Source organism: Anoplopoma fimbria, chromosome 17 (genome assembly GCF_027596085.1).
Source record: "Anoplopoma fimbria isolate UVic2021 breed Golden Eagle Sablefish chromosome 17, Afim_UVic_2022, whole genome shotgun sequence".
NCBI lineage: Eukaryota > Metazoa > Chordata > Actinopteri > Perciformes > Anoplopomatidae > Anoplopoma > Anoplopoma fimbria.
In genome coordinates, this window is record NC_072465.1 from 2118069 (window position 1) to 2262247 (window position 144179).

The following is a 144179-nucleotide window of genomic DNA, read 5'->3' on the forward strand; positions in this document are numbered from 1 at the left end:
GTCTGCTCTATGGTGGGGGTTTTTTCCGTCAAGTTTGTTGGGCAGAGCTGCATCAGAGGGTTTGACCAAAAAAACAACCCTGCCTATGATATTATGGTAACACCTACTTTTATTGCAGCTAAATTGTGATTGCAGATGACGTCAATCTTTCAAGCAAGTTTCCTCTCAGATATCAGTCCAGCTTTTACTTATTTCCAAAAACCTGTACACCACCCAAATCCTGGCTCTGTGCACATTGTCCTCATGTATTGTTCCTGTCTGAAAAAGGTTAGGAGTTGAAATTTAACAGATGGGACTCTCAGGACAGAGTCATGGAAATGGACAGACAGACAAAAAGACAGGGACCACTTTAACATTATCTCTCTTCCTCTCTGTTTTCCAAGGAAAGTGAAGAGAGCTGAAGGAGGGAGGAGGAAGGGGGGAGGAGGTAGGGAGGCATGCAGGCAGATCGGAAGAGGGTGGGAGAGCGGCACGAGAGGGAGATGAGGAGATAAGAGAGATGGAGAGCCAGGAGAGAAGGAGGAAAAGAGAGGGATAAACAAAAGTGAGAGTAGAGGAAGAGAGAGGAAGAGAGACAGAGGCTCAATATGATGAAATTAATGCCAGGGAGAAACAGTTCAGACCCACCAGATGGTTACTATAGCAACCACATCCCCAGTCTCTCCCTCTCTCTCTCTCTCTCTCCCTCTCTCTCTCTCTCTCTCTCTCTGCCTAGTTGCTTTGTTGCTGCTATAAGTCTGTGTGGGGAAACCAACGGCTGAGAGAGACAGCTTTTTACATTTTGGTGCAGTGGCATCGTAAAGCCTCATTACCAACTTTACATACTTGTGTGCGCACTTGTGTTGACTCGGTATGATGGTTATTTTTTTCCTCCTTGTTGTTGCGTTCTGTCTCAAACACCACCTAAAGCAGTGGTTTTAACTCAGGAAACAATTCCCTGCAAAAGCTTGTATGTAAGCTTGCATGTATGTTTAAGGATAAGAAATGATCAGCCATGCTTTACAGCGCAGGGCACCAGTGCGGGGTCATGAACAGTTCAAGGAAAATGCACAAGCAGGAGTCTCTTGTGACCATAACAAATGCCATGTTTTACCCATGACCCTGCCTCACTCACAGACACACAGGCATCTACTGTACGTAAAGATGCGTAGGGTTTGCATTACGAAGTGTGCATCGCTGTAACCACCACAGACAGATTGAGATGCTGCTGCTGAGCGTTCTTTTCAAGCTCAGCAGCAGCATTGGACGTCTCCATCGAGATCATTTGCCTCTGCAACATGCAAAAAGAAAAAACATTAAATACACAAACACGAGCATATGCACGCTCATAAATGCAAGCCTGGCACCATGCATGCATGCATGCATGCACGCCCTGCACACACGTTCACACACCAGCCGAGAAATATCCGAACTGGGATCCAGAACAAAGGGAAGAGCTTGTGGGCCCCCCAGCTAATCTCATGCATGGAGATCATTTTCAAAACAGAACAAAATGGTGGGCCATCTCTCGGTGGCTGAGTGGGTCTCCGCAGGGGCCCCGGGGCGGGATGGCATGTAACTGTGTACGCGTGCCTCCTGAATAAAAGATGCTGACCTAGATGGAAATCTGCCATTGGTCACTTAATTTGTCCTACATGCGTGATTGGCCCGTGCCCATCCACACAATATAGCTGACCAATTGACCGAGAGGGCAGGTGGATGTGTGGGTCAAAGTCGCAAACTTCTCAGAGTTTTCTCAGAATATTGCCTTTAAGATAAAAACGCAATAATATGGCAGGTAGATTTAAGAATGTATGGTTTATTTTGTTAATCACACTTAATCAATTTACTAGTCTAACTATTTGTCCTTGCTCCGAGTCTTTGTAGTGTATATGTTTTTCTCTCCCAGCCTAACCTATAAGAAGCTACATTTTTCACCTCTGGGGGGCTTTACTCTGCACACATTTTCAAAAGAAATAATCACTAAAGGAGACATGACATGCATTTATAGTTGCTCCATCATCAACTAACATTACACAGCTCACTGATGCAGATCGGATTCATGCAATGTGCCAGCGCCGGACCACGTGGGACTAAACTTAGTACATATGTCTGCAGGTCTGTGAGCATGAATGAGCCCAACTGAAAGGGTGTTTTGTATCAACATTGTACTGAGCCCTTCTACATAATTGATATGCAATTTGACTGCTCGCCATCAATAACTTATTAAGGAATTGAAAATTGTTGAGACGGGGCTTGATAGCCTTGAAGCTCTTTGGCCCGAGTGGATGAATGAACACGGCCATGGGATCGTCAATAACTGCTGAACTCTAAACTGCATGAGCTAATAAAAAGTCTGCTTAATCTTTTTTTCAGGTATTTCAAAGGATTCAGGCGATTTAGCCCCACCTGGTGTTATGTAATAATCCAGCTGTTTATTGAGTGACTTGTTTGGGTTGTGAGAGCTTGGTCTCCCCCGGAGAAAAGAGGGAGGCTGGTACCAGATGCTCATGGTTGTCTGGCGGACCTTGGGACTGAAACCGTGTTCAATCCTGGAGACTCAGCCTGTGTGAGTCTCAACACACATCTTAGATAATAAAACATTTCTCACATATTTGTTATAAATAATCAAAAAAACTAATGTTACAAATTGTCCTTCGAAATAACCTAAATACACTGCTTTATCTTCCTCAAAGCTCCACATGAGGCAGGTTACTGGTGAATTATTCAAAAGGACCACTGACAAATATCTTTTGTGGAAATATTTATTACATGACCTACTGTAACCACTACGATTGACAGTCACTCAAAGACCAACAGTGAGCCCAAACCTGCAGCAGTTATAAACCCTCAGGGAACTGGAGACCAAAATGTATAATAAACAATATTTAACAAACAAACTAGAATAGTTTAACATAATTAGTGTTGCCCTTTAGAAGGACATTGTGAAGGTACAGAATTGTAACAAGGATGCATGGTATAAGCAGCTGTTGGTCTCACCCCCTACTTAGCAGTACTGGCATAGTTAAATCAGAACCAGGAAATATTTTTCCACATCTTACTTTGTACATTTTTGTATTTTTAAGGTACTGGGCAGATTTGCAGAATACAGTTTAGTGCAGCGTTAACTCCTAACATCCAGTTACTTTGTTTTACTTACTCTTAGGTAGCTTTACAGGGACAGTGTGTGGGATTGTCACAGGCTCTCTCTAGAGCCAGTGTTTGGTTTGTGCCAGACATATTCTGTATTTTTGGAAATGTTTTGTTCTTGACTATAATTTTAAAAAGACCACTGCTTGTGAAAGGGTTAAAACTGGATTCTGAACATTAAGAACAAAAAAGTCATTGTTGGCCAAAACAAATGCTTTAACGTGTCCAATTGTCTTATACAAGAAACAAATAGGAAAACACTTTTTATGAATAGAATAATTAGATAAAACTAATGTCGGTGATAATCAAAAAGAGGCATCTCAAACAACATTTTCTGTTAAAGCAGGTTATTGTTTAAATCTGAACCTATGCATGAACAGATTTTGCTTTACTAAACACATGGTTGTTAGTAAAGCAGTCAGGTGTGTTATATAAAGGCTGGAGCTCTGACTCCGACGAGAGCAAACCGCTCCATCCACATTGAAATTCCTTGGTGATGTCCACTCTGCACCATCAGCCTCTCTGGCTAAGCCTCAGGAATACCAACCAGCTGTCAGCGCCTTACTCTCTCTCACTTCCTCTCCTTCTTACCATCTCTCACGCTATCTCATTTTCTCTCTTTGTCTCTGTATGCTCTCTCTTGTTGACAGAAGACAAGTGCTGCATCACCATTTTAATTCTGGCGTGGGCGTGCAGGTTTTGTTTTATTTTTTTAATTCTTGCCAAATATGCACGGAGCAAGCATTTAGGAGCCAGCACAGAGTGAAGGATCAGGGGTATGAATCTGAATTACTTCTACCAGAAGAAAGTGGGGAGAGTATGTCAGGGGAGAATCTGCCCTTAATCTCCCCCGCTGGTTGTCTCTGTGTCTCACCTACCAGTGTATGCAGCTCATCTGTGTTTACAGGATTTGTCTCCCTTTGATTCAGTTTAATTAGCTGACGATGGACGACCAAGGAGCTGAATGCTGCCGTGTTAAAGACAGAGAGAACAAGACAGAGGAGAAGGACTCCTACTGCTGCATAGTTGAACACGCTGTGTTGCCGTCACTCCAAAATAGCATGAACAGAAACAGTCTGGTATGCATTGTTGAATAGGATGCATATAATAATTAAAGTTGGAAACATTTATATGACTATTAGACTCTTTAGTTTTATTTAAACAGTCAAGTGCTATGATGAACAGACCTATGAGAAGTGAGGGGCTCCACCCTGGGTAGAATTCATTAACACTAAATAACCGTGTCCACATACTTCCGTTTGCTTTTGGTTTGGGCGACCGGAACGGTTAATCCATCACCAGAATTGTAACAGAGGAATTTTATGTCAATCTTAACTAATTGTTTTACTGGTGTTAAATAACAAATATTATGGTTGTGATGTTTATGTGTCCATTCACTGTAACCATGTAGTGTATTGTTGATCGCACCGCAGTAATGGCAGGTTTACCTATGACTACAAAAAATCAGTGCCATAAGTTATGCATCACACAATATCTAAAGCACCATATTTCTAATGTCATGGCAACTACTCCCTGATCCCGCTGTTAATTTGATTAATACCCGCACCATACATATTAAAGCTGCACTACCAATATGTCTACATGAACAATGGTTAAATGACTATAGGTAATTTCAAAAATCTCTCTCATTGCAACCAACTCAAACTTTGTAGTTCCCCTCAGCTCCATAGAGCGTTTAAGCGTCCCACAGGTCATTGTTTTGGTTTAATGGCCAATAACTTTATTGTTTGGTTAGCTCTCAGTGCTCTCTTTGACCTCCGCAGGTGCTTGCGTGGAATGGCTCCAATGTATGCGAACATTTAGCTACTGATGAACCAGATATCTCTTTCAGGGGTTTTGTGGAAACAGAGCTACAAGGAGAGTAAATAAAGGACTTGCAACAAATCACATTCAGACATGAACCAACGTTTGTCTCTACATAAATGCTCATTTTGCAAAAGTCTGCTGTTTAAGTATTGATACATAAATAGGCAATTGTTTGATAACACATTAGCCATAACAACTTTATAAAACGGGCTGCATGCCGATGTGGTGCCTAGCACTGTTGCCTTACAGCAAGAGGGGCCAGGGTTCAATTCCCGGGCTAGACGGCCTTCTGTGTGGAGTTTGCATGTTCTCCCCGTGTCAGCGTGGGTTCTCTCCGGGTTCTCCGGCTTCCTCCCACAGTCCAAAGACATGCAGCTTAGGTTGATTGAAGACTCTAAATTGCCCGTAGGTGTGAGTGTGAGCGTGAATGGTTGTCTGTCTCTATATGTCAGCCCTGCGACAGACTGGCGACCTGTCCAGGGTGAACCCTGCCTTCGCCCAATGACAGTTGAGATCGGCTCTTTTTCTAGACTTGCCATTCTGCACCTGCCCACCAGTCGTCACTATAGAGCTCCACCTCATCTGTGTCAGTCACCTGTCTGCGCAGCTGCTGCTGGGACCCAGTATGTACTGAGGACAGCTAGCGCTCGCTTTCGCCCTGATAGTCTGCTGCTGCTACCTTTTACTCAGTTCTGCCTGTCTGGTCTTGTTATGCCTTCATGCCAGCCTGTTCAACCCTTATTGAAAAGACTGTCCTCTTTTTACTGACTGTAAGTGTGCCATGTGACCAAGAAAAGCTGTTTTTTACCTCACCTTTCCTGCCTTCTCATTCTGCATATGGGTTCATGTCATGAACTAGACTGTTACATTTAGCCTGTAAATAATCTGAAACATCTGGTGTGGTTTGCCATCACATAATGTAAGAATGGTCCATAACTACATTCATTTATTTACAAATTGTCTGTTACTATTCATTTGTATTCTGTATTATATTTTGGGGGGCTTTCAGAATAAATGTTGATAATCATAACACATTCTAACACACATTTGCCTTCAAATTAAAGGCACAACTGGACACTGGTGAACTGCTCGTTCACCCATTCACTGGTCAAAACCGCCTTGAGGCAACGTATGAATGATTGAGTGAAGGACTGAATTCATTTTTTATTTTCGTGTCATTCAACTGAAATCGACCATCCAACATGGGATTACATGACACCGTTTATACCACATAGAAACAAAGACTCATTGCTGCATACCCCATAATGTGTGTTACAAATTAAACAAAAAAAAACTACAAGAAGGAAGTTCACGTTTTACACAAACAACAGAACAAAGGATACCTACTAAACACATTTTTTCAATAGTGCCCATGCATTGTCAAGATAATCTGCTAATTTGAGAGTCTTTTCATTGATTAAGAGTCTCCCAACAAAACAGTGGAGCAATCATTAAAACCAAAATGATATTGAGAGTCAAGAAAATTGGGAACAACTGACTATCTAACTAATTTCACTACTGAACAATTCTGAATACTAAGAAAATATGTTTAGCTCCTCTACTTTGTAGTCTGTTAACATTACCCTTATAACATTTTTTTTTTTAACACTGCTGAAGTGTTACTGTATACATTTATGGAGAGCATAAGAGAGTGTATATACTGCCAACATAAACTGTGACATTCTGCATACTTATGAGGATGGAGTAGTGTTTGAAGCGATCTTACATGATGTATTTTTGGGCTGAGTGCTTACCTAACCTGAGATTATTCACACAGAAAACCATTTTCTACTGCGACCACTTTACTTTGATATCCTTTCTGTCATATTCAGCACATGAAATGAGTCCTTATGTGGCAATACAAAGTTCTTCTCTCTGTCTCTTCCAAATTCTCTGGAGACCTCAAGCCTTACTTTTACTCTTTCAGTTGCCATGGATACCTACGGCAAGGCAGCTGATTGGGGCAACAATAAACTCCCGCTCTTCCAAGCCTTTGGCAAATTTGTCTCCAAACTGACAATCTAAGAGACTCCCTGTATCCTCTCGCACATGCTGACACACACCAACTAACGTATCGTCACACATTCATGACGATAAACTTGGACTGACGCACACGCAGAGCGCACTTGACCGTTGGATGACAGCGGAACAGTGATCAATGTAATCTCCTTCAGCACAATCCAAAGCCTCTGTCATCATCTATCTGTGTATCCCAGTGGAACGGGGGGAATGTGTGAAATCAATTCTGCATTCATTTAAGGAGCAGCCATCCACATCAGTATGACTCCAGAGGTGACCCCGAGTGCTCCTGCACGGTCCTTAGTGAAGACAAGCTCTGGTTAATAGTAAAAAACGAACTAAGTAAAGTGCAAGAGAAGGGCTCTCAGATCTGTATGTATCTAAAGAGATAGTTTGATATTTTGGGAAATACACTACTGGGACTTCCCCATGTGGGGGAAACAAATAGAGAGGCCTACATGTAAAAAGAAAAGCCTAAGATGGTATAAACTGCACCAAGCACCCATCAGGTGTTTAAATCTCTTAAAGTGAGAGGTTTGGTTTAAACCACAACACTGGTGCCTCATTGGACGAGCCCCACGGGAACCCCAGGGAGTGCCTGTGACAAGAGTACGGTACAGTAACAGTACGTTTAACTGTACTGTTACTGTGTATTGTGTATGTTACGGACCGTAGAGTCCCATTCAGTGCAGCGAAACAAATTGTTGTATTGCTGCTGTTTTCCACACTGCTGAGCTTTGTTATGTTTAAATCCGCTACCATGAGTATTGTCAGTAGACTGTATGTTATAAGTAAATGACCAGAGTCTGTGTGATAAAGTTATAGTTACTGTACTTTACTGCTGCGGTTAGGAATTACTTTGAAATGAGTGTGTTCCTTTCTTTTACAACTAACCCACACACACACACATACGCTGTTACGCTTCTTTATATGCGGCCTCTATTGTGTGTACCACGCCACCATTGTAAAGTCTTGTGTGACGTAATCACTACGACTGAAATCTTGCTCTTTTTCTTTTTTCTTTGCCTTGCTCCTGCCAGATCCCAACACCTGTTTTCTGGTTTCATCAGAGGAGTAAAGTCATGTGTCTAAGTTTCTTAATGTGCTGGTCCTCATATTTTTTTTTTCCTCTTCATTATTTCAATAAGGCTGTCAATTTATGCAATCACATTACATGTATCTCAGAAAAATAGAGGAATAACTAAAGCAGCAATGCAATGGACATTCACTTTTAACAGCACAATGTTCCAAATAGCGACAAACTGAAAACATGTGCAAATCCAACATGAACAGGGCTCCACTCAATTAATTTCAGAACATCTGACTGCTGAGGCTGTTTCCCAGTGCTCCACTACTTGTGGGACGATGTCCCATCCTCAGGGTTGGATTAACCACTAGGGGGCCCCGCTGCAAAAATGAGTTGTGTGGTTCAGTAGGATTTTGTGATCATTGCATTCCATTCAACTTTATTTAGGAAAATACAGGGTTTAAACATGATATCAACAGAAACAGTACAGGTATTTTACATGTTGACACAGCCAGGGCCTATCTGCAATACAGGGCCAAAGGTAAAAATTGCAGGAGCCAGTTTAAAGGTATAGTGCGTAGGATGTGGGGGCATCAAGCGTTGGGGTTGAAGATTCTCCGAGTAGGAGAACCGCGGTGGCCGACCCAAAAATACAAAAAAGTGAATGGCCTTATCTAGACCCAGACCCACCACAGAGCTGGTGAGGAAAGCCAGCTCTGTGGTGGTCTGGAGCTGGACAGTCTGGAGTCAGTGGGTGAGAGGAGGATGAAGGCCAAACTCGGAGCCATCCTGGACAATCCCTCTCACCCTCTCCATGAGGAACTGTGGCAGCTGGGCAGCTCTTTCAGCCATCGGCTGATTCTACCAAAGAGCAGGACGGAGCGCTTCAGACGCTCATTTGTGCCCACTGCCATCAGACTGTACAACAACAGCGGAGACCACAGTCTGTCATCATGCTGACCAGGCGCCCCTGTGGATATACTGTACATTTTTATTCCTGTTCTATCTTTATTTTGTTGTATAGTATGTGTATTTATTGTCTGTGTCTGTGTAGTTGTATAGTATGTGTATTTATTGTCTGTGTATTGTAGTATGTGTATTTATTGTCTGTGTAGTTGTATAGTATGTGTATTTATTGTCTGTGTAGTTGTATAGTAGTTATTTATAGTATGTGTATTTATTGTGTAGTTGTATAGTATGTATTGTATAGTATGTGTATTTATTGTCTGTGTAGTTGTATAGTATGTGTATTTATTGTCTGTGTAGTTGTATAGTATGTGTATTTATTGTCTGTGTAGTTGTATAGTATGTGTATTTATTGTCTGTGTAGTTGTATAGTATGTGTATTTATTGTCTGTGTAGTTGAGCTGCTGCAACACTTGAATTTCCCCCATGGGGATCAATAAAGGAATATAATAATAATAATAATAATAATAATAATAATAAAGCAGCGCTTGGTTTGTCCGTTCCGGGCTACCGTAGAAATGTGGCAGCCAGCTCCGTGAAGAGCACACGCCCCAAATGTTGATATAAAAAGGTAACAATACACTACAATTCTTTTTTTCAGGTGATTATACACTGATCAAAACATAAGTGAAAATATAATTGTATTATATTGATCCCCCTAAATGCTACACAGTGTACCTTTCAGGCCCTTATAGCTTATATTGTGTGTTAGTGGTGCATACTACCAAACTAATTTACAATAAATCAACTTTCTACAAACGAATTGCCAAAAACTGAATCTACGTTTCTTGCTCAGTTGCTCCTGGTTGGTAATCCAGCTTTACCTGTCTTCTTTGTCAAACAGGCCCTTTGTTTTGATTATAAATAAAAATAAAAAAGACCTGCATCATCTTTGTAGTCAGTTTATGTGTGTGTGTGTTCACATTTTGCTATTCTCAGGCAGGCATATACAGTATTTTTGGAGGGTGAGTCTATGCAGACGGCTTTAATAATAATAATAATAATAATAATAATAATAATAATAATAATATTTTATTTATATAGCACACTTTAAAATACAAAGAAATCTCAAGGTGCTGCACAGGGTAGAACAAGACAAGCTTTGGCGCCACCTACAGGCTATTCAGGGGTATTTTTCCTTAACTCACCCTCCAATCCACCGAATCCTATAAAAACTTTAAAATAAAATTATTTTTCAATTTAGTTAATTCAATTCTTTTTTTTAAAGTTTTGAATTGAAGTGTTAGTCAGCCTGCTGCTTTTCGTTTGTCGGGTAGGAACCTTTAATAAACTGTCGTGTGCACTTCCGCTCTACCCGGACATGTGAGCAGCTGCACAGAATCGGTTTCGGCACGCCATTTGTGGGAAATAGTTACTTTCACATTACTGACTCCTCGCTGAGAGCTTGTTGAGTTGAAGTTGAGTCCGCCCGGGTCAAATAACTACATAAACTGTTCCACAATGGCTACGGACTCCTGGGCCCAAGCTGTGGACGAGCAAGAGGCCGCGGCGGAATCGGTAAACCTTAACTTACGCTACGCAACGCAAGCTAACATGTTGTTAGCATTGTTTAGAGGATGCTTTGGCCTGTTCTGGCTTCAGTGTAAACGAAACTTAACTGCCCCACCGTATTTCCTAAATTAGAAACTGTGCAACGACGGAGCTGCCAGTGAATACATTGGCTTGACTGTGTGTTTCAGTAACGTGTTAACTAAAATAATAAGTTCATACGAAACTACCCTGTTTCTCGTGGAAGCTACATGAACTAGCTCAATGCTGCTGCGTGCTCAGTGAGTTACTAGCTTTAGCAGTTAGCTAAAGCTAGCCAACAATGCAAGATAAGATAAGATAAATTTGCAGACTTACAACAGCATAGAGTTAAAGTGCACACAAGAGACATAGTAGAAGAAGACAAGATAAAAATAAAAAATGAAAAATAAAATAAAACAAGTATTATAAATAAGCAATTAAAAAAACAGTAGAAAAAAACAACAATAACTGAAATATTATATTTACAGACAGAGAAAAAAACAACTATTTTAACTACTTTAAACTTTTTTAACTATTATTGCACAGTGTAATGTGTAATGTATTGCACTGGTTTTTATTGTCATGTTATTATTTATTATTGTCATGTTATTATTGTCATGTGGTCATGTGGTCTGCTGGGAGCAGAGCTGGTTGTGCAGCCTGACAGCAGCAGGAAGGAAGGACCTGCGGTACCTCTCCTTCACACACCGGGGGTGAAGCAGCCGGTGGCTGAAGGAGCTGCACAGAGCTGCCAGGGTGTCCTGCATGGGGTGGGAGGTGTTGTTCATCAGGGATGACAGCTTGGCCATCACCCTCCTGTCTCCCACCACCTCCACCGTATCCAGTGGACACCCCAGCACACTGCTGGCCTTCCTGACAAGCTTGTTGAGTCTCTTCTTGTCTGCTGCTGAGATGCTGCTGCTCCTGCAGACCACTGCATAAAAAATGGCTGATGCCACCACGGAGTTGAAAAAGGTCCTCAGGAGTGCTCCCTGCACTCCAAAAGACCTCAGTCTCCTCAGCAGATACAGTCTGCTCTGACCCTTTTTATACAGTGCTCTGAAATAGGTCTAACGTTACTATTAAAGACGTAACGTTAGTCCTAACTCAACGTTAGCACCAGTTAGTGCCTCTCATGTATTGCCATGTCCGGACTCATCTAATGGCAAGAGTTATTTGATCAGACAAACAACTCTTTAAACCTTTTTCTGTTCCCCCTCACAGATCGGTGGCCTCCAAATAAAGGACAAACCAGAGGAAAATGGTAAGTGCGTGTGCAACATTCAGGTGTGAGATGCAATAGTAAGAAAAAACATTTTCCAATAAATAGTTTGAGTTGTAAATATAAGTATAATATTTACTATTATAGGCACGGCTGCAATTGCAACAGACTCCAGCAGTGCAGCTGCAAAGTCAGAAGTTGGGGCAGAAAACAAGGGAACAGATGAAGATGAAACTGACAAAGGTGAGCAGTTAATTATTTAGATGCTCCACATTTTTCATGCTTTATCGCTTTCATTAAGTTACTTGAATGTCTCTTTATAATGTAATACTCATTCCACCATAACTTGTTTTTTTCAGACGACAAAGCGGCACAGTCATTATTGAACAAGCTGATACGGAATAATCTTGTTAATAACACGAATCAAGTGGAAGTTCTTCAGAAGGATCCCAACTCTCCGCTCTACTCTGTCAAGTCCTTTGAGGAGTTGCGACTGTAAGTTAATCTTCTGTTTGTCCATTCATCTCTCTTGTTGTTTTGGAGATTCCGATATTAACTATGAATCGGTTGTCAATCATGCTTACCGATATTTACGACACATATATGTAGCCAGACAGGAGGTTTTGGAACTAAAATGTAACAACCAAGAACTCAAACATAAACCATACCTGCTCCAGGAGTGTTTCTTCCGTTTGTCCTTTTAGTGGTAGATCTTTTAAGAGGTGTGCACATCCACACTGACATTTGTATAAGCAATCAAAGCTGCTGAATAAAATATGCTTTCAAAAAGATCTCTCCTCAAACTTTGCTGAAGAAGTAATTATTTTCTCCTGTGTGCAGCAAACCACAGCTGCTTCAGGGCGTGTACGGCATGGGTTTCAACAGACCATCCAAAATCCAAGAGACTGCCTTACCTATGATGCTGGCCGAACCGTGAGTATACTGTGCACTGTACATAAATGTTGTGGAGTCCTCTAGCAAGGCATTATATCTATTAAGTCTCACTGTAATTGCTCAGCCTAGTTTCTAAATAACTCATTCAATTAATCACACTTCTTTTAATTAACTTTAAAATGTAAAATTAAATGAATAGCCCTGTGCCCAAGGTACCAATAAATAGAGCCAATAAGTATTTTACTGCTTTTGCTTGGGGGCTAATTCTTTTTTTTTCTTCTTTAAGTCCACAGAATCTGATTGCTCAGTCGCAGTCGGGAACAGGGAAAACAGCTGCCTTTGTCCTGGCCATGCTCAGTCATGTAGATCCCAACAAAAGATATCCCCAGGTTAGTTCCCCCCCTCCCGTTCTAGAAGCTCTCTAACTGAAATCTTGTGTTTTTTAAAAGGCTGTTGGGAGTACCTGACAGCCTCATCTTACCTGTCTCTCACAATAAGTATTAACCTTGATAAATTGAACTGAATTTATTTCTCTCCATCAGTGCCTGTGTGTGTCACCCACCTATGAACTGGCACTTCAGACTGGCAAGGTAATCGAGCAGATGGGCAAACACTATCCTGAGGTCAGACTAGTCTACGCCATCAGAGGAAATAAATGTAAGGCTTCTCTGCTCTTTACAGGGCTACATCTACACTATTATAGATAATTAAAATATTTTTAAATAACATTTTGTCAAGTGTTTCAATTGTTTCCAATGATGTAAACATTAATGCGGCTGAGAGATGGCTCTCTGTGTTGATGAGTTCTTGTTTCTTGTGGTTGTTATAGTGCAGCGGGGCATTAAGCTGGAGGAACAGATAGTTATCGGGACACCTGGCACCATGCTTGACTGGTGCGGCAAATTCAAGTTCATAGACCCCAAGAAGATCATGGTATTTGTGCTTGATGAGGCCGACGTCATGATCGCAACACAGGGTCACCAAGACCAGAGCATCCGCATCCAGAGGTCAGAATAAACACCAACTTTGCGCACACACACAAAATCTTGATAAGTAATGAGACCATGTTCTTAATTAGAATAATTTATGTTTTCTTTTATCTTGTAAATTGGATTTTCTCAAGCTGTTTTTGCAAATTTCATCCCGGAATTGTGACCACTTTGCCTTTTTTTCTTTTTTAATCCACAACTACCGACCTTTCACTCCTATCTTCTCTGCTACACAGGATGCTGCCTAAAAACTGCCAGATGTTACTGTTCTCAGCCACGTTTGAGGAGACAGTGTGGAGCTTCGCCCAGCGCATTGTGCCTGACCCCAACATCATCAAATTAAAGAGAGAAGAGGAGACGCTGGACACCATCAAACAGTACTACGTGTTGTGCAACAGCAGGGAGGAGAAGTTCCAAGCCCTCTGTAACCTCTACGGAGCTATCACCATCGCCCAGGCCATGATCTTCTGCCACGTAAGTTAACTTATTTCATATTCACTCAATTCACATTTAACTACATGATCTGTAATTTAAAAAAAATAAAAAATCTCACTTGGACTCCCAATTTTATTGGAATAAAGAAATACAAATTCCATTAAGTTTCTCTTCTGTGAACCAATGAGGATGTCCAGCAAAGCTTTTTTTATGTGTTGCCCGTATATAAGAAAATAACTATTAGTTACCTTTTTTTAACCAATACATTTAAACCGGCCTTCATCTCTTCCTGTAAATCAGCTAATGTTACCAAGTCTTGTTCTCTAATAAGATCTTGTGTTACATGGGTACTTGGATTGCTGGTGTAGTAGTGTGAGCACTTTCTTCTCTGTGATCCAGACAAGGAAGACAGCAGGCTGGCTTGCAGGGGAGCTGTCCAGAGAAGGCCACCAGGTGGCACTGCTCAGTGGAGAGATGCAGGTGGAGCAGAGAGCTGCTGTCATCGACCGCTTCAGAGAAGGCAAGGAGAAGGTCCTGGTCACCACAAACGTTTGTGCCAGAGGTAAGGACAAAGTGCAATCAGAACAATTGAAAAGATTGTTTATTCATATTAAATAGCATATTTGCCCATTGGACAGATCTCTAAAGTAGGGTGTGAAGCACAATGTTTCATGCCACCTGGTGCAGATAAACATTCATGACTCTAGCTCTGCCTGTGCAAGTGACCAGAGTGATGGTTGGTGAAACTGCTTGTATGGTGAAAGAATGGTCCACTGCAATTAGATGCATGACACTTTGGCCAATGATTTGAATAAAATAAATACATCGCTACAAATTCCACCTGCTTCATCAGTTATGGATGTAAACACTCTAAATATAATCTTTTAATTTCGAATTTAATCTGGTGGAGTGCATCGCTTAAACATAATGGTTTAAAGACGTTTTACTTGTGGTAGATTTTGATGGGAGCAAGAATTCATTGAATTACAAAAGTTAGAAAAAAGAATGATATCATCATGTGTACAAACCAAGATAATCGGCTAAACAGTGAAAGTTTAAATACAATCCCCAGATAAAAAATATTCTATCGATTTAATTAATTTGATAGCAGGATTTAATATGCATACATATCTGTCTTTTATTGCTTAATATGCATAAACAGTCAAATACAAATATTACAGTGGTGCCAATGTACAAGGTTTCTTTTGTAATATATCTTTCTCTCCACTTTTCTTGCATTCAGGCATCGATGTGGAGCAGGTTTCTGTCGTGATCAACTTTGACTTGCCAGTAGACAAGGATGGTAACCCAGACAACGAGACGTACCTGCACAGGATCGGTCGCACAGGTCGATTTGGCAAAAGGGGACTGGCCATCAACATGGTGGACAGCAAGATGAGCATGAACATCCTCAACAGGATCCAGGAGCATTTCAGTGAGTCAGCACCTGCTACACACACACACACACACACACACACACACACACACACACACACACACACACACACACACACAACACACAAACACACAAACGGGGAGATCAAGTTGATGAGGGACATTCATACTTTATTTTTTGGTAGAGTGTACAGCTCAAATAATGACTCAATTTAGGAAGAATGTGGTTCATTGATCAGCAATATGTCAACCTGATCCCCGTTTTCTGTGGTTTCTCCCTCTGCAGGTAAGAGAATTGAAAAACTAGACACAGATGATCTGGATGAAATTGAGAAAATCGCCAGCTAAAGAGAACGCCGTTTACTGATGGATGACCACCCAACTTCCCTTCCCCTCTTGGCTCTCCAAGGACTGTACGCTCCTACAGTGTTTTATGCTTTTATTTTTTTAGCCGTCGGAGAGAAGAGCAAAACCACAAACACAGCATATGTTTCCGCGTGGATATGTCTCCTCTCAGACGAGTGTTTTGTAAGTCTCTGGAACATACCCCATTTCACTCTTTGTACTTCTTTGAATAAAGTCTATGAGTTTATCGCTGTGTATCTTGATGCTGCAAAAGCAGCCACATTTGAATCTGTTTTACTGAACACAGGTGGAGTTAAAAAACACTTTTTGGTGTTGGCTGTAGTGGTGGCATGATACAAGCTATTCTGTAAAGAGATTCCCAAAAACCCTAATTCGGGGGTAAAAAAAACCATTTTATGTGCCACAAAGTTTTTAATTTTAAAAGGAGCAAAGTATAATTGAATGTAACTGTATCACATAGACTATGACTAGCAAACCTCAGTACAAAGGGTGAAGTTGGGTATGCTGCTCCGAGCAGTAGTTTAGTCATTAAGATTGTAATTGAGATGGTGATGGTTGGGTTTCAAGGGTCTATGCAAAACTTATCAACCTGTGATAGCATTCTCAAATACTATCAACCTGTATTTACATGTCAGAAATTAATCCTGAATTAACCTCAGCTTTTGCATCAGGGTGTGTAGCCAACTGCCAAAAATTGGCTGCCTAGATTGATATTACACTAATAACTCCCAAATCATTTACACTTAAATAATTGTTTTTAACCAGTTCTCAATCATCATACATCCACACATCACGCATTTCATTTATATCATTTTAAAACCGATTATGGCTTTTATCAGGACAGGCTTGGCACCACTGCTGAGCTTTAATCATTAGTCTTCTTTTTCCTTCATCCGTCTCATAAAACCTAATTTTAATTCAAAATGTGGCCGTTAAGGTCTGATGTGATCAGTTTCTCTTTGTGTCTCACTGTCCCACGCAATCCATTCAATCAGGTCTCCAGTTTGACTCGAGTTCAGCTACATTCTTCACCCAGACTGTGCTGTTTATAAAGGATTGTGAGTTCAAAAAATAACACAATGCCTTCCTCAAGTGCATTATCTATACATATGATTTAGTTTTTAAGACATTGGGCTTGATATTCTGACTAACACTTGAAATTTTGATTATATATTGAATTATGAGTGTTTCAGGATGTGTGAATTATCTTGAAACCAAATGCTGAATTGACTTGAGGACCTATGCCAATCAGATTCACTGTGTTGCTCCAACATGGTCACATGGATAGAAAACATGTACTTGTGTACATATTTACAAAAAAAAGAGAAAAATTTAGGTGAAAGAAATAGTGTGAGTGAAATATTAAGTTTGTCACTTCTAAGAAGTGCAAAAAACATTCCTCATGAGGTTCAATTTTGACAGACGCAGCACTTTGAATGCAAGCCTAAAATCGGTTAACCTTGCATCAGTGGATGTACAACATTCTGGAAAAGTTGGGATGTCTGTTTTGGATCAATGTGCTGGAACATTAAGGGCAGCGATTGGTCAGTCTGAACCTTGTACAAACCTCATCCGGCTCCCACCAGCACGGAGAAGACTGCTGGTGGTAGTCCGGTTTTAATGGACTGTTTACGAACAACTTAGCCAAACTAGAAGCAAGTGAGAGAGTGCTGAAGAATGCTCTGTGAAGACTTCCGGGTAAAGAACCAATGTATGCAGTTTTATTTGGACATTTGGATGTATACATTACCAGTGAGTGTGTGCACTGTGTTGATCCATAATGTAATACCACTGTACGAGAGCCATGGACACACAAAGCAGTTTTAGCTATAGAGCTTCACACTGTTCTCCACATGTTGTATACCTTGTTTGATAATTGTCAGAACCAACCAAAACCCAGTTCATACATGTATACATAGGAGTAATACTGCCTAACTAGGCTGAAAGCAAGTTTATCTGTTGTAACCTGAAGGTCATGTATAGACAATGATAGGTTCAAGGTGTGTGGTATTCTGTAGCTGAGCTGCGTTCATGGACACAGTTATGTATTCTTAATATGTTGAATTAAAAGAATATGTAGATGTTCACCTGTATGTAGTCAAATGCTTATTTGTATAAGGAGGGGAAAAGACACAATTTGGGGTAACTGATTCAAAGTGAAGATGCAAGGTTGTGTTAGTGAAGAAAAAAAAATATACACATAAATATAAAACTTTATTACAACTGTTGTATTATGGAAATACAGTGTATCAACATGACTGAATGACACAGAATTAATCCTCTGAGATTCCACTGGAGATAATTTGCTCCTCTGACGTCTGTTGTGAAAGCTGGAGGTCTGAGGAGGCAAAGAAGAGGTTATACATCTAAAATTGTCCTGATACAGAAAAAATGATAAATACATAAAGTACTAAATACTGCAATAAACAGACATAATAAATCATGTCTAAATTCAATCAACAGATTACAAACTTTGTAAACAAAAGCTACACTACACTGTGTGCTTCGCAGGTAGAGATAAGTCAATTGAAAGAAAATTGGCAAGTGTTTTGTTAAATTAAATTGTCTTTTAAACGTTTTTCAAGCAAACTTACCAAACATTAACTGTCACTCGGCGCATATCAAGCCCCATGATCAAATACGTCTTTTTTATAGTGGATAGATTAATAATATACAGTACGTTGATTGGACATTGAATATGGAATCAAATTCTGCCTTCCTCACCAGTCTCTCTGTAGTCCACCCTGGTGAGGAATAGGCCTTGGGCAGGAGCAGCCAGGCCTTGTGGGTAGGCAAGAGAGTCCCGAGCCTCCAATATCTCCTGCAGCTGAGGCACTGAGATCTGCCCCCGGCCTACAGCCACCAGAGCCCCCGTCATCCTCCGAACCTGGAGCACAGGGCCAAAGCAACCTTTTTTAAACAATAATATTACTGAAAGTATCACAAAATAACGGTTTGCCCTTATCTCAGACATGTTATGACCCCATGCTAGAGGAACATTAATTATGAGCCATAGTCAGTCATCACCAGCAGATGGCGTTACTTACTAACAATGAACTGCCACATTTATAGATTTTAAATAATTGAGCACATAAGAGGAACAAACCTGCTTATAGAGAAAGGATCTGCTTGTAAAAGTCAGCTCCCAGAATGGTATCTCTCTGGGAAAACAAACAAAAGACACATTATGTGCAGTATAAACACACACATACAATTGTTAAACAACACAGCTTTTTATTTATTCGAGAAGTCTGCATATTGGGCAAAAGGAGCACTGGCTTTAGGGCATATTCCCCACACTTCTCATGAAACATGACAATGATAGTATTGAGTCCTGAAGGCATGGCACTCTACTTGGCGTCACTGACTGAATGTGCTGTTACAAAGAAAGGTTAAATATTACCACAAGGGTTCATGAAGCAAAACTATTTCTTGAATGGTTGCCAGATGTAATATAGCATTACTTGATCACATAAGCAAAACTATATAGGAGGAGCATGGATCTGAAGGACAAAAAACGAATCCAAACATTTCTTAACAAATGTATTTCACCCGTCCTAAGACATTCATTTCAAATGAAAAGGGCTCCTGTCTTATGTCTATTATATGTTGAGACGTGTCTCTCCTTTATCTCTCTTTTGTTGGATATTTCTATTCTTTCCCCCACTGTGTGGACAGAGTTGGATGCTGATGTGACATTCATGCACACGCCAGACATCGGTTAGATCAGAGACTCTTCTCGTGCACAGATTTGTTTAAATGTCACATGGTGAATACTGCAGCTTAGGCCCAGCAGGATTATATGTAATGCCATAAAAAATATGAATCTGCCTCTTTTGAAATTTGACATTGATTTTTTCTTGGTGTTTTTTATTTCAATATTTAAGTCACAGCACTCCCCCCCCCACCACAACTGACAGACTTTATGTTTTGGTGAGGAAGGAGTGAACTGAGCAAACAGGCACATGGGAAGAATTGGGTCAAATGCAAATTTGACTCAGCGCTTGCTGTTTGATTACATTTAAAATGTAAGGAGTGCAGAGACAGATTTATATAGCATGGACTCTGGTGAGGGACGGTATGTTCATTTTGCACAATCACACGTGCATCTGTGTATGTGTGTGTGTTCATGAGATGGTAATGACAAAAGTCATGATGAAAGCAAGGCCTCCAGTTTAGAACAAACAAACAACTATTTTGATTTGACTAACTAATGATATTTGATGAATGATGGTTTAAGAAAAGGTTCATCAAGTAACAAGACTGCTAGTCATGCTAGCAGGGCTGTGAGGCGGTAATTATGCACAGTGGTGCTTTTAAGCTAAATGCTAACATGCTCATAATGGCAATTCTAACAGATAAATAGAAAGAAGAAGCAGAAGAAAAAACATGAAATAACGGTCAGTTATATTTATAAAGCAAAGCAAAAGACGGACACTAGTGACTTGATGAAGCTCTACTACAGTGATGCTTTGTTCAGTTTGTTTTCCAGTTAGCAGCAGATTAAATTTACAATAAATCCCATCAAGAAGTGAACACAGTCAGCTATACTACAACTGATGTACGAGAGCCTCCAGCCAACAACACCAAGTTCTGAAATGTCGCACTGTTCACTTATTAATGACAATGAGATGAAAAATACAAAAGAATGTCCAAGTCGAGCAGAGACCAACAGATATCAGCCTCAATATACCACAGCTCCTCATTTTAGGATCAAATATTAAGTTCAACATTTCCTTTTAAACAATTCAAGAATCGGTTTTTTTCTCATCTTATCACTGTTACTGAAAATAAAAACCCTCATCAAAAAAAATAAAAAATACTCGGCTCAACTGGAGGCTTTCATTCATGGCAATTTTGTAGAGAATTAAATGAAGAAGATACTAGTTTGGTGAAAATGCATTGAAACCATGGATACACCCTGTTACAGATATATAACTGGGATGCTCACAGCTTGTTAATTCACCACATGCGTTGAGGTTAAGGGACTATGTGACATTTACTCTGAGAGCTGCTAACTGGGTGCCAGTGGCCATATTGTGCGCCATATTTCCAGGGCAAATAATTAATACCCATGAAAGTGGCATTTGGCATGCAGAGTGACCCCCATGGATGTGTAATCTCCCAAAGCCCACATGGTCCTCTCTCTATTTCGCGCTCTCTGTCCCCCAACCCCCCCACCTCCATCTCTGCATGGATTATGTTGAATCCTCATTGCCTAAAGTACCTGAATGACATACAATCACACACACATACAGCACTTTAATTAACACAAACAAAAACACCTCTACCTGTTGGATCTAACATGTGTCACATCAGTTGTCCTATTATAGGAATCAGTAATTTGTGTGATGCACCTCTTGTTGCACTAAAGTAAACACGATTTTTTTCAACTTGCCATTTTCAAAAGATTAGTTTTGTTTCCAGATTACTGCCTTCTTGACCTTTTATTACATCAAACACGCCACTGAGTCTGGCCGAAGCTTGAAAGGGAAATCATTTCAAAGCTGTACACGCAGTGGAGTGACTGTAAATGATTCAAAACTTTGGCCAACTTCTAAAGCATCAGTTGATGCAAGATTGAGAAACACAAGATTGATCTTTAGGGCGATGGAAAAGCACATGCATCATTTCGTCATCTTCTTGGCTTTTTTCCCTCCAATTTTGGATTATCAGTTCTTCTGTGTTACTGCAGATGTCAGCAGTGTATATACGACTTATATGCATCAGGCTAATTTTGCTACATTTGTAAACATGTTTACAAGAACATCTTTATTAGGCAAACATATGTCAATGATCTGTTTACCGATTTTTATTCTGCACCCAAGTGGCCCCTAAAAAAATGAATGCAACATCAATGTGACACCTTACATCAATGCATTTTTTCTAACTAAGCCTATGTTCTGACTGCCATTAGCCAATGTGATCAGTCTACCTGAATATAAACAGCCTACCTGTGGAAGTGTGCCTGTACGAAGGAGCTTCCTGGCTGTACGCTGGCCACATCCAGCGTCTTCACAGGGCTTTTAAAATGCATGTCGGAGCTGACTGCCCGGAAGCTGCTGAAGTCCTGAGTCCCGACCAGCAGTGCGGCAGCCTCACGCATGGCTCCCACATCCAACTCCCTGATGAGAGACAGAAACGGGAGACATTTCTCTATAATGGGTGATCACAAAAAATGCTAGATTTTCTATGGGTGTTAAGAACAGGCATCTAATTATAAACATACTTTTTTTTTTATTGTGTTATTGAAACTAGGATGTGATGTACTCATTAAGAACAGGTGCAGCAACGATGCAGAAACAATTTTCCTTCACACCTGTATTTTTACCATGGTCAGCACTTTTCACAGGTCAGCGTTCCTCCTCTCTCTCAGCTTAAAAGTACACATCAAGTACGACCATGTTCCTGCTTCTTAAAATTGGTATGCTTATATAATATTAACTTCTTTGACGCACAATCCCACGTGAGAGAGCAGAGCATGTTGACGACCAGCTCATTTGAGGGAGAGAGTGACAGTATGCTCAGACTCTTTACAGTCTCATGTTTCTGTCTAATACAGTGGGTACGGAAAGTATTCAGACCCCTTTAAATTTTTCACTCTTTGTTTCATTGCAGCCATTTGCTAAAATCGAAAAAGTTCATTTTTTTTCGCATTAATGTACACTCAGCAACCCATCTTGACAGAAAAAAACAGAAATGTAGAAATTTTTGCAAATTTATTAAAAAAGAAAAACTGAAATATCACATGGTCATAAGTATTCAGCATGCATTAGCATTGTTAGTATTACTCAAAACACCATTACAGCCACAGAGCTGCTCGTGTGGTTCTGCTTATACTTAATTATCTTTATTTTATCTATCTATCTATCTATCTATCTATCTATCTATCTATCTATCTATCTATCTATCTATCTATCTATCTATCTATCTATCTATCTATCTATCTATTTTATTTTTTCTAATACTTTTTGTTTATTGATTTGTGGAGATCAGAGATGAATCGATCGATTAGTTGATCAGTAGTCAAAGAGAAATATAATCTGCAACATTTATGATATGCGATTAAAAGTTTAGGAAAAGAAGTACTTATATATACACTTTATAAAAATATATAAAGATTGGTTACATTCCATTCAATTCCATTAATCTTGCAATCATTAAAAACGTTATGCTGCAATATGATCACTGTATTTCAAAACACGTAGAGATTATTTTCCTTGTTCTAAGAAATGCAAGGTTTCAAGTCTATATTCAACATTAAAATGAACCGTGGAGAATAATATTTTTTGCAGTGGGAAAGATGGGGGTGTGTGATGACGAAGGAGACGCAGATCAAAGAGAGAACGGAGAGAGGCTGCTAAGGCAGATAGACACTTTGGGGGGATGGACGAAATGGATGCTGAAAATGAGAGACGGGATAAAAAAAATAAAAAAACAGAGACGCCAGAGAGATAGAAACAAGGGAGGAAAGGAGAAATGGAAAGAGGTAGAGAGAAATAAGTGTAGTGGAGAGAAGGAGAAGGGTCGCAGAAGGAAAGAGAGAGTAGAAAATACCCACAGTCAGGGTAATGTGCGTGGGTGTTGTTCTGCATGCGTATAAGCCTGCAGCTTATCTTGCCCTAGTTTTCCCCCAAAAAAGTGGAGAGAGAAGAGTAGACACATGTTTATATGTACGCTCTCTGAAATGTGCTTCTTCACGCTCTCTCCCATCTAAACGAACACTGTCTAAGCTATGAAGCACCAGATATTTCATGTGTTTCTTTCTCTCTTTATGAACTCTGTCCATCCTGATCCCCCGTCTCCTTTCTCTCCCTCCTTTTCCTTTGTTTGTTTGTGTGATGTCAGCTCAGATAAAACACTTTGTTTGACTGGCCCTAATTTGCAGTTCCGGCATGGCAAGTGTGGATTATTCATGTGTTTAACGTGCCTTTGTTTCTGCAAGGCTTGCTTATGGGAAATCATCAAACACATGGATGAGGGATGAAAAGACAGATGAGTGAATGAAGGGAGGGGGCAGCGTATGAAGTGGGGTAACTCACTTGTTGCGGAGGTTCCAGCAGAGATCTCGCTCTGTGAGGGGAAGCAGAGAGTGGTGGGAGACTCCCAGGGCTATCCGGTAGACGTAGGTCCGAGACTGGGCACGGAAACGGGCGTGAAAATCATCAGGCACGCGGTGGGCACGCGTGATCCTGGCAGAGTGACAAAAGAACAGGCGGACTGAAAGATGACTTTCATTAAGGCCAGAAAAGCTGGAAATTTGAGCTCTACTGTATGTCTGACTTATATATGCAGTAATTTCTTCTAAAAACCACAGAAAATAACATTAAACATTTCAATTCTGATGGATGTTCAGACTATTATTAAACAACCAGACATCCCTTTTCCATTCCTCCCTCAGACTGAAACAGCCCACAGACAAAGATGGTGTCAATACTCTCATTTTGTACTGCCAGAGAGAAAAACTGCGCACAAGTCAGTGTCCAAAATGCCAGCGTTGCAGCTTTTTACACATAAGCACACCCTTTGTCAGAGTCCTCAAAAGGCTGCCAAGAAACTTCAAGAGCCAAGCGCTTATGCTCACACAGTTAGCATCACAACAGACTCAGAGGCTGGAGCTCTTTGATGTGGCTACAGCAGGGGCACGGCTAACACAGGACACTGAGTGTCTGTGCACGGAGAAGCACACGGGCGGGGTTCGATCATAACGCTAATGCAGTCAGACATGTGGATCAATTTATGGGTATGTGCAACATCAACAAGGTGACCAAAAAAGTGTAGTGTGCACATGTAATTGAATCCACTTGCTGAAACAATTAACCACATTATATTCTATAACAAAAATGTACAAAGAATTTGTAATTTGAATTTATTTGTCTGTGTTGTTAACTTTACAAACTGTTGGACTCTTGTGATAACTGAGTGCAAGTGATTGAGTTGTCTTCCTGGCTGTTGCTACAGCAATCAACTTACTGGCAGCTTTGATGGAAATCTTATATTTCTAATCAGTTAAATTTCATATGGAAAATCTTCCCTTTTACTGCACAACAATTCACTGTTTTCTAACAAATTAAACAACAAACTACAGCATATTCAGATTCACCAACCAAAGTGAATCTAACGATAAATAAAACATGCCCCAGTGATTGTAAATATAGTATGCCCAAATTTAGAGCTTCAATCTAAAAAAATATATATTTTACAGGCTGGTTTCATTATCATTCTTCATATGGTCATGGCTGATAAAGTAACTCTCCACACTATCTCCCTTCAATGAGGCAGATATGTTTGTACAGTAATAAGACAGTGACGAGTGGGGAATCTTTAATACTTCCATCTGTAGACTGAAAGAACAAAGCTGCAGCCAGCCGTGCCAGTGTGATTGTGACCGCACGAACCACACTTGTGTTTATTCGTACACTAGTATGCACTCATGCATGCGTGTGTGTGTTGGAGAAAGTGGGAGTTGACTAGGGGTTGAGGGGTTTTAGCATGGTAAATGGAACAATAAGAACAATGTTCCAATATACACATCCCATGTATGTGCACAGACATCTCTTTTAAGTACACACCAGTGCATGTACAGTCTGTATACGTGTGTGTGTGTGTGTGTGTGTGTGTGTGTGTGTGTGTGTGTGTGTGTGTGTGTGTGTGTGTGTGCGTGTGTGCACAGTCAGAAAACTAGGTTACGTTTCCAGGGGAGGGGATTGTGTGTGACACGTGGCAGAGGAAACCCTTGCGTCTGCCTTCAGTGCCTGCTCCAATGTGAAGTGACAGCCTTTTTGCCCGGCCCCCAAACCACACACACACACACACATCAAATTTTCATAAGCAGAACACAAAGCATGGCCTTAAACAATTGGGATCTGGTGCATTGTTTGGCACGGCACCATTTTGCTACTCAGCAGTTTCCCCCTTATGGGAAAAGAGACAATCATTTAATTTAGGTTAATTGAGCCCCTTTTTTCACGGCAGCACAGCAGACAAGTAAACCCCCCACTGAAGAGGTATTTTTTTTTTTACAGTGTGCTAGTCCATGTTTAAATCTTGTTCTGGCACTCTATCTCAGGAGGCAGCAGACCAAAGCTAGGAGCCGGGAGCCATATTCTGATTGTGACAAAAACTCTTTTTGAGAACCTCGTCTATCCAAGTAAGATGTGAAAAAAACATTTGTGTTGCCAGATCTGACAATGTGTTTTTAAGTTAGACCCCAGAACGAAAAATTCAATGCAATCTGAACATAAGGGAATGTGTATGACCATTACTGGTGGTTAAATATTTTGGCCATGTGTACATAAGGTAGTTCAGAGGCCATCAATAATTCTGCTTAATAAAGCTACTGAGAACAAAATGTGTGTTTATACTGTATATTTCTCAGCAGGTTTCACATTCTAATCAAACGGTAATTTCCATTTAGCTAGATGAGAGTATCCTTGTGTGTGTGTGTATGTGTGTTTGTTAGTGGATGCTATGGACCAAAAAGCAGAGCAGGGATAATCCTTTCTAACCTTCTCTCTGCAGGTTTAGGGATTAGCGGGATGCTGGGAGCTTCCCTTTCCTCTCTCCTCTCTCCTCTGTCTCTCTCCCAGATGGCTCATTCTGTTTCAAACTCTCACTGCTCCGTCTTAGTGCAGTCTGTGTCAATATCTGTTTGGTGCTCTTACTTTGTCTGTGCGCAACCCTTTATCTCTCACTATCTGTCCCTCTAACTGTTTATTTATTTTGTCATTCCCTGTTTGTGTCTCTTTGCTTATTTTCTCTTCTTCTCTCTGCTACACAAAGTATCACAGCGGTCTAAACCACAGTAGTCATAATAAATGGACTATGGCTTTGAATAATGCAATTATATTTAATAAAGGGATTGAAAGGAGGAGGTGAAGAAAATAACAGTGAGGAAAGAAAAGGAGAAGACGGGACACCACCAACCAGGATTTGAAATACCTCTATACAATTCATATTGCTCTTTTCCTTTACAAGCTCAACAGGTTAACTTGTGGAATTTCATCAAAGTTAAATTCTAAATGCTTACTGCTAAAGTAGATATTAACCATACTTTTGTATTTTGGGAATGGCAATGCTAACATTGTTGATTGAATACGAGAAGAAATGGAAGAATGTTATTTATGATTTAAGGTTTTAAAAACGATGCCCAAAAGTTTCTATTCACTACAATTATCTAATTTTGGTGGCTTGCATTGTAATTTTATAGCTGAAATAGTATATATTGTTCTTCTCAAACCTCTGCGCCTCTTTTCATGTCTCGTTGTTTGAATAAAATGTTCAAATAGTCCTCTGATGGCGGTTTATTGAGGAATGTTTTGTTCAGTATGAGTGGCTTAATTCTACTTTCATGCGTTCACTTAAATGAAAAGTTCTTGGAATCAATCTGAAAACGTCACAACTAAACTACAGATTTTCAGGTGAATGTGGCCGGGTAATGTGGAAATGTGTCCAGATTTGTAATTTGCATGAACCTGGGTTACATTGAAACCCTGTGAGAGAAGATCACCTCTACTGTTGAACTTTTGAGATGTGACACTTCTGACTCACCTGATCTGCTCTTCAATGAGGTGGAAATTAAGAGCTTCAACAAGAATGTCTTCAGTAAACGGCGGTTTATCGTTCTTGCGTTGGAGGTCGAAATGGGCAGAGTTAGAGAGAGCATTGACACCTGTGTCTGTCCTGCTGGAGACTGACAGAGACACTGGGTTGAGCGGCTTCAGCCTCCTTATTGCTTCCTGAACACAGACAGAGAGAACATCCCAGAGTCAAAAAGCTTTTTAAATCACTCTCGGCTTACCACAAATAGCAGGACAGATAAGTGACATCAAAACAGAGAACAAAGTAATATCAACTAGAGCTGTAAACAGCAGCTTGACGCAAATAGAAAGTGTGTACACTTTTTTCTAACATATTTTTGTTCCTCTTCATGCCTCTATTTATACAGTAGAGGGCTGATGGGAATTAAGGGGAGAGAGTGATGGTGAATGACGTGCAACAGGAGCTGAATAATCAGCTGTATGAAACACCTGCCACATGTAAGACAATACAATTAGCTTACATCTGGAGGAAGTTCTTGGTATTAGTAGACAGGCTGAAAAACATCTGAGGCACTTAAAAAGTCTTCATCAGGGTATATCAAGTCGATATTATCAGGGTTAAGTCGAAATGTGTTGTACATCTTTGACATATTAAGGATTTTTAACTTCACAATCAAAGTGCCTCAGATTTTTTACTAATACCAAGTACTTCCTTAAACGTAAGCTCAATATTTTTTATTTGTTCTTTAACGCTTACCCTTTCCTTGAAGAGCACCAGATTTTACTTCAACATTAAAAAGACAAGTTTCTTGACCCAGTACAGCACTCCTTACTTTTTCTTCACTTCTCTAAAACTATTTGAACAAAAACTAAACATTAAAACATTCATGATGGGAGGATTCATTGCAGGAATGTTTTGTTATATTGCATTAGTTTCAGTTAGGAAATAAACTGGCAACTGAGTTTAATTCACAAAGCATTTGAAATTATAGCAAGCCTTCCTCGTAGCACTTATTGCACTCGTATTAGTTGTTGCACTTACTGAATTTGTATTTGTTTACTGCACTTATCCTATTCGTAGTAGTTTGTAGCACTTATTATATTCGTATTAGTCTGTTGCAATTATTGTTTTCGTAGTAATCTGCCTCTGCACTATACTTTTGCTCTGGTTTATGCTTTAAGATGCTTGTTTAAGAAAGGAGATGCACTTATGACTTCTGGTGACTAGTAGTTCTCTTGAATACCTATGTTGAATACACTTCCTGTAAGTCGCTTTGGATAAAAGCGTCTGCTAAATGACTGTAATGTAATAATGTAATGTAATGTACTGCACACTCTACCTGTATGTTATGTGTTGTTATCTATGTGATAAATGCTGTTCAGATCATTTCACAACAAAACCACATAGTAGCCCACCAGTAGCTTGTTTTCTGTTTTGTAGGACTAGAACTGATGTTGGGATGAAGAAAAGAAAGAGGACACAACATTTTAATATCAGTAAAACTTACCTCCAAGTGGTCCTGGACCCCTTTCCTCCTCAGCTGATGGGGAGGCACTTTCACTGCACCACTGCAGAAATAATGTTAATCAAATAACAGATACATATTAACACACCTCAGAGTGTAAACAGTTACCTTGTAGTATAACCTTACCTGTACTTTTTTCCAATGTATTGAAAAAATATAAGATAACGTGCCCAGTTGTGCATTGTCTATTCAAATGACTTTGACAATTGATCATACTGTTTGCGTTTGCAAGAGTAAGACGAAGGACGACTTCTACAAACACCATGTGAAGGACTCATGTGTTTAGGGACAGACACAAAGCGACGGACTACAACACAGGCGGCGGAACTTCCGGGTAGTTGTATTTGTAGTCCGGAAGAACATTAGAGACCCCAGTTGCGTCTCAGTTGAAACAAAGCGAAAGAAAAAAGAAAAAGAAAGTATATCAGACCTATTAGTCGTATTCAGTATGCCAATCCCTACAGATAATTGCTTTTGTTACTTCTTTATTGTGCAAATTACAGGCAGAAATCTGAGACTGATTTCCTCGATTAAAGCAAATTCCGTTCTTCATCTTAGAAATTAATATTTTCCCCAAAAAGAAGGCTTATACACTTTAGAATATAACAATGTGTAATTGCAAACCTTTGTTGAAACTGCCAATCATTTTTTTTTTTAGATATTTAGATTTATTTGGCCTAATGTTAATGTAGGTTAATTATGTAGGAGGTAGCCCAACATATGGAGGTGACAGTATAAGCTTTTATTATGTTTTGGCAGAATAATTGGGTTAAGTAGTAGCCTAGTAACCCAATTGTTCTAACTACATTTTAAAATACAAGGCCTGCTCACATTTCCTCTTTTCTTGATGTTATATGTTTTTTTGAGTGAAATGGATATTAACATCATCATTGTTGTATTATTAGGAGGGGATGGTAGGATGTAGTCTAAACCAGCCTGTTTTATGTCCATAGTGTCTGTCATACCGAGCATTTACTTGTACTTTTACTTTCAATACTTAAGTACATTTAATATCAGAAAATTACTTTTGATACTTAAGTACAGCAAATATCAGATACTTTAATACTTTTACTCAAGTAGTATTCTAACAGGTGACTTTTACTTTTACTGGAGTCATTTTCCAGGAAGGTATCTTTACTTTTACTCAAGTACGGCTTTTGGGTACTTTATACACCACTGCACATGACACATGACAATAATAACATGACAATAAAAACCTGTGCAATACATTACACATTACACATTACACTGTGCAATAATAGTTAAAAAAGTTAAAATAGTTGTTGTTTTTTTCTCTGTCTGTAAATATAATATTTCAGTTATTGTTGTTTTTTCTATTTATAATGCTTATTTATGATACTTGTTTTATTTTATTTTTATTTTTCATTTTTTATCTTGTCTTCTTCTACTATGTCTCTTGTGTGCACTTTAACTCTATGCTGTTGTAAGTCTGCAAAATGTCCTAAATGACTAATAAAGGATTATCTTATCTTATCTTATCTTATCTTATCTTATCTTATCTTATTTAAAAAAAGACATTAGATGAAAGCAGGTATTAAGAAGAGATTTAAAGGAATATATATGAAGTTTGCCTTCCTGAGATCCACATGCATTTGGTACTTGTGCTGTTTACAGTATCGTTTTGACAAATAAATTATAACATGTAAAGTAAGCACAGAGAGATATTTGAAGCCAGGGATTGCCATCAACTGAAGGTATGTTTGGATTAATCCCATTTTATTTTTAGCTTGTCTTCTTCTACTATCTTATCTTATCTTATCTTATCTTATCTTATCTTATCTTATCTTATCTTATCTTATCTTATCTTATCTTATCTATTCAAGTCTCAGCTCCTCTTCCTGTTGGCCAGAGTTGTTGCTCTCCTCCTCCAGGCTCCACGGTGCAGCTCCGCCTCTCGCCTCTCGGCAGCAGTGGAGCAGTGGAGCAGTGTAGTGGTGTAGTGGTGTAGTGGTGTAGTGTATTCTGTGGTGTTCTGTGGTGTTCTCGCATTTTGTGTCACCGAGCCACCGGGAGAGGGACACCAGTCACCATCCGCACGGTTCAATGACATTGGCATCCTGAAGTGGGAATAAACCAGAAAACGCAAAAATGACGGTGGACTTTGAAGAATGTATAAAAGATTCCCCCCGATTCAGGTAAGGCTGTTCCTCACAGACACATCAAAGCGGTGCGCAGAAATGGCACACCTTCTTTTATGCATGATTATTATTTTATTTAAATAAGCATTCCTCTCATATATCATTTGTGTTGGCATCAACAGTAATACAAGATGATTCGCTCATGTGTTCAACAGCATGTTGTGTTCCTTTCAATTAGATTTTATTTGTTGCATTTTTCAATATTCAGATTTTTTTTGAATGACACATTCAGCCGGTTGTTAACACATTTATGTGCATTGTGATACATTTCTGGAAGACAGGCTTGTGTCAGTGGTTCCAACGTGATTTTTGAATGTGGGCTCAGTACATATGAGAGGAGGGACACACATTGATACGCACAGTGAGGATCCATTTTGCTTTAGTGTAAAACTGATTTCCAGCTTGCTTTAATCAACCACCTGATATGCACTGAATAAGAAATGGGCACTTCTGTAATATGGCCTTGTAACAAGTGAGAGTGCATAATGGTAGGCACCTGTGTGTGGATGAGTGTTGCAGCATGGCATACAGGTTGAGTGAATTCTTTTCATTTGCTCATGGAGGAGGCCCCATCACCCAGTGGCTGTAGGAGACTGGAGAGGAGATGCCCTTGCAGCAGCAGTCTGTGCCTGGCTGGCAAAGAGGCATCAGGGAGAGGAGTTTCTCTCTGCAGGAGATGGAGATAGTATCCTGGGCACAGATCCAGCTGTTCGGCCCAATTGCCTGCCCGCTGGAGGGTTGTAGCCACACTCGGTCCACGTGCCAGTCTGGCACTCCCGAGCAGGCCGCAGAGAAACTAGCAGAGGAGATTCTAACAGCATGTAGGCCAGGGTACTCGTGTTAATTATGCTAGGGAAATTTGCTGGTATTGTCATTTATTCAGTGTTTCACTAAGAAGGAGCAGGATGTGGGGTTTTTTCTGTTTATTGTCAAATATTTAGTTCTGGTTTTTCTGTGTCTCTGTGTTCTGTTTAGTTTCTGCACGTCAGCGTCTGTTGCCTGTTTGCTCTCTGTTCTCTGTGTTTGTCATTTTGTTGCTTCCCTCTCCCTCTCCCTCTTCCTCTCTCTTAGACACAACTTATCCGGCTTGTTGAAAGTTGTGCGACTCGCAGATAGTGTGTGATTTGAGTTCTAAGCAGACATTTGAATGAAAGAAAAGGAGCTGAGAGAGTGAGAGAGAGACATTGCATCTGCTGCTTAAATCCCACCTCAGTGATTGATGGTTGAGCCGGAAGGTCACAGGAAGAGACATTTTCTGCCTGGTTGACTTTCCCATGGTCTTATGAAGACTGTTATTTGGAAAATTCTAACACTGACAGAGGAAGCTGATGTTTCCTTGCAGGAGGGGAAATGTAATGTTGAGTAACCCTGCGATCATGATGATGGTAGTTAAATCCTTATCCTGGTTTGGAACACATTTGTATTATAATGTAACATGGAGCATTAGATACCTTGTTTTTCATTCCCCTGTTGGTGTGATATTGTCCAGATTTCTCTGATCATCTGTCAGTGCAGCTTTGTCTGGGGTTTGGTTTCTGGCTGTCTGGACACTCTGCTGAACAGTGCCCAGGATACTTGTGTTCATGTAAACACACAGATTGTTTCCTGCTAAAAAAAAAGACAGTAATAGTTGAAACCAGTGCACAGTTCTACCTCACAATATAAATGAAAAAAATATCCAGAAGCTATTCTAAATGCCTAAACAACTACTAATAAATGAAGAAGGCATTTTCCAAAGAGCAAACACAACCCTTGCTATAAACTGCCATTTAATTATAGACAGTCAATGTAGAATTTTGTTTTCCATTATGTTGTCGTGACTAGTGGTCCAGGTTCCTTTCTCCTCTTTGTTGTGAAATAGGAAGATTAGAGTCCTGTCTGTCTTCCCACACATGGCGCTAAAAGAATGCTCACACACACCCTCTCACTGCGGGTCTTAACTTGTGCCTGTCCTGTAGGTGCGTATGCTTGATTAGGTGAGGGTGAAGGAATTTTTAAGATAGGATTTGTGAAGCTATTACGCATCTTTTTTGTTCACTCTTCCTCTCACTTGTAATGTACTCTAATCTTTTTTTCTTTTCTGCCCCGCCTTTAATTCAGCTGTCACCTGCTGCATTCATTCATTCTGTAACAAAACCTGAGATGAAGCCCTGTGCACATGCCTATAGTTGTTGTTAGAACTACATTGTTGTAATCTGATGCCCTGTAGGCAATTTGGGTCAGTTTTTGGCTCGTATACACTGAGAGTTATGATACATTATTATACTTGAGGTTTTATTCTGATGCAAGAACAGAACTGTGGTTGGGCAAGTTTTCAACCATGTCATATGAACTAAAGACGAAAATTGACTTGAACATGATGTGTTGATAAGCAGTGCTAGGCGTTTAGCGTGTTACTGTGATAATCTCTCTCATCCGCTAACAAACAAGTGTAGCAAGTTTTACCAAAATGAAATAAAGGCAAGTATTATATGATCCTTTGAGAACTTATATTTAGTCCTTTCATTGACGACATTGTTATGATATAAGTATTAATATGCATATGTGGGTGTGAGCTGTTGCCTAGCAACAGCTGCTGTAGGTGACAAATGGGAGCTCTGAGAAAATAGGACAGAGAATTTAAGAATGGAAGAGGAGAGTGGGTGCTTTGAAAAGACACCTCCTTTACTTTGAATATTACATAATGAGAACAGTTTCATTGTGGCAAGTAGGTCCATCTACTTTCTATCTTTCTACATTTCATAGTGAGATATATTAGAGTTATAAGTGTAGTTATTGTAAGTAACTATGGTTCTTGGTGTAGTTGGCGAGGCACCAGAGTCCAGTATTGAAACCCTTGCTTAGCAATGCTTTCAAGCTTTACTGCACCCATGTCTCAATCTCCAATCCATTATGACATCAGTGTCATATTATTTAGACTAAAAACAAAATGACTGGTGAATGGTTATGAACAAAGCAAATGTCGCCTCTAGCGATGGGTATCTCGGGTCTGTGAGTTTACAGCTGAGGGTTTACGGATCTGGAGAACCAGCCGCACCTGTCGGCCTGGCCTCTTCCTGTCATTTTTTTCAATCTTTTTCCACATAGAGAACACTACTGCATCAGTCTGTCTCGACAGGTTGAGTGAGTGAGTCAACAAGGATTGCAGAAAGCGACAGGTGGAGATAGATTGGCAGAGTGGACACATAGGATGTTAAGTTGCAAAATGTGATACACGACCTAAAACAGCGGGATGTCCTTATCAGCGGGTTGTTCTTCAATCAGAGGATTGCTGGCTCGATCCCCGGCTCAGCTAGTTCATGTCGATGTGCACTTGGGCTGTGCCTGTGGTGTATGAATGGATGTCAATGGTTAGTTAGTGCTGTTAGGCAGTTGGCACCTTGCATCGTAGCCCCTGCCATCAGTTGTGTGAATGGGTGAATGACATGTAGTGTAAACGTGCTTTGAGTGGTCGTAGGACTAGAAAAGTGCTATACAAGTACATTTACTATCTACATTTTTATCTTTTATACAAACCAAAATTTATTAGGTTTAAATTAATTTGACAAATTCAAGACATTAGTAACATACATCAAACATTACAGACATGTAAATATAGTCATAGAAAGTATTACCATAGAATATCGTTGAAGCTGTGTCACAGTAGTCAATTGCAAAATCACACAGCATTTACAAGGAATTACTTACAAAAAAAAATTCAGCATAGTAATATTGAGTAATAAATCATCAACAGGGAATTATTTCCCATACAGGACTGGATGGTGTTGTGAAAGTTGCCAAACCTGCTTGCCAGTTGACATCATATTCCGATAATACCTCCAGGTCGCAGCATGTCAGAGCATGCAACCAGGAAGAAGTAACAACCGCTAAATACATTTGAAAACCACACATATGAAGATGTTGAAATGTGTTATTTATCTGATCATATCTGAGCACCATCGCCTATTCAAAAGTACATTTTGATAATGATTTATCAAGTTCCTGCACTCTGATATCTGCAGCCCCTATTAAGCACCTGCCAGGTGTGTACTTCCTCTCTGGTTGCCATGGTTACTTGCAGGAATACCAAATATGAGGTCAAAACCAGGTCGGTTCTGTCAGTGAGCTTTTTGATAGATGAAGCTCTTAAACCCTGTAAAAGGTAAACAAAGTAGGTGTTTTTTATTACATTTGCTGATCCAAAGTGATTATTTTTTCAATCCCTTCCTTGGTACCTTCTCTTACTTATAAATAAAATATGTTATTGCTTGTGCTGCTCCTACAGACCCAGTTCGTTAAGTTCCACAATCAGAAAGTTAAATCTGTAGCCTTGAAGAGTTCTCATTAATAAATTATATTGAAGAGACCGTCTACATCATGATATATTCTTACATAAAATAAGTTCAAGAACACTTTAGGTTTATTGAATCACTGATCTGGATTTGGTAATAGATTTGAAAGCACTATGTAAAAAGGGGCTTTTGGCCCTTCTTATTTGTGATTTCCGACATTATTTTAAAAGCATGTCTCCATTTATTGGCAGATTAAAGTGCTCCTTAATGCTCTAGATATTCGTCTGGTGCCCTGGTTTCTCTTAACTGTCTGTAGTTTTATTCCCCAGCCTGCATCACCATCACCTATAATAATCCCCCTTTTACACACATCATCATATTGCTTATCTGAGAGTCCTGAAAGTCCTATTGGCCAGCAGCCTTTGAAATATGTAAATAGGGACCACGCTGCCTTCTCTTGTTGGAGTAGGGAAAGCAGCGCTGTTGTTGCCAAGGGTGACCAGCCGCTTTGAAGGGCATGGCAACTACCTCTCCCCTCTGCCTCGGTCAAGGATGTAGAGAGAGGCTCATATCTGGGCACTTCAACACAGAAACTCACACCAGCGGAGAGAGCACAGGTGTGTTATTTGCAGAGTAAATGGAACTGTACATGGCGACCTTGAAACGGTGCAGAGGATTTTATAGCACAAAAACATATGCATGTAAGTGCTGAATAAGATTACCTGTTGCCAAAGTAGGCTGACATTGATGAACTGCATGTTTGCTAATGCAATGATGCCTGGAAAGTGTCCCAGACTGAAGCCGTGGAAGTATGAGGTACCAGCTGTCACCCAATGTCCTTGTCTGTTCGTCTTTAACTTATTTTGGAGAAAACCTCTTTGAGAGCCACCGTGACCCTCTGAACTTCACCAGAAATAGATCCTCTCTGCAACATCAAGTCCTTGGCAAAACGTTTAGAAAGATCCCAGACCACTCACATTAAGTTGCTAATGTCAAGACGCTCGTTCCCAACCACTCTCCCTAATGCATCCACGTACGCAGGAGATGTGTGCTGACAGAAAGAAGACGACCATGCCTTGAATCCCTATCTTCTTACCCTCCATATATGGAGCTTCTCCATCCATGTCAGAGCTTTTATCATTCCTGTTATTTGTTATGCGAAAGACGACTTTAACAAAATTGCTCTGCTTGAGAATTCTGTCTCTTCCAGAACTTCCAATAGTGTTAACTGGCAAACACCAGAAAAGGCCAATCAAATCTCTTGCATTTAACACTTATCTTGAGGGATTTGGCCTTCGATCAATAGGCTTTTCTTTGAAGGTATAGAATGGTCAAACAATTTATTTATGCTGAGCTTGGTCCCATACGTGTGGAGGATGTATTTATGTAGGTTTAATACCACTATGGTGGGTCTTACGCTACAGCAGAAGTTTATGATCAAAGTATTTTTTAATCTGCACAATGCAGCCATCCGCAAATAATGTATGGAATCGCTAAATTCCCTTCCAGTTACATCATTTTTGCTGTTGTGAGATGCATATACTTTGCAGTGTACATGCATATCGTATATACCTGGACATATCTAACATTATGGTCTAGACTATTAAATTTTAGCAATTTGAATAGATTTTGAATATTGGGTACTTTTTTTATATCTGAATTTGAACCCTAAAAATATATACACACTAACATTTTTTGGGGGATTTCCAAAGAGGGGAATTTATTCCACATAAATTCAGGCAGATGGTTTCTAAAGTGAAGTATTTTGTGCTATACATTTCAACATTAGGTATTCAGTCAGTAATTGACATAGCACACTGTGCTCGAATGATAAAACCAGATGAGTAAAGATACTCATGATGCAGTATGTCTAAATGACGTCAAGCCTCGCTACTAACACACTCTTTAATTATGGGATAAAAGCTCTGACAGGCTGGGCTGAAGTAGATAGAGGATCAGGGAGACAGTGATAGCTTTCAGTAAACTCCTAATGATGTTGGTGGTGAGATCAGTAACTGTTCTCCTCTTCCCCAGGGAAGCAACCATTTAACCACCATTTGACCTTTTTAACTCTCGTAACCTAGTAGTGTCACAAAAAGACAATGCAGAGCATCGGGGCTCCTTAAAAACATCTGACATCGCTCATCAGTTCACATAAATATTTTAGTTCCCAGTCTGTGTGTGTAAAGGTAGAGGCCTTGGTGGAACGCTCCGACTGTGAACTGCAGGAAACCTGTCTTTCATGTCAGAAGCATGAAAAATTGTGGTTACTTCAAAGGAGTTGTGTCAATGGAGATGTGGTGTTAGTGGGATGGCGGGTAGGGGTTACTAGGTTTGGTCCTATTAGCAATCCAGCATCTATGTTTTGTCCAACCCTCTCCTATATAGACATTTGTGGTGCTCTTTCTCTCCTCATCTCCTCCATCATCAGACCAGTTGAACAAAGAGGGCAGCCCCACCCTTGTTGATTTGAAAGCATGTGTGCATCAAACTGATGCCTCTGGATGATGTCAGATATCATAAGCGATGAATGAGACTCATGTGGCATCTTGTGTGACCTAAAGGGGTTCAAATAGGAAAAGGCAGAACACAGTAGCTCTCTGCAGATGTTTGTCAAATCCAAAATTCTTAGAGCCTGTAATATTTTTTCAGGAAGTGATTGGGAGCTCCGGAGTTTGTAAGCTGCACATAGCACAGAGATGCTCACAGAGCATCTTGTGTGTCTACTGACCTGTTTGTTTGAAACATTGTGTGCACTGCACGGACTGTGATGCTTTTGTGCTTACAAATCTGAAATTCCTCTCACATGAGATGAAGTATTTACCAAAACAGGATCTGATGGCTTAATCCAGAGTGGTCATTCATTCAGAAGCCCAGTTCAGATGTCAAAAGAATAATAATAACCCACATGCAGACTGAGGAGGAAATCTTCAAGTTCTGCCTGAATCTAAAGCATCACATACAAGAGCAGGTGTGTCACTGCGGCACTCCTGTCACTGTTGGTTGATTGAATTAGATCTACAACACATTGGGAAGGTTTAACAGGGGATTTCTGCCTCTTCAGAACCCCTTTACCTTCTACAAATTTTAAACAACTCAGATTTTATAAAAAATCAAGGCTATTTTTATTACCAGTGCTGGTACTGATCTGATGCTGTGTCACACGTGCTTGCAGGCTTATCATATTATCATATTCCTGTCTCTGCCTGCTTGTCAGGCAAACCGTAGTTTGACGTGTTCATGGGAGAGCATCAGTTCAGCACGTGGACACTTCCACTGAATCCACGATGCAGCAGATTTTCTGCCGCTCTGCTGCACGTGCTGACGACGGACTTAGTGCAGGACCCATATATGAAATAGGATTATCAGTAACCACCACAGTCTCTGATTAAATCAAGTGGATAGCCTACACACCCTATTAAAGCTCACACACTATCACCCTCTTACCCTGAAAACCTTAATACAATTTCCGTTCCCATTCAGAAGCGGTGTGCGGTATAGTGTAGAGTTGCGGAAATTGGTTCTACGTAGTTTATGTCTGATTTTCAGTTCAAAGGACTTTTGAGCCTTCGATCTGTTGCACAGAGGATTTCTTTGCTTATTGGGAATATTAATATAAGATAGTTCATTCGCCATGGCTTCTTGGGTTTATCCATAATATTAATCTGACCTTTAATCTAATCTAGCCAGGGTTATTTCAAGACCTGTCTTCATGGTACATGTCATGCTTCACACAGGAGGACGCTTGAACTGCAGTGCAATTTAGAATGTATCTGATTTTTCAAGATTAAGGGCAGAGTTACCAATCATATTGAGGAGTCATTCAGGAGTCTCCAATTTTCCACGGAAGTAAATAAAAACAGGTTTTTCATTTCAAGCCGATGACTAAGGATTTTGTTGGCTAAAGTGAACTGCTTGCTACAGCTGATGAAACTAACTCAGTAAGATGGTTAAAAAACACTGTCTCCAGCTGAACCATGAAAAAGGCTCTTAGATATGGACATGATGGCTATACACATTAAGGCTGAAGCTGCAGTTGCCAGGAAAAATAGTCAGCATCATGACCAGTTGATAATTTATGTACAAAACATGGAAATAAAGAAGCAGCAACCACCCTATATTGTGGAGCAAAGCTGGTTAGCCACTATATTATAGACAATATTTTCATTATGTAAACTTCCCCAAACCAAATAAAGAGCAGGTGCTTAGCTACAGTTGCTTAGCTATGACTGAAAAGCCGGTTTTATGGGAGAAGTTTAGCAAGCAGTCACAACTGTAATGCCTCTGCCTCACTCAGTTTTCCAATTACAGCGCAAGGATTGATGTTTAGGTAGACTAAAAGGTAATACGCAATTAATTAAAGTCATGGCTTCCTCAATAACGACATAAACATCGGCAGGAGCATGCACTCTGAAAAGAAAGCTTCACTATTTATGCCTTACATTGCTAACCAGTCAATCTATTTTGAAATTACCTTTCTTTTAATTTAACTACAAGGTCAGTTAGGTTTCTGTGGGGCTTCACGATTATGGCCAAAATGATAACCAGGATTATTTTGATCAATATTGAGCTCACAATTATTTATCACTATTATCCATTGATTTTAAAGGGCAACATATTCTAATTTCACTTTCACATTTAAATCAAGAGCGCACTGCTTTCACTCTGACTATCAAAAGTGAAGACAAAAAAAACGAGATCGCTCCCTGTTGGCTGGCTGTTAGTTTAGGGAGCGCTTGATTTTATATGCAGAAGAGTTTCCTATTAGCGAAACGCGCATTTTAATCGCCAATATCGCAGTTGAGGATGGTCATTTTATTGTAAGAAGGCAAAATAGGGATCCTGATTGATATTTGACTAATTGTGCAGCCTTAGGTTTGTGGTAGATGTAAAGGTCCTATCCCAGAACAAATCTGAAACAAGAGTGAAAAATGTGGCACAAACTGAACTCACAGCTCTCACTGCAATCATTCATCTCCACTGAGTTCAGGATTTGGTGGGGAGTTTGTCAAAATCCTGCCAAGGCCTGTTGAAACTCGAATCAGAACTATTAAGTAAATTGCCTGCATTTTGTTCCTGGGCTGCTTTCTTCATTTTGGCATTACATAGTATTTTCTCAGTGGGAAACGTTTGTGTCTCCTTGGGTGTCCAGTCCGGTTTAACAATTATTTTCTTTTGTCTTCCCTTACCTGCATATTTCAAGGCTTTTTGTGGTCTCAAACCCTATTTGCTGGTTAAGCGTGTTAGCCTGTATCCTTTGTCATAATGACTGACAGAAAAACAAGCACACTGAACCGCTCACAATGTAAACAATGTCAAAACTGTGAACCCAAAGACTTCCCAGGAAGTCGTTAAATCACACTGGAGGAACAAGCAGGACCAGCCGCCGTGTACCATGAAGAATGTATCTGCTGTGAGCCAGACTTCTGTGCCGGCTGCCACACTTTTAGGCATGCATGGATACACCCTCTCAAGACATTAGTATATGTATGCACACATGCATAAAGTTGTTAAACATGTTCAGTAACAGCATGCATGTATGCGCATTAAAGACTGTTGGTATATGCGACATATGGTGCAAAACTGTCACAAAACTATTTTTACGCTCTTATTCTGCAGGGTGGAGGGGTTAATCCGCCAGTGGGTTTTTACACTGAATCACGAGGTCCTAGATGAGAACATGGTGTCTTTAAACTGCATGACGCATTAAAAAAGGTCTCAAAACAGTGAGGTTTGTGTCCTCAGAAAGAGAACTTTCAACTTCATGGTGGCTTTCTGTTTGTTTGGGATTTTTCATACACAGTTTTGCCCTTCTTTATACAGTAGAGTTGAAGGATCAGTAAGTTTCTCATCCGGAAGCATTTCTTGCTCAGGGTAAACCCTTTAAAAACTAAACTTTACCATGAACTAGCAGTCGTTGTTGACATCCTGTTCAAGTGGCTCACGTCAAAAGAAATGTATCATGACAAGCCAGTTCCACAAGATTGTCTATCCAACACACACACACACACACACACACACACACACACACACACACACACACACACACACACACACACACACACACACACACACACACACACACACACACACACACACACACACACACACACACATGTTTGTCTTCCTCTTGACATCTATCCTGCAGGTATAATGTCATGCTCTCACCCTTTTACCTTTTTTTCTCCCCTCCTCCTCCTCCTCCTCCTCCATTTCTCCATGATTATGAATCAATGTCAGGGATGCAGTAGCAAGGCGGATTGGGTTTCAGTAGATTACTTGAGTCTGTCTTCTAACTATATGCAGCTAGAAGGATGCAGGCAGAGAAGGCTGTTTGGCTGTAGGGATGATAGATGGCTGACAGGAAAGGGGAGATAATTGATGGAGAGAAGGAGCATATAGACAGAAAGGGATTGATTGGGTAGATGGACTCAGAGGAGGTGTAGATTAAGCACAGAGGATGGAATACAGGAAGTGAAGAGGGGTTAATGGTCTCCATCGTTACCGTAGTCCTGGTAACCTGCCTGATATTTCATACATTAACCCACTGAATGCGTCATGAGTTACATTGCGTGGCTGGACACACATCCTGGCAGCAAAGCATGATTGAAAACATTAGCATGGAGGACAGCCAGGACAAGACGTGGACAGCTGTCCTGTCGAATGGTGGGTGCTGCTCGGACACAGCTCCCCCGAGGTGACAAATGAAATAGTCATGCAGTTCACTCTGGCTCATAGCCGTCTCATGCAAACTAGGAGGAGAGATGGTGTGTGTTGACTCTCTCTCTCTCTCACATCTGGGATCCAGTTAAGCAGCTGGTTCAGATTTGGCCCAACTTTTTCTGACTTTGTTTTTAGTTATGCTCTCTTATAGTAGTTTATTAGTTTGGTGCGCTGTCGTTTTCCTTTACATCCTATTATTGTTTTCAGCTTGTTGTTTCTTCTTCCTGTTTACTCATCTTCAACCCTTTCAGTCATCTCTCTCTCTATTCCTCCACCCACGTTCCTGTCGCCCTGGGTGGTGTGTGACGCGGTGTGGAGAAAGCTTAACAGGATTGTGTCAGAATTTTGGACCACCAACTTTAACTTCCGCTTTCTTTCTCACCTTTTATGGAAATGTATCTTTTTTTTAGGCTTTTTAAAATGAGTTTGATCATCTCAGTTGCTCCTTTGTGATCTCAGCTACAGTGTTTTTTAGACATTTGTCGTTGATCGTTCCCTCGCAGCTTGTTGACACAGGCTCACTGTGTGTTTGGCAGCCCACCAGCGCTGATCCTCACTGAATCCAAACACCCCTGCAGTGCTGAAACCACAAGTGTGATTGACAGGCCATTCTCCTATAGAGACACGAGGAGAGACAGGAACACTGATCGCTCTCTTAAAAAACTGATGGATTCCCTTCACATACCGCGTTGTTACATTATTCAGACTGCATCCTCGTCTCAGATCTCTGAGGGATTCTTTGTAACCAAATGAAAACATTCCCATCTGCCGTGTCAGCAGTCCCGCACTTTCTTGGATCCATCATTCCCACCCCCACAAAGTCACACACACATGCACTCTTTCGCATGGAGAGTGGCTCCTTCCATTTGTTGGATGGATTGCCCCTCACATACAAGTGGAAAAAATCAGAACAGCTGAAGCAAAGCCACCGTTCTATAATGGACAATATGTCTTGGAGCAGGAAGGAAGGATGACCATGCTCCATACACCCAAGCTTTATAGAATCATGGTGTGTGTGTGTGTGTGCGTGCGTGCGTGCATATGTCACTGTAGAGTAGACAGATGTAGCAAGCTGAACAGGGAGGTTCTGTAAGAGAGATTTTGGCTGCAGGGAAGGGAGATTAAGGCTCAACTGTATGGGAAGCAAGCATAACTAAAAGTTTCATGGTGACTGCAACTTGCGGATTACTTTTGACAGGAGAGCAATAAAGCATTTCAGAGCATGGGCAGTTAAGGCTTCCCACATTTTTTCCACAGTTGTAAAACAATAGGCATCAAATAGTAAAGGTACTGTAAGAATTGTCCTTATGCACTGTAGTAAAGTTGTGGTGAAGAAAAACTTGAGTCAGTCAAATGCAGGTTAAATGTATTTTAAAATGTCAAGGACAACAAATATGTCTCCGTTGGAACTCTAGTTTACTAACAACTTCCTGGAACAGATCTTACATGTAACTTTAAATAAAAAGAGAGGTTTGAAAGGAAAGGTAATCCGGTACTGATTATAGGGAAGTAGAGTTTTCAATACACATCCTTAATTCCAATTAATTTGTAATGTTACCCCAGTGTTTAGCGCAGTAGATCTACTGAACATTACAACATTTAAAATTTGTTGATCTAATAGTTTTCCAGTCATTATGAACATAGCTGTTCTATTAAGGAAATGCCCCTAAAGACTAACAATTGCTTATAAACTCAATGCAACTAAATTAACTCAATTAAATAAGCTCATCAACTGATTTAGAATAGTGTCTCTATTTACTCCACCAAGGTATTCTTATCCTAGAAAATTATTAGGAAACTATTGGAAATCTGAAATAAAATGTTACCTTTTACATTAACCTCATGTAAAATAACCTGAGAACAATCACAGTCGAGGTAGAGATTAAAAACACAACCATTTGTCTCCTGCTTTTGTTCATATGCACTATTTTATGAAATCCTTCCAAGCTAAACCATGAAACTCTGTACGTTGTGCACTTTGAGTGTAACTGCGTACATGTTCCAGACGCCAGCTCTGTGTCCTTCATGCTTTGTTTCTCTAGCTGTCTCAGTGTGCGGGGGTCTTGTGTAAGACCACCCCATGTGTTAATGTAAACCTGTCTCTTCATTCTTTCTCAACCCATGAACCTTCTCTCCACTTTCCATCCAGCCCCCTTCATGCTCCCATCACACCAATACCACATGTGTATTTAATGATTATTTAATAAATACACAATCATATCACACATGAAGGCCTGATCATTGGAATCTGACTGAGAAAGAGCTTGAAGTTCAACGTTAAAAATATAATCTGCTAGGTGTCCTCCACGGTAAAATAAACCCTGGTGTCACTGCATCCCATTTGCAACATTTGGTGATACCAGCGGCATTTAGGGAGTGAATGAATCACCAGATCAGGCCAACAGAAACTGCACATTCACAATTACAAGAGGCAAAATAACTATCTGTATGGTCCTAGTGTTCACTCGAAGTATAAATGTTATCCCAAACTAAATTTGTCTACTCTGTGAGCTCTGTGTCCCAGATTGTCTACTTGGCCTCTTCAGCAGATTCCATTTCCTTTCTTACATCACGCACACACTCAAAGATAAGGGACCATATGTGTGTCTGAGAGAGTGAGTGAGTGAGCCTTATTGAAGAGACATTCATTGAAAACATTGGGGGCTGTGTGACTTTTAAAAATGCGCTGATCGGTCGTTTAGGATTTTGAGATTGCGGCCACTGTTTTCACTGACAAAATTGATCCCTTTGTGTGTGTTGACAGTAATTCATTAAATAGTATATATATATATATATATAACATTGTGTGGTATCCCTAATGTATTGACGTTTGGATGTGTCAGCTGTGATAAAACTATGATATCCTGAATGTACATTTACATGCACGGTGTAGCTACAACTGGTAAAATTTCAGTTGCAGTACAATTTAGCTCATTAAATTAACCTTTAATTTTAGCTCACCTTTTTAATCAGTAAAATAAGCATCAATTGTTTAAAAAAAATAAAGAAAATCTCATAATAGTTACAATATCGGAGCTGGCACCCATTCCATGCATTGGGTGAAAAATTGTCTGTTAAGAGTGACAACACGCATAGAGACAACACATTCACACCTTTGAGCTGTGAGAAAAAGCTGCTAACTGCTGAGCCGCTGCTGTGCAATGATTGGGTATTACTAAACCTGTTGACATCTTTGGTCTCACGCACATAAAAACTGAAAATGTGTGGCCCCCAGTGACTTCCTCCAATTTAAGTGACTTTTAAAGAATAAAGTAAAAAATATATGCAGGAGTAAGAAATGCTTTCCTCAATGTGTTGTATAATGCTGTGTAGAGATGGTCAGGTGGTAACAACCCAAAGTTAAAAGAGTAACACTTTTACATGCAGCAGTATAGAAATAATAATCAAAAAAACATTACAGAACTACAAACAGTTTTTTCTAATTAAGTTACTCTATGACACTCACATGCATAAACCTTAAAATTGCACTGGGCACCCAGGTTCCCCTGAGATAATTAATATTAGAAATAAGCCTTTATGTGCAAGTGAAGTGCATCAGTGAACCAAAACCAGACCTCAGGTTACTTTTTGGCCAAGACTTGATCACATTGCGTGAGTGAAGTGCACATGATCTGATAATTGTCTAATGCCAACCAGACAGCCAGAATGTGCCTCTTCCTGAGTTTCTGGCACCGACTGACCATTCTTAGATGGATAAAAGTGTAAATCGGGGGTTGTTTCCTCTTTGGCAGATCTGAATGTGGTGTCAGCAGGATGCTTATTCCGCCGATGTTCTGTCAGTGCTGCCAAAGATAACAGGAGGGAAGCTGGCTGTTGTGCAAAGCTCACGTCTTTCTTCTGGTACACGGCTGGTTCAAAGCAGCGTCTCTTCTCTTTCACATCACACAGAGCCATAAATAGACGGCTTAACTTAGAACATATATCTTTAGCTCTGCTACTGTAGGTGAGCGTGGGAAGAGAGATGTGATCAAATATTAACACATACTGTTTCCATACTGAGCCATGACCTATTCAGTGTGACAGATATAAACCTCTTGCTTTGAGGACTTCCTGCATGATATTTGTGCCCTAAAAGAGAAAAACGGCAATTTACAGTCCCGTTGATCCAAACATTGGGCATTTTAGTAAAACAATCAAGCAAAATCATAAAATCAATTCACAGTAATCTTCTCATCCATATCAGACACAATGCACTAATAACAATAAATGTACTGTACTCACGAGTTTCACTTCCAAACACCATCAGGACAATAATGGTAATCAAAGGAGATTTAAATAATATTGTCATTGTTGCATTGCATTATCTAGACATCAAGCACTTAAAATCCCTGAGTGGAAGTTTAACTGATTTTCATCGAATTGAATCCGTTACAGTTTAGTGTTTCACTCTTCTGCCTCTGTCTACACATAAATAAAGTAAAAATGGCATACAATCATATATAAAAGAAATTACTTATCTTTCAATTAGAGGTAAGGAATATGAAAGACAATATTCAATACTACTACTATTTTGACAATTATATAGAGAGATAATTAATATTATTATTACATTTAATGCCCAGCCCTAAAAGACAACATTTTGTAAACATCTTCCAAACAACATTGAAATTAAAAAAACTTCTGTCTGAACACATCAGATGTTCTGCAAGTCACCACATGGGATCAGGTTTATGACCGGCAATGTGTGTGCATGTGCTTGAGTCTAACCTTTCTTAAAACAGTGTATGCGCATTATTTATGTATGTCTGCATTGACTTATATATATGTTGTGTGTGCCTGTGTGTATGCATGTGCGTGTGTGTGTTTCAGGGCTGAAACAAAGTGCAGGCCATATCTGTAGCAGACATTCTTTAAGAAAGAGGTCATGCACTGTGCTGAGTTAATAGGAACAGTGTCTCCTTGTGCTCTGCTAATCCTGTGGACTGCAGATTTACTTTATCTGTTACATGACCACATGACAATAATGACAATAATAACCTGTGCAATACACTACACCGTGCAATAATAGTTAAGAAAGTTAAAAATAGTTAAAATAGTTGTTGTTTTTTCTGTCTGTAAATATAATATTTCAGTTATTGTTGTTTTTTGTTTTTTTCTACTGTTTTTTTATTGCTTATTTATAATACTTGTTTTATTTTATTTTATTTCTTTATTTTTTATTCTTAGCTTGTCTTCTGCTATGTCTCTTGTGTGCACTTTACTCTACGCTGTTGTAAGTCTGCAAATTTCCCCGTGCGGGACTAATAAAGGATTATCTTATCTTATCTTATCTTATCTAACCTGTCTGTATCATTTAATCAATATCTGTATTATGTTCTTTTCAGTCATGTATCAACATTTTCCAAACCAGCAGTGATGGCCACTTTCATTTTCCTGTAGAGGGGTGTATGAAGTAGAGTTTGTACTTCCTGTACACTTGTTGACACAAGTTTTAACAGGTGGTTTGCAGAGGTGGCATTATCCAAATTCTTGCTTGTTTTTATCATCGCTAGTCATGTTTGCCGCGGACTACTGTTGTTCCCAGTGAGTAATACCTCACGCTGCCATCTTAATGCGCTACTATGTCCTCAAAAGCCTGTTTTGATGGAAGGAAAGGGCTGAAATATCCTAAAGGATAACATGCACTTTCATTCTGATTTTAGTTTCTGTTCATGGCTGCAGGCATGTGGGTGTTATGATACATAGCTGGGTTAGTCACTGGCACCACAGCATCATAATATCTCTTGAGTTCTGGCAATGTAGAGTCATCCGTGTGTGGTGAGAACATCAAGCGTGTTTAACACTATAAAACTGCTTTTAGAAAATATTACTGCAGAGAGGTAATAACAGCCTTGAACATTGTTCTTTTTTCTGTTTGTGCGTGTTCCTCTTTACAATAACTCTCATGAATGGGAGAATTTGTTCCTTCGATGTGAAGAGGCAGCTGGATACAAATTCAAAAGACACTGAATTCAATTGATGGATAAACAACAATCTAAAGACATACTGTCGTCTGTACACTGATACTGATCCTTTGTGGATCAGCACAGCTGTACTGTTCTTATTTCTGTGTGTACAATAGCCAATGAGGAGCTCCTGTATCCACTACATATAGTCTTTTGTGTCTGTCTGAGGCACTGTGAGACATACATTCATTCCCTCCCAGACTAATACACAGATGTGATGTAAATATTTAGCTGTGGTCTTAACATAAGACCCAAGATACTAGGCATGTCATTGCTGTCTGTCCAACACTTTGTCTTCTGGACTGTAGAGAGGATAATCTCCCAGTGCGACCCCATCCCTGCACTCCGCCAGTCCTCTGTCATCCCCCACAATCAGCTGGCTGTTGGCTGGATGGATGCAAAAGAGGCCTGGGAACAAAGTGCTTATAGACCACAGGAGGTCTTCTTCCTCCCCTGTGTTTCTCATGCAAGCTGCGTCCGTGTGCGTGTCATCTGCTGGATACACCCCGCTGGGAGGACAGCGAAGGTTAAAGAGGTTGGAGTATGGGATGAGCTTGCAGACCCTTTTTCATGCTGTCCCTTCTGGCTTCCTGCTGCATTCAGTTAGGTCTGCTGTGCCATTACAGTTTCTCAAATCACATAAAAAACATGCGCAGGGAGTAGTGCTGCCATGTGGCATTAAGTGATCTTGACATTCCTGTTCTTGATCAGATTCGTCCATCCATTCATCTTCCAACTATTTCTTTAACCCCCTAATTTGAGAAGATGAGGCCCGTCATTTAAATGATGTGTGGAGTGAGTCTGTGAGTGCACATTCCTCAGAGTGTGAGTGGAGCATGATCAAACGTGCCCTCAAGCCCTAAATGGTTCAACACCAAAACTCCTAACTCCACCCAGGCCAAAGCTCTCCTCCCCCTGGACGGAGGGCACAAGGCGTTGTGGGCCAAACTTGTGCTGCCTTTTGTCAAATTTAAAACCCTTTTAGGATACAAGTGCAGTTTGCAAAGTGTGTTTCTGTATGTCAGGTAGCTTATCTGAACGACATGTCGGAAGGCTTGACGTAACTTGTGGTTTCATCTTTTCTTCTATTCCTTCTTTAGCAATATTTTGAAATTATCTGCCTACATTTAGGGTGTGAATACGACCAAAATTGAGATCGCTATATACTGGCCAACAAACAGAGCCACAAAATTGGAGATCAGTGCCGTTACCTGCTGCTGTGAGGGTGCAGTGGAAATGAACCCAAAACGCTCCATCAGGAATGACATTAAGAGGGGATTTTTTTTATGATAATCAGAATTATTTAAACGAAAAATGTGCTGAAATTTAGTGCCACTTTAACGCACAGATGAGCATTGGATCAGCAGGAGGAAGGGACACAGTGTGTGTGTTTGTGTTACTATAGGAAACCTTGATGTTTGGTAGAGTAGATTGTAGATTAATAATGTTATAACCCTCTGTTTCTTTCACTCACACGGGTTCAAGACTTTCTGGCAACAGAGCAATTATGGTCACTTGATGATGACGTAACTCAAGTTGCATTTCTCAAGTCAGCATAGAAGCTTCCTGTGGAAAAGAGTCGCTGAGTTTGCCCTGTTTTACTCTCAGCCCTTCTCTCTTGGCAAGAAGGGAGAGAAATATGTTATTTTTTCCAAGAAAAAGCAGTTCCACCTGGCTTGAGTTGCGGTTACAATACATTAGAGAGAAATCATTTCTGTCCACTTCGCACTCTTAAGCTTTCAACACACTTCCTGTTGGCCTGTTGATGGAATGTACTCTGGAATGATATAATGATGTTCCCACAACCCAGACTGCTCGACCAGACATATTTATAAATGCATTGTGTTTATAGAGAGTGGCGTACAAAAATTCTACTTATGAGTAATGATAACACAGACGCATCATGTTTGGGGTAATGGTCTACTTTAGTGAGGCGAGCAGGCAGGTGGTCTGACAGCTGCTGGGAAGCAGAGAAACTGTATCTACTGACTTATATTGTGTTTGTGGTAATGCCTTGTTGAATTATATAGATACTGCACAGACCGCTGTTATCCAATATCCTCTGCTGCTCATACGATTTTGTGTACTGTAAGACTATAACTCAATCAAATATGCCTGACAAAAGTTTGAAGCAATAATCCATCAGCATTGACAGCAATGTACTCTTTAAAAGTAAAAGGCACCTTTCTTATTGAACTAACTTGCATTAAAGCACAGAGCAGGAAAACTTTAAGATCGTAACATTAGATGTAAACAGCTGAACCTCTTTGTTGAGAGTGCTGAAACAGTCTATCGGAAAAAAACTTAATCAACAACAATTTTAGCAATAGATTTATTATTTAAAGAATGTATCTCTTAAATGTGAAGACCCTTTTTTTTAAACATTATTTTAAATGAAAAAAACTGGTTGGACAATACCAGAAGTATAAAAAAATCACCTTGGGTTCTAGGAAATTTCTTTTTACATGTTATAGACATAACTGTTGTTATCTTGTTTAAATGTTAACATAACTGACAGATTAGTCGCTTGTAATCGTTAGTTAAATCCCCTGTGCAGAAAATTATGTTTAATATTCGGCATTTTCTTTCCAAAGAAATTGTTTTGTATGTGGCTTAGTATAAAGACTGGAAACAAGAGTAAATGTCCAAAAGTAACACCTACAGTATATGTAAAGCTCAGTATTTAATACATTATATCTTGCTAAAAACTACTTTGTGGTAATAGTTTAATTAGGTCTCATGGATAATTAGTAGCTTTAAAGGGGTTGGTGGGTGGATTTTGTTACCTTTGGTCAGAGCCAGGCTAGCTGTTTCCCTTTCTTTCAAGTCTTTATGCTAAGCTATGCTAACTGACTGATGGCTATAGACTTATATTAACCATACAAATATAGAGTGGTATAAATCATTTCTTCTAATTCTTGGCAAGAAAGCTAATTAATGTATTTTCCCAAAATGTGTAACTATTACTTCAAGTGTAATTTATTTTGAAAGAATAATTCAACAAAATTCCACTGGAATGCACTGGATCCGCAGATGACTTTGTCTCAGTTGGCCCAGTTTTCTTTGATACCAGTAAACTGAGTCTCGAGGATACGAGCAATGGTCTCTTCTGTAAGCATCATGTTTGGTCTCTTTGTCTCATCAGCCATTGGGGCAGTCAAATGTTTTTTCAGGGAATGAGTGTGATGTTTGTTGTGTGTTGGGCGGGGGGTTTAAAGGGAAGCAATGAAGGCGTCTTTGTTAGACACACATAAGATACTAGTGTTTGGCTTGGCTTGTGTTTGTGTCAAAAGGCATACTGTTTAGGCAAGCGTGTATTTTTTGTGAGAGGATCATTTACTGGAGGCTCTTTTGAGAGAGTCTGTATGCACGTGTATGTGCTAAAGGTGCTATTGAGACTTCAATCAAGTTGCATTTTTGTTAAATGAATGAGCTTGAACAGCTTCAAATACATTCTGCCATGACAATTGGAGCTTTTTGGATTAATATATGTCCACATATGCATTTGTGATTCTCTTTGTTTGTCCTTTTGTATACTTGTACACAGCCCTTCTCAAACGCACAGTCCTCAGCTTCATGCCAGCAGCTAATGAAGGAGGGATACAGACAGACAGCAGGCAGACAGAGATAGAGAGACTGTCAGATGGACAGATGGAGGCGTGCACAAATGGAACAAAGAAGGAACGGGGAATAGATGATTTCTGGGGGGAGAAGGGACAAAAATAGGAGCAAAGCATTTAGACAATTTGACAACATGAGGACTAGGAATCCTATCCCGTTATTTAGAAACCTTTCAAAATGCAGTAGATTGATTTAAAAGCTGCAAATGTTTGTTTGAGGGTCCCAAAATTGGTTGTTAATATAGTGGCTGGGTGAGTGTGGTTTAGGATGTAAGAACAAAGAGAAGAAGGATGGGCTACAGTTACTGTCCTGCGTCTGCTCACTTATAGACAAAGACAGCAATACATTGTGATAAGACGATTTTATTTTTAAATCTGCAATTCTTCAATCGGCATACAGTGAGCTGATTTTATGTTGACAATATAGTTTCACCTTTTTTCTTGCAACAAGTGATGGTGTGTAGAAACATGGGACAATAATGCAGATCACATTGAGTCAAATAAATGTATTTTTATTCAAGAAACATTATTTGTAGTAGTAAAAAGATCTAAACCCACTGACTTTTGTCACTTAGAGAAAATGTTGAGACTTGAATGAGAGGAAGACTGACATGTTGTGATTATTTTGCAGTGAACAGGACTGAGCACAGAGCCTTTGTAGCTTTTGGGCATCAGTATGCTACTCAAGGGCACTTTGCCTGTGGCACCGGGCATTGCAGATGCAACACAAGCCACATTACTGCCACTAACTCAACACAGAAACACACTGGCCTGTCCGTGATTAAGATTGTATCAGCAGGTTGTTGTGTTTTGGCAGATTTTGTTATGACAATGTTATGATGCTTGAAAATGAGCGTTTTTGTAAAAGATGTAGCTGGTAAGACTGAAAGGCAGATGTACAGGGACAGACACCTCACACAGACAAAGAGGAAATTGGTCAGTAAAAAAGCGTGAGTAATGCTGATGCCTGTTGCCATGGTGATTGCGGTCAATGAATGGTTGCCATGGAGCTCGCTACTTGGAATTCTGGGAAGGCAATATTTTGATGTGTGTGTATGTCTGAACTTGTGGCTAGAGGATGATGAAAGTGTGTATACATTATAAATGAGAAGCTCTCTGTGTGTACTTACAGTAATAACACGCTCCCCCTCCTGTTTATACTGTTTTTTGAAAATAAAGAAATACACAATAAATGTTACAATGTCCAACTTTTAAATTATTCATTTAAATATGAAGATAATATTGAGATAGCTTGGTGAAAAAAACATCTGTCTTTATTTCCTTTAAAGTAGACCTTTCTCCAAAAACAGACTGACCAGGAACGGATCCTTTGTTTTTATGAGGTGTGATGGAGACAGTTACACCTTTCAGCCACTATTGGATTTAAATTTTGGATCCTGAATTAATTACTTATGGTTAGGTTTTTATGTTTTATGGTGCTATATGCTACTGGCTGAGTGAGTGATATGGAGTCGGACATGAAAACAGGAACAATCTAATGGATTTGAAAGTGAAAACCCTTTTTGTTCTTTTTGGTGGCAGGCGATATGGATAAAATTGTCTATCATGGTAAATATAATTTTATTGTGATATATCATAATCTGGCAAATCCGAAATGTCTGTTTTTGGTCAAATAGTTAAATATCTGACCAAATTAAGATATTTTACATTGATGCTAAAATCATGTGAACATCCTGCTTATTGCTTACTGGTGCAACATTCCCATCAATACTATGTGCCCTGTCTGTCATGTCTGTTCTCAGTGATGTCAAGGATAACAGTAGTTATAAGCCCATGAGGGCGGGACACCATTTGGCATGCATGCCTGTGTGTAAGATAACAATTACTAAAGTCAAACATGCATGAAAATGCTTTAAAGTAACTTTATTTATGGTTGGCTGCTCACTGCTGGACATCGTCTTTGGGGCATGAAAATGTTGTTTTATATACATTTTCCAGCTGTTAGCAAACAGTTGTTCACACAGCAGCAATTGTGCCATGACTTATTCATGCTCTTTGTTCAGCAGTTAAGGTACCTGTTTGTGTGAATGGAACATTACATTATTTTTTGGCTCAATGTCCTAGCAGAGTCTTCTTATGAAAAACATGTATTGTATTGGGTTTCTGGGTCAGTGTGTGTGTCACCTGTCATAGTCTGCTTCTGATTCTATTCTGTCTGTGTGTGTACGCAGTCTGTCATATCATATTTGTTTATTCACAATATTTGTGCGTGTGTGTCAACTACACACAGACAGTGGATTTGCTTTCCATCCACCTGATGTCAGTAGAAAAGTAGGTAATTGCCCATTACAGTGTGATTTGCTTAGTCAGCTCGCAAATAATGTAAAAAAAAAAAGATTCAATTAATACATGAGAAACTTTTGATGATACAATAAACTGTCTTTGCGATATATAAAGTAAAGTATGCTTGTATTTAATTTAAAAAAAAGCACTGCGACGCTGCGTTTTTACTTTCAGTTCTAAAGTAGATGTTTTACATCTGATGTCACAGATTCATCACTGTTGCTCCTGTTGCTTTGTTGAACAGGTTTCATCTTGCATCTTACTCTACATTGTCAAGTTTGTTTTACTCAAAGCGCATAATGTCTTAAAGACATGTATCATGTCACTTCCAGTGAATAGCTTTGTTAATGGCATGTGAATATTTTAGGCATCGGGGTTTGGGCTTGTCTGGTATCAGAGGACTTGTTGTTCCCTCTGCCGATCTCCCTCTGGTCCTCGAAGTGATGCTGATGTGGATGTGATGCAATGTGACTGATCGAGTCTGGAAGACATGGGGGCTCAGATATGTCTCTGGGCTGAAGCCCGTGCAGTGTGTGTCCACTAGGCTCTCGTGTGAAGAGATGCGAGAGGATAGCCACGCAAGCTTCATGCTAGAGTACACACACGGCATGAGGGACAAGAATAGACTCTGAATGTAGTGTGGATGGTTGTTGGGGCTGATGGGAGTGCACGTGGAGCTTGTGCACGTGAGGTTCCCCTCCCCCGCCCTCACTATGATGTCAGACGGTGTACTGTATGCTACCAGTGGCAGCGAGTATGAGCCCATCCCCCCCTCCTGACTGGGCAGCATCATCCTCAGTGGAGCAGCTTTGGGGTGTTCCTCCAGCATTTAAACACACACACACACACACACACACACACACACACACACACACACACACACACACACACACACACACACACACACACACACACACACACACACACACACACACACACACACTGTATGTCATTGAGACCAGATTTAAAAACACACACATACATCTTCTTCCTCACTGCCTTTGCGTCTCTTTATTCAGCCATCGTTACTTGCAGCATGACCCATAATCCTCCTTGGGAGTCAGTCATTCTCCATTTCACTTTAATCACATAAATCTCTGGTGCACTGAGTTATGGAAACACATTCATAGCTGAGATACTGATCAATGTAACAGGCTTTAAAAGGGATAAATAAGGACATGCATACATTGAAAAGCTTACACACACACTCAAACACATACATCCGCCTCTGTAGTGCGGTTTCTTTGGTATTTAACCTTGCCAGAGCTGACAACCTTCTTAGTATATTGAATTTCAAAGCTTATAATACCCAATGCACATACATGCATGATGAAAACAGGCTGGAAAAAAATGCATCAAACTGCAACTTCAAGTACCAGTAATCCTTATTTCTGAAGACTGTACTGAACTTGAAAACTTGGATCAATAGGTCATCGGCTGCTTCTGTATTAAATGTCGTCTGTGCATCCTTGTCATCAAATGTCAGTCACTCTTTATTGGCAGTGTGTGCTGCTCGAGACATGACACGCTTGTAATGAGCTTATCCTCTAGATTGAACAGCTGTTTGACATTGAAAGTGTTTGGTTCACAGTGACTTAATTGAGAACATGATGCTGTTGGGAGATGAACTTGGATGTAGAGTGTTGTATTTCTAATTGACATGCAGCTAAGACCAGAACTATAAGCCAGTTTGAAGGATTACACTGCATGAACAACAGTATTTGAGTGTAAGAAATGAGTTAGACGGCTGATTTCCAGCTCTGTCTTTATCTTTGAAACATTATAAATCAGCTTTCTGTGCAGACCACACACATGCCTGCCTGCTGTGTTAGTGTCATGTTGTGGTGAAGAAAAGCGCAGTCTGTGTAAACAGTGTGCGTTCTGGATGAGAGAAGAAGGAGTGAAGGACAGACACAAGTCAAGAATAGGCTGAACATTTCCAAGCATTGTAAAAAAAAAAAAAAGGTCAGGAGCAGAAAGGAATTCTGGGAATGTTGTTCTTTGGAGCAGGTGCTAAAGCGGCAGATTGACATCTCAGCTACCCCCTCAGCTGTGGACATCCTCTCTAAAGCAGATACAGATCGAGGCACAACATTTATAAAATAAACTAGCAGAGCAGGTTGCTTAATTGTTTCCATGTTCTTCCTCGTTTTCTGCTATCATGTATACGATCAGCTTTCAGGGTGTTTTCAGAGTGTTTTCAGAGTTGGAGTCGAGGGTGGGGTTGAGATCGTGCGATGAGATCATCCTCTAACACAGTTTTTCGGGTTACTTTCGACGTGTTCCAGCACATGCAGGGTGTGACGCTGATCCTTGGCTCGACCGTCTCCAATAAGCTCCAGCTGATGCTGAGGACTGGAGACAAATAGAAAATTGGTTCATACTTATTTATTTGAGGAGATGTCATGTGTATTTTTTTTTTTGTACAAATTAGATTTTAGCCTAATGTGCTTTTTTTGCATAAAGTTTGAAATAGTAAGAGCCCAAATACTGCCTCTGTGGCTCATATATAAGGAGTTGCCATAACAACTGACCCTGTAAATGTTCCTTCTTGTGTGTGTGTCTGCCGAGCAGGTTCATCTATACTGTATCAGCATACTCTGTTTGTGTCATCATCCACGCCTATCCGTGCTGAAATGTTTAAATAGCCCTCCTGTGTGTGTGTGTGTGTGTGTGTGTGTATGTGTGTGTGTGTGTGTGTGTGTGTCTGTGTGTATATGTGTGTGTGTGTGTGCTTGCACGCTAATGGAAGAAGACCCCAGGGGAAGGATGCTGGTAAAGGCTTCTTGCCCACCCAAACCACCTGACACACACACACACACACACACACACACACACACACACACACACACACACACACACACACACACACACACACACACACACACACACACACACACATACACCCTGCTGATTATCTTCATATTAAGTGTAGATTCAACATGTAAAATAACACTTAAACCTGGAGTACTTTAATACATTATTGTTATTGTTGTTTATTTAATTTGAAGTTGCCGGTACCCAACATAAAACCTTCTGTGTTGCTGCGGCCTCTTTTAACATCTATACTTAAGTACTACACTATATGCCTCTGCATGATGTCATTCATTGATTTTGCAGCTCGGCCGTGGCCACTAATCTTTCAGAGTGATGCCTTTGTCGATCCAGTCATTAATGTTTGAGTTTGTGAGGCTGTGATGTGTGGTGACTGATTGCAGCTTGATTTCTACTTAAGGTAAAATACAGATACTCTTAACGCTTAGATGGGTTTGCTCATGTCTGAATGGACAGAAGTACATTATAATAAAATGATCTTACTTTCTTCTTTCAATCATGCTTCCACATCTCACTCCCTTTCGTCAGCTTTGCATCATTTGTCTGTTTTTAAAGATGCCAAAAACATGGTTATTGGTTACTGGTCACTGTGACATTGTGGTGTACCACTAATCCAAAAATCTCTCCCAAACTAGAGTTTGAACCTTGTTCTGACTGTGATGGTTTTCAGCTTAACGTGATGTGGTTTCTCTTCTCTGTCTGGTTTGTACAGAGTCTGGCTTAACTAAAAGAGCAGATCTGATTAACTGTGTGGCTTTGTGTTCTCTCTGCAGGGCTGGCATTGATGATGTGGAGACAGACGTGGTGGAGATTGAGGCGAAGCTCGACAAGGTATGAACCATGCAAACATGTTATTTCTTTAGACTGTGCTGCTCATTAAAATGTCAAATTTGACCGATATACCGAGTGTGTAAAATGTTTTTTTTCATCATTGTTGTTAAATTATGTTTTTTCCACCATGTTTCTAGTGAAAATTACAAGCATGACATTATTTTGCACAATGTTAGAACACTTAAAGAGGGACAAATGGGATTTGATTCCCATTATTTGAATTTAAAAGCCCACTAGATATCAGTTGACTTTGTCTATTAACAGTATTTTCTTTAGCTACTGTGAAACTGTGAATATAGAGTAAATTGTCTGCCTGCCTGTCTGTGTGTATCTCTGTCTCTCTGCTGCTCTCTCTGTAATTGTGTTTCTCTTTTCATTTTTTATATCTGTCTGTCTTTCTCTCGCTCTCTGTTATCTAAATGTCAATGCTATTAAAACCAGGAAACACTGCCGACTTGAATTATTATATTTAATAGGTTCATGCATTGCTAGATAGCACACACACACAAACACGCGTTGGTGCTTGTGCACGGTACACACTGGAAAAACACTGATTAATGTCACAGAGGCAGGTTTATATTCTGCTGTACGAGAGCTGCTCTGTGTTATCTGAGCATGTGATGTCTTTGTTTGTCCTGCTTATACAATAGCAATACACCAACAGCTTATCATTAAGTCTTTGTATTTGTAAGATATGAAATAGAGCTAGCTCATTTAAGACCCACCAATGCGGAGACACCTTATTTTTAAGGTTTCAGTTACTGTGGAGTGCATTGTACCTGGATTATTTTCAAAAAAAATTGTTATACATAGTTCTAACATGTTCTACACTAGCAGTCTGTCACAGTTCCACTAGCAGAACATGATATGGATTAGCTGCATATCTGGCAATGATCATTGCCAGATAGTTTTACTTCAATGGCTTCAAGTATGTAAGGCCAGCAAGAACTGCCTCCAGGGAAACAGATAAACTGTCTTTAGATAAACTAATAGACGTGTTACTCAGAGAGCATTTAGAGGACGAGATAGTGTTAATGTAGTTATATGTCGACCGTACCTTCTTTCCTCTTCTATTTCCCTTTTGATTCAGTTTTTTTCTACTCTTGCACACTCTAATCGTGTCCAAAACAATCTGCGTCTTTGCATCAATAATATGTTTAAATCAAGGTCACTTACAAGCATACAGTTCATCTTCATCTTCAGCCGCTGGATAGTAAATACAGATTCATGTCCTTTGTAAAGTGATAAAGTGGTTATTTAGATTTAGATTTTCTTGTCATTGCAGTCCATCTAAAGGTTTATGAATAGGTCCACATTGTTGCAGCCCCATCTCTTGAATTAGTGAACCAACAGGCAACACTTTGACATTTCAAACAAATGTCCATTCCCCCACCCAGTCACACATAAAATACACACACACACACACAAACGCACACAGATTATTCTTCCCAAAACAGGTCAGGAGCCTCAATTGAACTTTGATCTCCATTTGAACACCATTGAAAGATGACCAAGGTGGGAGGGGGGTTTCCATAGGTTCTGTTCAGCAGGGGTCCTCATACTGCTCTGTTAGGATGCTGTGAAGCTGCCCGAGGATGTTCAGGCAGCAATGACAGCTCTTAGAGGAGGACATTTATGAGATTGATGACAGCTGAACCTGCCTGCGGTGATGTTGAAACATTCAATGCTGATCATTGTAATGCTTTCACTTCCTGCTCGCTAGATTTTGCAATTTACTAGTGTACTGGATTGAGGTATTTACCACAAACCATTATTAACAAAAAAACATCACCGCCATAGACAATCTATAATTTGCCCCAAAATGTAAAATGCCACACCTCATTGACCCGCGGGACCTCTGCATTACACAGTAACTGTATCAGTCAATTAATTAACAGGGCAAGGTCTGTCATGTGGTACCAGATGTGGCATTTTGACTCCAAGTGGACCCCTGTGGTTCTTCCAACACATTTATCAACAAAACCTGACACATATACTGTGCCTTAAATGGCCGAGCCTAGACCCTTGGGGCTCTGCATAGCACACGAAGAGATCAGATTCCCCCATATTGGCAAATCTGTTGACAGATATGTTGTCAGACCAGCCTGGGAGCAGCAGCAGCAGCAGGAAAGGAATCATGCTGCCTTGTCCTTTAGATTCATCATAGCTTCAGTCATGTACACATGAATGTAAACATGTATACTGTGTGATGCACATCACATAACTACATCTATACAGTTTACACATTTTGCAAATCACACATGCACACATTTGAAGCAAGCTGCTCGTTTCAGCAATGCTCACATATGTATTACAACTGTTATTTTTTAGTCATGTTGTCGTTGATCGTGCAGTTATCGGTCCTCCCTCTCTGGTTTCTCATCTCTGGCCTCTCAGCTACCCAGAAAACCGCACTCACATAGCGACAACCTTGGGAACTCCTGCACCAAATTAGATAATTAAAGGTTTACTGCTCTCTCTCTTCTGCGTAACAACTTACCAACACACACGCGTCCTCATCCTGTAGTACACATCAGCTGCATCAGTGCGGTGGTAATGACAGTGTACCACTCTGTAGCTTATCATATAACCCGTAAAATAGGAAAGTTCAGCGGTTGCCAGTTCATGTGGTGTTTAAAAGAGGACATACCATTGCTGTGACCTGTCTGCACCTGGTAATATAATTATTACATATGAATATGTTAACAATTACATTTCTGCTCTCATATTGCTGGGCCAGAATTCACAGTATGTGCACTGTATTACTTTATGCCATTTTATTTTACGGCCTAAGTTTTAGTCATGTTAGCAACATGGTTCTAGGGATGTCAGGGTGTTCTTTCCTCCACCAAAATCTGTACAGACACACATGGTCCTCAGAGGATGCAACAAATGCTGATCCCTTCATTTTAACTATAGCGCCAGAATGAGGGTGACATTTTTGGTTTTATATGACATTTCTAAACAATTATTTTATGGATTATTATGCAATGTGGTATATATATTCATGGTGACCAGTGGATGAATCCTAATTACTTTGTTGATCCTCTGACTTTTCTTTTTGTGCCATCAAAAGTCAAAGTTTATTCTTATCCTGTGAATTCTCTAATTACCTCATGGATCGGAATAAATCTTGTACAGACATTCATGGCTTCCACATGACAAATCCTACAGATTTTGGTGATCTCCTGACTTTTCCTCTAGCGCCACCAGGAGGCTGAAATGTCTCAACAACTATTGGATTGTGTTTATGTTTGCCTCAGGGTGATTTGTAATAACTTTGAAGATCCCTTTATTTTACATGTAGCGCTACCATCATGTTATGTGCAGTCAAGGTGCAGATTTACAGATGATATTGATGATATTTTAAATTGGCACTTCTATCAGAATGTTTAATAAATACTAAATTTTAATTTGGTAAGCAGACACACTAGCTTCAATAATGTCTGCACTGGCCTTGATTCAAACATGAGAATTATTCTCAATTTGAGCATCCTCCTGGATTCTGCATGTGACCAAAAATTATTTTGATAATCGCTATCACTGTAACTATTAATATCCCAGCATTGCACTGTGTAACACATGTGACTCTTTTGGTGTTTACTTTAATTGATTACTTTTGTGTTTATCTGTCCCTACTAGCTGGTGAAGCTGTGCAGCGGGATGATCGAGGCCGGTAGGGCCTACGTCAGTGCCAACAAGCTCTTTGTTAACGGCATCAAGGATCTGTCCCAGCAGTGCAAGAAAGAGGAGATGATATCGGTGAGCGGAGGGTTGCACCTTCTTTAAAACTGAATTCAAATCTGTACACTCACTGAGGAGTATTTTCAGGTCAGCGTCTCAGCAAATGATTGCTGGGACATTCCTGTGATTCGCAACATGTACAGTAGGGCAGCAGTAACAGTAACATGACAGTATTGTCCAGACACAGAGTCATCCAACTGTTTCAAACACGACAGATGTGACCACATGCAGACAGGAGATGTTTATGCTGATAGTTTACATTGCTGGAAGCAGAGATATCTGAAACCTGCTTTATGGTTTTCTTCTAGGAAAACATTTGGACTAGATTTCCTGTCAGTATGGGTGTCGCCTTGGTAACTTTGGGTGAAGCAGAAGAGACACAATTGTTTAACAGTCAATAACCATTTTGCTGCTTAGCTTATGTCGAGATCACATCATGTAGACAGTTTAGAAGTATTTTTTATGTTTTTTATATTATTTATTATTTGAAAAATAAGTTAATGTTCATATAGAAAGCTGTGTGCTTACATTTTATGTGTGTGTGTGTGTGTGTGTGTGTGTCGTCAACATTGCAGGAATGTCTTGAAAAGTGTGGAGAAAGCCTCCAGGAGATCGTCAACTACCACATGGTAAGACACACACACACACACACACACACACACACACACACACACACACACACACACACACACACACACACACACACACACACACACACACACACACACATCCAGTCCCCCTTGGGTCCAGTGTTGCAACCCACACACACCTACACACAATTTAACTGTGACCTCACTCTGTGACGGTGAATCTGTCCACACAGGCCAGTCCATTTGCGTGTGTCTGATTCAAACCACATGCGCCGACAGATGTGTACGGCAGCTGGAATGTACAAACATTCACTCACATACAAAGCACACACACATACAGTTTTTTTTTCATATGACTCTCTCCTCGTGACTAAGTGTGATTAATAAATCTGCTACAGGTTTGGGAAGCCTAAAGGCAGTTTGACAATTGAGGAAATATTAATATTATTAGGTATTTGCCTCTCCAGTCATGTTCATGATTGCATGTGTGTGAACAAATTCAGCAGAAAGAAAGGTCAAAGTAGAACAGGAACAGTGAAACAGGGAACATGATGGAGAGAAGCAGGGCTGTGGGAGGAATGAAGAGAAAAAGATTAGAAAAGGCACTTGCAACAATCACGAGTCGCTACAAATCCAAGTTTTCCCTGTTGGACACATTTTTCATGACATAAACAATTTTTAGCGGCAGGGCATCCTTTTGGTTTCATAACAAAATGCAATTGTTCTGCTGAAGTTTTGAATTAAAAACGTTTTAGCTATATATATAAATATATGACTTCAATATTAATAAACAAGTGTTTTCTAAAATAGACCCTCTAATAATTAAGACGACACCAAAAATTGCTGGTTGGTATCCTTTTCTTTGGTTTGTTTATTATCTTATAACTATTTTTTATTTGAATGGCTGTGTCCCATCTTTCTGCCGGACTGTGACTTGTACTGGCTGTTATGCTCTATTATTATATTATATTCCATAGGTGTAGAGGAGATGCTTATCCCCTGTTCCCCTCTATAGTTTGTTTGACAGTCAGTTGTCAGTTGGTAAGAGCAGTGCATCCCAAGTATTATACACAATTATAAATGTTGATCCTCCCATATTCCTCTCTAAACTGACTTGTTCTTTTCCCCATATTACATTCATGCTCCCACTACACTAACTCAGTGTTTCACTCTACCAAGATCAAGCCTGTTTAACACCCACCATCATTAAAAAATCCACAAAATGCATCATTCAGCCATACTTAAAGAGCTACTGGCTGTGTTGTTGCTTTTTGTCACAACCTGTTTCTCTTCCACTGCCCCTCCATCACCCCTCAATCCATCCTCCTTGTATCATCATCTCTGCCCAACAGTCACTTACCCTTCACTATAGGCCTCCCACTCCTCCTCTCTAACACCCAGGAATTACACTAATAGCTTGTCTGGCAGACAGCATGAATGAGGTGATGGAGGAAGGGAAGAGAGAGAAATAGTGAAAGGGAATCTGTCTTTGTTCGACCACCCACTGATGCTTATTTCTGCACTTTCTCTGCTCTCGTCGGACACAAAAGAAGCCATTCAAAAAGGAAAATGAATCTCCCTGTAAAGCACAAGATAGGCACATGTGTTTACTTTCAAACATACTTAATTTCTACCCTAATCTTAACAGATTGAGAACAATATCACAGTGTTTTGGACAGATTTACACGAGCTTGTAGTTTACTCAATTAACTTTGCGGAAACTTTCTCTGCTGTATCGGCATTTTCAAATCAACATGCTGGTTTGCATCGCTCCAGTTCTTCAGAATAGCTATAAGAGAGTTGATGAGACTGATGGGACTTTTACAGTAGCAGTACTGCCGTGGAATTGACATGCTGTTGGTTGAGTCATACCCAGGGCACCAGAATGAAAAGCAGGTTTTGGGTGGAAGATTTCGGTTAGTTTACATGTGGGTCCAAAGTCAATCTGATGGAACTGATTTTGATTTTTATCTGGGATTTAATTATTTCACTGGAACTGACAAATAGGTTGTACCAACCTGGAAAGTACAAAACCTTTATTTTGCACAGCACACCCGGAAAGTGTTACCAATAAAAATAGATATTTTTGTCAGAAGTTTATTTGAATAGTGAAAGATAGAAAAGGCAGATCTTTGCTGATATAACCACAAGGTTGCATGAGCTGTGAACTGGGTAAATTTGAACTATATTACAACTTTTGCCTCCTTGCATTGATATATTGCACAGCAATGAATTGATAGGACTTTGCAAAGACACGTGTCAGGAGCTGATGGCTGAAGGACGAGTTGTAACTCCACCACACTTTGGCAGCCATTTAAAAATAGGTAGAGCAGGTCATTTAGATCCCCACAATGAGTGCAGTGTACATTTGTGAAAATGCGTGTACTGCCATCTATAGCATGAAATCAGAGTACCAGCATGTGAAGTCATCAGGCTCTGCAGGCAAGTCATTAGATCGAGACATACACACACACAAACACACACACACAAACACACACTAAGCCTATAATCCTCAATGTGTAGGTTTATTAACTGGGGATTGCTATATAAAGTTTAATCCACAGGCTACCAGCAGTAATTGTTGTGGACATTGTTTCTGTATGTGGCTATGAAACAATCACAATCTAGTGCGAACACTGAGGCATTCTGTGAGGTATTCTCGCTGTCCATGCACATGGACACAAATTGGCGAGACATAGGCTACATATTATTACAAAGGTGGATGGTCTAATCATACAGCAGCCATTCTGTGTTTATTATATTGGTAGTGTGGTTAAAATGTAGAAATGGAAGAGAAATGATTGCTCACCATGCAAAAGAAATGGCGGGGGAAAAAATGTTGAGAAGGAAGAGGAAGAGAGGTTAAGAACAGGAAGTGAAAGGTAAAATGGGATCCTTTAGGGCTAAAAATCTGTTGAGGCAGCAGCTGAGTGAGTGCACATATGTGTCTGTCCCATGTCTCTGTCCCTTCCCCTCCTCTGCCTGAGGCACAAGCTGCTACAGCGATAACCTGGACGGATTCATATTGCCATCTTGTGGCGTGATGTATTAACTACAGGTTTTCAGACGTTACTCTTACAGCCTGTGCTATAGCTGCTGCCAAGCATTGTAGATCATGTTGTAATATTATTTGCTGATGTTTCACACCTCTGTCATCTTCTCTATGCACAGATACTGTTTGACCAGGCTCAGAGGTCGATCAAGCAGCAGCTTCACACCTTCATTAAAGAGTGAGTATCTCATGAAAGTTGATTAAGTAGCTTCCCCCTGCTGTTCTAAAGAAAGATGTAACGGATGCTCAAGTTTATACATAATGAGACTGAGAGTGTTGTGATGAAAACGGATATCTTAGGCCAGAAAGTGACTGTTTTGATTCCCCCCTTAAATGCCATTGTAATAACACAAATCTTGCAATTCAAACCACTTCTAAAGACCTATAAACTCTTATGTTTTGGCATGGGGCGGCTGTGGCACATGAGGTAGAGCGCTTGTCCCGTAACCACAAGGTTGGTGGTTCAAACCCCTCTACAGGCAACATGCCGAGGTGTCCTTGAGCGAGACACCTAACCCCAAGTTGCTCCCCGGGCGCTTCATTGCAGCCCACTGCTCCTCCGGGATGGGTTAAATGCAGAGAAATAATTTCCCCATTGTGGGACTAATAAAGGATTGATTAATTAGACATGCCCATAAATTGAACTCTTTGCCTCTACTTCTGCGCCTCCGTCAGGGATGTGCGTAAATTCAAGGACACCAAGAAGCAGTTTGACCGGGTGCGCGAGGACATGGAGCTGGCCCAGGTGAAGAACGCCCAGGCACCCAGGAACAAAGTGCACGAGGCTGAAGAGGCCACACAGGCCCTCATCCTCAGCCGCAAAGCCTTCAGGCACCTGGCACTAGACTACGTACTGCAGGTAGTAACATACACACACATAAACACACTACAGATTGTATTATAAGTGCTGTCCAGTAGGTGGCGCTGACACTTTATGCTGTTGAGTCTCGATAGACACAAACTTTCAATATTCCTGAATGCAGAAAAGGAAGCACTTGTTGTTTTAAAAAGGGACAAAATCACATATTATCTCAGACAGGCCACCCTAAAATCTACATTTTTGTTTTTGTTTCAGATAAATGTGCTTCAGGCCAAGAAGAAGTTTGAAATCCTGGATGCAGTGAGTAGCCCAGATATTTATCCTCTAATTTCTGATTGCCATGTCAACATTATTGCATATGTTTTGTTTATGTGCGTCTATCAAACATTTACATTGTGGAGTCTTTGTGGTGTCAGAAGGATAAGTTACACAGTTGTCAAGCACCAATCACCAAGCCAAATTCCTTTTATGTGTAACATACTTAGCAAAAAGAGGTTTCTGATTCTGATTCTGATTTTATGAAAACCATCACTGTCTCGATGTGTCTCCTCCAGATGCTGTCCTTCATGCGTGCCCAGTGCACACTGTTCCAACAAGGCTTTAACATCTTAGACGAGATTGACCCCTATATGAAAAAACTGGCTGCACAGGTAAGACAAAAACTAAGTAACTGAAACCACACACACAGTGGAAATACAAATACATTGGCAGTGTACCAATACTTTTGTGACTGCATTTGCTCAGCGATCCCTTATGAGCAACACCTCCTTTGGGTAATAATACACACACTTGAAAAATAGTTGAACTCTGGTTCTCAGTGACATTTTCACTGCCCTTAGGTGTATGAGTCGCGTCTGTGGTTGTAGAGTAGTAGATGTGTTTTCTTTCATTAAATGCATCATTTTTCACAGCACAAACTGTGACTTTATCTTTCTTTCTTTATCGTTTTTTTTTTTCTAGATTTATAGTGGTTTCTTTAGTGATAGGAAATTATACTTTCAAACCAAACAACATATACAACCAATACAACATATTTACCAATATGTGTAATATAAAGAAGTGACTTCCTTAAGGTTAAGTTGAGTTTAATGTTAACATAAGCTTAAGTGTTGGTGTTACCCCTAACATCACCTCTGAAGTGTGAGAAAATGTCTTAATCTTTCAGACTCTATCTATCTATCTGGTAATTCTGAGACATTTGAACCCTGTGCGTACAGAAATAAAATAGATATAAAATATGAGTTATTTGTTGACTACAATAAAAGTTATATAATGACTCTAAATAAATGTCCCAGTTTTCTGTCTATATTTTTGCTTCTTTTATTCCGCTCGCAGTTTATTTTGCCTGTCACATTGACTCTGCTGTCATTTTCTCTGTGCAGCTGGACCAGTTGGTTATCGACTCTGCTATGGAGAAGAGGGAGTTGGAGCACAAACACGCCGTCATCCAGCAGAGAGTGAGACAACAACACAACTCCATTATTTGCATATAAAGTATTTTTATTATACCATGTTGGATTCAGAAAAAAGGGAGTGTCACAGTGGTTTGTTGTGTTCTTCTAGGAGGGAATTAGATACGTTTCCCTGTTGGTTGCTGAACTACATCTTTCTCGAGAAACAAACGTCACATCAACATTTTCCACTCTCACTTAGGGTGACGAATTCCTCAGAATTCAGTGGAAGAAGCTCTATGAAATTTTCATTCAAAACATCTCTGTTTTGAATCTAAAATGGCTCTTTTCAAAACAAAAATCTTATCTTATGTAAGCATCAAATACCTTGAAAGTAAAGCAAAAAAAAAGCTTTCCATGGAAGCGTTGGGTTATTTTTATATTGTCTGTTCCGTGACTTGAGCTGATATATTTTCCTTTTCTATTTTTTATACACAGAGGTTTCCAAAAAAATATTACAACAACTTTATGAGTGTTGAATGTTCATTTTTCTTTGGGCTAAAATGAAGCCATAAAGCAGTTTTTACAGAGCCAACTTTGATTTATTTATTTTATGGGTCCCTCAGCTTAATAAAAACAATTTGCTCAGAAACCTCACCCTGCTCAACAGTCAAACACAGTCGGTCATGCACAGATGCACAAAATTCCACCATCTGTTACCTGAAGAGATGCCAAAAACATGGTCGTTTTCTGCCCGACTTGGCCCTTCCTGCTGATCGATTTTGTTGCCAAGCGGAGGCATTCAGCCGGACATAACACACAGCTCTGTGCCCGACATAATGGCCTTTCAGCAACACTTCCTCTTTAATCTGAAAACCTAGCTCAGAGTGATGCTACTTGACTTTATTTTTTATTTTGCTCTACTTATACATCAAGGTAAACATGCTTCATGTTTAAGATGATTTAGCTAAAGAGTCATGGATTTTCTAATGAAATAAAGAGGAACTATTTCTTGGAGGCCTTGTGTGTTCCAGGAGGACTCTGAATTAGCAAGCTTGTTACTACTTATGTGAAAAGACCTTCTAGATACTGATTTGGACCTGATGTCTTAATAATAACATATTTTGCTTTGTGTGGTGTAATTGAGTTAGTTGTGGTCTTGTATTAACACTTGTATCTCTCTTTCTCTCTTCTCACCTGGATCTCTCCTGACCTTGTTCTACCTCCAGACTCTGATGCAGGTGAGTTTATATATTTCACCTCTATCTGAACCCTTGAATTCCACAACCTGCACATTACATGCCCTGTGCTGCAGTGCAAAACACCCAAATAGGACAGTCTTGTCAAGAATCAGAGGTTTGAAAAGTCAGTGTTGCATTGTGTGATGTTCCTGGAGAACCACAGCAGTGTTTAGGACCTGTGTTGTTTATCAGTAATGCTGGATTTTTTGGAGAGGATTATATTTTCAGAGGTTGTCCATGAAATAGTTGCTCTTGTCAACAGAGAGCAGAATATCTACAAAGAAATACCCTATTTTTAACCACACAGACAGTAGAAAGAGGCACAAAGTCTTGAAGTTGAAACCTTTTTGAAAAGTTTTCTTACTTCCTGTTTGGTACATGTTTGTGGCTGCTTTTAATTATCGATAACTTATTGTGATTGTTAGAGGTGTGTATGTCAGTTTGCCTTGAAGCGTTGCAGACAAAACTATTTTAATGCTGCTCAGTGACTTTTGTCTACATGCTGCCACTGAGCTTCTATGTTTAATTTTTTGTTTCAATTTTTTTTTCACTTGCACTGACTTTGTTTCCATAAAGTCTCGCCGCTTCACAAAGATCCTCGCTCCCCCTGACAAATGATTTTTTTCTCCAACCTGCCTGTAATACTCATCTAAGTTTTTTTATACCCTGCGTGTTTATTTCTGTCTCTCATTTGATGTTGTCTTTGTTTTCTTATTCTAGATCTCTCAGGTTCTCCTTCATTTTTCTGTTTATCTGCATTTCTCACATGCAAACACACACGGAGCTTCAAACCCTCACTCTCTCCTGCCTGTGCCTCTCTTTGAAGCATACAGCTCTCCCAAATGTCCTCCTGCTAATTTGTGCTGGTCCAATTTGTTTCATCTAAAAATCTAACCCTGAGGATTTGTCAACTTATCAGCAAGCCAGTTAAGAAGATATCATTTTCAGAGTAAAAGCTTAGAAATAATTTCTTAGCTATGAAGTTGTTCGAGCAGTAGATAATTCTATAATTATCTTGTTTTGTTCATTTGGAATTTGAATACATTTCTTAGATTGTATCACTCAGTAGTAGTTCTTGTGAGTGATAACATTTTCCTTTCATCTTCTTTATGTCAAGAGCTGGCTCTGTTCTCTGTTGTTTTGCATCATGCCAGCATCAACCCACATTCTCCTCCGTCCACTGCCTGCCAAAGTCAACAGATGGCATTTAGACGCACAGTAGTTGGTTTAATGAAGGAAAAAGAGGACAGATATAGAGAGAAGACAGATAAAAAGGAGGAGATCAGTCTAAGATCCAGACACAGATTAAGTAACTGCAGTAGTCATACTCCAGAGAATAGGAGAGCTTCACTATGAATGTAGTTTAGGCTTAACTGGATGTCACCTTGTTAATGTTATTTTTCAGTGGAAGGATATGTAAACACTTTCATTACAGTTAAGTGGAAATTCACTGTGACATCCGTGTACTCATGAAAATTAAACCAAAACTTGGCAGTGAGAATTGACCTCATTCATTCCATCTCTTTTACAATCTTTCACTTCTATTCCTCTTCTTTTTGTGTTGCCCTTTACCTCACTTTTACTTCCACTGTCTCGACTACCCCCTCCCATTTATATTTCACATACTCACTCTTTCTCCTCTCTCTGTTCTTTCACAGCAGGCTTTTATGTGTGTGCAGGACTTCATTGTGGCTCCCAGGGGGGTTGTCGCCTCAGCTCCCTCCTCCTCCATTGTTATAGCATTTGGCTGTACATCTTTTTAAGTCAGAGAGAGGTAGACAGAGAGAGACAAACAGAAAACTATGCAAGTGAAAGAAAACGGAGGGGATTGGGAGAGTCAACAATTTATAAACCAAATGTGTTTTTACATTACAATGCAGACTACACTTCATCACTTAGTTCAAATCATTGAACTAAACAACCTTAATTTGTTTATTCACAGTAACCGGGTTATGGTGTGCTTGCATACATGCATATAAATACTTGATATGTGTTTGTAGCCTATATAGAATTGAATCAGGGCTTTGAATACTTTTGTGTTAAAACATGATAGGGGCATCTTCAATTTGATTTGAACTGGGGATCCGTTGCATGCCGTCACCACATTTATCTGTCGGTCTCCACTTTCAAATTAAAATTCTACTAAAGTTGAAAATGTTAAATAATAAAGTAAAAGCAGGGCAACTGGGTCCAGACTGTATCCCAGACAGAGGCTGTGATTTAATGTTTTCTTCATATCTCGTAGTCTACACAGGCTGTGTTGTGTCAGTTGTGGTGTGTTGGATTGCATTGTTGAACAGGCGTGTATTGTATGTTGTTTTTGATGATGACAGCCTACAACCTAAAAAATACCATATAATCGAATTGACATCTCTGACACAGTCTCACATAGTTAAACAAATCTAAGATAAATTCTGCAATATGCATTTTTTTTCTATGTATTCTGTGGGTCCCTGGTTTGGATATAGGCCGTGTTGCAGCCTCCTGTGCCGGTGGACACTTGTGTAACGCAATCCTCTATGGTCCGGCTGATTTAAGGGGGGAAGAGGGGCCTCCGGCTGGTGTTTGGGGAGCAATAATGTCAGCTCGATTAAGCAAGAATAGTGTTCAAAGTCGCAGACAGATGGAAAGCCTGCTCCTCCAGAGCTGTGGATGGAACCCCCGGGCTTCAGAGGGGAGCCTTAAATCGCTCCGTGGGGCGGGGAGGAGGCACGGGTACGGAAAAATGAAATGTTTGATCCGTGGCAGCCGCGACGAGGTCAGCGGGGCACGGGGTCTCTGTGACAGCTGTATGATAATGAGCTCTCGCACCAGATACAGGTGGGCGTTGAGTGAAGGATCGGTACGAGCGCGCTGATGCTGGCAGTCTCTCATCTGGATTCGCGTGGGATGAACGTGTTTCTCCCGGTTTCTCCGCTGCTCCAACTTTATAACCCGTGGGATGCTTTAGAGATGCTCTTTTCTCTCTGAAACCTTTGCAGAATTTATTTATTTATTTATTATTACGTATTTTTGTTATTATTGAGTTTGAGATGCTGTTGGATGTCAGTGTGGTTAAGATGAAGATATTTGGCAGGTTGGACTATACACTGGTGAGGATCACATCTTTGTTTTGTACTAGTTTTCATGAATGCTTCTATTATAAGTGCTTTGTTTTACCATTCTATACATGGAATTTGACAAATCATTTTGTGTTCTTCTTGTTAGGGATGATGAAAATGAACTATTTCACTCATGGTCTTTTTCAGATTTTGGGAGCATGCTGTGGTGCTTGAATGCTTGTGTATATCTGTGTGTGTGTGTGTGTGTGTGTGTGTGTGTGTGTGTGTGTGTGTGTGTGTGTGTGTGTGTGTGTGTGTGTGTGTGTGTGTGTGTGTGTGTGTCAAACCAGGTTGATTCTTTGAAGGAAAAACTTCTGATTCTGGATGCCGCGTCAGCTGGCAAGGAGACAGACTGTTGTGTCGCATCCCACCATGTCTTTGCTTCACATGGCCTGAATGTTTTCACACTAAAACAAAAACAATTTGCTTAAAAAAAAGATATTGCTTAAAATACATAAAGCAGTCAGTCTCTGTATGACTCTACTCCATTCAAATTCAACTTCCCAATAAAAGCAAACATTTCTAGCCGTATTCAATGAAAAAAATGCTGTTTGTTAAAGTTGTGACATCTCGGATAATCAATGAAAAGGCCTCAGTACTAAGTCAAAGGGTCACTGAAAGCACATGATGACATCAGTGTGAAATAAAACAGTCAACGGGGATTTGTTAAAAAAGACCACACAGAATTATTCAGTGATATTTTCAAGAAAAGACCTACAGCACAGAGACAGAGCATGTTTCTGTCTGTCTGTCTGTCTGTCTGTCTCTGTGTGTGTGTGTGTGTGTGTGTGTGTGTGTGTGTGTGTGTGTGTGTGTGTGTGTGTGTGTGTGTGTGTGTGTGTGTGTGTGTGTGTGTGTGTGCGTGTGCGCATGCGTGTGCGTGCGTGGATTCATCTGCCTATCTGCACAGCTTGCCATATATCCAGTATCACCTTGCCCAAAACGAATGGCCTCCTTAATAACAGTGAAACCTAACCACGGCCTCGGCTTTAATTTAAGATAAGATAAGATAATCCTTTATTGCAGGATTACAGCAGCATAGGGTAAAGTGCACACAAGAGACATCGTAAAAGAAAGAATAAAATGCAATAAAAACAATTATTATAATTAAGCAATAACAAACAGTAAAATCCACAATAATTGAAATATTATATGTACAGACAGAATTAACTATTATAACTATAATTGCACGTTGAATTTGTATTGCACAGGTTTTTAGTGTCATGTGGTCTGCTGGGAGCAGAGCTGGTTGTGCAGCCTGACAGCAGCAGGAAGGAAGGACCTGCGGTACCTCTCCTTCACCACCGGGGGTGAAGCAGCCGGTGCTGAAGGAGCTGCACAGAGCTGCCAGGGTGTCCTGCATGGGGTGAGAGGTGTTGTTCATCAGGGATGACAGCTTGGCCATCACCCTCCTGTCTCCCACCACCTCCACCGTATCCAGTGGACACCCCAGCACACTGCTGGCCTTCCTGACAAGCTTGTTCAGTCTCTTCCTGTCAGCTGTCGAGATGCTGCTGCTCCAGCAGACCACTGCATAAAAAATGGCTGATGCCACCACAGAGTCAAAAACACTGTGTTAAATCTGTGTCCTTGTGTATTTCACCTCGCTGAGCAGGTGGCATCTGACTGAAACACGTTGCTTGGGAAATCGAACTCTGTGTGGACAAAACAGATTAGAAATTAGAGAATTAGATTAGAAATTAGAGAATATCTCATAGTTGACAGGTAGAGAAGTTCAGATTTTACATATTCTTTATACTTCAAAGGTAAACTAATAAAAAAATGGTAGATAGACATTTATTTTGTGGAGGAACACAAACACATTTCAGTAAGAGAAGGTTTACATAACAGAGGAATTTTGGCAGCACTGTTGTATGTGGTGTTGATAAGTCCTTATCTCTGTTTCTGCATGTTATGATTAGGTGGACTTTTACACTTATTGCTCCTCAGTCTCACCTTACTTAGTATTTCTAAAGCATCCAGCCTTACATTAGCTGAACTTTACCATGAATTTTACACAGAACGGGTACTGTGGATTTTACCCCCCATTACTTACATTGAAATCCCTTTAGGGAAGAAAACTCTTTGCAGCTGTGTGGAAAGGAGGAATGATGACAGACACCATTAACTCTGTCAATGTACATATGAGCAGACTAGTAATGTTTTAAGACGGACTTGGAAAAAGACTGGCTATAGATTGTTGAAAGGACAGCATGTATTGTTTTTGATGATGACACTAGGAGCACCTCAATCATCCACTTTGTTTTTTTGCAGTACACTGGTTTTATCATACTGAATAAAGGAAGCAATACCCTAATATTGACCTTGTGCACCTATGTGTGTCCTCCCTACAGGACTTTTCTTATGATGACCACAAGTTGGAATTTAATGTGGACGCACCCAATGGCGTGGTCATGGAGGGCTACCTCTTCAAGAGGGCCAGCAACGCGTTCAAGACCTGGAACAGGTAAAAGAGTAAAGTGAAGAGGGAGAGCATAATATAGAGGGAGACGATTTACAATTAAAAGGATTAAAGTTAATGAAAAACGGTACAAATGCAAAACAATTAACAGTAAAACAATTAAGTAAGTTAGTAAACCGGTTGAAATAACAATAAACAGACAATTGAAAGGTAAAGAAAAAGGTCTGTTCTGTTTTGTTTTGAGAAAAATTGAAAAAAGAAATACCAAATCTTAAAGGTCTTTACCTACTTTGGACTGTCTATGAACTCCTTGATGTGATGGAGGACTATTACCTTAGAAACTGATTTAAATAAGGAGGGAAAATGTCCCCCATTGGCTTTCACCTAACTCCAAGAGTAAACAATACTAATCTATAGCTTTATTAATCACCACTGTAATGACCAGTGCTTTTCACTTCCAGGAACAAATTTCAGTATTCAAACATCTGATTGATCATGTCTTTTTCTCACAAACTGTCAAACCTCACATCTTCTTCCCTCCTCAAGGCGGTGGTTTTCTATACAAAACAGCCAGCTGGTCTACCAGAAGAAACTCAAGGTACATTTTGCTTTTGTAAACTTTTTCCTCACTAAAAGTAAACTATTGTAAAGTGTTTGACAGTTTAAAATGATGGGTACATTTATTAATAGTTTAGAGGAGAAGAATGGTGGATTTATGAGGAGGATAACCTACTTCTGTGGCTTGAAGGGTAAAATAGGGTTGAGTTGTTGTGACCCTCCTCTCTGCCAATGACAGGACTCTCTGACAGTGGTGGTGGAGGACCTGAGGCTGTGCTCTGTTAAACCCTGTGAAGATAATGAGAGGAGGTTCTGCTTCGAGGTGGTTTCACCCACTAAGTAAGTCTGAACGCGTGTGTGTACTTGTCCCAACAGGATAAAGGCTAAAAGCTTTTGCCGTTATCGTCTCAGATTTTCACTTATAAATTGTTACATTATTGACTATATAATTTCGATTTTAATTTTAATAACATGTAGCTTCATAGCATTAGACAGCTGTGGGAAGGTATTATATAACTGGCCTCTACAAACCTGCAGGAGCTGTATGCTGCAGGCGGAGTCTGAGAAGCTGCGGCAGGCTTGGATCCAGGCAGTCCAGGCAAGCATCGCCTCTGCTTACAAAGACATCGCCGACAATTATTACATTGAGGTACGAACACAAACATGACTACACACACAGCAATAGTCACATAATAGCACACAAGTGGTGTTTCTTTTCATTACAAATTGCTCCCCAGGTAGTTTCAGAATCTCTGTCTCTGACTTGTTCACCTATTGCTGCAGCGTTTGGACCGGACGGCCTCACCCTCCACCAGCAGCATCGACTCTGCCAGTGAGCCCAGAGAGAGGGGGGAGAGGGCTGATAAGGGAGTTCGGGGAGGCGGGGAAAGCCTCCTCCAGAGGGTGCAGAGCCTGCCAGGCAACGAGCTGTGCTGTGACTGTGGCCAAACGGCTCCGTGCTGGGCCTCCATCAACCTGGGAGTGCTGCTCTGCATTGAGTGCTCAGGAATCCACAGGTGACTGCACCTAACAATACGAGAAATAATGTTTAAAAGTGGGAAGAAACCACTACAGAACTGGTTTTGTCAGTGTGACATGCATTCTAAAGCAAGGTGTTGCAAGAAATAACCCACCACAAAGGATGATTGTAGTCAAAACTTCCTCCAAACTTGTCACAGCCTGCCTCATTAAAGCATCACATCTTATTTGCATAAATGTTGCAGCGTCTCCTCTGATATGCTTGTGTTTGTCAAACTAAGTTCCACTGTCAATTATGTCAGCTCATCAGTCAAAGCTCTTCTGCTAATAGAAAAGTGGCAGTTATAAAGATATCCACCAAATGTAGTTAAAATATGTGAAACTTATAAGAATTAAAGTCACCAGAGTGGATGTTTAAGTAATTATAGGAGGCTGTTTTTAGCTTAGCTCTAGAGACTCGTGTAGAGACACAGACACAACTGCCACCTCAGGCAGTTGTGCTAAAAGGGGGCAAGAGTAAAACTGTGCTTAAATCTTGTGGTTAGATACACTCCTTACACTTTCTTTAAAAAATCTCTTTTTTAATTTTTATATATATATATAAAAATCTTTTTATCTTCTTTCTTTCAGGAGTTTAGGTGTCCATTGCTCTAAAGTGCGTTCGTTGACGTTAGACTCATGGGAGCCAGAATTACTAAAGGTGCGTCTCCCCAACACATTTTCTTGCAGCTTCTCCTCACTGTTTTTCTACCACCAGAGTTGCATTTATCATTCCTAATGCTTTGCAAAATAATTTGAAATACTATTTTTTACGTTTCTGTCATCCATCTTTGCCCTCCTTCGTTCTGCTCTCATGTTTAGCTGATGTGTGAATTGGGGAACACTGTGATCAACCATATTTATGAGGGGGCCTGCGAGGAGCTGGGAGCCAAAAAACCGGGACCATCCAGTTCAAGGTCAGTCTTTATTCCCTTTGGCAAGGTTAACACTCTTCACTGACTTATTTTTATGGTGTATGGTAACATCTATCTTTAAGTTTACACCATCTTATTTTAACTAAATGACTCAATCCAGGCTAAACTGAATTATCTGTATATGTCATGTCATGTATTATATACAATTGTAAGTTTGTGACCATTTACCTCCAGACAGGAGAAAGAGGCTTGGATCAAGTCTAAGTATGTGGAGAAACGCTTCCTGAAGAAGATGAGTGGGAGCGAGGCTTTGGTGGAGGGTGAAAGGAAGTCCCGGCCCTGGACGGTGAAGAAGTGCCATCGACACAACAGCTCTGTTCGTGCGCCCAACAAGGCCCGCAGGAAATACCATTGCTACGAGCCGGGAAGCGCTACACCCGCAAACCTCTCAGCAGGTCAGTGCAGAGAATGAACTTCTCTGTTGAAGGCCCATTAAGTTAAAAGCTGCAAGATATGAGTACACCTAGAGTATACTAATACAACCTGAAGCCCAGACTGAAATCTTGTTGTGATGTTTTGTCATTCTGCAGCTGCTGCAGCAAAGTTTCGCCGGGACTCCCTGTTCTGTCCAGATGAGCTGGACTCACTATTTTCCTACTTTGACACTGGCTCTGGTCCTCGCAGTAAGTCCACTACACTGTCATTACATACAGGCACAATGTCCTTGCAAGATTATTGTACATTTTCAGGAAGATGCAGGTAAGAGTTCCTTACTGTGACGGAGGAATTCACACACTTAGAAAGTTCATATTGCAATTTCTGAAATGCATTCTATTAATTGTTGCAGTCCTTCGAGTGATGGCGGTGTGCGTGTGTATGAGAAGAACAGTATGTGCTGTGTAATGATTAACGTGTCCATGGCTTGGCGATGCTTGGCCCTGCAGGTCTTAGCAGCGACAGCGGCCTGGGAGGAAGTACCGACGGCAGCACAGACATCCTGGTATTTGGCTCGGTGGTGGGAAGCGTTACAGAAGAAGGTATGTGTGTTTGCGTGTTGCATTATATGTTAATATTTTTACTTCTACTTGTAATATGTTTGAAATATCATGTATAGTTAATACCAAAACTTGAAACTATCTACTGACTTACCCAAAAAGTTGACTTAAAGAAGTCATCCTTATACTTTCTTTCCATCATCTTGTTACCTTACCTACCCTCAGAGGAGGAGTCAGAGGAGTCCTCCAGTGGTGAGGTGGAGATTGAGCAGGAAGTGTCTTCAGACCCCGAAGACCCGAGGGAGCTCCATCCCGGGGCTCTTCTCCACCGATCCTCCCGTCTACACAATCTGCCACTCATGGCAGAGGCATTGGCGCACGGCGCGGATGTCCACGCTGCGAGTGAGGAGGAGGGCAGAACGCCACTCATTCAAGCCGTGGTCGGGGTGAGTGATGCTGTTTGCTCAGCCTGTTGGACAATTATTTTTAAAAACATGGGGAAAATCTCCTCCCACAACATAATATCTGCTGCCACGAATTGCATGACTGTCCCTCCTTTTGAGGAAAACTAATATTACTATATGACTAATATAAACAACGCTATCTGTCTACTAGGGTTCTCTGATAGCTTGTGAGTTCCTGCTACAGAACGGAGCCGATGTGAACCAGAGGGACATGAGAGGCAGAGGCCCGCTGCACCACGCCACCTACCTGGGACACACTGGGTAAAGAACACCTGCAAAGTGGGAGGAAGTTTTTATGAGGGTTTTCTTTCGTTTTCGTTACCCCTGATTCAAGTTCCAGCATGAATGCTCGTGAACACAGCATGACTGAAACTGTCCTCCGGGCAAATTTGTCACAGGAGATAATCTTTGACATCATAACCTTTCTTTTCCTGTAAATGCTTACAAGGAAGGATAAAAAACATCATGACACAGCGCTGTTCTAAATAGCAAAAGCTCTCTGTATCACTCGCTTTGAATGGAAATACATTACATTACAGTCATTTAGCAGACGCTTTTATCCAAAGCATTACAGTCAGTAGTATATTACATATCATTCACCCATTCACACACTGATGACAGGCTACCATCAAGGTGCCACCATCAGACTCTAACTAACATTCATGCAACATCCAGCCCACACTGATGGCAAGCCTTCAGGAGCAACTTGGGGTTAAGTGTCTTGCCCAAGGACACATCGACTGCCGAAGCCGGGTATCGAACCACCGACCCTCTGATTGGAGAACTACCTTGCTCTCCACTACGCCACAGCCGCCCATTCTTGTAGAGTCTTGCTGACAGAGTCACACCAAATATTGTTCCACAGCGTCATGAATGATGAACGTATGCATGACTTGCGTGCCCATGAAATCTTATCTATAACTGGAGACTAAAGCATGGAGAAGAAATACAAACAAATGATCATAAAAGATGACTCATTGCATTGACAAAACCGGGAATTCTGTAGACCTGCATCCATCCACCCCCATCAGTCTATCTGCTCTACTGACTCTATTCTACAATATCTTTTGTTTCCCCTCTCTTCATCTGTCATGGTGTCAATAATTCTTATATTCACCTCTCTCCTCTGTGTCTGAATCTTGTTTTGTGCAGTCAAGTGTGTCTGTTCCTGAAGAGGGGAGCATCTCAGACAGAAGTGGATGAGCAGGGTCATGACCCCCTAAGCATCGCCGTCCAGGCTGCCAACGCAGACATCGTCACCCTGTGAGTGATCCTAATTCAACTAGCCTTTATGACCAAGTTCCTAATAACCATTTATACATTGATAACCACTCGTGCTTGAGAATAGTTGGCTGAAATAACTCATTGGCTAATCAGAAGTAGCTTATCATTTCCTTCAGCAATAAAAAAAAAAGGCTGCATCCAGCACTATTAACTTTTCTGCAATGTCTTTTTGTCAAATTAATTCTGTATTTTGAAATTGGACATCTGATATTCTGCATAGTTAACAGTCTATTGTGAGCAATGACACACGATAGAGCATTAGACTGCTTGGAGTATACTAAAATTGATAAAACAAAAAAGATTATATTCCCTTAAAAGTCTTCTTACTAGCTTTTCTTGGAGCCTTACATTGTGATGTGGTTGAGCCCTGGAAGCCATGGAAGTTCATGAATAAACCTACCCGCTTAAATATATAATATCTGTTTAATAGGATTGCATTATGTTTCTATTATGAAATCTGATGGTTGATTGTCTGAATTCTATTCCTCATTGTTATCTTTATTCTCTCTTCCACTGCCTTCCTCTCTTCTCTCATCCTCTTCTCTCCACTGTGGTTTATCTCCCCGGCCAATCCTCACCACCTCTCCACCTCAACACATTTCCATTCCCACGGTCTCGTGCCACCTCAACATCTCAATCTTTTCACTCCCTCTTCTTCTCTCACCTGTCTTTCGTGATATTATCCCTCTCCCTTCTCATTTCTGTTTCCCTCTGATCTATCACCTGTCTCCCTCTGCCTGGGTATTTTTCTGCTCTCCTCCAGATTGCGTCTTGCGCGGATGAACGAGGAGATGCGAGAGGCCGAGGCTCCATTGGGTCAACCAGGTCAATACCACAGCAGCAGCCCCACTGAGCAGCAGTATAGGAAGTGCATCCAGGAATTCATCTGTCTCACCATAGAAGAGTGCTAGTTGTCACTTTCTTATATATAAGAAAGTGACAATCATAAAATAATTATGTAGACGAAGTTGCCCCTAGACACTGATCTCAAGTTTGTTGCTTATGTAGATCTAGGCTTATGGGCAACTTCTTAAGGGTATCTGAGGAGTGAGGAGCGTACCACTTGCGCACTATGGGGGTGTGTTGTATCATAGGGAGACCCCTGATGGACCTTTTTAACTCTGCTGACAATACAGTCACCACCACCAGTTTTCTGCATCACAACTATGTTTCTGCTTGCCATTACTCGCTAACAACCACGCTATGCTAGCTTCATGACACACACAGTAAAATTACATCTGCTTTTCGCCAAAAAGGTTATCCTCTAACTTACCATAACGTGGTGTCACCTCTTGAGTGAGGGTGTGGGTTTACTGTTGCCTAACAGCTCTTAACTCTGAAGACTCTCGCTGCATTAAACCCCCTACACAATATCTATCCAGACCATCTGTGTGAACTCCAACATACCCATCTCTTCTTAATCAGATATGTAAATATACGTATTTAGAAGTTATATGGGTCATCTTTAAACTATGTGCTGTGGCATGAGGTGAAAAAATGGTATTTGTTCCATTACCAATAGAAAAAGAGTTAACTGCTGCAGTAGAGTTGAGCAGGGTAGTTTACTGTGTATAAAGAGTGTCAGGAAGGGAAATGTAATGTAAAACTGTGACAAAAATACTGAAAGACTTGTGGAGCAGAGACCCTTGCCTGCTTTGTAAGATAGTGAGTGAGTGAGTGAGTGAGTGAGTGAGTGAGTGAGTGGACAGAAGAGCATGTGTTAAAGAATACTGAGAGACAGAGTTAAATAATATGATATTATGATACATTATGTAAAGGAAAAAAGAAACTGTGCACTTTTCCCATCTACAGTATTATATATTTTTTTCATTCGGTTAGTTTTCACATTGTTCTTGTCTCGTCAAGGTATTGTCTCGTCAAGTTAGTGTCTATTTTATTTCTGTCTTTTTATTTATGTTTATCTCCCCAGAGGACCAGTGCAATTCATTCTTGGGTGCAGTTTACGTCTGCATTTGCGTTAATGATTGTCATTTAAAACTGAAAGCATTACTTGTAATTAATGGCAGGAAGTCTTTAGATTACCATGTATCAGTTGACTTTAGATTATTAGCAATCATAAAAGACATAATTTCATTTAATTTTCCCTTTGGAACAGCCTTACATTGCTATGATTATTGGCATTCAAAAACATCACTAAATGAGATTTGACAGGCTAAACTATGGAAATTATAGTTGGAGTGTAATTGCAGTCATCTGTTGTTCATTACGTTTGGATGAGAATTTGCTAAACTGTGACGGTAATTTGATGACAAAGCAGAGCAGCAACAAATGAGGGTGTGTATAAAACTGGATTTACTTCTCACCCTTTAACAGCTCTTTTGTTCACTTGTACACTTATTGTGTTGTAAATACTCATCCATGTTATGGTTTATGTGGTGATATGAAGGTGCACCGTTCTGTAGAACAGTAAATACACTTTTGGGGTCAAAGGACTTGTATATCTGACTTCCCTCACTGGTCAATGCTTGCAGTATTCTCTGCATGCTTTACCAGGATTTACTTTTGGAAGTTCAACATCGTTTGCATTCTGAGCATGATAAGATATTTTATTATGGTTTGATCATGTCGTGCAGTGCAGTCCTGTGGAATAAGCATGTACCACCATGACCCCTCTGGTGTCAGAAATATCTCATGTTTTGCACCTTTGTGCCATTCTTCCATCGATGGACGAAATCTTTGGTGATCTCCTCATTCCTGTCTCTTTTTTTTTGTTTCCACAAAAGCTGAAGTTGTCTTTATTTTATTTTTATGTTGTGGTTTATTTCCTCTGCCAAAGACTTTTTAAAGGGAAAGTGTCTGACATTGTTGTATAAAATCACAGTTGTTTTTGATTTTTAAACTGAAAATGTTCAGAGTAGATTCAGTACAGCATAGTTTTACCATGCTTTGTGAAGTGACAGAGTGGTAGAAACACTGTTGGTGTACTCACATGTTGAAAAGAGGTTACAGAAATGTGACAGACCTGAGAGATTTTGATATGGCAGATGATATTCTGCAATAGTTCAATGTACTGCAAGTAGAACCAGTCTAGAGGGTGATGTGAAGCTACTGTGACCAAACTGTTAAGGGCCCTCGCTCTAGCGGAAGTATTAAATGTTGTGTCCATTGTGTGTATTGACATAGGAGTGGTTAAAGATGCTGTTTAAAGCAAACCTGCTGTAAATAGTACACTTGTGTATTTTAACCCAACTTTCTGCCTCTCAGCATTCAATCACGGATACTGACTGTCTGATCTGGTTTATGTCTGTCTTTTTATTCTCTTCCAAAAAAAACAACCTGTCAGGCAGAACTGTACCGCAGTTCTGCGCTACTTGGATGTGTTCTTCTGTTCACTGACATTTGGATATCTTTGGAATACTTTCTTCCTTGTCTTTAGAAGCACTGAGGGGGAAGAGACAAACAAATACATACAATAAAACAGAAACTCTTGATGAACTAACCCTGCTTCCTGCTTGTTGCTCTCATTTCTGTTTCCTGTCTCATCTCTTATGCATAACATTCTCTCAACATAGCAGCAATGTATTTGAAAAGGTTTTTACAGAAGATAGTTTCTCTAAAAGATCCAATTTAATTTGAAGAAATATATCTAAGCAGAAATATTGTCAGATGTTGGGAGAATGCTATTTTTTCAATCTGGTCTGGTGTGTCTTTTGGTATATTACAAACTTCTGGGTAGCATTTGGCTTATTCAAAGCAATTCAATGGTTTCCTTCATGATAACAAATATAAAGGAGATGTACACTTTGACATCGCCAGACTGCCAGGTCAATGTCAACACACTATTTGAAGATAACTTCAGTGTATAGGGTCACAGGTGTTTCACATTGTATCTCAGTTTCTAGCCTGCAGCATCAACACTGTGCCTTGAATAATTCAATGTCTCCAAGGTGAAAAACATTTATGTGATCTCACAAACATTTCTACACCATCACTGAAAAATGTTCTAACATGCCAGAAATGTCTAATTGCTCGATTTACACTTGAGGCCAACAGCACATGTCCACTAGAAGAAATAATCACTGACTGACATATCATTGCTTTTGTTACCACAGGGGTTGCCAAGGGCAGCAGGACAGTTAAACCAAAGGATGTTCGGGATAGAGTGAGTGAAGCATCCTGGGCCGTCTTACTAGAGGACTAGTGTGATACTGTTATTCTCTCTGCTCTGGTGGCTTTGGGGTTCTGTTGCACACACACTCTGGGAAAATATTTGGAGTGGCCTTGATGTTTTCGGTTTATGGGGAGCAATGAAGAAGGGACACAAAAATCTTTTATAACCAGCTATAATGAATGCAGAAATCACGTACATTTGGAAATATGTAATTTATACTCCTAAAATGTTCAAACATCAAATGTATAGGCTAGAAGATCAAACAGAATGGGTAAGTATGGTACACTTTATTTTATAAAATGCAAATTAGTATATGAAGCCCATGAATTGAGGTTAAACTTCGAAGTCAGTTAAAAATGTAGAAGAAAAAGGATCCCAGGATGATGTTGGAGGGAAATCGACAGGATGCTCATCACTCTTTCCCTGCAAGTTCCTGATTTTCTGCTCTGCAAATTAACAAAGACTCCAATTTAGAAGGGAAATCTCATTTAAAAAAATTAACGAGAAAGGTTTATGGTATTTAAAAATGATTTACTCATAAAATAAAGATTCTGACTTATAGTACCTGAAGGAATAGATGTCTTATGTAGCACCAAATTGGACTGAGGAACTTTCCTCCGTCTTGAGGCCATTCTTTGGGTATTTTTCTCTTTCATGCAGATGCTTGTCTGCTCTGTCTTTCTTCTTGGGTTGGGAAATGTGGTGAAATGGAGATTGCAGTATTTGCTGGCTTATTGCCTTGATGTCATGACATTAAAAAAGGCTTGTTGTGGTATTGCTCGCTGCCATTAAAGGTAAGCAAAAGCCAGCAATTTGGTCACTGCAGTCTCAATGGTGCTCTGCGGTGGGACAAACCCCCTTTGACTTTAGTATCCCCTGTTGCAGATGACATCTCCTGTGTTGATGTCTTTCGCGAGTTTTCTCTCCTCGCGTCTCTCCAGCCCGAGAAGTTGAGAAGAAGGAGCATACAGTTCCGCTGCTGCAAGAAACCACAGTGCCACTGACCACCACTTCTTCTGACCGCTCTTCAGTCACTTTGGAAACAAGAGGGAGAAAGCCACATGCCATTAAAACAATATTTTGATGCTGGGGATAGAGTGCTGCAGGCGTAAGCAAATGGTGAAACACCTGGTCCTGAATCGCTCTTGTAAATATGTTAAGTCAAGGTCAAGATAATAGAACTTGATTATGTCAAAATGTTATGAAATATAGCTCCAACAGTTCCTTTGCACAGTAGTCAATTCAGTTGACCTGCTGACAGTGTTGGTGATTTTAAGGAATTAACAACAGTCAGTGTAGCATGTCAGGTGATCTCTGGACAAAGACTACCATGATGTATTTAAAGTGGCAATGCACGGCAACAATTAGGTATTGCTCTTCCATAAAGTTGGCGAACTCACAGGAGAAACCTTTAGAAGGACTATTCCAAATTTGAAGCTGAAGAAGCTGAGACTTTTAGTCTCAAGTATGGAAACCCTAAAACACTGAATATTATATTTCCACAATATTTGTTAGACCCTCCCTGCCTGGTAGCTGCCTATACCCTTTAAGCTTTACAATAAATTGTATAATCCCCATGCCCAAGACAAAATAAGCCTGATGACATCACCTGTGTTGTTTTTTTTAGACATAGGAAAGCGTTTCCATAGGCTGTATTATACTCTCTACGATGAGTAAACTAAACTGATAATCAGTGAAGTGCCGTTTAAATGTTTTGTATAATTTGATTATGTCAGCTGGAAATCTCTGATGAAATGTTTTTCAAACTATTTTAAAACTGGTAAAATAAATATATAGTAAAAGGCCTAAAACATGAATGTTTTTGTGCAGTTCATTCTGTTTTTCTTTCCAACTTTGGCTAACAACTATAGCAAAACCATAAGGCACCAGCAAGAGGACCTCGAGCTGATTGTTGAAAACATTCAGAAAGAGTTCTCAGAGTAGACAGACAACTTTGTAATGAGTCATGCAGTGATTAATAGACTGCAAATGTAAGTTTCGGTATCCATCCATCCATCCATCCATTTTCCGTAACCTGCTTATCCAGTTAAGGGTCGCAGGGGTGCTGGAGCCGATCTCAGCTGTCAATGGGCGAAGGCAGGGTTCACCCTGGACAGACATATAGAGACAAACAACCATGCACACTCACATCCACACCTACGGGCAATTTAGAGTCTTCAATGCACCTAAGCTGCATGTCTTTGGACTGTGGGAGGAAGCCGGAGAACCCGGAGAGAACCCACGCTGACACGGGGAGAACATGCAAACTCCACACAGAAGGTTGTCCAGCCCGGGAATTGAACCCAGGCCCCTCTTGCTGTGAGGCGACAGTGCTAACCACTACACCACTGTGCAGCCCTGTTTCGGTATTATGACTATAAATAATTATATTCCGGGGTAACAGTAGGCTATTTAATAAATATTATTGTACTTTATTTTGTATGCATAATATTCCAGATCAGCTGGTGAGTAATGCAATTGTTATGCCATTTTAAAAACCTTTTTAGCCTACACAAATGAAGAAGGAAACCAGAGAACTTGTGAGTACGTAAGAGTGCTAACAGAATGACAAGAGGAGTTGAGAAAAAGGTAACTGAAACAGTTCTGGTAGACAACCCAGGGTAACAATATTTTGGATTTGTTAAGTACAATGTAAGGGAATATATTCCTAAACCCACAAGATGTTTCAACTGCCAAGAATTTGGGCTTTGGCAGAAGTGTGCAAAGGAAAGAGAAGGTGTGCCAGGTGTGGAGGAGAACATTAATATGCAAAGTGTGGAGAAGGAGTTCAGCCAAAGTGCTGCAACTGTGGAGGGAAACATAGCGTTGCATATTAGAGTTGTGAAGCAATGAGGTTTGAGGTGGAAGTCTAATAAATATGAGTGAAATGAAAAAGTATCTTATGCAGAAGCAGCTAAGTTGGTGCAGTCAGAGGAGCTTAGTCGCAAATGGCAAATGACAGTGTAGGCAGAAAGGAATTATAAAATCAGGGTATGGGCAGAGAAGAAGAAGCTGGTAACTTGATAAAAGCAACTTCTGAGTTTAAGTCTAAAACTGAGAGGTTTAACAGTAGAGTCTCCGCTACTGCAGTTCCTAGTAACACAATTGAAATATTTAAACTCACTTTTTAGCTGTGTATAGTTGAGTTGTATGTGATTTGTATGGCCCTACAGTGGGTTGAACTATACAGTCTCTAGTCTCAAGGCAGCTGTGTCCAATAATTGACATTATCTGTTATTCAAAATAAGGTTAATTCACTCAAGAGCAATAGAACAAGGCACTGAGGTTACATTTCAGTAGAACATGTTATCACTACTTGCAATAGACATGTTTCAGAAAGGGTAGGGCATGCTGGAAGAAATGCAAGGACCAGGGATGAGAGGAAGAGAGCTAAAGAAGTCAAGAAGAGACTCAACAAGCTTGTCAGGAAGGCCAGCAGTGTGCTGGGGTGTCCACTGGATACGGTGGAGGTGGTGGGAGACAGGAGGGTGATGGCCAAGCTGTCATCCCTGATGAACAACACCTCTCACCCCATGCAGGACACCCTGGCAGCTCTGTGCAGCTCCTTCAGCCACCGGCTGCTTCACCCCCGGTGTGTGAAGGAGAGGTACCGCAGGTCCTTCCTTCCTGCTGCTGTCAGACTACACAACCAACTCTGCTCCCAGCAGACCACATGAGTCATGTGGTCTAACAGCATTTACTTGTACTTTTACTTTCAATACTTAAGTACATTTAATATCAGAAAATTACTTTTGATACTTAAGTACAGCAAATATCAGATACTTTAATACTTTTACTCAAGTAGTATTCTAATAGGTGACTTTTACTTTTACTGGAGTCATTTTCCAGGAAGGTATCTTTACTTTTACTCAAGTATGGCTTTTGGGTACTTTATACACCACTGCACATGACACATGACAATAATAACATGACAATAAAAACCTGTGCAATACATTACACATTACACTGTGCAATAATAGTTAAAAAAGTTTTTTTCTGTCTGTAAATATTATATTTCAGTTATTTTGTTTTTCTACTGTTTTTATTGCTTATTTATAATACTTGTTTTTTTTTATTTTTATTTTTCATTTTTTATTTTTATCTTGTCTTTCTTTACTATGTCTCTTGTGTGCACTTTAACTCTATGCTGCTGTATCTTATCTTATCTTATCTTATCTTATCTTATCTTATCTTATCTTAAAGAATATACTGGAGAGGGGCTTTATTAATCGGGTAGAAGCTGCTTAATATATAATTGGAGAGAGAAACGGGACTAAAGTTTAGTAGCTGGGATAAAAAAAGCTGAAACTGACTGAAACCGGAAGATGGCAGTAATACAATTAAAATGACGTCAAACAGCACAGCAGAAGAAGAAGAAGAAGAAGAAGAAGAAGAAGAAGAAGCAGTATTTGTTGTAGAAGAAGAAGACGAAGAAGAAGGAAACCGGAAGCGTCGTTCCTCCTCCTGCTGGCGATAGCTAACTAAAGCTACGTTGGTGTCATCGTCTTATCGGGTTGGGCTTTGACAACAGAAAGCTTCATTTCGTGTCCAGCCACGAATACCTATCTTCAGAGGAGTGTCTGGAGAGGTATGTATCTACTACACTGCCTCTACTTTGTAACTACGACGGACGTGAAGGGCAAACCTTTTGTAACAGAGCTGTTCGTGCTAGCTGATGCTAACGCTAGGTTAGCCAAACACAGCTCTGGCCTACGCTAACGTGAGCTCACGTCAACATAGTTCACACATACAGACACTTCCCACCAGATGGACCGGCTGGGTTAGTCGTAGTGGTTGTGACAGTATGAAAGTATCATCTGATTAATGAGACTCTGCAGACTGAAGTTATTCTGCATTGTTTACAGTCAGTCAATCAGACACATATTTAGCAGTAGTTTGAGGATTAGCCGCAGATAACATAATTTACGTTCCTATTGTTTATGAGGAAGTGACCCTGACATCACTCCAGTACTCCCAGTTGAAGTGCAGGCCACCAGCGTCACACTGTCAGCTGTTAGCACCGTGACACTGGGTCAGCAGACAGAGGGCTGGAGGTATCTTGAGTTCAGTGGGCTGAGGGTTAAAAGTACATCTTATGCGGCTAATCCTCAGTTCGCTGCACTTATTGAATTTGTATTTGTTTACTGCACTTATCCTATTCGTAGTAGTTTGTAGCACTTATTATATTCGTATTAGTCTGTTGCAATTATTGTTTTCGTAGTAATTTGCCTCTGCACTGTACTTTTGCTCTGGCTTATGCTTTAAGATGCTTGTTTAAGAAAGGAGATGCACTTATGACTTCTGGTGACTAGTAGTTCTCTTGAATACCTATGTTGAATACACTTCCTGTAAATCGCTTTGGATAAAAGCGTCTGCTAAATGACTGTAATGTAATGTAATGTAAAAATCATGTTTTGCATACATGTAGCAGTACAGTTGCAAAACAATAACAGTACTTTGCATATTTCCATTTCCCCCTTTTATTAGTTTTAACTCCACTGTGCTGATGTGTCCTGTGTGTAGATATAAACATTGCACATTGTTATTCTAATAGTCAAAGCAAAGCACACAATAAGCCTGTCACATTCATGCCATTTGAGCACTGCAGTCTTTTAGGAGCAGTAGGCTGCTGTGAAGTGTTCGGGGAGCAACTTGTGGTTCAGGGTCTTTCTCAAGGCCGCTTTGACGTGCAGACAGCAGGAACCGTGGATCCAACTGCAACCTTGTGTTAAAAGTACGATCCGCTCAACGGCTCTCTCAAGAGAAAGTTTATTCATGAATTGTAATCTTAATTCCCAACAGTAGAGCTGTTAAAGTTACTGCTGCCTGATTCTACAGCCATTCTAACACTAAACAGCTTAAATTAATCAGAGACATTTGTGAAGGACAATCATTGCTGGTTACAACTTGAATATGAGATTTTTCTGCTTGTCTATCATGACAAGATACCTTAAATCAACTGCTTTTGGGACTTTCAACTGTGGATTAAACTCTGTAAACAACAGCTCGCAACTATTCATTGGCATCAAGTTTAATTTAAACAATTGATTGGTGTGTTAATACTTAATCCATATAACAGTAATTCATTGCAGGATTCAAATAAATAAAAATCTCGCCTAAAGGGACTAGTCTTCAGAATTACACTATTTGTTATTTAAGTGCACTATCAAGGAAATCTAGATAATCCACAATTAATTAGTAACTGGGCCTTTGATGGTTACATGACCCCTTATTACCATCATTAGGTTTTTAACTCCAGTTTCTACCAAGCTCCCACTAATTTCCATTTAAAATTGGGCATGGTTGGTTTTCTCAACAGCGCCACTTGAAGTTGCAGTAAAGTTTTGTTTATAATCGCGCTTCACACCGTAGCGCAAACCTCTGCAGACGGCTCGCAAGCTCTGAGTATGAACGGAGCCGTTTATACTCTATGCGTTGTGCGCTACATTAATCTGCCAAATGCAAGAGGGTTTACAGACAAAAGTTACTGAAAAGAATCAAAAAGACAACAAGGGTTACCCATTGATATGGGACTGTAGGTGTAACTGGCAAAAAGGCATACACTAACTTCATTGTGGACGTTAGTTTATGGCTATAGGTTAGCCATAAACTAATCTCCACAATGAGGAGGAGGGTGTTATTATCTTTAACTCGTATCTAATATTCATGGAATACTGTATTGCCTTTGTACAAGCCATGTCAAGAAACATAGTAAGTATCACATGCATTATAAAGAAACGATAGTTGAATAACCTAAATGTAAATATCTGCAGTAGAGTAAGTCTACACTTGGGCCTAGTATTACCAGGTACTATAACCTGATAGTGGTGCCTCTGTGTATCAATTACACATTTCAAGAGACCATATCAAGATGAATTTAATTAAGTCCTTTTTGCATGTCTAATAAACCTTCAGATGAACAACAACGGGAATAAGAGAGCTCCAACTACAGCCACTCAGCGACTGAAGCAGGATTACCTCAGGATAAAGAAAGACCCTGTGCCTTACATCTGTGCAGAACCTCTACCTTCCAACATCCTAGAATGGTAAGGTCCCCTTCATCCTGGCAAGAGCCAGGAATCATCATCATCATCATCATCATCAGCATGGCAATATGTTGTATTTCTTTGCTCTAACTTGGACATTTTAATGTTTCAGCAGAGTTTAAACATGCTCTAACTCCGACACATTCTCATTAAATAATTAAGGCTCTTTGCTGCCGGAGAAATCTCTGAATCATCTTTGTAATAATAACGTGAAAATTTAAATGATAAAAAAACAGGCTAGCTTAAAAAAAATTTACTAACAAAATTGTAAGTTAGTCAAAAAAAACAACACTTGCAAAGTTGCAAATTTAGTACTTTAGCTATTTTATGCTTTTTGTTCATAAGAGGAGCGCAAACTACTACATCAGCATTTTAACAGCTTTTGGGTGTGTGGGACATACACTTTTTAACAATGGTTTAATGCAGTGGTTTCCTAAGGACAATTTCTAAGATAGATACTTGGCAGGAGCGCAACCGGCTAAAAGGATGAAAGCGGCACGGCTGGCGTCTTCACACGTTTCTAGATGCAACATGTACGTTGCCCTGTAGGCTCCTTTTTAAAAAGGTTAATACACAAGGTATTGTTTCACCTACCCATGTTTCTAGATGTCTTTCTCAGAAACTTTGAGCTGCGGCCACAACATTATACGATTACATAAATACTTTTACTATTTCTTCAGAAGACAGTTGAAATAAAAAAGACACAGCCTTCAAAGCTGGCCGATCTTCCTTGGCTCAATAAGCGAGGGAGAGAGAGAGCAGCAATGGTCAACAAGCAATAGAGAAGGAAAACGTTTTATTTTTTTATTGTTTCATGGAGGATACGTTCCAAAGCGCAAATAAACACACCCTTAGTCAAACTGACACAACGATAGCAGCACTCTGCAGACAACAGAGGAGAGAGAGAAGAGTAGGGAAAACAGTGAAGCACGTGCCATCAGCCAATGTGCCCATGGGTGTAATGCTTGTGCCTCGTAATCAACGGCAGAAGGGCGTGACAACGCAGCTGTATTTGACAAACAGAACCGGCTACACAACCGGCCCGCTGTGTCACACCCCCACATGGGGCCCAAAGGCTCTTTGCTGATTCCCAGAAACGAGAGAAGAAATGAGAAATTACAGGTAGAGGGCAAGGTCTCTTTACATACAGACCCCCCCACACAAAAGGGATTATTATTGAGAGGGGTTATTTCAGTAGAGTCTTTACATTGTTAAAAAAAAGAAATAATGGCATATTATACCTTTTACATTTGTATGGTAAAATCCTTAACGTGTAATAAAGATAAGCAAAGGTTATAATTTAGTCAGGTAATGAACAGCCTGTAGTTATAATGATCCTATTCCTTAGAAAACCTCAACCCAAGGTGGCAATAAATAAAAACCCTTATCGGTCACAACCAACTGTCATCATTTGGCTTTCTTCCTGGTTCCTGAGGGAAGGACAGAGGATGCCGCATGTGTACATATTGTAAAGCCCTCTGAGGCAAATTTGTAATTTGTGATTCTGGGCTATACAAAATAAACTGAATTTAATTGAATTTAATTTAAATAATACTGTTCTTTTAAAAAAAGATTATGATTATGTTATTAGCGGGACTAATAAAGGGTTATCTTATCTTATCTTCTACCTTAGTCTGGTTTATTTCTCCATTACTACTGTTGAGTCATGTTCAGGTATTAGTTATTACAGTTTGGAATATGATGTCATGTTTGTTAATATTTGGAAAACACAGTTGTCAATAACGTAGATCATTTTTGTCCTCCCTAGGCACTATGTAGTCAGAGGTCCTGAAAAAACTCCATATGAAGGTAAAACCTGGCAACAGTTATCATCGCAAATACACTTCAATAAGCTTTTGTTCCTGGGTATATACTGACAAGTTCATTCCTGCCGATCCCTGTATTATGTGAATGATGTCATATCGGAAGAAGTGAGGCACGTTTTCTGTGTCAGCTTCACATGTACTGTATATTTCTTTTGTGTCAAGTGATGTCATAAAATCCATTTTCCTTAGGGGGATATTATCACGGAAAACTCATATTTCCTCGGGAATTTCCTTTTAAACCACCAAGCATCTATATGATAACACCAAATGGGAGATTCAAGTGCAATACAAGGTAAGAATATAGTTGAATTACTGATTTGAATAGTTTTTGAAAATGACTGTGCTCATTGTTTTACATTACATTACAGTCATTTAGCAGACGCTTTTATCCAGCGACTTACAATAGGTTTTAGAATTTGTTTGCCACTTTGATTATAACTCTACCTGTTCTCTCCACAGGTTATGTTTGTCTATTACAGACTTCCATCCAGACACGTGGAACCCTGCGTGGTCTGTCTCCACCATCCTTACAGGTCTGCTCAGCTTCATGGTGGAGAAAGGCCCCACCCTCGGCAGCATTGAGACCTCTGACTACACAGTGAGTGCAAACGAATGACCAGAAATGCAGCATATAGTAATAATCGTCCTGTGATATCTCAATATATTTGATATGCTCTTTTTTTTTTTCTAGAAAAGACAGCTGTCAGCCCAAAGCCTGGCCTTCAACCTCAAGGATAAAGTGTTCTGTGAGCTGTTTCCGGATGTAGTCGATGTATGTATCAGGTGATCTCTGAATTCTTGTCGTTTTCTCTTTTTCTTCTTCTTGTTGGCCTCATACTCTCCGGTTTATTTCCTTCCCTCAACCAGGAGATGAAGCAGAAACAAAAGGCCCAGGAGGAGTTAAGCGCCCGCACTCAGCCCCTCCCCTTACCCGATGTGGTTCCTGACGGTGACCCTCAGCACGCCCACTACGGGCTCCCCGCCCTCAACGGAGGTCCCGTCCCCCTTGGGGGCGCTAACCCCGTCCCTGGCCTGCAGCAGGCCAATCGCAACCATGGACTTTTAGGTGGAGCTCTTGCCAACCTGTTTGTGATCGTAGGCTTTGCAGCATTCGCCTACACAGTCAAGTACGTGCTGAGGAGCATAGCCCAGGAGTGAGTGGAGCCGGTGTTGTAGGGTGGCGCTCCCCCCTGCAGGTGAGCCAGCTAGTGGACTCCACATTCTACAAACACACTACGTGGGGGAGGGATGTTCAGTCCTGGTTTAAACCCCTCCACGACCACCACAACGACCACCACCACCATGGACTTTGGATGACGGAAACTCAAAGCAGACCCACCAAAGAGGGATGAGAGAAGGAGGAGGTGGGGGAGTGGACGGGAGTGGCAGTAGGGCCGGGGAATTCGAGGGGCTTATTAAAACAGTTGCGATCCACTCTGTGCTTTAGTGGTTTATGTCAGCAGTAGGAACAAACTTGGCTCATGGGTTGTGGAAGAGTGTAGAACTAAAGACAGATTGTTGCACCGTTCTGGAGGCAGGTCACAACAACAGAAAAATGCTAAAATGCACCATTGTTCTCCTTCATCATGAACATTAGTGATAACAGCTTTAGTATGCAAATCTCAAAGCATGTGTCTCCACTTTTGCAAGATGTAATTTGCTCTGCAGTGTTTGCTAGTCACTCATCAGATCTGAAAGACACCTCAAGCTGTGACTTCATGCTGTCGCAGCGCCAAATGTTTTCAAAGTCAAGAGAGAAGGATTGCCACCTAGACCAGTTGTGGGACTCTCCTGATCAATTTAGTGCATTTGAAGTCATCAAGCTAAAAAAAAAAAAAATTTAACCGCAATATTTGCATACAATGCTTTTTTTGGGATGGTATGTTTACCTCTGCTATTGTTGAATAGCATCAAGGCATTCGTGTCAGTAACTGGTTTCTCTACCCTCATCTCACTACGTCGCGTGTTAATCTGGGTTGAGTTGGAAATGTGACATGTTTTGTTTTTTTGTAGGAATGTGCTGATCTCCAGGTCATACACGCACACACAACCATTTCACCAATTTGTAACCTCACCACCCTGTCAAAGATTGACACGCATAAAAGATTTGACATCTTACATGTGCCAAGAATATGTCTACATATTTTGATCACAAATGGAACCTCAGAGGAACTGCCTTGTGGTTCATGTTGACTGCCAGGGAAGGGTAACAGGAATCTTTATGATCTGACCCGTGAATTCTCAGTAATTTCATTAGCACTCAGCGGCAAAGATGGTCTACATGTAAAAAAATAAGTCCCAAAACAGTGCGCAACAATGTGATAGAAGTAGAACTTCATACACTTGTCAGTATTTCTGTTTCTCATCAGGAGGGTTTTATTTTCTGCACTAAAGCATACATATGATGATGCATCACATGACCGGCAGGTAGTGCAGAAAGTAGTCATCCTACAAAGGTATTGGCAATTGTATTATGATCTATAATTCTCTTTTATCTAAATAGATTAAAAACATACACCTTGGCATATCAGTCTGTGAAAGAGCTACTGATAGGTGGTCAAAATCTGATGTGAGTCCAACATTCTCTCCTGTCAACCCATGAGCCAAGCAGTAAAACCCAGTGTCTGCACAGAAGTAAATAGAGACCAGTATCTTTTTTAATTGGCTTAGCTGACCAATAGCGCACCAATCTATACAGATCAATGTAAAGAGACACATGAAGAGAACCACCATTTGTTTCTGTATATTATTTTCTTTTTGATCATTTTTGGTTGTTTTTGTTCTCTTATTTATACACTGCCTCGGGGTTATCTGGCACAGTTCTGAGGAAATGTCCAGTGTTTGTTAAGTGCAGGCAAGCACATCCAGATAGGCAATGGGCCAGGCTCATACATTTGCTGATAATTGCTGTTTGCATTGCATTGAGTAAAGATGGTTCTACTGTGTATCTAATGTTCAACAGAAAAACGGTCTGAAAGCAGAAGATTTGCCTTTTCTATTGCTCTTTTCTTGGCACCATCTTAAAAAAGACATACTGATGATGATGATGATGATGATGATGAGAGTGCGTTTGTGTGACTATAAAGCAAATGCCCAAATTTCCATGCTTCAGTTAATCTTGTGTGACATTGTATGTTTTCATAGTAAATGCAAATAAATTACCCTGCTTGGCAGGGCCTTTTAGAAAACCTTTTTTTAATCTGCTTCTGTGACAAATTGTACTTCCATGTCTACAAAAATTGAGAGGGTTGAAAACGAGGTCAAGGTTTTCCCTTTTATTTGATACCCTTTTATTTTCTTCAAATAAGGATGTCCTTTTATCAAATGAGATTGCGCACAAAAGCTATAATCTTTTACTTTGAAGCTATGTGAGTTATTTGCACTTGTTTGCTCTCACATAATGTCAGTTAAGTTCCACAGAAGAATTTTACCTGAGAACTTCCTTGGAAATGGGGAATCACATGACAAGATCAGTCACGTAATCAGGGAATGCTATAATAGCAGGGCCAGGCCAACAGTCACAGTAGCCTCTGACAGGCAGCAGGCACAAAGCAGTGGACCAATCACTCCTTAAAGTAAGTATTGCTTTTAAACGGCTGATAGATGTATTTGTATTGTAGGAAGAAAACAAATCCAGCTTTTAGATTGTTGTTTTCGTGGAACATTTATTATCCCAAAAAGTATTTCCTAATTTTTCTGCATATTGAATATTTATATGTGAAGTCATTTTTTTAATTATTTTTTCATGATTTTATTTTTATTTTTTATTATCATGTGCTGCAGGTTTTGTGGTCAAGAGTTGCACTCTGCTTCCAGTCTGTTCTACATCATCTCCAACGCTCAGCCACCATGTTCGTAGACGAAGAGTTCGAGTGTGTCGTTTGCTGCAACGAGTACTCTCGCAGCCTCCGGGTCCCCAGGGTGCTCCACTGCAGCCACACCTTCTGTGCACCCTGCCTGGAGAGACTGGCCCAGCTGAACGGTGTCATCCGCAGCGTCTCCTGCCCGCTGTGCCGCTGGATTACCTGCACCCGAGCCAGTCTGACCCTGCCCGGGGCCCTGTGGGTTAACACGGATATCTGGGACCAGATTGTGGAGGAGCGGCAGTTGAAATCACCTGAATCTTTGGAGGATTTAAGCAAGACGAAGACCCAACTCATTAAGTCAACACTGTGAGTATGTCATCGGTTTTTATTCTAATAGATTATACTTTAGTAAGAGTGATTCATGGCTGCAGTGTCATGTATGCAAGTCTGATAAAACCTCTCTCTCTCTCTCTCTCTCTCTCTCTCTCTCTCTCTCTCTCTCTCTCTCTCTCTCTCTCTGTCACTCTTTAGACCTGATTCAGGACGATCTGGTTTCATGTCCGCACTTCAAAAAATGTTCAGCTGTGTGCTGCAAACACAAGAGGTGCCCACCTGCTGACAGTTTAACAGCAGCTCCCTTGCTCACCAAGTTTAACCCCAATGCCTCACTAGTGACATTTTTGGCTTTTTCTTTTTCCAAAAATAAAATTTTTGGAAAAGCCTCGGAACACTTTTTTTTTCTTCCAAGTGAGGGAAAAGGGTTAAATTGCCAGACCTGATCAATGTGGCGGCAGGTCTATGCAGTTTGCAGAACCACAGCTGCAATGGACATGTGTCTTAGACGGGCCGGTCCTGGTCAATGAATGTGTCTTATGAGTGAAGTACCTGTACAGCTTTGTGTGAAGCTTTGAAATGTGAATTTGTTGAAGAACTTTTTTTTAAATGAGTAACTGTGAAATTTCAACAAATCCATATTCAATCAATCCTAATTTGTTTCCCAAAGCTGATTTTATTAACCAGCTTTGCATTGTATGAAGAGCTCATTCTGATTTAGAGGACATGGTCTTGTGGTAAACGGGATGCTCCTTTTTAAAAAAAATGTAATATAATGTATTGTAAATTATTCCTAAATAATTTGTATATATATATTATTTCTGTCACTTTGCCCACATGCCTTTTTGTGCAATTGTAATAAGAACAGGTCGGATGTGGATCACTGCATTTATCAGTGACATGAAGGATTCTTATCTTCAAAGTTTCTCTAAATTATTAAGCACAATTTACTCTGATTTATTTATCTAACAGAAATACAATAAAATACTTAACTCAGACATTTGTGCATATTTCCATGTTTGAGTTAGTTAACGACATATCTGAGACCAAAGAAGGGCAGTGTTTTTAAAAAAAAAAATAAAGTTGTTCAAAAATATCTATTGGCTGGAGTATTGTTTTCTTCTTCATTCAACTTCACTCTGTCTCCCTCCCCACGCATCCGCAACCTTGGAGTCATGTTTGACAGCAACCTCTCCTTTGAACACCACGTCAATCAAATCACCAGAACTGCCATTTTCCATCTAAAAAACATAGCCCGTCTCTCTCCCTATCTGCTGCTGAAACTCTGATCCATGCCTTCATCAGCTCCAGAATCGACTACTGCAACAGTATTCTTCATGGCACATCATCCAAAGTCCCAAATAAACTACAATACATCCAGAACTCTGCTGCTCGTCTGCTCACCCACCCCTGTTCTCCAGAATCTCCACTGGCTTCCCGTCCCACAACGGATCCAATACAAAGTCCTGCTCCTCACTCACAAAGCCCTCCACAATCAGGCCCCCTCCTACCTCACCAACCTGCTCCATCACCACACTCCATCCCGTCGGCTCTGCTCCTCTGATGCCAACCTCCTCTCTCTGCCAGTCAGGACCAAGCACCGGACATGGGGTAAACGTGTTTTTACAAGTGTATAATTACCTGAAAATTAACAATTGTTGCCTTTTAGTCCCCTTAAAATAAACTGTTTGTATCTAGATACAATAGTATAATCTAAAAAAGTCATAGTGTAATATATCATAAAAAGTTATAGTCTAGTATCTAATTAAAGTCAGTATAGTTTGTCATTAAAGTCAAACAAAGTTCAAATATACAGGTGCATCTCAATAAATTAGAATATCACGGCAAAATTCTTTTATTTCGATAATTCAATTCAGAAAGTGAAACTCATATATTATATAGATTCATTACACACAGAGTGAAATATTTCAAGCGTTTATTTATTTTAATTTTGATGATTATGGCTTACAGCTAATGAAAACCCAAAATTCGTTATATAAAGTAATTTACTTTACTTTAAAGTAAAGTAATATTATAGTATGGCAAAAAAGTCATGGTATAGCATTTTGAATTTTTTGTCAAAATATACCAAAGTCCAGCATGTCGTCATAGTAAAATTTGTGGAAAAAGGTAATTGAAAAATAAGTCGTTTTTGAAAAAACTCACAGTATAGCATGTTCAAAAAAGTCATGAAAAACTCATATTATAATGTGTCGAAAAAATCTGTTTAGTATATGGAAAAAATCGTAGTGAGTCATCAAATGTCATAAAATTCATACTATGGTATGTCATAAAAAAAACGTGATAAAATGTATTGGTAAAATATGTCATGAAAAAGTAATAGTCTAGTTAATCATGAAAAACATGGAATATTCATTGTATAGTCAGTCATCAAAAAACTGTAGTACAGTAGATCATAAAAAAGTCATAATACAACACGTCAAAGATTCCCTAGTTAAATCATCTTCAGTCATGTAAACATTTCATTAAAAAGTGTAAGCATAGAATGTTATAAAAAAAAAAGCTTTAAGTATTATGTCGTAAAAATAAAAAATAAATTGCATCGTATGTCAAAGAAGTCACAGTATACTTTGTTATAATTGTTAAAATGATATGAAAAGTCAGTGTAGAATGTCATACGGCCGCATCGGTGCTTAGTACTGTTTATGTTCTTCTTTATCTGGTTGTCTCCAGCTCTCCCTCTCTGATCACATTCAGCAGAGAGGAACTCTTAAACTTCCGACAATCCACTGGTCAAACTTTTTCTACAATAGCCGCTCCATTACACAATGACCTACCTTCTGCTCTAGTAGTTCCATTTCATTGTTGTTGTGTTTTTATGTTCATATATGCCTCCCTTATCCCACCAGCTGTCATTGTTTCAGTTTTTATGTCTATTTCTATGTGTGTATGTACGCTGAGAGCGACAGAAAAAACCCGAAGTCAAATCCCTTGTATGCATAAGCATACTTGGCAAATAAAGTTGATTCTGATTCTGATAAAAACAAAAAAAGTAATAGTAATAAAATATCATATTAAAAAATTGTATTAAAGCGTGTTAGGATAATGTACAAAAAAAATCACATTACACTGAAATGTAAGGTAATACTATAGTATACTGTTAAAAAAAACAAAACACATTATAGTATGCGGTAACAATCTCATTAAACAGTCATAGTTTAGTATCTCATAAAAAATGTTTATCAAGTCATAGAATAGTATGTTATAAAAAAGTAATTGAAAAGCCAGTGTTGAATGTCTTAAAAGACTAAATGCAGTATATGGAAAAAATTATAAAAAGTGATGGTATAGCATGTTGAAAAAAGTATTTGTTGTCGAAAACAGTCATAGTATAGTTTGTTGGAAAAACTCACAGTATAATAGGTCGAAAAAAGCAAAAAATAAAAATAAGGCATTGTAAAGTATGACGAAAGAAGTCATAAAAAAGTCATAGTAAATAACGTCGAAAAATATTGAGTACAGTATGTTGAAAAAGTAAAAAAAAAAGTATATCAAGGCATGGCATAGCAAATCAAAACTGTCATAAAAAGCCATAGAACAGTATGTCAAAAAAGTAATTCTATAGTGAGTCATCAAATGTCATAAAATTCTTAGTATGGTATGTAATAAAAAAACGCGATCAAATGTATTGGTAAATATAATATATATATATTTTTTAAATCAGTAGCATGTTAAAAAGTCCTAGCATAGTTAAGTCACAAAAAAGTCACAGAGTAGTATATCTAAAAATGTCATAAAAAAGTCATAGTATAGTTTGTCATGAAAGATATTCAAAATTATGTTAAGTAGGTCATAAAAAAGTTCCATTATATAATTAATCAAAAAGTCTTAAAAAGTCATAGTACAGTATATAAAAAAAAGTTCATGTGTGTAGTCTACACATTTTGCATTATTTCTTTGCAAGTTATTGGCTGCTACTGTCTGACTTTTTAGTTTTTATGTTCCTGGATTTGCTTAAATATAATCCTTAAATATTGAACGTTTATAAATTACAATTAATTTCAACATGTTTGACAGTAACATGTAAGATTTGTTTTTTCATTTAAGACATTTCTTGTTCACATTTACTAATGTTTGAGCTTCCCATTTATTTCTTAAATTTTTCCAAGTACCGACTAGTTACAATATCCATTAGCAGCTTTTAGGTATTTGATTTATTTCAGTTTTTCCCAAACTGAAATATATATGGTTCAGTGTGACATTGCTTTGGTAGCGAAGCTTTGGTTTCAATTCAAAGGTAACAAAAACTTAAATTCTTGGAACCGATCATGAAGCATCATAAAGGTCAGACACGTAACACACGGTGTTCTCTGTAAATGTATTTCCAAGTGTTTGTTTTGTCACTTCATAGGTTAATATACTCTGGAAACGGCCTTAACAACCCTTTATCTTAAGTGTATTTGTTTGTGCTCATGCCAGTCCCTGTACAAACACCAATCACAGGACAGAGTTACGCAATTCAAAGATCATAGATTCAACACTACTGACATGGAGCTTTTTCCCTGCAGTATCAGCTCTGAGGAAAACTAAAGCATTGATTCATCGATAATGTTGGAAGAGGGGGCGAGGAATGAGGAAACAAAACGTTGTGAGTATGTGGTTATTTTTATTGAAAACAGTAACAGTGGATTATTTGAGCTGAAACCTTTTTTCCCTGAATTAGTTCTACCAAATAGCCTCTTAACTATACTATGTTAAGATGAAATACAGTTAAATATTCATACATTACAACACAAAACTGATGCAAACACAACAGGGAAGGATTTACTAAAAAGCTTTCATAACCCGCAGAAACCATCCCGAGATTAGCCTCCTTAAACTAAAAGACGGTGGCAGGAACATCCACAAATCAGCTGTATTCAGACAAGACTGACAGTGTGAGGGTTGTGTCCACACTGTAGTAATCCATGGACTTCAACATTTTATATTCAGACAAGACTGTAGCCAGAGGGGCTACTTTTGCACATTTTCTTGGGGGAAATCCACCATGTACATTTATAGACAGCACCACCTTTGAAGATTTATTGTCAGAACCATAACTGTTAAAGTGGCTTCTCCTCAGATACTGAGTAACTGAGCAGAGGGCCTATTTGCTTACAGATTGCATGATCTTATTTTCATCAATTTTTGTTACAACTTCCTAGCGAGCATTTCCAAAGTGTCATAAAACAGTTCAAACTGGCCATAAATTGTTTTGATAAATGAGCAGGTCCTACACAATCAGAATTCACACATATAGAATATTTTTCGGTCCATGTGAAACAGAATTTTTTTTATATTTCAGGGGCATATATAAGTAGGGAAGAAGGTTCATATTTAAAAAAAAACAACAACAAAATTAAAACAAAAGCCTATCACGTCATTCCTCAAGATGGTGATCCCGTTCCGCTGTACTTCATAATTACATTCAGCACTCAAGTTGATGCAGTTAAAAAAAAAAAAAAAAAAAAAAAAAAAAAAGTTTCTATTGCATAAGGACATGATTAATTCTGCCTAAACACTGTCACTATATTAACAGACTATCACATGTGCACTTAAATTAACATGTATCCATCACAGTTTTCACCACATCTTTTCTCTTATTCGACATCTTCATGGACCTTTCTCTTCCTTTCTCACACTGACAAAACATAATTTAAAACGTAGTAAAAGACATATTTGTGATGAATCAGACATGGGTAAGGTAGTCATTATTATGCGAGTTAAAAACAACGGTCCACACTGGGTTAGTGTGAAAACTTTATAGTGAGGGTCGTGAGAAACGAATGACTTGTAACTCTCTTTCAGCCAGCCCTTCACTAGCCTTGAGTCAGGCGTCTAAAAGCTCGCCTAAAGTGTCGTCGCAGCTTGTGACAGGAGGATAATCTCTCTCCACACAAAACCTCAAGATAAACAGGAGTAAAATACATTTACCACAATGCCATAATTATACATCTAAATAAGATGGGTATAAAATAAGGACTATAAACAATATTGTTAAGGGAAAAAATAAAATCAATATGATGACATCAAATAATACCGAAGAACATCTTAAAAACACAAAACGACACTAAAGAGCATGTAAGTGAGTTGGAGGTGAAGGGCCGTTTTTGTGTCAAAAGCAGCAAACAAATAAGTGACCAACAGTAATTCTACTACAAGTACAGTTTAAATGTCCCTTTGTGATAAATTGTGGGGAAGTAGAATTTTTTTTTCTTTGTTCAAAGTGTGTGTGACTCCCTATAGGAATGGGTACTGCGTGAGGCGCCTGGGGCTTAGCTGGTAGGCACTGTAAGCTTCGGCCCGGGGAGTCACACTCACATAGGGAGAAGCAGTGGCGAACTGATGCTGGTAGGCTGCTGGCAGGCCGTGCAGCAGACTACTGACAGAATCCTTACGACCGGCCGAGTCTCTCCTGGAGGAGGAGGATGAGGCGTACGTTGCTGCATAGGCGGAGGGAGAGTGTCCGTGGGTGGCGTGACCACGGCTTAGCAGCTGCTCCATGGCCTGAGAAGCTGAGGAGAGAGCCGTGGAGGCCGGGTAGGCGTACAGGCTGGGGCCCGGGGCCGAGGCCAGGGCAGACACCTCGGGGAAGTTGTAGTGAGAGGATACGGCCGGAGGGAACGTCGACTGGCGACGCATTGATGAGTCACTGTGGGAACGCTCCTGAGATGAAGAAACAACCGGCTGAACCTAAAAAGAAACAATATTCAGTAAACATGCAACATAGGGGCAGCGAGAAGGCAAAACAAAGTCACTTGGACAGCATATTGGTCAGTTTCTTATGTTTAGATTATAAAAAAACCTTTATATTCAAGCCTACACTACATGTTTGTTATGGCTTCATCATTCCTTCAAATGGAAAAATTCTCAATGTTTCGTGCATGATAGACACAATTCCTGATAAATGGTAACTTTGGGATCTCCACTAGAATTCAAAATAAAACTGTGAGTTTGAGCAAAGTTTGACTGCACATCCCAAGTTTGTACCGACCAACCCACTGGTGGATTAGTGACATTGAATGACTCTTTCTAGCCAATTCCCGCCTCCTTGTGGCCTCTTGTCACAGGTGACATGATGTTAATGAGCTGTTAGTCGTTCAACATCAAAATAATGAAGTTTCCTTATCAGACTGTCACAGTCTTAAAGTGGTAGAACGCTACACTATTTAAAAAAAAAATCAAAGCCAAACTAAATGTAGCTTCTTGTCATAATATGTGCATGGAGGCTATTTGTAATCAATGAAGATTCACGTGTGCTGTATTTTGAGAACAATTTGTAACGAAAGCATTGTAACTTTGTATCCGTTTCAGTTTTACAAAAAAGGATAAGAAGACAAAAAGAACTCAGTAAAACACCTAAACTTTACTCTCGTGTTCGACTTTCTTTGAATCCTGTTGTTAGCTATCTGTCAGTTTGTGCGTACATGGAACACGCACCAGGGACAGAATAATGTGAGAGGCATCATTACAGGTTTAATTGATGCCAGTCAAACAAGCAGAGGTATTTGTGCTTGTACTAGTGAGTCATAATTACTCAAACCTCAAATCAAATTTCGCTTATTGTTTCATCAGTGCTGTCTGTAACACGGAGCACAAAAGAAAGACTTAACTACCGATACTCCTGGTCAACTGTGGAGCAGCTGATGAAATTATCATCAGCTGTAAGATTACGTCAGTTAGTGTTAAAGAAGGTTTGAGGTGGCTATTGGTTTATATCTTTTACAATTGAAAAGTGCGTATGGTGCGAATAGTTATGGATCAGTAGTACAAGCGCAACTAACACTGCAAGTTTGAATGTTTATGATAAAGAGGATCTATAAGTGCAAAGTAAGGTGTGATATGAAGGAAAATGAAATCTGTGAGAAGCATCATTATACCTGTAATGATGCCACTCACATTTCATTTTTTACAGTCTGGCTTCAATTCACCATCTGCGTCGCCGATTTCCCCCGTCTCCAAAATGTTTGTATGCATTGGTAAGAGTTTCCGCACAGTTTGCACATTGTCCCGTCAAGTTTGTTTTTATAGATCACAACTTTTGCGTAGGAACTGTTGTTCGTCTCTTCTAGGCCCCGTTTTGTGCGTATGCAACGCTTATGAATTAGACCCCAAAAGTTCGTTTTTCAACATCGACACTTTGTTAATCTTTAAATAAAATCTTAAAATAAACATTTAAAGAATTATTTTCAAAAATTTGAATGTGTAAAAAAATGAAATAAAAAAGTCATGGTTAAGTGTCCTACGGGTGCAAACATCATAGGACTTCAACATCATTATTTGGGATATATCTTTTCCAACTTATATTTGGAACTCTGCGCCTACGTATTTTGACAAATCTTCCAGCCTGTTCCTGTTGACATGCCAAGTGCTTAAATCATTGTCTACCTCCTTTGACTTCCAAGTAAATCAAGTTCTTTGTTAAACTGTCACTTCAACAGAACTGACCGTAAATGCCAGAACGGCTACATTAAAGCTTTTGAAATCAACAACACAAAAGAAGCTTCACCTGGCTGAGGTTTAAGGGGTGCGACTGGCTTGGCACTAGTCCAAGACGCTCCATGCTCTCCCCTGAGCTGCAGGGCTGACGGTTAGATGATCTTTTAGGCTTCATGTAGTTCACTGTGAATCAAAATGAAGTAATTATTAAATTATAATGCTTTCACACCCACAATATAATTAATTCCTGATGAAACACAAACAGACAATGGTAGATGAGAGGCTCTTACCAGTCTCCAAGCGTCCACGTGATGCTGCTCCTCTCTCAGACACCTGGGTTTTGATTGAAGGTGCCACCACTGCCAGAGACTTGGCCTGGCGTGATGACATGGTGCTAGCCGGGTTCAGTGTGCGGGGCAGAGGAGTCAGGGGACTATTTGTAGAGGAGTCCGAGTCGTGCACTGTCACACAGCTGATGACGTTAGCGCGCTGGCTAAGACCAACGCTATGTAAACAGAGAAGCACGTATCGTGTTATTTCACAAGTGAAAGGTAGATCAAAGTAATTGAGTCAAAATAAATAAAGCCCTGGATCAACTGAATGAAACAAGCCCCGTTAACTATCAGTCCTCTAGTTATTAAATTGTCATGGTAGATTATATGATAGGGTCAGGATGTAGGTCTTTGGAACTCAAATATTAGACTATCGCTGTTGCACCAAGGATGGAAGAAATAAGATGCCAACGACTTCCTTAGAAATTGTTGATCTTGACACTCAGACACATTTTGAATAATTCAGAGGTGTATCTTTCCTCACCTGGCGGGATGGAATTTGCGCTCATCCTCTGTGTCGGTGTCACTGTGAATAGTTATGATGCTGACCGCAGGGCTGGGTGTGTCGGAGATGACAATTGGTTGGGACCATGTGGCGCTGGGCGGAGTCACAACGCTGCTGCTGAGTAATGATGCAGCAGATATACCCCTATGCAGAGAAACAATAGGGAATGTTAAGTTTTTCCACCAAAAGCAAACGTGATTTCAGCTGTGATAACAGAAAAAGAAAAACTTGTTAAAAAGTCAGGTGCATAAGTCTTGCCCCACTTTAGAAAAAAACATAACTACCATCAAAAATACTGAGTTGTTTTAACAGTTTACTTTTTATTCTATGAATGTTTATTTGCTTTTACATCAATAAACTATGGTACAAAGGGATTAACTAACATTTGTTAACATCACAGAAATGGCTTTAAGTGATATACAATAGCTGTCTGGGTTTTTGGTGTGATAGCAGTTATTTTTAGGCTTAAACCATGCAGGCCACTACAAACCTGTTTCTGTTCTCTCCACGTCTGGCTTTCACCTTCTTCCTCTCCTGCTGGGTCCTGGCTTGGGTTGTGCTCCTATTAGGGCCAAATATCAAACAAGTCAGAGGTGCACACCACTGGTAAAATCAGAACATGAAAAAATAAACACAAAGACAGCTTACTTTTCTACCATTGTGTTTACTATGTTTTGTTTAACCCACATAGCATTACATCCCTTACTTTGCTCGGGTATTCAAGCATGCATTTGCAATACCTAACTTATATAGGTCACAATAAGTCAATATAATGGCCAAACTGGTTGGATGATAATGACAGAGATGGTAACTTTTACTATATAATGGCAAAGAAGACATAACCATAAAAGTATTAAGTGCTGTAAAATGAAGTATCCTTGACCGAGATACTTAGCAAAAATGTTTACATTCTATGTCTCTGACATTTAAACAAATAAAAGACAAAAATCTCTGAAATAGTTGTAAAAATATAAGCTGCTAGTTCACATTTGTAATAAATAAATCAGACTTTTTGGACTTAACAGTCGATGTTGACCCACCTCCAGCTGTGTCCCTGCTGTGTGGATGCATTTGAGTGAAGCGTTTCAAGGGGGGATTCATTAACATTGGACTGGTGGGCAGAGCTGTGGATGGCCACACCTGGAACCTGCTGCCATGATGACGGTATGAGGATCTGTTGAGTGCCAGTGGGCCATGCCTGCTGAGAAAAACAACAGACACTCACACTTGAGTACATGTTTAAATCAAGGATTAGATATTGAGTCAACACAATTTATATGATGCTGGAATGGGCCAGACAAACTGAGCCATGCCGGGAAATAAATCCAAACACTGAAGACACAGAGGCAAACCAATCGGCCAAACTCTTCCACAGGCAAAAGCACATAAATAGATAAGCGAGCAACCTTTCCCAAGCCATTCTCTTATTATAGCATTGCCCTGCAACAAATGCACAAGATGATACCATGCAAAGCACAAACAATGAAGCACTATAAACAGTCAGATCAGGTATAAAGACAAGTAAACACAGGACCATGGTGCCTGTTAAAGAAGAATACTGAAGAAAAACATTAGTTTTAGTTCACTGATGCCAAACAGTCTGCTGTCTTGAGAAATGTTCTGGGGCTGTAACAAAAGATGTGTGTCAGAGAGTTGGGCTGTTGAGTAGGGATTTTAGTGGGCTTTGTAGCTGCAACCTCCTTTGCTGAAAACAAGGAAGGACAGGACAAGAGAAGCTGCAAGCAAAGCGCAGACCAACTCAGCAACGCATGCGCTCCATGCCCTCAGCACACCTATGGGAAAAGACTGTGGGGGAGGGAATGAAATATTGTGTGAATGATGTGGGGAGGGGTGACCTTTGGAGTGAAAAAAGTGTTGTTTATTTTGTCAAATCTAATTTAATTTCAGAAAGGGGAATAAAAATTTAAAAAAAGAATACCAATAAGGATAATGGTGTATCCAGGCTCAAAACCTTTTTGATTGTCCTACAAAAATAAGAACAGAGCAACCCTGATTTTGACAAGTCTGCTTGTGAAAGGGGCAAATAAGGGAATATGATGCATATGTTAAAGACTAGCCCTGTGGCTCAAAGGGGAGAGGAAAAAATAGCAAACAAATGAAAAGAAAAGGCGAAGTGGGGCGGGAGAGAGATGGCATTGTTAGTGGTAGTAGCAATGTGCATGTGAATGAATTTCTTCAGGGATGTCCTTGTTGCTTTACCAGCACTGTGGCTGTGTGCTCCAGGAGGGTGGGCCGACCCACCCCGGTGCCCAGCCCGAGGGGCAGAGAGTACTGGGGGGCTATGCCTGCTGAGGGTGGGTGCAGTGTGGCTACCATCAGGGGTGTGCAGGAACCCTGGAGGAGGGAGGGAGGATAGGGGAGGGCAGGGTTAGGGCACGATGAAAAGTAATGTCCTTCAAAAGGCTCTATCTGAGGAGATGCACACAAGTAACACTGGCCACCATCTGGACACCTGACCTCTGCAGTGTGCAGCGATTGTTCTTTTTTTTTTAGCAAATAGCAATTAAGAAGCTTTTTGAGACAGACCAGTCCCCACATTAAACATCTGGCCTCAATCCCAGACAGGAGACTGGGAATAAAAGAGGCCTGAGCACTGAATGGCAGCCCAATCAGTCCTGGAAGCAAATATAAGGTGAAAAACAGCAGAAACAAACAACAACAAACAGCATGGACTATGTTGCTGAATTCAATTTTTTTGTGAATTCAAAAGTCAGGAGTATAAAATAATTTAAATAAAACAACATCTCCACTGAAAGCCAACCTTGATATATCGAAGAAAACCCTCAACCTGGTGCCCACTAAACGTTAGCTCACTCTGCTGGCAGCAAAAGAGAGGTGGGAAGGAAAGGAAAACCCCAATAGGGAGTATTTTTTGATGCAATCGTTGTATCCTTGAAAGAGCTAAACTGGGCCCCATTGCTCTCAGGTTTGCGCTAATAACATGACATGATTCATGGATGTGGCCAGATATTTTTTTGCAACCTTAAGTTTCGGTTTGTAAATGATGGATGGAAATCTGTATGAACCTGCTGAATTGTAGTCAATACTTCTCTCTGAAGCAACCTCACATAAGTATATGATGCTGCAAATCAACAAACCCCATCCCACATGTAAATTAACCTCCAATATCCCTTTCCTACAGGAGATGTATACATGAAGCAGATCTACTTTGGTGCATGTTCTTCCCACTTTGGACCCATTTAGATGAGACAGCAGTCACGTCGCTTCTCATCGTTAGCAGAGGCCGCAGTCTGAAGTGCGGTTCCATGCATATAATTGAACCAGAGAATTACACAGAATAACACTGAAAAAACTACAAAGGAATAGTTAAGTATCAGATGCACTTTTTTAGATCTGCCACATCCCTCTGCCTCTTTCTGCCATACGTGCATGCTTTCTTTGATCATCTTTGTCAAAGAAACTCACGTGTATTGTCAGAGACAATACAAGCACAATGTCTCTTCACAAAAGACCACAGTAAAAAAAAAGAATAAAAGAAAAATAAATAATAATAATTGCATAATGAACTAATTCCCAAAAATATTTTCAGAAAGAGAAAGACCTCTTACCTGTGTGAGCATACTAGGCTGTAACTGTAACGACTGGGCAGACTGGTTCTGAGGTACTATGGGTACAGAGTTCTCCATCCTCACAGGGTAACTGGAACTCTTACTGGATGGCTGTAGCCCTGGAAAACAATTCAACATAAGCATATCAATGAGTAACACCCAAATACTGATAAACATTATCTCAGAGTGATTATTTTAATAACCCTGGTTGTGGGCGTAAGCGTCTTATTGCTTTCTGCACAGACATGCCCTGAACCAAAGTGTAAGCAGTAATTTACAATAATCAACATGTTGATGGTAGAGATGGCATGACACCAATAAAGGTGGAGGACACACTGAGGATACCGTTCATGATAATAAAAAGGGAATAAACCAGTAAAGTTGAATTTGATAACCCTTCGGCATTTCCTTAAACCCTTGTGTTGTTTTTGCCGTTTTTTCAGTTGGATTGCAACCTTTTCCTTTACCTTGAATAGTGGAGGGTGGGCAGACGATGAGAGTCTGCTGGAAGGGTTCGGTCTGGCTACAGAGCCCAGCAGGACGCGTTGGAATCGGGACACTCTGTTGAGCAAGCCCGGGAATGTTGATAGTCGCCTGCTGGTACAGAGCTGGCTGGTAGTTCAGCAAAGGCACCGCTCCCCCGCAGAAGGCACCTGTGAGAGAAATTACAAACACCACTTGTAAAAACCACAGGAGTTGAATGTCCCTAAACATGTCTAAGAATTAGTGAATAAACGGGTCATACCTGGTTATGCTGGTTGAGTTGGCTACTGAAGGTAACAGTGAGGTTGCCCGCGGCAGCGCTGGGGACTGCACTGGTGGAGTACAGGGATTTGCCAGTATCGTAGGAGCTCCGACGCTTACAGATCTCCATGTTCTGGAAGCAGGACTTCACACTGGAGAGAATGGAGTAATAGTGTTTCAGCGATTACATTTAAATAAAGATCCCCCTGACAAACATATCTGTAGCAGTGCATAAAAAAAGTTTCACATCTTTCACTTACTGCGAGCTGTGAGGATAATCCATGAGGTGGCTCATTGTGACAAAGGGGTGACCCAGAGTTTTTGTCGGCGTGATCCTTTTGTCGGCATCCAGACGGAGCATCCGCTTCAAGAGGTCGATAAACTCTCGCCTATCAGCTTTCTCAGCCAACATGTCGGTCCCCTCCAAATGAGAAGACAGGTTGACCTGGAATACATAAGAAATAGATGTGAAAAAAAGGTAAAAAAATAAATAAAAGGTATAGGTAATGTGGTTTGTTGGGTTTGTGTGTACTATTTGTGCACAGAGTAAAAACGATATGTGAAGCATTTAATAAGTTGATATTTGTGAAAGCTATCTACCTGCATCATGTCATCCAGACAGTTGAAGATATACTTCCTGGCCTCCTTGGACTTGATACCCATCTCCATTTCATGCTCTGATGGGGTCTGGAAAAAAGAAACCATTTCTGTTTCAGTATGTGTCAAACCCATTTCATATAAACATTAAATGTTATAGGTACAATTCAAACAATGAAAATAGAAGGAACTTTTAAGACGCCTTTATATTTAAACATATTCACTCATTGTCTTTTATCCCTAATAATCCTTTAAAGCCTAATTAATCAGATACTCAGTAGAATTAATATGAGGTTTTATTAACCTTAAGCCTCCAGAGTGGGTAACTAGAGTCAGGTCCTCGATTGAAAAAGCGACTGGTTTTAGTTCCGGCGCTCAGCAAGTACTCTGCTGGCAGGCCTTGGGTCTGGGAAATGTAACGGATCTGGAAATAACAAAAGGACAATCAAGGTTAAGAATCAGAGTTAGAGAAAACAGTAAGAGGATATGACTTAAATCTGACTGCCTGCAACAGCCTTACAGTTTGTAGTTATACCTGCAACACTTTGGTATTTCTTGGCTTTTGGAAAAATTAGCAGCTCTCAACCAAGCGCACCTACAGTCATTTCATTACCTACTACCAACTAACAACTTGTGGCTTATGATCTTTCTCAACAGTTAAGCTTTTCCAGGCATTTGAGCATTTTTGCATCCCCAGATCAGGCCTGGGAAACCCTGACGTCAGTACTGACCTGGTCGTACTCAGAGGCTCCGGGGTAGAGAGGCCAACCCAGAAACAGCTCAGCAATCACACAGCCTAAAGACCACATGTCAATGGCCTCACAGAACTGCAAACCCAAAATGATCTCTGGAGCCCTAGACAGCAAAAAGAGGGTTAAAGAACGAATACCAAAGAAACTGAACTAAACTACACAGTTTTGTTATAGTTACTTGGCTTATTTGTTACAACTCATCCTTATAAGATTACAACAAAAAAAGACATGTTTAGATTAACCAATGGATGGCTTGCCACTTACCTGTAGTAGCGAGACTGTAAGTAGGTTGAGCAGACAGCTTTGGATACATGACTAGCTGAGCCAAAGTCAATGACCTTCACCCTGTAGGGCTGTCTAAGGGGGTCGACCAGCATGATGTTCTCTGGCTTCAGGTCGGCATGAATCAGACCAAGGCTCTTTAGTTTCATCAGTGCCGTAGCCACCTAAAGATACAAACACGCAAATATCCATCTGAAACACTACTACTTTATTGCAGCTATAACAACATAAAAGCAATGATAGGTTAAAAAAGGTTTCATAAATGAATGTCAAAACATTTGCCAACCTGCTGTAGGATGGGTCTGATGTGCCGTAAGGGAAGAGGGCTGAACTTGCTGTGCTTGAGAAAGTCATACAGGTTCTGCTCCAGCATCTCAAACACCAGGCATGTGTGACCCTTGTGCTGGAAACATTCGTATGAACGCACAAAGTTGTACTCATCAGCGTTCTCTGCACTCAGCCGGTTCAGGATACCCACCTATTAAAGAGAAACACATAACCCCATGTAAATGGTCAATTAAAGCTAGTTTATTCATGTTTCATAACAAGAACATGCAAGTTCAAGGAAGCGCACAATAATGCTTTTGTATGAAGGTCAGTTAGTTACAGTTTGCTCCAAAATGATTGATAATGCTGTGTGTTAGTAGTACAACAGTCACTTCACATATTTGCATTTCAATTTAATGGCCCTATCCAACCACAACCTGGAAGCATCTGTGATGCATCTGCGTGTAAAGTGGAACTCGGGTAAACACACTAATAGGGGTGAAAGTAGGACGTTTGAGCCCGTACTCTGCACCACTCAAAGATTCAGTGCCAGTACGCAGTATTCCAGGAAGAGTGAACAGCATTTGCGTGCCAAAACACACAAACAACAACCCGTCAAGATTGCGTTTCCAACAATAAATCACATCCGCTAACTTTTTTGTTGCATACAGTTAGTTACCACTGCCAACAAACTTATGTTTTCACTACATAACTGTGTAAAATGTTCAACTGTTGTTGATAAAATTTTGTTGTAATCTTCTTCTTATTTAAAACAAAACAAATTGTTTTGATTCACTATTGTTATCACTTGCCCCATTTAAATAAATAATTTGCTATACATTATTTCAAATGTTTCTAATTTCTTTACACAATAAAATGTAATGAGTGTGTTCAGGTACGCATGAAGCTGGGGGCGGGACTAGAGCAGCGATGCAGGTTGGGGTAGTAGTACAGGTGTTATGTGAAGTCTGTTTCCCCGTCAAATAGTGTTTCCCTTCTGTTAAAAGATAGCGCCCCTCTATGGTTAGGGTGGGAATAAGAGCTGGTTCAGGGTTTTAGGTAGGGCGAAACACATTTCAATGGGTAAAATATATTCAATACATTACAACACTGGCAAAAACTTCAATCTAGTTTTACCCCTGCATACTACTATGATCATAGTTTTATAGTATAACTGACCATTTCAAAGATAAAAGAAGCTTCTAACACAGGAGAAAATAATCGGAACAAGTTAGCTTTGACGTTAAGCTGCCATTAGGTTTCTTCAGAAGTGCTTGTTGGATTGTTGCATAGCTACAGAGACATTGACTCTGTTGATCCCAAGCAAGATCAGCAGAGCCTACATAAATCTCACATTCAGCCACACACTTTGCAAGCATGGCAGTATTAATGTGGCGAGACGAGAAGTTTTAAATAAAACCAGTGGCCACTGTTGCTCTGTAATAATTCCTCAATAAACTTGACGATGCTAATCAACAGTGCGCATATTGTATTAACCCAAAAAATCTTTGTTGAAATCGGCAGGAGATGTTGTAAATGTTAGCCGTTAGCAGCCAGCGAGAAGCACAGTACTGCTAAAATAAGCCTAAATAACGAGGCTAACAGCTAACTATAACAGAGGTTGCATTGAGTTATGTTATGATGCATTCAAGTTCTATTCATTAAAGATTCCTATAACTCATGATCAAATTAAATATTTAATTAGTAATACTTTAATTTCCCAAATTTTTTTATTGTATAATTTTATTTAAATAACCACTATAGATGACAATTCGATTACCTAAATAATAGATGTAAACCACTGTACATGTAGTTGTGTTATCAAAGCTGGATCCACAAACATGTTATCAACAAAATGATGTTTGCTTACCTCTATTTGGCCCTGACGAGCATACGAAGGATGATTTTTCAGGATCTTGATAGCCACAATCTCATTGGTGCCCCTCTTCCAGCACTTGGCCACTTGTCCAAACGTGCCTCTTCCTAAAAACTCCAGCACTTCATAGCTGCAGGAAACGGAGCAGAGGATCTCGTGTTGCACGAGCTGATAATCCCCTTCACCATTGGAGCTGCTGCTCTTGGTGGTTGGAGCTGAGTGGGGAATCGACTGGCCTGTGCCTCCTCCACCACCACCAGTGCGGGTGGAGTAAGTTGCTGCAGGGGCTGAGAGCTCCTCCAATATTTGGACACTGCCACATCCACTTCCACTGCCTTCGCTGGTCTCCTCAATCTTTCTCTTCTGCCCGTGCCTGTGCCCCCTCGTTTCAGAGGACGTCTCAGTATGAGCGTATGAGGAAGATGTTGCCTGCTCTGTCACACGTCGGCTGGATCCACGGGGGAGACTGCCGGTGCTATCGGCTGCCCGCACCACCACTTGACCTCTGGAGCCGGGTGCTGCCGGGGGGAAGACCAGGGATGGTGCAAAGGGTGCCACAGCCATGGCTGGGGTAAAGGTGTATGCCGACTGGCCTGCTATGGAGCTGAAAGCTTCGGTGGTGGACACATCCCAAACATTGCTCTCCACCTTCACCTTCTTAACGCGGCAAAAGGCACTGGAGGAGATGGAGGGAGGAGAGAAGACCTGCAGCTGAGAGCTCATAGCTGAAAAGAGAATGATGATAATTAGATACAAAACCAGGAACCTAAATCACCTTAATAACTTAAAAACAAGAAAATAATTTCCATGCAGCACAAGTTAGACCAGTGATTTACTGGTGTACTAAAAATTATGAGGCGAAATGGAAAAACCTAGAACGATATGTAGAAGGAAGGGAAATTCAAAGCCTTATTGGGGACAGAAATATAGCAAAAGAGTTACTTGAACAGATGGATGCTATCACCCGATTTACGCTGGAGATGTGGTTTAAACTGGTACGAAAATACAGATTAGAAGAAGAGCTCAGGCTTCTTCGATGGATAGCCTATGATAGGCATTTTATCCCGGGTACACTTGATCTGAGGTTTAAACAGTGGATACCGTATGGAATAACAGCAATATGCACAGTTATTAAAGATGGGAATGTTGTGAGTTTTCAGGAGCTTAAAGACAAGTATTTACTAAATAATCAAGACCACTTCAGATATATGCAATTAAGGGACTTCTTTGACAGAGAAATAAAGCACAATATTAACTTGGATAAAAATGGAATAATCAGAACCGTAATTGGAGTTTACAACTCGAAGAAATACAGAATCATATCCACCTTATATCAACATTTGATGGACAGTTTAGGAAATAATACATCTTATGTAAAACTGAAATGGGAAAAAGAACTTGATGTGAATATTACAACAGATGAATGGCTCCTCAACAGTCCTCAACATCCTCGCGAACTTGGAGAGAACATTGTTGGAAGAATGTCATTAGATTTTATCACCCCCAAATCAAGAGCAAATATCTGTCTATTGCTCAACCATGTTGGAGGAAATGTGGGGCAGTAAATGTAGATCATTCTCATGTATTTTGGTTATGTCCTAAAATTGTACAGTTTTGGGGAAATGTCCATATGGTTACTGTCAAAATTCTGGGATATGATATACCTAAGTCATGTATGCTGCTTTACTTTGGTAATATGACCGGAGATATTGTGCTAAGAGAAGACAGGTATCTGCTGAAAATCTTGTTAGCAGCTTGTAAGAAGGCTATCACGAAGAGATGGTACAAGGAAGAACCACCATCACAAGATGGTTGGCTGTTAATTGTGAAGGAAATATATGATATGGAACTGTTAACTCACAGGATAAGATCCCAAGAGGAGCGATGTCACGAGAACTGGGAGAAATGGACAATGTTTACATCTCAACGATAAGACAGGATAAAAAACCCTGAATATATCTCAAGACTTATAATGCTTTTGAAGGAACAGAGCAATCCGGAGCCCTTTTGTTTTTGTTTTGTTTGTTTTCCCTACCCTTTTGTATGTATGTGATCTACCTATGATTGAAAAAGCAACAAAAATAAAGTGTTAAAAAAAATAAAATAAAAATACTGCTGCGCTACGTAGTATGCAGCATGTATTTGGTACACGTAGCTAAAATGAACGCAGTCAAATACAACAGTTCAGCCCATTTATAGCAGTGACTAAATGTTACAACCAGCTTTCAATTACATGCCATACGCACCAACAGCACCCTCAATCTACGGCCTCCAAAATGACTGTCAAGTTGAACACCACAGTAAAACAGTTTCACCAAAAACTGAATTAAACAGGACTAAAGATGAAATTATTAATAGACTGCACGGAAAGCCAATTCATTGTTTCAGTCATATTTGAAGCAAAACCACCAAACATTCTCTGGTTTCAGCTCAAAATGTGAGGATTTACTACTTTTCCTTCTTAAACTGATAGCAATGTTAATATCTTTGGGTTCTGGTCATTTCAAGATGTCCCAAAGGCTCTGAGAAATTGTAATGGGCAGCATTTTAAACATTTAAAAACTAAACAATCAATTAAATCAGCACTTTAATTGATAATGAAAAAACTTAGCTGCATACAGCCTTAAACTAAACATTTACATTCATGAAAGTGGGGTTTATAGCAAGGTTGTTGTATCAGACTACTATAGCTACAGCTGTAACTAATAAACTGGCAACTGAGAGTAAAAACCAATAACTTGAAATCAACAAAAAAAAAACCACAAACATTAACATGCTCCACAATCCATAAAATTTGAGGCCAAGAAAAATGTAGTTTGTATTCAATCAAAACGTTATACTTTAAAAGCCTGTAAGGTATTATCTGAAGGGCTCGGTCCTTGACCGCAATTATTAGAATAAACTGTTTGTACTACAATTGTAAGCAGACATCACGAGTGTATGAGAACTGGATGACAGCGTTAAGAAAAATTCTCAATTCAAAAGAATGGCATATAGGATGTGTAGTATGCAGAACAGAAAAAAAAAACATTTCCTAAACTGGAGAATGTATACTTCTTTTAAAAATGCAAAAGGATAAGAGGGGAACACATTGAGTCCAATGTGAGAGTTATGCATTGGCACTTTCTATCAATACTTTATTGTTTCTATATTGCTTCTCTTTATTTCAAAAATGACCATTTGTATTTTGGATGACGCATCTTGATTCTATGAAGGTATTTTACATTCATTTATACGATTTAAATTATATTTAAACGTAAATCATGCAAGCAAACACAAACCCTACAAAAATAAAAGTGCATTCCATAACTTAACTCAATAAATGAATCCACTGTTGTTAGGTTGCACAAACAGTGTATATACTTATACTTGTATAGTATGTGTATTTATTGTCTGTGTAGTTGTATAGTATGTGTATTTATTGTCTGTGTAGTTGTATAGTATGTGTATTTATTGTCTGTGTAGTTGTATAGTATGTGTATTTATTGTCTGTGTAGTTGTATAGTATGTGTATTTATTGTCTGTGTAGTTGTATAGTATGTGTATTTATTGTCTGTGTCTGTGTAGTTGTATAGTATGTGTATTTATTGTCTTGTATAGTATGTGTATTTAGTTGTATAGTATGTATGTATTTATTGTCTGTGTAGTTGTATAGTATGTGTATTTATTGTCTGTGTAGTTGTATAGTATGTGTATTTATTGTCTGTGTAGTTGTATAGTATGTGTATTTATTGTCTGTGTCTGTGTAGTTGAGCTGCTGCAACACTTGAATTTCCCCCATGGGGATCAATAAAGGAATATAATAATATAATATATATATATATATATATATATATATATATATATTTATACACAATGACCAGCTGGGCTCTAGATGTCAGGTGGCCCTGCATTGGATGTGGCCGACTCCCAGTTGAGCTACACTTTCCAGATAGGAGGATGGAGAGTCAATGTAGGGTTTGACGCAAACCAAAAATACCCAAAATGTTGTTTACAAGATGACTGAGTGTTAGTGTCTGAATGTTACAGACCATGGTGGAAGTCAAGCTGTGACCACAACACTGACAGACACAAGTAATGTACTGGACGTCTGGTCGTCCCTTTGTTGACCATCAACATCTGTAAGCCCTTGACACAGACAGACTTCAGCCCAATGAACAAGGCAACATTACTTAACTCGCTAATGCTAACAGGCTATCGCTTAACTTGGTGAAAATATTAGAGGATCAGTGGCTTATCTCAGAGAATAAAGTGGCATAGATTGCATGAAAACATCGACACACATACCTGTTTAGATGGTATTACAGCGTCGAAAAACTGGGCTTCGTCCAAGGTTTAAATCCCACTGCAGTGTGCTGGACTAGCTTCAGGCTAACGGAGATGCTAGCTAGGCCTGCATTGTTTCTTCAATCGATGGAGAGCTTAGCAGCAGGGAAAGGTTACAGTGTCGAGTTTTCAGAAGAAAAACACACAGGTCTCAATGTTATACTGAACTTAATCATGTAGTCCTTAAAAATATGTACATTTGTTGATTAAAACATAATAAATTACACTCTAAAACCGCCTGTCTTGGAGCAGCAAACCCACTTTTTCCCGGAACAACCACGTCCTTATATCAGCTGCGAGTCGGACGGCATTTCCGGTTACTACCGTAATTACGGTGGATCTGTCAGGATGCGCACAGAGATGAGCTGATTTCTTACAAGATAAAACAACTAAGGCGGTCTGAGTGGGCATAAAATGTCTTTCTTAACTGCTACAAGAGTGGCTCATTGTCGAAAGATTAGGTCGACATGCTGGCATCGGATTTACACATCGAAGAAAAAAAGCAACCAGCGTATTTACGGTAAAAAATAAATTGCCGTGACGTCATGTAGAAAATACCAGTAATTTTCCGGTAGGACCAAGATCTTCCACAAACCCTGGGACAAATCTGATGACAAACTTAAACCATAAAAGACTGAACAAACTACACTTAAAGATTGTTTCCATCAATATGCACACATTTCAGTCAGTAAAGAGATTAAACCTTATTCAGTATGCTGTACTTCTAGAAAGAAAGAGAACATCTGATGTATGAGCAATCTAGTCAAACCCCCAAATATGGAGGCATGTGCATATAGGAAGTCCAAAATGTTGCATGTGAGAAGATAATGTGTAAGGCTGATGATTGTTGTGGGGGCGACTGTGGAAAATTGAGTGTTTCTCCACCAAGCAAAGACCTAATGCATGTTTAACATTTATAGAAATTAAAGAACATGTTTCAAAATAGCAGAGTGGAGTCAGGATCAGTAGAAATACAATGGACCCAGATTCATGTTTAGAATATGAAATAAGAAAAGTCAAAAGATACTTTCAACTTTCTCCTTAAAAAACACGTAAGAAATATATATCAGGCAAAAAAAATAATTGGTTAAAGTGCAAATTTTCTTTTTATTCTGATTTCATTTTACAGCAGAAATTATGTAAAGCATTCAGAAGACATTTTCCACATGTAAGGGCAATATTCAAAACACTTTGCATGGCCTCAGCAACAAAATATTCTTTTAAAAACATCAACAATTTAGTGATGCTTGTGCATGCACGTTTGTAAAACAAACAAAGTAAAAACTAGGCTACAAAAAAAATAAAAGAGGAATGATAGACTGAGATTGGCATGGAGAACACAACAGCAGGCAAGGTTGGAATACAGCAGGAAATGAGAGAGAGAGAGAGAGAGAGAGAGAGAGAGAGAGAGAAAGGGAGGTAAGACAGGGTGAAATAAGAAGAAGGCAAGGAGAGGTCTAGCCATAGATTATCTATAAGGGTCTACCATTCTAGCATGCAATGTGGTGTTTGGCCACACCCTCTCAAAACAAGGCCTGAAAGGTTATACCATTCATTTCTAGGCTGACTTATGAGAGCAGAGGCCATCTCTGCGCATGTCTACCAGCAGTCTACTATGGCATTATTTCTTTATTTTCTAATTTTTTCTTTTTCTACTCTATATACTCTTTTTACAGTCACCATCCTCTCCCAAAACATGAACATATTGATGGATTATCTGCAATCTGTCTATCTAGTTTCATATGTATGTGTGTATTATGTGTGTGCGCTGATTAGCGCAAGCATTTGGATGTTGTCCTGTGTGTATATTTGACTGTATGTGTTTTATATATATAAATATATATATATATATATATATATATATATATATATATATATATATATATATATATATATATAGGAGTTCAAAGCCGTGTTCTTTGTGACTTGGGTTTGCTATTGTGAGAGGAGGGGCAGTTTAAGAGGAGGTTCAAGTGATAACGTAACATAAAAGATCCTGACAGCGCTGTCCTAACCATAGCTGTCTCTCAGTATGATGAAAATTCAGAAAACATGTGAAACACGCATAATAGAGATCGTCCAATTGTAAATCTTTCAATATACTATCTCTTACATTTATCCTTTTAATTAAGAAAATTGAGGTGATATGTCGCTGTTACCTATTATTATTTAAGAATTATTTGTATCAAGAATCTTGTGCGTTTAAGACAAGAGCAACTATTTAAATAGAAATAACACTTATTACTTGCTTTCAATTTAGTTTATAATCAAACAAAATCCTATAAAATACCGTATTTGAAGAATTTTTTTTCTTGTAGAAAAAGTGATGCAAATGCAGCTTGATGAAGCATCACACTTGCTGCCTCACTAAATGAGACTATCAGAAGGACTGCGTTAATCAAGAACACGATTGGAAAATTTGTAGATACTAGGATAATGAATGAACAACTGGAGTATCCCTAACATACACAAATACGTACACATAGATATGCACACACAAATGTACACAGTCACCAGTAGCAGTACATCTCTATGTCAGCCATCATCACACTCCACATACCATCTCCCTGTTCTTCAACCCTGAGTAAAATCTAAGGGAGAGATTTAATTGCTCCCAAAGACATAATCACAGAGAGAAAGAGTGTGGCTGTTTCTGAATGTGTACATTTGTGTTCTGTATGTATGTGTTCATGTGTGTGTGTGCGCACATCAGTGTGAGAGAAGAAAAAAAAAGGAATTGACAGCTATTTTGTCCTCTGGAAAACTGTTGGGTTATGCTTTCGTTCAAATGCTGCACGATCGTCTCTTTGAGGAAACACAGAGAAAGTGAGTCTTTGCAAGAAAACACATCTTCCACCCAACAGCAACACTGGGACGTTGAATAGACTTGTGACAGTGCCTTTCATACACAGAGGATGATTTCTATGGTTTTCTTGTTCTAATACGGCAAAAGTGACACACAAGTGTGGCATAAAGTGATACTGTAATTACTGGTTTGTCTCATAAAGCAACACACAGCATCAATCAGGCCATGAGCATTCATTCATACCACTGACAAATTAGAGCTTCTAACTTAGACTCAGATCAAGTTTAACACTGTCAAGTTCACTTTTAACACACAATTTAGGAAAATAAACAGGTAACTGGCAACCTTTTGGAGGACATACAATAGATTTTTCCTGATATTAGCTTGCACTTTTCTGTTATTGAGCAGGCACTTTCTAAACAGAGCTTTCCAGAAGTCTAAAATACATGGTGTATCATAATGGCAGTGACAATGAGGAGAAAAGAAAAGTTAACCAAATGATATGTTGAAAGCGGGGAGGAGACATTCTGTTTGAAGATGGAAAACCTTGACTGGAGGCCAGGCTGGATCCGCTGTAGGTGTGATTAATGGTCTTAATAAAAGCTAGTATGTTGCTGAAGCACAACCACATTGTAAATAATGTAGTGCCCTCTTCTCATCATTCATTGCATTCATATTAAAATGACCATCATCATCATCTTCACCATTAGTTTCATTTTCATACTTGCATCATGGTCGTCTACACTTCCGTCTGCTTTAGACAAACCTCAGAACTTGTCTATGGTTGAGCTAGTTCTAGATCTCTTCCATGGTTTATTGTTTGTGTGTTGCCTCTGTGGATCTTACTGATATCTTTTGGGTGTTGGGTTCCCCAACATAACATATTGTTAGGCAAAATAGCATTCATAATAATTGGCACTACTGGCAAAAAGGGTTTCATTTTTGCTAGCCAAGAAACAAAAGCACAAAATGTAAATGTTTTGTCTGAAAGATCATTGTTTCAGCTAAGTTTGTTTTCCCACTTATAATTCTAACATTAGTTTTTCAGTTGCATGCTTTAACAAAATGTACTTTTCAGTAACACTTATACTGGATACTCTTAAAGTGAAGCAGTTAAAATTCTCTCACAGTCCATAGCCACTAACATCTTCTTTTTGCTGTTTCTTTGTCTTAAATCTCATGCACATTACTCCGTTTGTTATATCTACATTATGTACAAGCAATACAGCCATCCTGTGTACCCAGGTCTCTGTCTTAAGTTCTCATTATGGGAGTAAAATAATTTATAATCTTAAATACAGTCCTCTTATGAAAAAGTGTCAGGGTCCTTGTATCCCCTTACCTCGTCAGTTTATATACAGGAATATGCAATAGTCCAAAATATGGATTTGATTGCCCATATGGGCTAATATGGGGACCAATGCCCTGTATAGGGGCAGGTATAGGACCCATGTCCTGTACAGAGCAAGCATAGAGACCTCTCAGAGTCAAGAAGAAGTCAAGGCAATGGTATGTGACTCTCTCCTCAAAACCGCAGTTAGGATTTAGAGGTTCACGCAAAGAACAAACTAACAGAGACATTTAACCATTGGGACATGTCATATTTTACCACACAAGGGGGGAAAACCAGTCTCAAGCTGAACCACTCTTGAGCCAATTAAATAAATAATTAGACCCTTAAATAAATAAATAAAGTTTAAAAAAAGCACCCAAAATAAGTAATTTGTCCTTACACAGTTCACATTACACAGGGCAAGGATAAGTTGATGAGGACGTAAGTGAGACACAACTACACATAGAAATACAAAAGAAACAACACTAAAGCAGTTTGGCAAGCATGCAGGAGCTCATAGCTCAAACACATGCATTGAATTGAACAAACACGGACACACCACGTCAGGCGAGCAAAGTGCTGCCTCTGAGAACGACTCCATACAAAGTCCATGTAACAAATTAAGACATCGTTATTCAGACCCCAACCCTTATCGAACAATGCCCCTCTTACATTCAAGTGCAGTTCCTCCCCTTTTGATCGGGTGACTGATTAATAGGTTTGTAAGCCTGTGAGTCAGAGTGGTTAGTGATATTGTGAGATACTGAATCCGCAGAATGATTTGCCACTATAGCTCTTCAGGATGATGGAGAGGAGGAATAAGCGAAAAAACCTTGCATGCAAATGCAACACAGAAGTGAGTTTTTTGGTTTATGTTTTCCTATTCATTCATGGATTACAGTTTGGGTACAAAACGCAATAGGGTTTGTATTTTTTCTGCATGTCAAAGTAGCTTTTTATCTTGAGCCAGCACGTCCAGACGCTGCCATGAAAACCAGGATGTCGTCGCCAGGCGATTCCCAGTGCTCTCTCTCGTCTGACTCGTCGACTTGCTCTTGCAAAGAAAACACACCCATGAAGAGTGCAAAGAATGCCATGAGGTTAATGTGATGGCCTCCCAGTGAAACTGTGGAGGAGGATCAGTGCTGTGGGCAGAGCCAGGTCCCTGGGCTCTACCCAGCAGTCTGTCTGTCTGAGCTGCCATGATGGACACCTATCCTGTCCTCAGTCTGTCTGGGAAGAGTTTTTTTTCCCTCTTGAGAGAAGAGGGGAGAGTGGGTGAGAGAGAAGGAGGGGGGAGAGGAATGGGAAGGGCAGGAGAAGGGGTTGGGGAATGGAAAAGGGAAGGAGTTTTTTGGGAGGATGGAAGAAAGGAAAAAGGAGAAGATGGAGGTTTGGGAGGGTTTATAGATTGCTCACAGGCTGAGGGGGCTTTGTGTGGGGCCTCGTGGTGGGCTCTCAGGACCCCTGGCCTTTCTCTGCTCTCTGGCCCTGAAGAAAAAACAAACACACATTGGAAACATCCTTTTTTTTTGTGTGTGAATGTGTGTATTTGTGCATGGGGTTTTAAGATAAGATAATCCTTTATTAGTCCCGCAGCAGGGAAATTTGCAGGCTTACAACAGCATAGAGTAAAGTGCACACAAGAGACATAGTAGAAGAAGACAAGCTAAAAAAAAAAAATGAAAAATAAAAATAAAATAAAACAAGTATTATAAATAACCAATAAAAAAAAAAAAAAAAAAAAACAGTAGAAAAAACAACAATAACTGAAATATTATATTTACAGACAGAGAAAAAAAAAAATATTTCCATACTCGGAGCGACAAGAAAAGTGAAACCCCCTGCAATTCTGCTCGGCACACACACACACACACACACACACACACACACACACACACACACACACACACACACACACACACACACACACACACACACACACACATATATCCTGTATATATCCCCCCCCCATCAAGGCACAGAAAAGAGGCTGGCAGGCCAAGCAAGACACTTAAAGTCCCCTAGTGATGTCAGTCAGAACATGCCCCTCATTAAGACCATATGCAAGAATCGCTCCTCTATCTATCTGTCATTCAATCATGCAGAAGTATCGACATCATTCAGCAGTCCTCTGAGAGACAGAGAGAGAGACAGGGAGATAGGGAGGGAACAAGAGAGAGAGAGAGAGAGAGAGAGAGAGAGAGAGAGAGAGAAAGGGAAGGATGATAATCCAGGATCTCCTCTCCCCCTCCCTCTGCTGACATGCAAACAGGCATCAGCCACCAGGAGAGAGGGAAAGACAGATGAAAGAGGGAAAACTCACCCGTTTCAGAGGCCTATGGTCCATCAAGGGGCTTCACAGGAACAGTAAAACAACACCAACTATTAGCACCAATGTAGAGAGCGCATGAACGGCAGTGTGCTGTCAGTGTGTGAGGGTTTGGATGTGTGTGCACTGTGCAGTGGTGTTGGAGAGGGTGTGAGGAGATTTATGCCTCACCTGTGGCGGCATCGGAGCAGGAATCTCAGGATCTTGCGAGCAGCCTGGTTCTGTTTTTTCGTCAGGAGGCTTCTGTAAGGGAAGACACAGGAGTAAGAAGAAATCTTTTGGAGAATAATGCCCTTTCTGTGTGTGAGAGAGAGAGTGAAGTACCCGAGGGAGTGTCTATAGGAGCGGTAGTATTGCTGGATGAGGACCGCTGCTTTTCGACTCTGTTGGAACTTCCTCTTCTCATGGAAACTCCGGAAACGACTCTGGATCAGGATGGCTGCCAGGGTCATCCTCTTATAAAGTGCATACTGATGGAGAAGACAGAAGCAGCTTGTTGTTATCAACAGATATGTACCTTTGTTGTGTTTAATCCTGAGTTCACATGTAGCATAATATTACAATTTTTGTAATCATTTTGTGGCAATACATTTTTCCTTCTGCAATCTCAAATCATGACCCACAGACTGATCACAGCTTAAGGACATTAACACTTAATTGTTTTTCAAATAATTTCCATAAATGATCACATCAGGGTGTCTGAAGCGGAAAACAAAAATGTGTGATAAACTGACTTAAGTGTGAATAACACCTTCTACAATAGACACAATTCATGATGTGAACAACTTTGGTGCTTTAAACTTTAATATTAAGACACATGGTTAATGTCATGACTAAGCTGTATGGTTTCATTATACATAAGTACATTAGGGCTATAGAAAAATAAAGAGTAAGTACCATTAAAAGAAAAAACTGTAGCACAGGATTGGACCATCAACATTCATTTTTTCAGTTTATTGAAAATCAAAGTCCAATGCAAAAAAAAATATTTTAGCACAAATCAGAGAGAATCAAAACACTTTATGACATTTTAGCCCAAATGAATTACGAAGTAACACATCCTTTAATGCTTTTATTTCTGGATATCTAATGCAGTTCTTAACTGTAGGTCAGCTTGACATAAAAGCAAGTAGAGGTTATACGCTAGATGTGTGCTTTTAACGCTTACCTGCTTGTATCTCTTATAGCAGCGCTGAATCACTGCTGCAATCTCTTTACGTTGTTCCTGAATGGGACCCTGACAAGAGCAAGTTTAGGAGTTTGAACATGTTCAATGGTTCATTGTCTTCTTTAGCTTACGACTGTACATCATGAAATATAGATAGAATATAGTTATAGAAGTGGAAAATAATTTGAACAAATGCAAGAACCACGATTTAAAAAAACCTTTTTGACAAAATGCATCAGATTATTTTACAAACACTTGGGCAAATTTTGTATAATTCCAAAGGAGTGGAAATGAGGCATACCTTGTGTTTTCTGAGGGAGTGCAGAGCATGCCTGATGGTCTCATACAGCTCCCCCTGCTCTGCCTCAGTCATGGCTAGACAGGAGTCAGTATTCAACCTCTCTTCTTTCATAGCTGCACAGAGGAAGGAGGTCCAGTCAGAGAGGGAGGATAGGGCTTCTTTAGCCTGAGGACTCTGCTGATCCTCAGGCCCTGAGAGAGAGTTTGGTTTGGGGCTCGGTGTCTGGGACTTGGAGCTTAGAAACCTGGAGAAAAGCAGTGAGGAAAGCAAAGTTTAATACTTAAAAAAGATTTATGCTATTTGATGAGTTAGGTAAAGGAATCGGGAATTCGTTGACTCACCTCTCCACCTCACCGAGGTAACCAGACAGTAACTTGACATCACTGCTGATCTCCAATTTCCTGGAGTCTGTTTCAGTCTCCATATCCTCCTGCTTAAGCCTACAAGTTGAAGCCTCCATGATGTGATCAGCTAGCATCGTAATGTCCATCTGCAAGACAAGCAGAGCAGACGTTACTCACATATTTCTATCACCTGCTGCCCTTGAAGTTAAAAATTATCTTTCATTTTGGCATTTATTTTAATACCTATACTAATGACACTCAACTCTGTGTACTTAATGGTTTAAGTCAACGACTGCTTTTTATACTTTCAGGTGGGTAAGTGAAAAATGCATGTTTCTCCTAATGTCCTGCACAGAACCAAAGTCTGTGCATTATCATCATCATCACTTCTACTTTCTGTTAAAGTTAATCTATAGGCGTTGCATGTATGCATTTACTGTAAACATCAAATGGTTTTAGCGCATACCAAACATAAGATTGCTTCTTGAACAAACCAAAAGGTTTAATCATTTAATACATCTTGTATTCTCTCTTTGTGACCTCCTTGTCATACTAGATGTGACATCAGGGTGCCTCTAACAGTTAAATGGGTCTGCACTGCCTTTTTTTATAAGATTTCACTGCATCATAGAATATACAGCCATATGACTTCCACTGGCTAATTATCTTCAAATAATAAAGGCATCAGAGCTTTGTTTTACTGCCATACCTATGTTTGAAGTCAATTTCTAGTTGTGATAAGATAGGCAATAATTACAAATGGCTAAATCCCAACTAAAACCCCTTTAGTTATTACCATTGTTTGGCCAAAGTCAGTGGTGTACACATATTGAGTGTCAAACTATTCCTTTAATTTAAGGTTTAACCAATTAGTAGTAAGTTCTTGTTCTTGCCATTGAGCATTTAGTGTGTGTACCCTGTTTTTCCTTTTTGTAAGTGCACTTGATCACTTGTATCAGTGTGTGTCTGCTTGTGTGGAAGCAACTGAGTGGTGAAACTTCTAATGATGACAAATTCAATGTAGACAAAATTTGAGTACAATACATAACATTATCTGTTTATATTCAACCTAATGAGGTATCATAGGAGTACCCCCTTATTCACACTGAGGGTCAAAAGTGTTGTTTTCATAGATTTTTTAATGTATTGTTTCATGTATGTTATCACAAACATGGCACACATGCAAGCAAGCCGTATACATTGTCCAGTACATACAGTACAAAAAGTCCAGTGGTTATGGTTAAGGAACAAGATCAAAACTGCCCCTCACAAACTGCTCCCCCTACCTGCAGGTCCTCTGTGTTATCCTGATAGGTCAGCAGCTCTGTCTCCTCTCCCCTGTCAGACAGCACCCTTTGGCGCAGGTGAATGGCCAGTCGTTCTTTTCCTAGAATCCTCCTGGCTAGGCTACGCTGCCCCAGAGTCTGTCTCAGACTCCACCTGGTGCCCCCTCCAGACCCCCCTATCCTGGCCTGCAGGTGGGAGATTGGAGGGCTGGGGAGCTGAGGCCGATTTGGGCTGGAGCTGGCGGGAGGTGCGTTCTGACAGCTGAGGTTGGAGGGTTGAGTTTGTAAGGTGTTGGGGAGGAGAGAGCATTGAGGGTTAGGACTGGGGGACGAGTTTAGGAGGGTGGTGAGGGTGTTGGTAACAGGGGTTGAGTTAGCTAGCTGTTGCTGGGTGTCGGGGCTGGGTTTGAGTCTCTTGGCTGGGGGTGGGCCTCCCTGATCTCCCTGGGTTCCCTGTAGGGCTCTGTGTCCTGTTTGGCTCCAGCTCGGGTTCTGGTTGTCTGGCTGGCTCTCCGTCCTGGCTCTCCTCAGCTCTGGGGAAACAAAGATGCTGGAAAATCAGAGCTGTGGCAACATAGATTCCTACCTCAGAGGATATTGTAACTTATTAAAACGCCTGTTTATCCTAAACAAATAAAATGATATGTAACCTACTAAGACCTACAAAAAGGTAGCACTCATTTTAAGTTTTTAATTTCATACTGTCCTTTGAGAGGTGTGTAGATTATCCTGAGGTACTGGAAAGACACATTGCTGTTAACTTTTTCAAATGTAATTTTCAAGAGAATAGATCAACATTTTGCAAATGAGAAGACCGATGTCACTCTCACGTCTGTCCGGTTAATTTGTGGCTAAAACCAGCAGTCGATTAGCTTAACTTAGTACAAAGACGAGAAACAGGAAACAAGCACATAACCCTTGTAAAATATTAAATTCTTGTTTTTATACTGATTATGTAACAGTTAGTGGGCTTTAGAGGTTTGGAGTTTGTCACCTTTGGACAGAGTCTGGCTAGATATTTCCAGTCTTCATGCCAAGCTAACCTAACCTGCTGTATACCAAGTCTCACCTGCAGATATTTTAAAACTTTGGCAAATAAAACTGAAACCACTGGCCTGGTTACATACCACTAGGGCTGAGTGACAATTTCTCATTTGTCTTTTAGTTGAACTGACCCTTTATAATTAGACAAATTCCTTCCTGGTGGTGACAAACCACAAAATAGCAGGATTTCCCACCTGAGTTAGGGTTTGGCGTAGGGCTGTTGCTTATTCCGCTGGTCTGTGACTCTCCTCTCCACCTGTCCATCCAAGTGTCAGCAGGCTGGCCTTGAGCTTGAGGAGTCTGTTGCAGCTGCTCTAGGAGCTCAGCCAATCGAGTGTGGCCCCGGGATCGGGCGATGTTGAGCGGCAAGCGTCCCAGCGAATCAGGAATAGCCAGAGCTCTTGGGTCCCATTGGTAAAGCACCAATGCTGCCTCAGTGTGGCCCAAAGCACATGCCCACATCTGTGGAGGCAAAATAAAAAGATCACACACAGGCACGGAAAGAAAGACGAACTCAAAACACCATTCAGAAATATTGATATTAATGCCTCACCAATGGAGTACAGGAGAAGTGGTCTACGTTGAGAGGATCCACCTCTAGCTCGAGGTCAATACTGTCAGCATGTTTTGTGCTGCAGAGAAAGACAACACAAGTGAAATAAACTAACAGTCTGTGCGTCTACAACGGTGTGTCATGTTTGAGTGTTACTCACCGCCAGCGAATGAGTGTCTGAATGAGCCCTGCATAGCCCTGAGCTGCAGCCAGATGCAGTAAGGTCATTCCTCTGGAGTTCTTACTGTGGACGAGCTGATTAGATGAAGCCCAGCAGGGCTGAGACATCATCTTCTCACACACCACCACAACACGACCCTCAAACGAACCTTGATCGGTAGGAATCTGGAAGATTGGAGGCAGAAAAAGGGTTTTCAGGACTTTTATTTTTAACATTTTTGCTTATAATATAGTGGGTTAGCCATTTTGTAGTGCCGTCCGAATGTACAGTGAGAATTATTAAACCCTATAAAGTGGACTCAAAGTATCCCACCATGCATCATGAAAAAATAGTGCACATCGATGTTAATTAACCAGGCACTCTAAACCATAATGCATTGTGCTGAAGGAAAAATAGTAGAAATAGTTGTGTGACCAAACATCACAGCGCAAACGGCCACAAAGTACTTTGTATTTATTGATTTGGGAAAATATGCTTATCGCTCCCAAATTAACAACGGCAGAGCATACCGCTTTGCTCCTTCCATTTCTGCCTTGACAATAAAAGCCCTGGACGCTGTATCACTGCCTACCAGAGGGAACTTAAATTCACTTAGACCATTTTCTTAACTCAACAAAATAGCTTACAATATGTATTTATTACAAAAATGCATGTGGGTATTAATTAGGAATGGTCCACCAGCCCACATTGATCTGGTACGTTTTAATTGCCTCAGTGGTGTCCAAAGGTATTTTTTTATTTTGCCAATGAGCTCACTATATAGTAGTCCTCTTTATTGTCCTCTACATAGAACTCTACATAGAACTCCCTAGAAAATCCCAATTATTTTAGACCCAGCATGACTCTTGTGTTAAACAAATTGAGATCCTCTGACTCTGTGAGAGCCAGAGGGCAGAGTGCTGTAACATGCTTGGCTGTTATGGAGTCAAAGAAATAACTCTTTAAGGGGTTGACCCTAAAAGCAACACATTAATTAACAACAATTAATGAAATCCAGTACAATATCCCTGAGGTTTGTGGGGCTTACTATATGAGTAAAAAATGACATCAGAAAATACCACAGAATGGATTCAACACCTCTGAACATGAAGTTGTTGGTGCTTTTATAATTGATTGCATCATGTTGTACAGGTTGCTTTAATTGAATAAACTGGTGTAAAATGATTAAGTATTTATTTTTGAAGTTCCAAAAATAGTTGAAAGGCCTTAAATACTGTAGGGGTTTAAACCATTAGATCATCATCATGCAAGGATCAAACGTAATCCTAGTGAGTCAAGCATGGATTTCAAAACGTGCTTTAAATAAACATTTATGACTAAAACAAGTTCTGGTTTGTTTAATGTTGTTCACCTGTACTGCTCTCTTAATTCTTTATTAGATTTTATAGGTGAGAAAATTTCAACCAAGCTAAATCACTCCTTTTCTGCCTTACTTGCGACTGCTGATCAGTAGCTCCTCCTCCCTCCAATCCTCCTCCCTTGGTTGCCATGGTTTCTGAGCTGGGGTTCTGATTGGTTATCTCAGCCATCCTCTGTTCCATCTGCTCAAGACGCTCCAGGATGGACATCCTGAACTGGGTATCTACAGGAATGAAGGTGGGACACATAGAGATGTAAACATTGGCTACTTGTTTGTTGCATTTCAGCAAATCGATGTTATGTTTTAGGAAATCCTACTTAGAGAGGCTTAGGGAGAGAAGCTCTTCTTTGAGGGGCTCAATACTGCAGAATAAATCTGCAATCCAATAAACCCCCTTACCAACAATGGGAACTTGGGATCCAAGAAAACTGTGTGTCTTTGTGTGTGTGTCTGTAAAATAATGTAGATCTAACAACAAATGTACATTTTTTACAGCTGTGTGTATGAGTGACCCTTTGTTTCAGTGCTGCTGCAGTTTTGCTGCAGTGCTCATTATGTCATCCCACCTGCTGCTCTCTCACTCAGTCTCTCTATTTTTCTCTCCTCTCATTTCACTCCCATTTTTCTTTCTTTCTATCTGCGGCACACAAACTGAGCTGAAAGGGTGGAGCCATGAGAGTGAACGCTGGCTAAGGCTCCTCCCTTTCCACTCCGCCAATCAGAAGAGGAGCAGAGTTTTCTGGAAAAAAAAGCTTTTTTAAACACAAATCAAACATACAAATACAAACACAAAAAAGAAAATTACAATGGATTTTTGGTCACATAAAAAGCATGTTTTGCTTGCAGACATGCATTTTAAAACAGAAAAGGATTATTGAGAAGACTACAGAAATTGGCATCTGCTATGAGGGGTATTTTTGTGACTAATTATTATAACTTGATTAACATATATATTCAAATATAATGAGAAAGCTGATACATATTCATTGATATTCAGCAATTAAATAGGGATGAAATAGTCATTTGATTAACCTCCTATATTGACAATATATTGATATGTTGTCTTTCACACAGGCTTTCACATTTTTATTTATTTACTGCGCCTTAATGTCATTTTACATTTTACAATTCACTTCTCTACCTGCAAATCATGCTACTTGAGTCTAAATGCTGCAAGGCGTATGTTATGAAGGATACAGAGGAATACAAGAAAGGCTACTTGAACACTGGGAACTCCTCTAAAAGTAATTTTAGGATTTAATAAAAAAATTCATGAATTTATTTATGATGTCGGTTGCATGCAATTATTTCCTAACTAATAGCTTTTTTAACCACATCATTTAAATGCAAATGTTATTCATTATTTTATTAACTGTTTTTTAGTGTATTAATTAAGTTAATGGATTATAATTGACCACAAAAAAAAAACTCCAGCTATATTCCTGCTCTTGAATGCAAATTAAGGGATTTTTCAAAGTTGGTTTGATAATCATTTTTAGTTGTACCTGTGGATTTACTGACCAGCTTTTCTGGCTGGTTAAGGATCCCATCCCCCATAATGCTTTGTTTCCATGGATCTTATCCAATAAATGAAGCTCTGCACAGGCTTTCACCACTGGCCAACCACAACACAGTTTGAAGTGACATCAAATAAACACTGATAACAGATGATTGCATTGCAAGCCAATTAAAAAAAATAAAAATAAAGCAGGCGAGCGAATTTTTTTGGGTTTATAACGGTAACAATAAGTAATGGTGCTACACTCCATTTCTTTTCTAATCAAAATAATTGTGATGATTTTTTTCTATTTTACCATTCATATTCTATTTACTTATTAATATTAAATATACAACTAAAACTCTGATGAAGGTTTAAAATGATTAGATAAAATCTGTTTACAGTTGCCACACCTAATACTAGTGGCTTTATTACTAAATCCAAGCTGGTTTGCATACTATTTTAAGTTGAATCGATAGTTTTCCACATTTTTAAATCGATGTGAAATGTTTAGGACTCACATGTTCTTTAGTTGAAGTTAAATGGACAATTATTCATCAGACAAACACACTTTTGGCATAGGGTCCATACAGATAATCTCTCAGTAATAAACACGAACATCTACAACACAGACTATATTATGTATTTAAGCTGTGGGTGATCAACAACATGCCCACATGTCTGTGCCTGTAGGCATGTTGTCATCTGGGCCTCTCCATGTGTTGTTGTGGAGTTCAGTGGAGCTGTCCACTCCTGGTGGTGCTGAAAGTTAACAGGTCAACGTGTAGCACTAAACAAGCTTCTAATCCTCAGGTCTGCAACAGAAAACAAGAAGCCTCTCTGCTGCCTTTTAGGTCAAACACCCAGCCAGCAAACAACATGAGGACTTGTGGCATTTATTCAGTCCCATTATCTCACATGTGCACCACATGAAGCGTCCAAATGCAAAAGACAGCTATGAAGTCCACATTTCCAAAACAGGCACATGTATGTGAAAAAAAAACAACAAAAAACTGGCTACAAACAACACAGATGAAGGTAACATCAGGTTAAAATCAAATAAGCTACGAACCCAAACTGCGAGTCTCTCTATCTGCTGCTCTCTTTGTTCCCGCTTCTGCTCAACCCCGTTAGTTTGAAGCGAACGACTCACACATTGATACTCCGATGGAGCAAAACACAACTAAGTGCAGAGAGAGAGAGAGAGAGAGGAAGAGGAGAGAGAGGAAGAGAGAGAGAGAGAGAGAGAGAGAGTATCCACGTTGTGTCTATGAGAGCAGACACGCTTCAAATCCGCCCGCCAGACTCTGAGCTGCAGGAGGCTCGTCATCGGTTCAACAATAGACTGCACACACACTAGATTGGAGCAATGACATGTGACAGTGTGAGAGGATGCAGGTGTGCTTAAAATGACTAATATGTCCATTCACACCCTCCTCCTCAGGTGTTGAGCCTTTGATGGACATTTGAGGCCAAACAAAGGACTTCTCTGCATCACCATTGGAAGTCAAAGGCAGAGGTGCACAAACATTTTGACTGTCATGTGGACCATGTTTGTGCTCTTGCTCTTCACTGAAGCGAGCAGCCAGCCTGCTGTGACTGTGGAGCCGCATTGCCGCATTGCGCAACGCAGAGACGGGGGCGAACACAGAGAGTAACCCAGGACATGCCTAGCAGAGGAGACCCTGTGTTTCCAAGCTGCAATTGCATCAGGAGATGTATTTGCACACAGAAGCGAAACCCCCCCACCCTCAGGTGCTGTGCAGATAGTCTATATACAACCAATCCCCCCCCAGAGCTGATTTAAAGAACATTTCCTTCTAAGATCTTATAGTTTTCATTTGATTAAAACCTCACAAGAACCACATTACATTACATTACAGTCATTTAGCAGACGCTTTTATCCAAAGCGACTTACAGTCAGTAGTATATTACATATCATTCACCCATTCACACACTGATGACAGGCTACCATCAAGGTGCCACCATCAGACTCTAACTAACATTCATGCAACATCCAGTCCACACCGATGGCAAGCCTTCGGGAGCAACTTGGGGTTAAGTGTCTTGCCCAAGGACACATCGACTGCCGAAGCCGGGTATCAAACCACCGACCCTCTGATTGGAGAACTACCTTGCTCTCCACTACGCCACATCTGCAGCTCTAACAAAATCATTCAGATTTCTCTCCGACATGCAAACATGCTGAATTGACTCCATAAAAAAATGATTTTTGACCTAAACAAGTCCAACAAGACAAAGTCTAAAATATTTATAAATGGGCACTGTTAAAATAAAGGGAGCAGTATACACTACATCTTTCACTGTTCAGTTGTCAAACGGTTTAGGAACTTAGATTTCTTCTTTAATTTATCTGCATGCAAGCTGAAGGCGACAGTAAGAAAAACAGCAGCATCGCTTGCAAAGAAGAAGACAATTCAGCTAAATAACACACCACAATACCATACATCTCTGGCTGCAGACAACAAGGGATGCATCCAACAAATAAGAGCAGCATAATGACAGTCACACACACAGACACACACACACACACACACACACACACACACACACACACACACACACACACACACACACACACACACACACACACACACACACACACACACACACTCACACACACACACACATCAACAGGTCCTCTCAAAGTTTTGACCGATCCAAAAGCTTAGGTAAGGTAAAGTGTGAAGGCTGCACCAAAAGTAACAATTAAATAAGAAAGAATAAGATATAAATATGTATTTGCTATGTTGGGGTTTAACTTTTCTGGGTTAAAATACTCAGTCAAGTGCATGAGCTTAAACAAACAGTATTCAAACAATAAATAATTAATTTGTACACACACAGCACTCCAGCAGCAGAAAGCAGTTATGAACAAAACTTGTTTTGTTTATGGTTTATGTTCTTTACTGAGTAAATAATAAGACAATAAGAGTGTTACTGTGCAACCCTGTGTGGTAAAAAAATAAAATGCTCTCACCATCTAGGGACAGCCAGTCGTGCTGTGAAGATGGCAGGGCAGGTAGGTCACGCGCCTTGTATTCGAAAACCACAGAGGAAGAGATGACCTCACCACCCATAGCTACCTGCAGCATCACCAGTCCCGTGTCATGCGCTGGAAACATACATCAGGTCAGGAATTAGTAAGACTGACTGTGTGCTGTGGATGATTTCGTTTCTAAGAATAATTTCAGGACAGTGTGTCATCCATAATACACTGTTGAACATTGCTTTTGCCCACATGTGCCTGAAAAATACTTTGTCTCGCAGTTATCCCCTGATCACACTTAATGTGGCAGGATGTGACTCATCTATTATTTACTATACCACCCGTCCCTGCCAGACGGTTTCCCTGTTCTTTTTTGTATTGTCCTTATTTTCTTGTGGGATTATATCTCCCAAAAGGGTGTGCAGTCGACATAGTGAGACTCTTTTTTTGTATGCTGAAGAAAAATAAATTGCTCATTATAGGGGTTAGGGAGGTGACAGTTGGGGTTAGGTTACATCTTTTTATATATTATGGGTTTTTCTTTGTTAAAGAAGTGTGCGTTGTGATAGTGCATGCATACACACGTGTGTTACCTGGGCAGTAGCAGCGCAGCACCCCGGGCTGGATGAGGGCAGCCGGGACACTGATGTGGTCAAAGAGACAGCTGTACTCACTGCTCGACTCCAACCACGGACCTGTGATAAGCACCTTCACTCCACCCTGCAGCACACAAACAGAGGCCTCAATCCAACACCACACTCACACACACACACACACACACACACACACACACACACACACACACACACACACACACACACACACACACACACACACACACACACACACACAACACACACACACACACACACACAAACATACACACACACCTACACACATACACTACCCTGATTTATGCATTGTGTACTGTGTTTCTATCAAATATCCTGATTCCATCTGTGGGAAAAACAAACCTCAGAGACACAGTGGCCTAGTTTCTTGTTTTCTACTATATGAATCCAAACTGATATATATTAGTAATTGCCCCATTTACTAAGTGGTTATTATTTTTCTAATGACAAATCTTTGGTGTCTAAAAAGCCTGGTAGCAGCCCCTAGAGGGGTGTTTGCTCCTTACATCCAAGTTGTTTGAACCATCTGAACAACACTGCCATGTGTTTTCTCTAGTGTAGCTAAAAATAAAACATAAACAACATATTGTCCCCCAAAAATGTTCGGTCATGAAGTGAATATACAACAACAAACCATTTTAAAGTTTTAGTTTTGAATTTGGCAGTGCACTTTTAGTTGATTCAAAAAGTTCTACCATCATCCTTTGAGCCTTTGGAGTGAAACCGTGCTGCTTTTTAAGATTACACGAAACCGTGGAATAACCAGTATGATGTAACACTGATGATCCTGGAGGAAAGTTGCAGAAAAATATTAGCTGAATTTCCGCACATGTCGGGATGAGATTTCATGAGACATGAGGTGCAGTTAGTTAAAAACATTTTTTTTGACAAGTGGTTTTGTGAAAATGATGGTGGTCGAATGCTCTGTTTCCACAACTTTCATCATGATTCAGTGACAGATCTGGTGTCTGAGATATTATAAGTGGTACATGGGTAAATTAATGAAGCCACCCAGCGTAATCAGTGTAATATTGAAATTTCATCAAAATCCAATCAGCTGAGTCTAAGATATTCTGACTCCTTAATGACCACACAACCAGGCTGGCGGTTGTGAGGTCCAATGTGCGGTACACTGTGCCGAGCGTGATTTCAGCGTTTAACATCAGTAAGTCAATCATATGGTGGAGGGACTGATTTTCCTGAAGGGAACAATGATGAATAAATAATGAATAATAATCATGTAGGGTTTACTAACCTCTGGATAAGACCACTCTGGGGAGTAGTCTGTCACACCGAACAACCTCCCAGTCTCCTGGAGCAGCCCCAGAGCTCCCTGCTCCACCTCCGAGCCCTGCAGGTGTCCCGCTCCTGTGCCCTGCTCCTCTCCTGCTGCCCCCTCCTGAGGCATTAGAACCCCAGTCACAGCTGCCCCCACCCCACCTCCAGACCCCTCGACTGAGATGAAATCATTGATGAGATCAGAGAACTGGCTTCCAAAGGAGGCCTCAAAGCCTTCCAGACTAATGGCCGCTCCTGCCCCTGTTGTTGTAGCTGAAACCCCCCCACCTTGCTGAGGAAGAGGAGAGCTGTAGAGGGCCCCCTCAATGCTTGTACCAGCAGCTATTGACTGAGGACTGGCCACCACTGAACTATTGGCCCCTGACAAGCTAACACCATTACAGAGAATCTCATTTTCCCGTCCTCCTCCTCCTCCTCCTCCTCCTCCTCCTCCACCACCTCCGCCCTCCTCTCCTCCTCCATTGTCATCAGTTGGTTGCAGGTAGTGTTCGGTGTCAACGCTTGTGTAGGCCACGTGAGGATCCCCAGGCTTGAGAAGCAACTCCCCTCCATTTTCAGAAGTTTTGTCTAAGCACCCGACCGCTCGATGTCCCCCGCTGCCTGACTGCTCGGCGGTCGTATCCTGTGGTGTTAGAGGAAAGGAGCTCATTGTCGCTTGTCCGTTCCTTCCACACAGGCCCTGCTGGTCTGGGCTGGCTTGGTGGAGGTGTGTATGCGAGTCTCCATTGGTGACTGGTGTGTCTGTTGACACCGTGGGTAGGCCTATATAAGCCTGGGCCTCGCCTGATTCCTGTGTTCCCTCAGTACCGTTGGTCTGCAGCTGGGAGGACTGGCTTGTCTGGGGGGAGGCCTGGAGGAAGAGACTGGGGGAGGGGTGATGTGCAGGCTGGGTCAGACTCGGGACACAGGCTGATGACATCACAGCACTGAAGTCCATCTGCTCCAGCGTGGTGCTGGGGCTGAGGCCTGTGCCTTCCCCTACATAGCTGCTCTGAGTGGCCAGCGGCGGCTCTAGGGGCGCAGGTTCCGTCTTGATGTTGTTGACAAGGGCTTGGTTGTAGACAAACTCGTTGGAGGGGCAGTTGAGTCCTCCATCATCACCGTTACATCCCTCAGCCTTCCCTCCACCTCCTCCATACGTCTGGCCCTGCTTGGGATTGTTGAGGAAGCAATCAGGGTCAAAGGTCATGGTGGTCTCAGGAAGGCTGACTCCTCCACCAGAGTCTAAAGAGCTAGACAACACCAACTCTCCTCCCTCCCCTAAGCCCACACCACCAGGAAACGACGCAAACCTCTGGTTTTCAGGGGCAACAGCCAACAGGATGCCAGCGGTGGTGCTCTCATGGGTGGATGCCAGCAGGTGGGTGTGGCCTGCAGAGTAAACTGAATCCCCAGTCAGTGTGGTTACCTCAGACATGAACACAGCTGTGCTCTGTGTCAAGCCAGACCCAATGGCCAGAGCGGGACTATCAGCCATGTCGCTGGTGATTGACAATGGGGAGCTCTGGGTGGTGTCAGGGACCTCCACCTGGTTGGTGGAGGTAGATGAGGACACTTCCATGCTGCTCTGTGGGAGCAGGGAGGGTTTGTTGTTTATCCTGCCGTTCCTCCTCTCTCCTCCACCTGCTCTACTCCTGGCCCCTCCAGGACTGCGCTCTGTCTGGCCCTCTGACACATCGCTGTTCTGGACCTCTGTGCCATCTGCTTCCTCAGCTCTCTGGCCTGCCACTACACCTGTACCTGCTGCAGCTCCACCTCCCGCTGCTGCCCCTGACTCCTGCTTGGATGAGATGATGCGCTGCTTGACACTGGAACATTTCTGATGCAGGCTGCTTCCAGCACCTGTCAGAACGGACATTCAAACAAAGGAAACAGCATTTAAGACAATGCATCTTAATTGTATTTACCTATAATTGCTCAGGTCAATCTTTATAGTATCGTGGCATTACCTCACACACATTTGATAGTGTGTAAGGGCGCCCTCCAGTGTTCAGAGTGTACACTGAAAAATGAGTTCATGAATACTCTTATTACACTGGTTGAGACTCTTGAGTGTTCAATACATAAATGCAAAATGTGCAATATGCATTTATTGAAAGTCAATTCCAACATCTGAGGGTATTTCCAGTTTCTAAATTAGTTGTCTTCATTTACATTTTGGGGATTTAGCTGAAGCATTTTCAGGGTAAAGTAACAAATACCAAACACTTCCAGCTTCAGAGACCTAATGCCCATAAAAAACACTTTGAGCACAGATGGATCAAGTAAGTGATCACAAGAGAAGTGCTAGGGATGGGAAAACAGCAGAGAGCTGTTTTGTGTGAACAAATTAGGGCAGGTAGGAGGGCGAGAGGGAATATGATTCAGTGGGGAGAGGGAGAATTGAGGTGCTACTTAAGTCAACAAGCCACTTAGTTTTGGGCAGCTGTCCTGATTTGCCCTTCCAAACCAGATAAAAAGAGGGGTGAGATTAGGTAAGTGTGTGTGTGTGTGTGTGTATGTGTGTGTAGTAGAGTTATCTACTCCCTGATGCCCATTTATGAATAATACATGTTGGATATTTCTGTCTTCTTTCCCTCTATTCCTCCATTTCTTGATGAAATGTGTATCTGCCTCTAGGTGGCAGCATGGCGCTGACTGATGGAGCCATCAAAAACAACATATCTAAATCTGTATAAAGCCTGGATGAATGGTTTGAATATCTCTTCATGCGGTGGCCTTTTAACAGACGATATTATCCTTAAACATATCAACACTTTGTAAAGTTATTAAATAAAGCCACTCAACATACTTTTTGACAAGTCTAGTTGTTGCATTTTGGCTTACCGAGTTATCTTTACATACACTAATATGTCAATATGATGTTTGTGCTAAATCAACACTGCCAAGATTCAATATAGTTCCTTGATGCAAGAGAGAAATTGTGATATCATCTCCCCTGAACTACTGAAATCACCTGTTGTCTCATCTGATAAGTAATGGCACAGCTCCAGACTATGCCCCATCTGCTGCCAAGTTGTTTACAAAGCCTAAAAGCAAGCCAGTGAACCAAATTACCTGTGTTTTAGAGGTTTCTTACAGATTAATTTAAGAATTCATTTAAGAATAACTGCACTGTGACAGGTGGTAATTTTATTGACCCAAGGTGAGTCATATCTGCAGGTTTTGGAAGAAATGGGCTGAAACATGAGAGTAGGAGGTGGTGAAATGACAGTAATGCTAACTCACACATGGGTTTGAGTTGTCCAATGAGCTCCTCCTTGCTCCACTTGGCCCACTCCTTCCTGTCTGTGTTGATGGAGCAGAGGACAGGACCACATGGCTTCCCGCTATCGTCCACTGCCGGTACATTCAGGTAGTGTACCAGAACAATGTCTGGGTTCTACAGCACAGTGACACACACACACACACACACACACACACACACACACACACACACACACACACACACACACACACACACACACACACACACACACACACACACACACACACACACACAAACACACACAGATACATGTACGCACACTGTGTTAGTTTAACATGGCCTTTATCCGTTAATTCATTGTAATTTCCTCACCAACATATGGGAGGGAGAGAATTAAATGATGAAGTCTATTTAAAGAGAGAGAGGAAATGGAGAAGGGGAGTGGGAGAGAACGTGGAGGTCAGGGAGGAGGTTGGACATAGCGTGTCAGATACGATTCTTTCACCTGCCCATAAAAGATTTAACAGCTCGAGCCCACTCATCACTCTCTCTCTGACCCTGCAGAGGCTGTGGAAGAGTCTACATGTGTGTATGTGTGTCTGTGCGTGCGGTTTAGAGTAGTCCTCACTATACTGTAGGCCACCAGCAGACCTATGGAATTTCTACCCCATGAATGATTCAACAGGTGCATTCACGTGCATGTGTGTGTGTGTGTGTGTGTGTGTGTGTGTGTGAGTGTTTGTGTGTGTATGTATGAGAGGAGAGTGAAAGGGAGAGAAGCTCCTCTTGATGAAAGATTCAGTAGACAGACTCAGGTGAGGGGGAGGACCTGCTGAGGTGGAACACTTTTCTCTCCAAAAGAGGATGGCACAGTGGGCTGCTACAGCACCACACTGTGCCATGCAACAGCACTCACACACTGATTTATGATCATATTCACTGATGTGTTTTGATATCGGCGCAAAGAGCAGAAAATGGCACTTTACAGATAAAGCAAGTAGATTTCCCTTCATAATTTCAGACTGCAGGAATCAAACTAGCTGGGCATGCTGAAAAGAAAATATATTGGGTAAGGGCATATTCAATTTACAGCCGGTGGCTGGAATGTCCTTGTAAATTTCATGTGACAAATTATGCAGGAAATTCCACCGAAGAATACATAAATATGTATGCATTTCCATATTTTAAATGAACATCGCTGGTTATTCAATATTTTCTCTGAAAGAGAGGGATGAAGAGAGAGGCAGTGTAAATGTAAATGCATTTTTTAAGATTCATCATGTAACCTGTCATTTGAAGATGATGAGGTCCTGGTGACCACATCTTGCATGGCCAATAGAGGAAGAGACATGTATGTGTGTGTGTGTGTGTGTGTGTGTGTGTGTGTGAATCCCGCTCTCTGTTGTCTTTCACATGAGCAGTGGAGTGAGTCGAACATCTCCATGAAAAACAACATGCTTTTATACACATGGGACACCTGTGCATTTGTGTGTTGGTGTGAGCGTTGTGTGCGTGTTGTTTGTACCTCCAGGGTGTTTTCTTAGAGAGCACCACATGGAGAGAATCCTTGAGTCCTTAATGCTAGCTATAAGTATCGAGAGTCAGAGTCTCGATAACACACTGTGCTCTGGAAGTTGCAGTCAACTTGCAAAGGAATATTTTTTCTGCACTTTATATTAGCATTGTACAGGACCTATAGGCCTGGAATATTCTAGGTACACTCTATTGCTCTAACTGTGTGAGTGTGTGTGTCCACTCAGCCAAACAACATCCACTTTTATTATGACCCCAGCTTTGTGACAGTAATTTCACTATGTCTGCCTCATTAATTTAGAGGAGGATGATGTTTATTGCTGGTTAATGGTTTAGCTTAGTGTTTTGTTTTGGAAATGGACGGTTTAACAGGCAAAACTTTGTGTAACACTGATGATATATATTATGGTTGCCCAGTTTTGTGAAGAATAGGGAATAAAGCCTTAGCATAGCTGGAATAAATGTTACACGATGGTCATAGTGTCAGGGGAAAAATACCTGAAATGACAAAGATATGCTGCCGTTTATGAGAACTAATAAAAAATTATCGCCACACTATAAATGCTGTCCAAGGCTTGTTTTGTCTGTGTATAAATGTGTGACAAAAGGCAAGGTGGGAAAGGGGGGTGGGCTTACCTGCAGCAGCCAATAGCATCTACGATGGAAGGTGGGGATGATGGAGGAGTGGACGTAGCAGCCATACAGACACTAGAGAGAGGAGAGGAGAGGAGATTGCAGGGGTAGACGAGAAAAGAAAAATGGAGGAAGCGAGACAAAAAGTGAAAAAGGAGGAGAGGAGGAGAGGACAGTAAATGAGAGAACAGGAGAGGAGAACTTAGGTTATACCCACTTAGGCTGTATTGATTGCGGTGCTAAAACTAAATTGCAAACATGCTGTGTGCATTTTTTCCTAATGTCTCTTCTAAAATGCTATAAATCTGATGTTGACAATTACAGCACAAGAGATTGGGATATTTACTGCCTCAGCAAGACTAGACATAACCCACTTGCAATTCACAAAAAGTCACATTGCCGTCAGCCCAGACACTGCAAGAGAGATCAGTAACAGTGAAGGGGACAAAGAAGAGGAGGAGAAAGATAGGAAATTACAGAGTGTCAAGGTGGACAAGATGAAGAGGAAGTTCAGTATGGACTCCTTCCAGCAGAGGATGCTTACATACATATAAAATAGTATATATGTGTGTGTGAAAATTGAGAGATTTAAACAACTTCAGTGTCTATATTTGTGTTAGGTGTGGTATGAAATATATTTTGATACAAATGTCAATACAGTGCCCGAGTTTCTGAGTACCAAAACTATACTTTTTTTGACACCCTAAGTTCGAGAATATTACCAAACTTTTTTTTCATTTAACAGAGTAAGCTGAACTTCTTGAAACCATCAGCTTACTTTGATAGCAACTGCACGGAACCTTGAAATTAAAAACACTAAAAGACCCTAAAAGAAAAGACAAAGAGTCTGATCAAGCATTTAAAACAGGTTCCACTTTGACGTTTTTTTTATATTATGTGTTATGGAAACATTTCAGTCAATGCTCAAATATTATTGAGGTTCAATCCCCGGTTCTAATGAAGGTCGATTTGAGGTGTTTGACAGAGTAAGGTTGCCATAATGACAGAAAAGCCTTCTAACGGGATCATCACTGCCACCTTTTCACATGCTTTAAAATCAAGGGTCACACACACACACACACACACACACACACACACACACACACACACACACACACACACACACACACACACACACACACACACACACACACACACACACACACCCAGACACATAAATTGGTTGTGTTTAAAGACAAAATTGCACACACAAACACAAATGCTCAGCAATCAGGCTGTATATAATCAACACTTACAACTTGTCCCGTTTTCTGTCTCATGAACACTCGTGCACACTTAAATTTTCTCGCCATTTTGCCTCTTCTCAGAAGTAGCCCGCCCTCTATCTAAAGTGTGTTTTGCCAACGGCAGAGTGCATTTCCATATATTTCCATTCGATATGAGGAGGCTCTACATCCAGGGTTATGTTTTTCTCTCCTGCTTCCTGCCTCTCCCCTTCCTCCTTCACCCCCTCTGCTCATCTCGCTGCTCTGCTCATCCCTCCTCATTCCTGTCCCTTGCTCACAACACTGCTTGCTTTGGGGGGTCCTGGGAAGACGTGACACAAACAATTACTGAGCAACTACCAGGGAGAGAAACACTTTGTATATGTGTGTGAGTATGTGTATTCATGCACTATTGCAGAAAATTGCATGTGAGATGAATGTCAATGTGAGT

The 144179-nt window shown here is 40.3% G+C and overlaps 7 protein-coding genes across 7 annotated transcripts in view; 4 read left to right on the forward strand and 3 right to left on the reverse strand.

Moving 5' to 3' along the window:
* Positions 1-10278: 10278 nt before the first annotated feature.
* Positions 10279-16316, forward strand: LOC129105682 (ATP-dependent RNA helicase DDX19A). Its single transcript, XM_054616839.1, has 12 exons — positions 10279-10486; positions 11723-11762; positions 11868-11963; positions 12080-12215; positions 12561-12653; positions 12901-13003; positions 13157-13271; positions 13444-13621; positions 13840-14077; positions 14438-14600; positions 15282-15473; positions 15720-16316. Exons 1-12 carry the CDS (start codon positions 10430-10432, stop codon positions 15779-15781), a joined length of 1473 nt encoding a protein of 490 aa, XP_054472814.1. The 5' UTR covers positions 10279-10429; the 3' UTR covers positions 15782-16316.
* Positions 16317-16417: 101 nt separating this feature from the next.
* pusl1 (pseudouridine synthase like 1) lies at positions 16418-29118 on the reverse strand. The gene is made up of 8 exons (XM_054616840.1): positions 28992-29118; positions 28848-28908; positions 27350-27537; positions 23842-23991; positions 21754-21924; positions 18906-18960; positions 18524-18686; positions 16418-18137 (listed from the first exon to the last, which is right to left on the reverse strand). The coding sequence occupies exons 1-8, from the start codon at positions 29045-29047 to the stop codon at positions 18073-18075; spliced, it is 909 nt and encodes a 302-aa protein (XP_054472815.1). The 5' UTR covers positions 29048-29118; the 3' UTR covers positions 16418-18072.
* Positions 29119-30948: 1830 nt separating this feature from the next.
* On the forward strand, positions 30949-85059 carry LOC129105377 (arf-GAP with coiled-coil, ANK repeat and PH domain-containing protein 3-like). The gene is made up of 26 exons (XM_054616368.1): positions 30949-31021; positions 57517-57574; positions 61217-61336; positions 61894-61947; positions 65080-65138; positions 65636-65819; positions 66036-66080; positions 66335-66430; positions 67163-67237; positions 68401-68412; positions 73868-73980; positions 74482-74533; positions 74732-74832; positions 75031-75142; positions 75277-75509; positions 76102-76171; positions 76333-76427; positions 76620-76840; positions 76976-77068; positions 77330-77422; positions 77606-77826; positions 77996-78105; positions 78997-79107; positions 79892-79953; positions 83202-83251; positions 84146-85059. The coding sequence occupies exons 1-26, from the start codon at positions 30975-30977 to the stop codon at positions 84212-84214; spliced, it is 2556 nt and encodes an 851-aa protein (XP_054472343.1). The 5' UTR covers positions 30949-30974; the 3' UTR covers positions 84215-85059.
* Positions 85060-87656: 2597 nt separating this feature from the next.
* Positions 87657-95316, forward strand: ube2j2 (ubiquitin-conjugating enzyme E2, J2 (UBC6 homolog, yeast)). The gene is made up of 7 exons (XM_054616931.1): positions 87657-87848; positions 90176-90306; positions 92075-92115; positions 92322-92424; positions 92592-92730; positions 92824-92904; positions 93000-95316. The coding sequence occupies exons 2-7, from the start codon at positions 90176-90178 to the stop codon at positions 93288-93290; spliced, it is 786 nt and encodes a 261-aa protein (XP_054472906.1). The 5' UTR covers positions 87657-87848; the 3' UTR covers positions 93291-95316.
* A 665-nt stretch (positions 95317-95981) lies between these two features.
* On the forward strand, positions 95982-96308 carry LOC129105921 (RING finger protein 224-like). The gene has a single exon (XM_054617194.1). The coding sequence runs from the start codon at positions 95982-95984 to the stop codon at positions 96306-96308; it is 327 nt and encodes a 108-aa protein (XP_054473169.1).
* Positions 96309-100886: 4578 nt separating this feature from the next.
* Positions 100887-118225, reverse strand: LOC129105689 (homeodomain-interacting protein kinase 1-like). The gene is given in 19 exon segments (XM_054616848.1): positions 100887-102964; positions 104781-104893; positions 105001-105215; positions 105527-105691; positions 106038-106109; positions 106588-106748; positions 107768-107902; positions 109138-109256; positions 109605-109781; positions 109784-109790; positions 109883-110033; positions 110142-110326; positions 110482-110568; positions 110783-110902; positions 111210-111333; positions 111495-111676; positions 111799-111990; positions 113650-114380; positions 117943-118225. Coding segments are annotated over 18 exon segments (3387 nt in total). The 5' UTR covers positions 114379-114380; positions 117943-118225; the 3' UTR covers positions 100887-102511.
* A 5353-nt stretch (positions 118226-123578) lies between these two features.
* The window catches only part of LOC129105926 (calmodulin-binding transcription activator 1-like), a 49632-nt gene continuing 29031 nt past the window's right edge, over positions 123579-144179 (reverse strand). Inside the window, exons 6-23 of the mRNA XM_054617200.1 lie at positions 142506-142577; positions 140357-140510; positions 138869-138970; positions 137573-138820; positions 137085-137488; positions 135791-135917; positions 135189-135323; positions 130763-130911; positions 129309-129493; positions 129149-129227; positions 128790-129057; positions 127552-128084; positions 126263-126411; positions 125922-126165; positions 125621-125689; positions 124624-124922; positions 124447-124477; positions 123579-123611 (exon numbers count right to left, since the gene is read on the reverse strand). Coding sequence (XP_054473175.1) covers positions 123579-123611; positions 124447-124477; positions 124624-124922; positions 125621-125689; positions 125922-126165; positions 126263-126411; positions 127552-128084; positions 128790-129057; positions 129149-129227; positions 129309-129493; positions 130763-130911; positions 135189-135323; positions 135791-135917; positions 137085-137488; positions 137573-138820; positions 138869-138970; positions 140357-140510; positions 142506-142577 — 4281 coding nt within the window. The remainder of the gene's footprint in view (positions 123612-124446; positions 124478-124623; positions 124923-125620; positions 125690-125921; positions 126166-126262; positions 126412-127551; positions 128085-128789; positions 129058-129148; positions 129228-129308; positions 129494-130762; positions 130912-135188; positions 135324-135790; positions 135918-137084; positions 137489-137572; positions 138821-138868; positions 138971-140356; positions 140511-142505; positions 142578-144179) is intronic.

Coding starts and splice junctions, on each gene's coding strand:
- LOC129105682 (XM_054616839.1), top strand. CDS start 10,430: ATGGCTACGGACTCCTGGGCCCAAGCTGTGGACGAGCAAGAGGCCGCG. Junction 13,004..13,156: donor CCAACAAAAGATATCCCCAG/GTTAGTTCCCCC, acceptor TCTCTCCATCAG/TGCCTGTGTGTGTCACCCAC. Junction 13,272..13,443: donor CGCCATCAGAGGAAATAAAT/GTAAGGCTTCTC, acceptor TGGTTGTTATAG/TGCAGCGGGGCATTAAGCTG.
- pusl1 (XM_054616840.1), bottom strand. CDS start 29,047: ATGCACAACTGGGCACGTTATCTTATATTTTTTCAATACATTGGAAAA. Junction 23,992..27,349: donor CTCATTGAAGAGCAGATCAG/GTGAGTCAGAAG, acceptor TCACTCTGCCAG/GATCACGCGTGCCCACCGCG. Junction 18,961..21,753: donor GTACAGGCACACTTCCACAG/GTAGGCTGTTTA, acceptor TTGTTTTCCCAG/AGAGATACCATTCTGGGAGC.
- LOC129105377 (XM_054616368.1), top strand. CDS start 30,975: ATGACGGTGGACTTTGAAGAATGTATAAAAGATTCCCCCCGATTCAG. Junction 61,948..65,079: donor AGATCGTCAACTACCACATG/GTAAGACACACA, acceptor CTCTATGCACAG/ATACTGTTTGACCAGGCTCA. Junction 76,428..76,619: donor CCGGGACCATCCAGTTCAAG/GTCAGTCTTTAT, acceptor ATTTACCTCCAG/ACAGGAGAAAGAGGCTTGGA.
- ube2j2 (XM_054616931.1), top strand. CDS start 90,176: ATGAACAACAACGGGAATAAGAGAGCTCCAACTACAGCCACTCAGCGA. Junction 90,307..92,074: donor CCTTCCAACATCCTAGAATG/GTAAGGTCCCCT, acceptor TGTCCTCCCTAG/GCACTATGTAGTCAGAGGTC. Junction 92,425..92,591: donor AGATTCAAGTGCAATACAAG/GTAAGAATATAG, acceptor TTCTCTCCACAG/GTTATGTTTGTCTATTACAG.
- LOC129105921 (XM_054617194.1), top strand. CDS start 95,982: ATGTTCGTAGACGAAGAGTTCGAGTGTGTCGTTTGCTGCAACGAGTAC.